A 144026-nucleotide genomic window follows, 5' to 3' on the forward strand; every position below is an offset into this window, starting at 1 on the left:
GGCTCCCACACGTGTCCTCTCACACATCCCCTGAGCACCTGAGACAATCTCTTTCCCAACTCCGAGCAGCTGCGGATCCCAACCCTACTCTTCAGTAAAATTTGCTCTGACGCCCTCACCCCACCTTCCGTACCCACAGGGACAAGGCTGTCCCTCGCCACCTGCACCGCAACACACACACACACACACACACACACACACACACACACACACACCCTCACAGGCTGTCCCTCACCACCTGCACCGCAACACACACACACACACACACACACACACACACACACACACACACACACACACACACACACACACACACACACACACACACACACACACACACACACACACACACACACACACACACACACACACACACACACACACCTCCAGGCTACCCAGACCGCTTTCACTCTATTACACCGGGGCCCCCGGGAGGCGAGGAGGGTGCGAGTTGCCCAGAGCCCGGCCCCCGCCCCGGGACAGCATGCACAAGCCCTGCCCCTGCTTCCTCTCCACTTGCCTGGGCTGACCGCCCTCCGCAGCGGTTCTGGCTCCCCGACGCCACGGCTCCGGGGCGGGGCGTCTCGAGGCTCCGCCCTTCAACGTCAGCCTAGCGGGGCGCGGCCTGGCAGGCGGCCGGAGGTTTCAGTCGCAGTCCCGCAGAGCGGCGACTGGAGGTCAGCATCCCGGCTCTGGTTTCTCCTCCCGCTCCGGAGGATGCGGCTCGACCAGGATGCCGCCGCGCCTGATAGTGCAGCTTGCGGCCCTCCTCAGCCTGCTCCTCGGCTCTCGCGCGCACGGTAAGGATCGGGGTCTAGCCCTGCCCTCTCCGCGCCCGCCCCGCTCCCTCTCCTACCGGTCGTCGCTCCTACATTAAAGTTCTGAGTCCCACGGAGAATCACGTCTGGTTGGCCCTCTACGGAGAGGGGCGCCCATTATCTCCCCGCTCCCCCGAATCTCCCTCATTCTGGCAAGCCTGGGTCTCAGGCTCACCCGTTGTGGACGTGGAAGAGACTGAGATTGACTAGGGGAGGGGGAAGTGTGGATAGAGAAGTTAAATGACCCCCCCCCCCAAGTCACCGTCCACCCGCCTCTCTGTGAGTCATAAATGTACCCCTGGCTTTTTTATTGTTCTAGTTCAAATGAAGGGACTGCTGGTCCCTCTGGGGAATTACTTTGATCTCAGTCTGACTCTACCTTCCCTTAGCTCTCCGATTAATCTATTTCTGCCCCGTGCCATGTCACCCTATCTCAGCTCTTTTCCCCCACTATTACCTGTCACCCCCATCGGATCATCCCTTCTCCTTCTTTAGCCCCCAGTGCTCTCCCACTGCCACCTGCCTCCCTCCTCCCTACTGCTACTCCTCCTAACCCAGCCAGAAATCCTGGAAAGTTTCTGCAATTGAAAAGACTAAATCCTGAGGGGAGAAAATGAAAGGGCCGGGAGCTGGAGGGACCAGGAGCTGAGGCAGGGAGAGCAGGGACTGAAACTGCTTCTACATGCCGCCAGAATACGAAGTAAAACATGCAGTCACCATTCACATGATAGAGAGCGGAGCTGGGGATGTGCAGCCCAAACACCACAATGATCCACCGTGTTTTTCACTTTCCGTATACTGTTTTGAAATCGAGACACAGACTTGAGGATCAAAGACAGTATAAGAAAGAAAGCAAGGGACCGGGACAGATGTGCTTTCTAAGTGAGAATGACAGTCAGAAAAAAGAAGCATTATTAGAGAGATGATGAGAAGTTGGAGAACAAGGGAAGCCTGGGAGTCGCTGTCAGATGGAGAGACATTAAGGGCTCGAGGAGGAGAGAAGAGGAGCTGAATGTGGGTATTGGCCTTGACTTACTTCATTGCACTTGATCGGCAAGACTCTTAAAGGAGGTGTATTTATCACATCCTTACCAATGAGAGAACAAGTTCAGCGAGGTTAAATGATCTGTCTGAGTCACACTAGCAAGTGCTAGTTTGAGGCTCTTAAAGTTAGTTTCCCATGGTGAGAGGCATGGCTGGCTGTGAGGGGAGGACAGGAGGTGGAGAGAGGCGCTGGTACTTAGTCTATATCACCCTGGAGCCAAGGGTGCCAGCCCTTTGTGGAAACGTCCTCAGCCCAGTCTAGACCCAGGGCTGCCTGTCCTACTCAGCCTAAGGCTGGGCATCTGGCTGCAGTAAAGCCCTCCTAGAAGTGAGGGGATGGGACAAGCACTCAGCTTGGGGTTCTGTGAAGAGAAACAGGTAGATGCCAACTAGCAGGATATCTGTGTACCCAAAGAACTCCAGAGAGGGGGGCCTTGGGCTAGAGCCAGGGCTGGGGCCAGGGTGGGGACCAGGTGTGGGGATGGAGAGCAGTCCTTGGGATGGGGCTGGAGCAGGGACAGGGACTGGGCAGAGCCAGGGACCAGCTCATCTGAGAGCTCACTGTGGGCACATCGTAGCCCTCAGCCCCTGCCTTCTTGCCTGGGATGCATCACACCCACCTTGGCTCTTGTCAACCAGCACTTCTGCTTCTGATCACCTACAGCACAGGACAGTGACTTAAGGACACTATACTAGCTCTGGGATCAGACACATCTGGATTCAAAGGCCCACTCTACCACTTACTACCCCCATTGACCTTGGGCAAGTCACTTAACCTCTCTGAACCTTCATTTCTTCTCTGGTGAAACTGGGGTAATAAATGCCTACCTTGTAGGATTACTGTGATAATGAAATGAGCCAATATATGTAAAGTACTTAGCTGAGTGCTCAGCTCAAGGTAAAGTGCTCAGTAAATGGGAGCTGTTAGGATGCCTGCCACGATCACCACCATCATCTCCTCCCTGGCGGGGAGGTGGAGGGGGCCTCTGCTAGCTCTGGTACTGACACTGTTCTCCCTGTGGACAGAACTGCCCAGACCTTCATCTGCATGGTTTGAAGCAGAATTTTTCTACCACGTCCTCCACTGGACTCCCATCCCAAATCAGTCTGAAAGTACCTACTATGAAGTGGAGCTCCTGCGGTAAGCAAAAGGGAGGATGGAGAAAGGAGGGAGGTGAGTGAGGGAGTGGGTGAGTCCATCCCCTTCTACCTACCCTGGCATGGGAAGATACCTGCCTTGTTACTGAAATGACACCAGGAAGGACCCTGGCACATATCCATCAGTTGACAAGTACTGATCAAGTCTCATATGGCCAGAGTAGTGCGCTGGAAGCTCTGGGTGAGAAAGCCAAGGTACTGCCTTTACCCTCAAGATTTTTCCATCTTATTGGAAAAACAGGAAGAGCATCCATAAGCCAGTTGGAGAACAAGGAAGCCCTAAGGACTACAGATGTAGTTGGGAGAAGGGAGGAATTGGGCTGTGTTGTAGGGAGTGGCAAGTCTTCCTGGACGAGTTGGCGTTTGAGCTCCTCGTATTCCAATCTAAGAGTCTTCTAGAGCACAGAGAAATTGGTCCAGAGTCCCAGAACCAAGGGAGATCCCCTTGCAACTAGATGCCCCAGACTAAAGGGAATACCCTGAGGGCTATACTGTCATGAGAGCTCTCCCCTGGCCTCTTGCTTCCCTCCTAAAGGAGTTAGGTTTGAGCACAAGTTCCTCTCCCAACGCCTACCCCGCTATCTCCCCAGGTATGGAGTAGAACCCATCTACTGGAACCCCATCCACAGCTGTAGCCAGACCTTGGTGCTGTCCTGTGATCTCACCATGCAGACCCTGGACCTGTATCATAGCAGTGGTTACCGAGCCAGAGTCCGGGCAGTGGACGGAGGCCAGCACTCAAACTGGACCTCTCCCAACACCCGCTTCTCTGTGGATGAAGGTGCTTTTCCTCCCCGGGGCCTAGAACATGGCTTTCAGGGTCCTTTCCAGCCAGAAGCTCTAGTCTAGAACTTTTCTCTCCGTTCCCATAGCTCGCCACATCTGCCTGGCTTCCTGGCCGGGGATTTAGTTGCCCAAACAAGCCTGAGTCAGGACTTTGGAGAAGGTTTAGATGAAAACAGCCAAGTTATTCAAGATTTAAAAGGGAACTGGAGTTGTTTATCCTACAGAAGAGAAGTCTTGGGGTGAGTTGGGGCAGCTGAGTCACGAGGGCCAGGTTGGTGTACTTGTAGGGTTCTGGGAGAGGAAGCAAATCCATAAGCACTCAGCACAGGGCAGCAAGCTGGAGGCAGAATTCCGATCAGGTCCTCCTCCCTTTAAGAATGAATTCCTTGGGGTCAGAGTGTGAGGCTTTGAAGCAGGGAGGTGCTATTGAAGCAAAGTTGGGAGTTTCTCTCTGCAGAGAGAAGAGAAAAGAATAAGCCCCAAATGTGATGGGATTCTTTCCTTCTGCAGATTGGGACTGACTGTGCTCTATGTGTGTGGCAAGGCTGCTCTGCACAATTCAGAATGATACTCTTGGAGGTCATTGTCTCCCAAATGCCTGCCCACAGGCCAGTACTCCACTGGCTGCAGAAACATCACTGAAGAGTGTGTTTAAAATAGACATTTCCTGGGCTTCCCTGGTGGCGCAGTGGTTGAGAGTCCGCCTGCCGATGCAGGGGACACGGATTCGTGCCCCGGTCCGGGAAGATCCCACATGCCGCGGGGCGGCTGGGCCCGTGAGCCATGGCCACTGAGCCTGCGCGTCCGGAGCCTGTGCTCTGCAATGGGAGAGGCCACAACAGTGAAAGGCCCGCGTACCGCAAAAAAATAAATAAATAAAAATAAAAAATATAGATGTTTCCAGGGCCCAGCTTCCAAAATTCAGATTCACTGTGTCTTGAGTGGGTCTGGGCATCTGCGTTTTTAACATGCTCCCCAGGATATCCTTATGTTCTGCCAGGTTGAGAAACCTGTAGCCCAGGTTTTAGGGTGGGTAAAGCTTGACCCTGGAGGCCAGGTATGGATGGGGTGCCCAGGCCCTCCCCAGCCTGCAGGCCTCATGGTTTTGTCTCCCGACTCAGTGACTCTGACAGTTGCCGGTGTGAAGCTAGAGATGCACGATGGCATCATCTTTGGGGTGATCCAGCTCCCCAGGCCCAAGATGGCCCCTGCAGGCGACACATATGAAAGCATCTTCCACAACTTCCGGGAGTATGAGATTGAGGTTCGCAAGGTACCAGGACGATATAAGGTATGGGATTCCCCAAGGCCGGGCTTCCCTGTCACCTGGGCCGGAAGTGCCTTGTGCACCCCTGGGGAACTTTTCCAGCAGAGTCGAGAGAGCTTGTGGGGCAAGTGGGGGGAGCTGAGATGGCCTCAGCCCTCAAACCTGTGCTTCTGCCAGGTGGCAGGGAAGACAGTGCCCGCTAGGTGTCAGGCAGCGCAGGAGATGTTGTAACTATTGCTTCCAACCCCCTTGCAGGTGGGGATTCTATTCCATGTTGTAGATGGCGAAATGAGGCTCTCAGAGGCTATGAAAATGCCCAAGCACACTCCCATAAATGGGGGATCTGGAATCTGCAAAATCCATTCCTCTTTCCTTTCAACCACAGTTGATTCTAGCCCCTTCTGGGATGGTCCTCAGTATCTATAAAATACTTCCTTTTCGCTTTTTTTTTTTAACATCTTTATTGGAGTATAATTGTTTTACAATGTTGTGTTAGTTTCTGCTGTATAACAAAGTGAATCAGCTATATGTATACATATATCCCCATATCCCCTCCCTCTTGCGTCTCCCTCCCACCCTCCCTATCCCTCCCCTCTAGGTGGTCACAAAGCACCGAGCTGATCTCCCTGTGCTATGCGGCTGCTTCCCACTAGCTATCTGTTTTACATTTGGTAGTGCTTATATGTCAATGCCACTCTCTTACTTCATCCTAGCTCACCCTTCCCCCTCCCCGTGTCCTCAAGTCCCTTCTCTACGTCTGCGTCTTTATTCCTGTCCTGCCCCTAGGTTCTTCAGAACCTTTTTTTTTTTTAGATTCCATATATATGTGTTAGCATACAGTATTTGTTTTTCTCTTTCTGACTTACTTCACTCTGTATGACATACTCTAGGTCCATCCACCTCACTACAAATAACTCACTTCGTTTCTTTTTATGGCTGAGTAATATCCCATTGTATATATGCGCCACATCTTCTTTATCCATTCATCTGTTGATGGACACTTAGGTTGCTTCCATGTCCTGGCTATTGTAAATAGAGCTGCAGTGAACATTGTGGTACATGTCTCTCTTTGAATTATGATTTTCTCAGAGTATATGCCCAGTAGTGGGATTGCTGGGTCGTATGGTAGCTCTATTTTTAGTTTTTTAAGGAACCTCCATACTGTTCTCCATAGTGGCTGTGTCAACTTACATTCCCAGCAACAGTGCAAGAGGGTTCCCTTTTCTCCACACCCTCTCCAGCATTTATTGTTTGTAGATTTTTTGATGATGGCCATTCTGACTGGTGTGAGGTGATACCTCATTGTAGTTTTGGTTTGCATTTCTCTATTGATTAGTGATGTTGAGCATCCTTTCATGTGTTTGTGGCCATCTGTATATCTTCTTTGGAGAAATGTCTATTTAGGTCTTCTGCCCATTTTTGGATTGGGTTGTTTGTTTTTTGTATTGAGCTGCATGAGCTGCTTGTATATTTTGGAGATTAATCCTTTGTCAGTTGCTTCATTTGCAAATATTTTCTCCCATTCTGAGGGTTGTCTTTTCACCTTGTTTATGGCTTCCTTTGCTCCTTTTCATTTTTAATACAAACTAACTCATGGTAATCACAGAGATCTTGGGCTGCCTCGATAATGCAGGGTTTTTTATCTTAGAAAAAGAACACTGAAGGGGGTTGGCCTTCAGTGCCTTAGAGCGTCTCTAAAGGCCCCTCCAGCTCTCAGCTTCCATGTGGCATGGAACAAGGATATCGTGTTTACTGCTCTGATTGTTTTCGTTTCAGTCGCATGACAAGATAAAACATGAAAACTTTAACCTCCCAGTCCCGAGAGGGGTGGGAGAGTTCTGTGTCAGGGTGAAACCATCTGTCAGCTCCCGAGTGAACAAGGAGGTCTGGTCCAAGGAGGAGTGCATCGTGCTCACCCCGCAGTGTGAGTTGGTCAGGGCTGCTATCTGGGCAGAAGGGAGGCAGGAAGGGCCTCGCACGTCGGAAAAGCATTCCACTGAGGGCTGCCGATGTGGGGCACTGTGCTAGGGCCCCCCAACTGCGACACAGCTCTCCATCCTCACACAGCTCTATGAAAGAGCTCCTATTGTCCCCATTTTAGAGATGCAGAAACTGAGGCTCAGTACCTACAAGCAACTTCCAGGGTGTGGCCACAAAGCCAGGTCTCCCATTTCTGCGGGTGCTTCCACTGGAGCCTAGCTGCACTCCCAGGAGCCCTTCTGCAGCACCCCTCAGCCAGCTGTGGTGGTTCCTGTTTGTTACATTCCTCTGCTGTCTTTTTTTAGAGCTGGGGGCACCAAGGGCTACTCCGAACTTCCCCTCCTCCCCCTCAGAGGAAAGCAGAACTGAGCTGACTCCTCCCCACAGCTGCAAAAGTCAGCAAATACTGTGCCAGGCTCTCAGCCCAGTGCTGGAAAGGGGAGGGAGGGAAGGGCATATGGCATGTGAAGGCTGCGGTTCTGCCCACAAGGATCTTACAGTCTGGGTGGGAAGACAGGATGTGCCCAGAGGAGGCTCTAACTAGCTACTCAGGACAACATATGTCAAGTGCCCAGCGAATCATGCCAACAGTCAGTGCGCTGGGAGTGCCCAGTCCAGTGTGGGCAGCGTCCAGCAATGACCAGAGGGACTCCTTACTTTTCTGCAGTACATTTCAGTTTATGGCAGACATGCACAAACTCATTGTCATTTCAGCCTCACTCACACTGAAGCAGAGTAAGGCACCATCTGTGTGCCAGTCGGCCTTAAGAGCTTTTCAACATCCACTCACTGATGTAGAAATAGTGTTGTATACAGGTCTGTGTTCAAATCTCAGCTTCGTCACTAATGAAATATATGACCTTGGGCAACTTGCTTAACCTCTCTGGGCCTCAGGATGCTAATCTATAAAAATAGGGACGATAATAGTATTTACCTCCTAAGGTGGTTATAAGAATCAGGTGACATAAGTACAGTAGTCCCCCCCTTATCTGAAGGGCATACGTTCCAAGACCCCCAGTGGATGCCTTGAAAGCATGTATATATACTATGTTTTTTCTCTATACATACATACATACCTATGACAAAGTTTAGTTTATAAATTAAATAAAAATTTAAGAGAATGCCCAAATTGGCAACGTCACTACTCTTGCACTTTGGGGCCCTTAATGAGTAAAATAAGAGTTACTTGAACAAAAGCACTGGATGCCACAACAGTCCATCTGATAACTGAGGCAGCCACTAAGGGACTCACGGGTGGGATGTGCTGGACAGAGGGATGATTCATGTCCCGGGCCAGACAGAGTGGAGCAGTGTGAGGTTTCATCACGCTACTCAGAACGGCACACGATTTAACTGATGAGTTGTTTATTTCTGGAAATCTTCCATTTAATGTTTTTGGACCACAGTTGAACACAGATAACTGAAACCACGGAAAGCAAAGCCACAGATAAGGGGGGACTATTATAAAGGGCTTGGTTCATGATAAGTGCTGTGTGCTTCACAACCATCTATGAGGTAGGCACTATTATTTTGCCCATTTCGTAGACGGTAAAACTAAGGCTCAGATAGGCTAACTAATTTGTCCACAGCCTCACAGCTAGTAAGTGGTAGAGCTGGGATTTGAACCCAGGTCTGGCTGCTCCCAAAGCCTCCCTTCTTACCTGCTGTACCATCCTGCCCCACCGCTATGTATGCCTTCATGTGAGTTTTGTGCAGAGAGCTGGAGGCCATGTGTCTAGTGAGGCAATCCTTCAGGGCAGAGGTTGGAGGGCCAGGCAGGGACTCCCAAGAATCCTGGCATGGCCTCCAGAGTTGTGGCCTAGAGGTAACCTGGGGTGGGGGATGCAGGGGGTCACTCGGCCTCTCACCGAGAGGCTCCTGAGAGGGGCCATGGGATCCTCGGGGACTGCCCCTCCATATCCCATGGCACCAGGCTATAAACCCATCTCTCTGGGCCCACAGATTTCACCATGACCAACCTCAGCATCTTCTTCACCTTTGTCCTGCTGCTCTGTGGAGCCCTGGCCTTCTTCCTGGCCCTCCAGCTGTATGTGCAGCGCCGGGGGAAGCTGCCCACCGTCCTGGTGAGTCTCACAGGGAGGCCACTGCCCCATCCTCCCCGGCCCCACCAGGACTCTGGGAGTCAGGGAGCACCCTCCCAGGCAGGCCGTACCCTCAGCCCTGACATTATCAGATGCACCTTCATCAAGCACCATGGGGGCGGAGGGAGGGCTTGAACGCCAAGCCCAGCGCGGAGAATGTTGCCATATAGTGGCCCAGATAAGACACAGTAATCCCAACCCGCCATGCGCCATTTTGTTACTATTTGCCAATAATTGGCCACGAACCAGCCCCTGTGCACTAGTACCTCGGAGTCAGGTAGTTATAGCCTCACTTTACAACTGAGGAAACTGAGGCGTAGAGAGATTGTTACATGCAGAGGGTCCCACAGCCAGGAAGAGTCAGGGCCGGAGCCCAGCCTTCCCCATCCCTAGAGGCTGGCGAAGGGTGCTCTGGAACAGGAAGACAAAGGGCTGCTGTCAGTGTGGGAGAGAGCAGAGCGGAGAGGTGATGCTGAGAGGCGAGCATCTCCGGCCCTTCCCACAGCCTATCTATCCTCTTGCTACACGGTGCTGACAAACACCGCATCTGTCGTCAGCCGGCCTCCAAAGTTCAGCTTGCCGCATCGAGCAGCATTTCCAGACCACAGCCCGTCTCTGGCCGGGGATTCAGACTGGACCAAAGGTGGTCCCCACAGCTGACATTACCATGATGGTCGAGGGCTCAGCTGTAAGGGTGGGCTCCTTCGGGGAGACCAGGGCCCAGGGAAGCTCACAGCTGGAAGGGGACCCTCCACAAGGATCCCAGGATCTCTAGGAAAAATGAGAGAGACAGAGGCCCTCTGAAATTATTTTGAGTAAGAACTCTGAGATGGGGATGGAGGAGAGAGAAGAGGGGTGGGGCTGCCTGGTGAGTGCACCACGGGACCTGCCCTCAGGGATGGGTAACTAGAGAGCAGAGTGGTAGGAAAGGACCGCTGGATGGGAGAGTCTTAGTTGGGCTTGGGGAAAGGCATCTAGTAAGAGAGAGGTAGCTACTGAGTTACAGTTACCAAGCATCTACAACATGCAAAATGTTGTACGGAAGCAGCTGAGTAATGTGGCCACTGGTCCCAAGGGGCTTGATTACGTCCGGTGGGCCAGCCAACGAATCAACTATTAAGTTTCATGCAAAACAGTGAAATGGACATAGATGCAAAAACGCCAAAGGAGATGACAAGCAACCTCTGGTTTTTTTTGTTCTTTCTGAACATTTGGATCACAGAATTGACTTGTTCTCATGAGTTTTTTCATCCTCAAGATAAGTACAGCCCAGTTTCCTTCCTCTAACGATCACAGCCATTACTAACTTTATAAATAACTGAGAGAGCACCAAGCACTTTCACATGCACTTGCTTGTTCTCATTCATTAGCTGCTTTGATCTCATCTTCAATGATTATCAAAGTAAGCATTGTTAAACAAGTGGGGATTACAAATCAGGACAGTTGAGTACAAATTCCAGATTTATTTGTTCTTTGCTGCTGTGTGACACTGGGCAAGTCATTTAACTTCTCTGAGGTTCAGTTTTCTCCTCTAGGAAATAGAGATAATAATACTTCTTTAGAGAATTATTGGAGAGTAAAATTCAATTCACCAAGTGTTTATTGAGTGCTTTCTCTGTATCAGGCACTGTTCTAAGTATTTTACATGCATGAACCACAACTTGAGGAGGCAATACTGTCATTGTTTCCATTTTGCATAGGAGGAACTAAAGCACAGAGAGGATAAATGATTTGGCCGGAGTGACACAGCTGATAAGAGGCAGACCTGGGATTTGAACCCGTGAAGTCTGGCTCCAGAATACACATCCTTAGTCACCAAGCCATCTGATATCAGTAGGGATCCAACCAATAAGAGTTGCATTAGAGTCATCACATACAAAGGGAACAAGGGCAGATGTGCAACAGTGAGTCAGTAAGTCAGTCAACAAACCTTTGGAGTGCCTACTATGTGCCAGCTCAGTTTAAGCTCTGGGAACTGAGTGGCCAATAAGAACAGACGACTCCTGCCCTCAAGGAGCTTCGATTCTGTTGGAGTTCGGGACTGAGTGTGTGTGTGTGTGTGTGTGTGTGTGTGTGTGTGTGCGCACATGTGGGGGCACAGAAAACAAAAAAATAACTCCAGGAACTAAGTGCTAGGAAAAAATAAACTGGGTTAATGGGAAGAGAGTGTCTGGAGCCCTGCTTTAGCCAGGGTGATTGGGAAAGTCTCTCTGAGGAGATGACATCTGAATTGAGACCTGAACGATAAGGAGGATACAGCCATACAAAGTGCTAGGAGAAGAGTATTCCAACCAGGAGTAGCCTGTGCAAAGGCCCTGAGACAGCAATGTCCAGAGCAAAAGGAACACCAGTGCGGCTGGGGCACAAGAGCAAGGGGGAGAGAGGTTAAGTGACTTCCCTCCGGGCAATTAATGGGGAGCGAGGCCTCCCCAGCTGTAGCTCTGCTTGTTTCACTGCCCCCCACGCTGCAGCCAGGCTGTGTTTATGTGAATCACTCAGGGAGTGGAGAAATTAACTCGGTGTCTCACATCCAGCGTTATAAGAGATGAAATGAATAACACGGGATAGGATAGGACAGGACAATACAATAGATCACAGTGCACAGGTAGTAGCGATAAGTATTATTTTGTGAACTTGGTTTCAACCATATATGAGTTATATATTTATGGGCTATTTATATACAGGTTATCGTGTAACATATTTCTTACTTGGGGTCATAGTGAAGAAAAGTCTGAAACACATTTCTAGATGTCCGTGGGTCCAGCCTGCTTTCGGGTTTGAAAAGCACTGCTGATGGAGCCTCCTGAGAATGTTCACCTTTCCCTGCAGCCTCCCATTCTGCCTGTCATTCTGTCTGAACTCCGAGAATACAGGCTTCTTAGGTATCTGGCCTGAGTCAAACTGAGAACTGCATGAGGAGGAAAACTCAATTCTGAACCAAAACCAAACGGACACGTGGCAGCGTACTCCAGGCTCTGCAGGACCCCCTCTGTTGGAGCAGTACCTCCTGAACCCCCGGCCTCCCCCGGCCACACTGGGGCGGGTTCCTGCAGGTGACCCTCCCGCCCCTCACTCTACCCTCTCCTCCCCAGGTCTTCAAGAAGCCCAGTCCCTTCAGCCTCATCAGCCAGCTTTCCTGCCCAGAGACCCAAGACACCATTCATCCCCTCGATGAGGAGGCCTTCCCCAAGGTGTCCCCAGAATTGAGGAACTCGGAGCTGCACGGCAGCACGGACAGCGGCTTCAGCAGTGCCAAGCCATCCCTGCAGACTGATGAGCCCCAGTTCCACCTCCCTGCCCCCCACCCCCAGGCTGGGGGTCCTTTGGGAAAGGGGGTGACCCGGTTGCTGGAGAACAGCTGCAGTAGCGGCGGCAGCAAAAGTACAGACAGCGGGATCTGCTTGCAGGAGCCCAGCCTGAGTCCTGGCACGGAGCCCAACTGGGAGCCACAGGTGGGGAGCGACAGCCGGGACCAGGATGACAGTGGCATTGGCCTGGTCCAGAACGCTGACAGGCAGCCTGAGGATGTTCAGGGTGGCTCAGCTTTGGACCATGTCAGTCCCCTGGGACCGGAGGTGGCTGCGGGAGAAGACCCAGCTGCAGGGGCCTTCCAGGGCTACCTGAAGCAGACCCGGTGCCCAGAGGAGAGGGCAGCCGAGGCAGGCGGCCTGGAAGAAGAGTCCTCCTCAACAGATGGCCTTGGCCCCAAATTCAGGACATGCGTGGATGCTGAGGTGGACTGGCCTCTACCAGCCCTGGCCAAGGGCTATTTGAGACAGGACCCCCCAGAAATAACTCTCACTCCCTCAGGGGCCCCAGCTGGACAGTGGAACCCACCAACTGAGGATTGGTCACTCCTGGGCTTGACCAGCTGTGGTGACCTGGGAACATCTGACTGGAGGTTTGCCCATGATCTTGCCCCTCTGGACTGTGTGGCAGCCCCAGGCGGTCTCCTGGGCAGCTTTGACTCAGACCTGGTCGCCCTGCCACTGATCTCCAGCCTGCACTCAAGTGAGTGACTCAGGCCAAAGGGCTGCTTTTGGTTTCCGCTGCACCCTGCCTGGACCCAGAGGGGCCCCAGGGGATGAAAGTGAAGCACAAGGCCAGTCTGGGCACTTTTCTGCAAGCGTAGTGAGGCCAGCGCCAGCCCTGGTAAGTGTCCAGGGGAGGAGGAAACTAAACTAGCACAGGGTACGTATGTGGCATTGGCCTCCTCTGCAGACGGGGCCCTGCAGACTCTGGCGGAGCTGAGAAGGGCAGGGCAGAGATCTCCACCTCCTTGGGACACTTCCCATATTGTAAAGGACTACTTGCTCAGGGGAATCATGGGGCTTTTTGGAGTTGTGGTGAGGCCACCAGGCTGAAGTCAGCTCAGAGAGCCAGGCCTCCCTGCTGAGGCCAGCCATGTGTCAGGGCCTCCAGCAGGATAGAGGGCTGAGAGGATGGAGGCTTCAGGGCCTCGCTGCAGGGGCCATTTCTAGGAGGTAAAGGAGGGAGCAGGGGCCAAAGGGAGCTGAGATCCAGAAGGGGGCTTCTGGCTCAGAATCCAGTGCTCTGGGTATGGCTTGTGTCCATCTGCAGACCGCACCCTCTTTCAAGCAAATAGAGCAGCATCCCCCTGGGGCACTTGGAGTGGCCAAGCCACGGACTACACTCACCCTGCTGCCCACACCATGTTGCTGACAGTACCAGCGAAACCATGGGTGTTTGTACTGGTCAAAACTCAGGCCTTCAGGTGGCCTCTAGGCTTGGACGCCACCTTATCTGCCCAAGAGGGTCAGGGTTAGGACCTGCACTGTGTTTTCTGCTGACATCCAGCTACAGGACAGGACACTGGGGTAGGGCCTCTGTTCAATGATCAGCTGTGCGACCTTGGGCCAGCCACTTCTCAGAGGGCCTCTGTTATCCCATCTGTGACGTAAAGAATCTCTAGGGGACCCTTCTAGATGGATGGATGTTAGCCAAGCTGGCTTCTGGGGTAACATCTCCAACCCCAACTGACCCTGGGTAGGGAGGAAGCCATGCCTGCACAGAGCCGGCTTCTTTCCCGTGCCGCAGGCTAACTGATGTAGCAAGAGTGCATGGCATTGTGCTGAGAGAGCAACCAGACCCTGGGCCCAGAGAGGGGGCAGGTGTGGGCCCTGCTTCCCCACAGTCAGCTTAGAATCTGTCTGCAAAGCCAGTTTACAATCCGTGGGCAGGGAACCTGGGAGGGGTGATAGGCCTGGGGTGTGCCCACCCCCCGAGTCATCCTCGGCCCTGTGTTCTCCGTGGCATTCTGGGAATAGACATCAGGCCCAGGGAATCCAGCCAGAGCCCCTTCCGCTCTGCCAGGAAGCTCGTAGGCGCCAGTCCGATAGTAACTCCCTCTAGGAACAGGCTTGAAGGAGGAGTTTCTCAGCGTTTCCTTGGAAGGTTTATTTATTTATTTTGTTCATTTATTTATTGACGAGGCAGCAAGATACAGGGAAAGAGTTCTGGGTATTTCGATAGCCTAGGAGTTCTCATTCTGATTTCACTGTTTCTAGCCGTGTGACCTTGGGAAAGCCACTTTTCCTCATCTGTGAAACCAGAAAACGTTGTCTGACTTGTTTCATCCATAAGGGTGTGAGGTTCCACTGAGGACGAGGGTGTGAATGTGCCTTGAACACAGGCTCTGTGAGTGACATGTGTTCTTTCTTCCAATAAATTGTCAGAACCACAGGAATCTTGGGAAACCAATCAGATTTCTGATGGCACAGTGGCTGGTAGAGGCGTCAAGTTGTTGATGATTGAGAACGATGAGTAGATGTGCGATGTCGCTTTAAGCTACCAAGACTGAGGACTTAGGCTCAAATCAAGTCCAAGTCCTCATGTTAACATTTATTTTCTGTGACCTTGGGCAAGTTTCTTACTAAGTTCCAGTTTCTTCATCTATAAAATGGGAATAATCATTCTTCATGGGGATGTCAGGAGGTTTAAATGAGATCACACATGAAGAGTTACATTTAAAGCTGTATAGGGAAATGGACAGTTTTTCTTGGAAACGGGTGAAAATGAAAGAGATCGTGAAAAATGTATGTTAAGTATGTAACGAAATTGCTGAAAGAGTACCTGAGGAAAGATAATGAATGCAACTAAGGTAAAGAGCATGTAATGTAATGAAAGATAATGAAAATGAGTGTAAATGAAAGGGTATGCGGAGGGTTCTTTAAGAAGACTGAAAAGGAACCAGTGGGACAGAAAACACTATCTTTTGGATGTGAATTCTGACAACTTGAAAGGAGACCCGACGGCCCCTCCCTTCCAGGCAGACAGCAGACCAGGCATTCCTGGAGCCCCGCCAGCTGCTCCCCCCAACCTGGAAGTGTGTCCCAGCAGTGCTTCTCGTAAGTGCAGAAGCCATCTGCATTCAATTCTAAAAGCAGCCTCCCCCTTCCACGAGAAGCCACGTGTGGGTTTGAGGCTCTCCCCGAGCTCAGCCCAGCCGGTGGAGCAGACCCAGGGCTTGGGGCCTGAGTTTTGGATACACTTCGCTCTTTGTCGCAGCCTGGATCCTCCAGGAGGTGGTCGGGGACACCACATCTCTGTTCCCCTGTGTCATTTCTGACGATGCCTCTCCCCTTTTACTCTGAGAAAATAACCAGTTCTGGGGAAGCATTGATCCTATCATCTTCAGAGAACTTGACTAATCTCATACCGTTTGGGACCTGCTCAGACTTTTGCCCCGAAGGCCTCCTTGTCCAATTGGTGTATGGGGTTGGTCACTTCCTCCTGGAAATGAGTGTTGGAGATGGCGTCTGCCCAAGGGAAAGGCCTCTGGGGCAGGTTGGATGAAGCCTGGCTGAGACGTGAATAGGAAGTTTCAGAGAGTAAGAGGAATCCCTCTCAAGGAACCGAGGCCAGTTTGGATGGATGGAGTAGTTCGAAGGAGAGGGTGGAGTCCGAGCACGTGAGCTCTTGCAGCAGCCTTCCCTTATGTGGAAGGAGTGGGAGTTTGTGCCGAGTCTCCTCCTCTTTTAAGCTGCTTTCTGACCACCCAGCACGGCCAGGGCCATGGGAGAAACTGAGAGAGTTCTTCCAAACAGCAGTGAGACACTGCCAGGCTTCTTGGGAATTTGGAATAAAGTCCCCAAGAGATGGCCCCGTTTGTTCCTACACTGAGAAACCTCCTTCGAGGGCTTTTCCAAGCTGAGGGATGGGTGATTCTGCATTTCTATGAGCTAATGGAACTTCCTCTTAGTAAGGAGATGGGAAGTGGGCATTCTACTGAACTCTGTTTTCCCGAGTTTGTAAGTAGCTATAGTCAAAGAGTCTGCCTCGTCTTTCCCCAAAGATCTCCATCCCTCCCCACCCCACTCCCAATGCACACACGGTCACAGGACACACGCCACCCCTGAGATGGTCCCACCCACTGCACTGAATGGCACCCACAGGGCAGTGCAGGTGGAGGGTCGCTGAGCCCCGCCCACGAACGACAAAGAAGGGGGTCTTGCTGTGCCCACCTGGGACAGCACACTGGTAACCATCTGAAGTAGTTCTAGCAGTTAAGGCCGACTTTATCAAACCCCAGTCTAGAGGACACTAGATACTAGAAGGCATGACATCTATTTCCTGTAGTGCTCATGGGTTTGGGGGTTTCTTTTAAAGCAAATCCACAATTAAAAAATTTTTATTAATCATTTATGATCACTTTTATTGATGAGCCACCACACCTCACTATCAGCTTGCTCTCAACTTCATTTCCACTCCCGTAAACATTCAAAAAGGGTGCTGGGACCCAGTAAACACTGACAAACAAGGGTCGGGTGAGGTGAAATTTGTGTTTTAGAAAGATAACCCTGGTCAGTACACAACAGGGTCAAGACACCCTGGCATGAGTCAGAAGGAACCAGGCAGAATGTAGGGTGAACTGGTTGGAGGCATTTCTTGTCAGCATTTCATTTCTTCAAGAAACACGTTATTAAGCAGGTACTACGTGCCCAACATGGCACTCGGCCCTGGGTCCAGAGTGGTGAACAAAAGATGTACAGCTTCATGGAGGTCACCTCTGCTTATGAAGATAATCACCAAGCTACTCAACAGACTAACAAACATATTACTATCATCAGTGATAAGTGCCATCAAGGAAACTAATATCCACACACGAGATGGAAGCAAGCAGCAGAGAAACTGAACAGGAGGTTGTCGTAGTCAGCTCAGGCTGCTATAACAAAATACCGTGCTTCAACAACACCACAGTTATTTCTCACTGTTCTGGAGGCCAGGATGTCCAAGACCAAGGTGTTGGCAGATTCATTTCTCGGTGAGGGCTCTCTTCCTGACTTGCAGATGAGGCTAAAGATTCATGATGGCCCCTTCTCCTTCTCCTTCCATAGTGGGATGGGATGGGGGTGGGGGTGGTAGAGAGCTCTGGTTTCTTTCCCTCTTCTTGTAAGGATACTTTTTCCACTGCGAGAGCTTCTCTCACACAACCTCATCTAACCCTAATCACAAAGGCCCCACCTCCTAATACCGGGGGTTAGGGCTTCAACATATGAATGGGGGGACCATAAACATTCAGTCCACGACAGAGGCTTAAACAATAATCCAATTAAATGAGCAGGGACAGTGGGAAGAGAGGAAGTGACAGATCAAAAGACAATTTGAAGAGAATATTGGCAAGACGTGATGACAACCCGGAGTGAGAGAAACAGGAATCAGAGGTACTAATCATACTGCAATGTGGATGAGGAGAAAAGTGAAATATGGTCGTGGAAGGGAGACATGGGCATGGGGGAAAAGGGGAGATGGTGAGTTCTGGGGTTGATAGGTCAGCCAAGGAGACGATCCTCCAGCAGTTGGCAAGGCAGGCCTGGCACTGGGTGAGGGCTCAGAGCTGAGGATTCGGATATGAAAGCCTTTGTGCTAGGACCCACTTAGGTCAAGTTCACATTCAAAGGTATGGAGAAGACCACCAAGCTCCTCTGCAGCCAATATACAGTTAAAACACTCACCTCATGATCGGCCGCCTAGAGGAAAAGCAGGCTGCCGGTCCTCTGCTCTTAGCCATGCCTATGCTGGGCACCTGTCTTGCAGACCCCCCTGACATCGGTGCCACGTTGTTCCTCGGACAATCACAGCCCATCACAAGGGTGCGGCTGAGAGTTTTTAGTCAATCAGCCCATCTGTAGGGCTGGTTAGCTCTGGAGCAGGCACAGGGAGGGGTGCTGGTGAAGATTAGTACATGACCAGCAAAGGTCTGGGTGTGGGTGCCACACCTGGATACCTCTACCTGCACAAGGAAGGAGGGGCTGGTGGCGGTTAAGTCCTCATGATGGCCCTGGAGAGCACAGAAATATTCTTCAGGATCCTGCTACCTAGTCATGCAAATCCTAGGCACCCCTCTACCTATCCCCCAGGGCACTCAAATCACCTGGGGGTACTTGTCTTCCTAAGCTTTTTCTCAAGGCCCAGAATTTCTAAGGCTAGTTCCCAGGGACCTGCTTAATAAATAAGTTCCAGGTGATCAGGTTGCAGGTGATTCCCATATACATTAAAGCCTGAGAGTCACTGCTTTCGAGAATAACTTGATGATTTGCTGCTTGTTCTATTAAACTCAACCCTTCTCTCCTCACTGCTCCTAGATGGTATCACCCAGTCCGTACCTTTAAATGCCATCTGGTTGCTGGTGACTTCCAAACGCCCAAGCAGGACTTCTCCCTAACTCTGCTGCCTTCTGAGCAGCTCCATTTAGATGTCTAGCACGCATCTCAAAAATATGTCTGCAACAGAACTCTTGACTCCCTCACACACTCATTCCTCCCCCAGTCTTCCCCTCCTGAGTAAATGGCACTATCATTTACCCAGTTGTTCATAACAAAAAACCAGGAGTCATCCCTTCACAACCCACATCTGATCCATCAGGTAGGTCCTATCAGCTCCACCTTCCAAATAGATGGTGAACCCAACCACTTGTCACCACTCCCACATGATCATCCTGGTCAAATCCATTATCAGGTCTCACCTGGACCACTGTTCATCCCCTTCCTGCCCCTCTATTTCCACCCCTGCTCCGTTAGTCTAATGCAGCATGATTTGTACAGTATACTTACTCCAGTGCCGTAGCCAACGTGATCTTTATAACATATGACTCAGGTCATGTTATTCCCCTGCTGGAAGCCCTCTCCTTTGCTCTTGGTCCAAAGGGGTGGTAAAATCCAGATGAGTTGGTATCTGCCCACTCTCTCGACACACCTGCTGCAGCCTCCCCCTGCCCACTCTGCTTTAAGCTAATTTCCATCTCAGGTCATTTGCCCTTGCTCGTCCCAGGTCTTATCCTGCATTCCCTCCTCATTTAATTCAAGTGTCTCCTCAAATGGAGACTCTTTGAAGAAGTCTCTCCTCACCACCCTCCCCAAGTATCCACCCCATCTCTACTTCATCCCTCTATCCCCAGCTTATTTCCTTCAGAGCACTTATCATTATCTGAAGTGACAAGATCGATTTATGTGTTTATTTGGTCATAGTCTGTCTCTCCCAATAAAATATAAGATCTGTAAAGACAGGGACTGTATCTCTTTTGTTCACTCCTACATTCCCAAACTTCAGTTTGTATTTCTTGAAGGAATGAATGAGCAAGTAAATAAATGAATACAGACTTACAATATAAGGCTGTAAGTGCTGCCTTAGCCTAGACTGCCCCATCCAGAAGCAGAGCCTGATTCAAGGAATTATGGGCAGGTGGTTTACTTAGAAGGCAATCAGAGGGAACAAGAGGGAGGGAACAGGAGAAGGAAAAGCCCAAACAAGAATATGTTATCAGGCTGGTCATGCTGGAAGCAACTGAACCCTGATCCCACTGGAATGTTTCTTGCAGCATATAGAGGCCTCTTCCAACTGTCCCCTGAGCACTGACAGTAGAAGTCCTAATTCATCAGCTCCTGAACTTCACTGGCTGATGCTTCCCCCAGAGATGCTGACTCATCTGTACTCTAGGGCTGCTGGTGAACAGGGCTGCATGGGCTCCCCCAGAAAAGAAGGAGCCAGGGCAGAAAGCAAGTGATGTGCGGTGGGCACTGCAGAAGAGACTGGATAGCACAAAGTCAGTCAGAGCCCACTCAGAACTGGCCAGAATCAGGGGTGGAGCCAAGAGGACATAAGGGATCATAAGCAGCATCAGCTGAACGTGCTGTGATGCAGATGTGCACAGCAGTCCATAGGAGGGGCATTTGGTCCAGCTAGAGTGTTCAATGCACATTTGTTGGACTGAATTGAAAGGAGTAAAATACATGATTTATTAGATTATGCTAAGTGAGGTTGGGAGACTTCCAAAACTTGAGATATCGTAAGATCTGAGCCCACAGTTCAAACCTGGGGCAAAGAAACCACACATCTAGTAGAACAAGCACTGTGTGGCATGATACAATGGAGTGAAGAAAGCAAAACACTCACGTGGAAGAAGTGCCCATCAGTCCACCCAGGCTGAAAGGACCGATCCATGGACAAGCTTCCAAGCCAAGGTGGCTGGTCTGGAGATGCCCCAAGGGCAAAAGGGAAGAGGCAACAGACCCAGGAAGTGGAAAGAATGTTCAGGAGACCTGAGTTCTACCGTCACCCAGCTCAATCTTGTCATGTCAACTCTGGGCCTCAGTCTTCTCATCTGCCAAATGGAGAGAGTAATCTTCAATCTGACTCCTCTCATGAATGCACTGGGCATACTGCTGTCACTGAACATACAACATTCTGTGCTCATTTCACTGTGAGCTCTTGGAGAGCAGAGACTCCTCTTGATTTCTCTCTGTATCCTTCACATCCAACCAATGGCTAATATATAGCATAGGTGCTCAGTACATTTTTTATGAATAAATGAATGCCTGAAGGAGTGGATTTCCTCACAGAGAAAAGCATGTGAAAGATGTTGAAGTAGTATAATGTCCAAATATGAGATGGCAATGTGGTTAATGGTAGCCTGAGGCTGAATGTATACTTGGGAGACATTAGACCGAGCTGAAATGAAAGCAGTCAGGATATACATTTGATTTTATTTTCAGGCTTGTCATCTTCTCGGCTTCATCATATTATGCCATGATTATTCCCTTCTCTGCTGTTTTCACCCTATAGCTCTCAGGTGTTGGAGGGACTCAGGGCTACAGACTAAACAGGAAGCCTAGAGCAAGGGGATGTGGTCAGGAGGCAAGGCAAGGGACCGTGAAAACATTGAACATGCAGCCATTCACCCCTTCAGCAAACATTCATTGAGCACCTGTCATGGGCAGGCCCTCTGGGAATACAGCCAGTGACAAGACACGATCCCTCTCTTCCTTGGCTCACCTCTGCAGTGGACACACACACACACACACTCAGAGGTATCTCTGCCTCCCTCCTCCCCTGCCTCCCTCCTCCCCTGCCTCCCTCCCCCAGCACTGGGGAACTGAAGTCACCCACACTCCGAAATAGCCTTGCAGCTGGAAGGGACCTCAGAATCCTCAAGTCCAGTGGCAGCCTTATACAAACAAGGCACCTGGGACCCACCAGGTACTGGGGCTGAAGACCTGAAGATGAGGTTTCTTACATTTTCCACCCTTCTGCCTCTCTATGGCTCCCTGCTTGTGTATGAGAAACCTCACTCTAGGCTTTGGGGAGGGGGAGACTACCCCCATGGCTCTGCAGGAAAAATCCAAGAGACAGGGAGTCTGCCAGGATCTCTGGCACCGCCCCACCTGTTGTTTTGTTGGCCTGTTGCTGCTCTGGGCAGACAGAATATTTTCACTTCTGGTCCCCAAGTGTGAGAATTCACCAGGCCACTGGCTTCCTGTTTTGTACCAGATCTGCTTAAATATCACTGTTTCTAGATGGTTTTTGATCACTAAGCACTTTAAAAAATACAGTAACGATAAACTCGACTACTCCCACTTTGAGGTTCTCAGAACCCTGGGCCAGAGAGAGGGACACCATAGACACTAGGCCCTCCGTGGTCAATGGCATGGAGCAAGGGCATGACAGCTGAAAAGGAAGCTACAGGAGAGCAGAGCTCCCCCCTCACCTGTCCAGCTACTTCATGGGTTTGGCCATTATCCCTCAAATAGAAAAAGTCACTGTGAGCACTTTCTCCAGATCTGTATCAGTTGATGATCAAAGGGTTGAACATGATTGAGGACGAGAAGAGAAAATAGAAAGTTTTGGTTTTCCGAGCACCCGGGATTGGACCAGGGATGAAGCAACACCCAAGATTCCCTGAAGAGACTGAAGAATCTTTCAACATAATTTCCTGAGGAGTTCCTGGCTATGGCCAGAGCCATGCAAGGTAACATAAGGAACTCAGAAAAGGTATAAGATCTGAATTTTGCCTGCAAAAAGTACCCATCAAATAGGAGAGAGCGAGGTTAATCTCAAGAGAGACTGGATCCCCGCACAGTGCCTAGCACAGTTCCTGGCCTATTAGAGAAGCTGCATGAATGAATGAATACAAGGGAATGATCAATAATTAAGTTATGGTAGCCAGAGAGTATCTGTAATTAAAACTCAGAAGACAAGAAGATCCATAGATGTTGAAGAGGTTTCTCTGGAGAAGTGAAAATTGAGATGACCTAAAGAATGGGCAGAATCTGATGATTTGGAAGTGAAAGGGGATATAAAAAATAAAAGAAAGAATGAGGAATGGGTCAGTGAGAAGCTCAGGGCTGAGGACAAGGCCTGAAGAGGCCAGGCTTCTGAGGAGCCCTTCTCACCACACCAGGGGACCTAGAAAAGAGATTAGAGACCAGAGTGAGGGGGCCAGGGAGCTCAGGGAGCTGCTAGCTTGGGCAGAGGCTAAAGGTGAGCAAGAGTTATAAAGAAAACATTCTTGCCTGGCCTTAAGCAAATCATTTCAGCAGACCCTGAGCCTCTGTTCCCTCACCTGTGAGGCTGGGAGGATGAAGTGAGACAGTGCATTTGAAGTCCCTGCTTTGCACTGATCTTTGATCAGCAAATGTTAGTGTTTTACCTTCCTGCTCAAGAAGGGCTCGGTTGGGAATGGTCCAGTCTCGCGAGCTGGTCAGACTTAGCCAAAGTCAAAGAACGACTGAGTAATATTTAGGATCCTAAACCGTCAGGGCCTAAGGGAACTGCAGCCATCACCTTTCAGCTGCCACCTCCCGAGTTAGAGAGTTATAACTACACTTTGTATTATACTTGCCTCTTTTGTGTATTGAATGCCTACTAAGTGACAGGTGCTATGCTAAACACACAGGGTACAGAGATTAGAAGGTGAGACTCTTTTTCTCCTTCAAGTAAAAGAGAGGAACCTTGGAGAAGTAGGCCAGTCCTCGATTGCCAGATGCTGAAATTGAAGCCCAGGGTGGTGAAGTGACAGCCCATGGCCACACAGCATGGCAGGACAGGTCAAGACCAGACCCTGTTCTACAGTGTTCAACCCTCCTCCCACCTGAGATCAGGCTGCATCTGTGAGGCCTCAGATTCTACTCAGGCTCCAATGCAGTCAGTGGCTGGCTGTGCAGCCTTAGGCAAAGCATACACCTCTCTGAGCGTCAGCCTCTCCATATGTAAAATGGGACAAGGAATCATCTCCACGTCACAAGGTTGCTACAAGTTTCAAGACACAGTAACATGCATGGAAATGCATTGTCCTCTGCAGACTGCGTATTGTATCAGCAGTTTCTGCTCTTCCTCACGTCACCTTGGCATCTTTCTCTAGGACAAGGCAGCCTTCTGTGGCCAGAGAAACTGGGTGTTTCTCTCCACTCAGCAGGCATTTATTAAGCACCGCCTATGGACTTCACTTTCAGCAGTTACTCAAAACCTGCGGGACGTAACCCTGCCTGGTCGGGTGGCATCAAATCTAGAGTCCTGAGGGAAGCCACAGGCAAGATGAGACTTAAGCCAACCATGGAGACTAGATGTAGCTGGGGGTGGGAGTGGGGAGGAGAAGGCATTCTAGGCAAAGGCAGCCCTGGCAAAGACACCAAAGAGGGACACGGTGACAGTGAACATGGGAAGGGCCAGCCCATGGAACTGCTGACACTCGTGAGTGCTTCCTGACTCCTGGGGCCGGTGAGATGAAGAATAAAGGGAGGAGGAGGGCCTGGGGGGGTCGGTGCTGGCATGGCCATGGGTCTGGGTGCCCAGCCAATGCCCAGACCAACCAGACTTGAAGCCAGATTTCTCGGCATCTTCTCCCTTATCGTTTCTGAAGCAGCTGGAATCTGCCCCCAACGGAAACATGTAGAATCCAGGGTAAAGAAATCCGTGCTACCAGTCAGACTACGGAAGTCAGGAAAACGAGGGGGAGGCAGAGAGGACAGGGAACACGTCAGAGGACCCAAAAAGAGGAAGTGGCCCAGTCTCAGTTCTGCTCCCAACTGAGGAGCAGAATGGAGGAAATACCCTCCATTCTCCCAGCCCTCGGCAGCTGTTCCTGTCTCCTAACCTGAAGCCACCAAACCGGGGGCCAAGACCACCTGGGCTCTGGGCCCCATCCTTTCAGTTTTTCCCAAGGCCACTGAGTTCTGAGCACTTTCAGGGGCCTAGGACAGTCCTGCCGGGGCTGCAGATGCAGGATCCACACTGAGCAGGGCATAGCTGAGAGTTTATTGAGGCTGGACACCCCCTGGGTTAAGAAATGGGGCTCAGCCCTCAGAACTGAAATGCAAGGAAGAAGGACACCAAAGTCAGCCCTTCCCCCGCAATAGGCCTTCAAGGAAGGGAGGGATCCAAAGTCTCTTGGGGGGCTCTTCCCCAGCCCCACCTACTCAGGAATAGAGGAGTCAGGGCCCAGCTGAAGACCTCCAAATCCAGAGATTTGGTTTATTAAGTTGGAGCCTGGCTACATTGAGAGAATGGCCCCCAGACCCTGGAGGGAAGTAAGGGGATAGCAGCTATAAGTCCCCTCCCCTCCCCTCCCTCCCTCCTTCCCTCCCTCCCTCCCTCCCTCCTTCCTTCCCTCCCTCCTTCCTCCCTCCCTCCTTCCCTCCCTCCCTCCCTTCCTTCCCTCCTTCCTTCCTTCTTTCCTTCCCTCCCTCCCTCCCTCCCTTCCCTCCTTCCTTCCTCGGCAATCTGCTAGAACCCAAAGTAAGAAAGAAACCAGGCCTCAGGAAAGAGGATAGGAGGACAAATACCGTGACTTCTCTCCTCCTCGCCTATCATGGTCCTGGGCTTCTGCATCTTGTCTGCCTTGTTGCTGGGACATGGGCAGGGAGACCAGTGGCTGGTAGTTCTAACTGCAGTTTCATTAGCGGCAGGGCCCCCTCAGGCCCTGCTCCATCCACAGCTGCCCCAGGAACTCAATCTCTCTGGATTGAACAACTCTGCATTAAGTACCTACTAAGCTGACATCCCAGTTCAGGCCCCACCTCAGGTCCAGTAGGGCACAGCCCGGAGGAAGGATGACTCACGAACAAACTGTTCTCCTGTCACAAAGCTATACTTGGTTCTGGATTTCCCGTGTGCATTATCTGTTTTCTTCAGGCTAATCTTGGCTCCTCTTCCCCACTCTCACCACTTCTGGTCCACTTTCCACATCACAGGGCAGGCCTTCCACGGGAAATGGAGAACATGGAGCTTGCCACACTATGCCCACCCCATCACAGGAAGCTAAAAACAAGAATGTGTTTCTAGACCGTTCTCAGCACTGCCTTCAAAATTGTTTGGGAGGCACCAACGCTGGTCAGCAGCAGAGAAAACAGCCCCCGGTGGTGGACGTGTGTGTGGGAGGGCATGAGGGGTTGGGAGACTTGCTGAAAGTGCCAGAACCAAATGCGAGTCAAGGCCTAAGCTCAGCCTTCAGCTCTTAGGGGAACTTGGCTTCTGGTAGGAAGGTTGAAAGTGGAATCACCCTCCCTCCCACATGACTTTGCCTATGGAGGATGTGACAGGTTTTCTGGCCCTTGTGTCAGTCCTGTAGGGAAGTGACTGGGGATGCCCCAGGTAGCAGGCCCCAACCACACCGGCCAGCTGGGCACCTGGAACTCCGCCCACAGGCTCAGAGGCCTCCCGGGAACCAGCCCTTTCTCACTGGGACGTGGTCATCTCTGTTTCTGTGAGAAAGCCATTGTGACTCCACAGACTCTGTCCCCAGAGGCCTGACTCTCCTGGGGGAGAGAATGCCAGAGGCTGGTGGTGTCCCCAGAGAAGACTCCTCAATGTTCACAAGAGGGGGCCAGGCCAGGCCTTGAAGACCCAGGGGTGAAGGCAGGGGAGGCCGGGAGGGGCAAGTGCTGAGCCAGGAGCCTCCTCCTGCAGAAAAAAAAAAAAGGGAAAGTGACAAAGAAATGAGTCTTGGGAAAGATTCCTCGAAACCATCACATCAGGGCAGAGGGAGGAACACATGGAAGAGGTGAGTGTGGAGTCCTGTGGGGAAGAGATGAGAGAGGAACTGAGGGTCTGTGAGGGACTGCTGGAGGGAGGAAATGTTTAGATGGGTGAAATCAACTGTGCTGTGAAGAGGGATGGGCTTGAAGGCGGGCAAGGAAAGGTGTGACCAAAGGGTCAGCCAGCCAGGAAATAGGGATGGCTCCTGGGCTTAGAAAGTTCGGAAAGTTCAGAAGCTCTACAGCAATGCTTCTTGGAGAGGGTGGCCATCTGGAATCTTCATCTCAGAGCAAAGGGTTGAGGTACAAAGCTCTATTCTAGAAATTTCCACCTGATCAGAAACAGAACTTCCCCAGGAAAGAAAGGCAGGACATGGATCAAGTGGAAAAGGAGCGGCCCAGGGCTAGCAGGAGGTGGGGAGTGGGAGACAGCATGACCCCAGGCCTTCATCCCTGAGATCATCCCCTAGAGCACTCACTCTCCAGAAGGCGGGGGATGAACCAAATCATCTCCGGGTTCCAAGCAGTCCTTGGTGCTAGGCTTGGGGTGCCTGGACCATCTGAGGACCACACTGGGACACCAGACTCACTCAGCTCACCAACCTTCCACTCACCTCTCTGGGGCTCCAGAAAGCTGATGTTCCCCTCATCAGACCAATCTGCTGGAGAACTTCAGGTAGCCACCATCCGGACGGCTGATGTGGCCACTGATGGTGAAGGGTGGACCCATCTCCAGATCCTTCATGTTCCTGAGAAAGATGAGCCAATCAAGTTACTGGGGCTGAGAACCAGGACTCTTCCTGGAACCAGAGCATGGGAAGAACTTCTGGCAGTGACTCACTGACTCACTGGCTTACCTTCCAGAATCAGAGATACCCCATCTCTCAGGCCAGATGAGAAGCTGCCATGTGACAAAGAGCAGATGAGGTGACTTATCACAAGAGGAGTTTCCAAATCCCACACCCCGAATGCCTGATTGTCTTCATTTGACAGCATGTTATGCCTGAGATTAAATTATTTGTAATCAGGCAGGTGTCCACCACAGACAGTGAAATGCTTGAAGACAGGAGCTATGCCCAATTACCTTTGTACCCTTAGAAACTAACACCACAGTACCTGCTACAATAGATCTTTACCAAATACATGATGGGTGAATGAATAAATGAATGAATGGATGGATGGATGGTGCCTGCCCAGGGGTGAATGCTAAGAGGAGCACTGTCATTTGGATCTTACATGGTCCTGTCCATGTTCAAGTGTTCGTTCATGGAACTTTCTAAATGGACCCTGGCTCCTTCCTTTTCTCTTGTTTGTTTAGGGACGTGGGGAGGAGACAGGGAAGGCAAGCAGTAAACTTGAGCTCCATCTTTGATTCTTTCTCAAGCATACCTAACCCCCCATGCCCATCCCACCCAGATCTGCCCTGAATCTACTCACCAGATCTGGTACAAGTTGAAGACAAAATTAGGCCCTAGAAAGACAATCGGAAAACATAGGGTTAGTACCTACGGGGAGAGCGGCCCATCACTGTTCTGGGAGCATCTAGTGCTCCCTCACCCCTGTCTGGAAGGTGTGGGGTGGCTAGGCAGGGCTGCAGGATGCCATGGGAGGTTCCCAGTCCTTCAGCGTCTGCTTCCTGGCCCAGACCCATGGGTACACCCCTTCTTCCCAGACAGAACCCCCAGTCTTTGAGGATAGATCCTGCCACTAGGGACCCCTCCATCAGGGCACTGATTACTCTGGGAAGGAGGCCTGAATCCAGACTCTACCACTTTCCAACTCTGTGACTTTAGCCTCACATCCTCATCTATAAAAAAGAGAGACTAAGAATTTCATCTCCGCATGGAATTTTTAAAAAAATCATACTAGGCACAAGTGCATTGGCACATAGTAGGTGCTCAACAGACATCCACAGAAGCTGTTGAACTTCATTGCAGATCTGGGAGATGTCCTCTGCCTCTCGGCACTCCAGCGTGCCCTCCCAGTTCTCCTGGGTCCTATGGGAAGTGCAGATATGGATCAGAGTTGGGAGCACCCCAGCAAATTCCAGGAGACGCCCAGTGAGGCCGAAGCATCAGCAAGCTTAGGAGAGAGGACCAAGAGAGGGCAGGGCAAGAGAGGCTCTAGGAGCCAGGGTAGAAGACAGCTGGAGCTTGGCCTGTCTAGCGCATCATCCTCAGCCTTGTGGCCTGCACAGGCCTGGGAAGTGGACTCCTGTGAGCTCTGAAGGAAGAGGAAGCTGACTGCTTGCTGGGGGAGGAGAAGAACCTCCACTCCCTCAATAAAGGCCCCACCCTCTCCCCAAACACACCTCAAGCGCTCAGCCACCCACCCAAGGCTTCAACCACTGCGGCCACCACAGGAAATACTTTTGCATGACTCCGTGCTGAAAAGTTTGCAGCCCCATCTGGCCTGGCCAAATGCCACAGGAAAGGAGGGACTGGGCTGAGCTTGGGTGACGGGGTCCAGCGCTCACTCACCCTCCCAGCAGTACCCACGCTGGTACCACTTGGCCAGGCTGTAGCCCAGGATGGACACAAGCAGCAGCAAAAGACCCAGGCAGAGGAGCAGGCCCAAGGTGCTGATGGAGTCGTCACCTGCAGAGAGACACACATCCTTCACCCAGCTGCCCAGAGCCCTCTCGCGGCCCCATATACCAACTGACTGCATCATGTTCCAAATTTCCTCTCCTCCCTCCCCACTGCCATCAAAATGACTGTCCCCTAAGAATCTGGATCCTGGCCAGCTAGTTCAGCTAAGTCATGCTAAGATGTGAATGTCTGATACCTGATTTTTTACAGTCAGCTTGTTTTTCCAAAGTAACAGTCCTCTGACAGTAGAGATAATTTGGAGCTGGGAAGCCTTCCTGAAGCTGCAGGCTTTCTACGTGTTGAAAAAGGCACTGCTGTCTGGGGAGAAGCCCAGGACGTCTCTCCTCTGCATGAAGCAGGAAGGGCAGCCTGGAGGGCCACCGAGAGCAGAGACACACAGATCCTTGATCCTCTCCCCACAGAGCCGTCGTATGTGGTAGCAGGGTGTTAACCCCTGGGCTCTGTTTGCTGCTTATACTTATCACTTCTTCCCTTTTTGTGGTATGAGCTCTTGGTTAAATTTATATTTTATTTGTAAAGGCAAACAAAGAAAAAGAGCGAAAGAGAGGGAGGGAGAGAGAGAGAGACTGGAAACGTGCTGAAGCAGAAGCAGAGCAGGAAACCAGGTTTGTAGGGAAAAGCTGACCATGGGGGCACACGGAGACAACCCACCCCTGCTGCGGCAGGGAAGGAAGACAGCCCCACTCCTGCTGGATGAGGGGCCACAGGCAGGTGGAAGCATCATCTGATTCCCCATCTCCATGGCTCTGTGTCTTGAGGCTCCAGAGGTGTTGCCAAGAGGCCAGAGGTGCAAGGTTACGCACAGCCTTTGGTACAGCAGCCTTGCAAGCGAAGCCCATGCCCATCATTTGCAAAATGTGGGACCCGAGCAAACCGCTGTCCCTCGCAAGACTTCAATTTGCTCTGATGAAAAATAAGCCTAATAATAAATACACATGGAGTTGTTGTGGTGATTAGTGGAGATGCCATATATAGAGCACTTGGGAGAGGACTGGGCACTCAGGAAGTGTTCAGTAGATGCTAATTACAACATTACTCCTGTCCTCATTATTATCATCAAGTAGTGAATTGTATTCTTAAATATTTCACAATTTCCCCCACCCTAGCCTTTCCCTCTCCCATGCCCCTGATCCTTCTTCCCATTAAAGCAGCCAGGTTATTCTCTGAGAGAGTATGACAGCCAAATGCAGGGAGAAAGTGTCTCTCCTCCTACTTTTAGAGTCCAAAAGCCCAGACCCTTAGAGAAATGGCAAGGATTCCCAACATAGACAAGAAATGAACAGAACCATGATTACCCTTCTCACTATACTAGGGGAAAATTTCCATCCTGGGGGAGGGGAAGGGAGAAAGTGAGGTAAGAGAGATGGGAAAAAAGCACTGGAAAACATTGAAAAGATGTCAATGGGCCACAGAGAAAAAGTCCTTACTCCCCGATCGAAGTGGAGCCCCAGGGAGGCAACAGAATTCCCAGGTGCAGTTGTGGGATCCGAGAGCTGGACTGAGCCCCAGAAAGACAGCAGGAGCCCAGTAAGGGAGACCTTCAAGATGGTGGAGGAGTAAGACATGGAGATCACCTTCCTCCCCATAAATACATCAGAAATACATCTACATGTGGAACAACTCCTACAACCTACTGAACGCTGGCAGAAGACCTCAGACCTCCCAAAAGGCAAGAAACTCCCCACATACCTGGGTAGGGCAAAAGAAAAAAGGAAAAACAGAGACAAAAGAATAGGGACAGGACCTGCACCTCTGGGGGGGAGCTGGGAAGGAGGAAAGGTTTCCACACACTAGAAAGCCCCTTCACTGGTAGAGGAGTGGTGGTGGTGGTGGGGCGGGGGGACTTCAGAGCCGCGGAGGAAAGCGCAGCAACAGGGGTGCAGAGGGCAAAGCAGAGAGGTGCCCGCACAGAGGATCGGTGCCGACCAGCACTGACCAGCCCGAGAGGCTTGTCTGCTCACCCGCCAGGGCGGGCGGGGGCTGGGAGCTGAGGCTCGGGCTTCGGAGGTCAGACCCCAGAGAGAGGACTGGGGGTGGCTGCGTGAACACAGCCTGAAGGGGGCTAGTGCGCCACAGCTAGCCGGGAGGGAGTCCGGGAAAAAGTCTGCACCTGCCTAAGAGGCAAGAGACCATTGTTTCGGGGTGCACGAGGAGAGGGGGTTCAGAGCACCGCCTAAACGAGCTCTAGAGACGGACATGAGACGCTAAGGCCACTGCTGCCGTCACCAAGAAGCCTGTGTGCGAGCACAGGTCACTCTCCACACCTCCCCTCCCGGGAGCCTGTGCAGCCCACCACTGCCAGGGTCCCGTGATCCAGGGACAACTTCCCCGGGAGAACGTACGGCGCGCCACAGGCTGGTGCAAGTTCACGCCGGGCTCTGCTGCCGCAGGCTCGCCCCACATCCGTACCCCTCCCTCCCCCCGGCCTGAGTGAGCCAGAGCCCCTGAATCAGCTGCTCCTTTAACCCCGTCCTGTCTGGGCAGGAACAGACGCCCTCAGGCGACCTACACGCAGAGGTGGGTCCAAATCCAAAGCTGAACCCCGGGAGCTGTGCGAACAAAGAAGAGAAAGGGAAATCTCTCCCAGCAGCCTCAGGGGCAGTGGATTAAATCTCCACAATCAACTTGATGTACCCTGCATCTGTGGTATACCTGAATAGACAATGAACCGTCCCAAAATTGAGGCGGGGGACTTTGGGAGCAACTGCAGACTTGGGTTTGCCTTCTGCATCTAATTTGTTTCTGGTTTTATGTTTATCTTAGTTTAGTATTTAGGGTTTATTATCATTGGTAGATTTGTTTACTGATTTGGTTACTCTCTTCCTTTTTTTTATATATATATATAAATTTTTTTTTCGTTTTTCTCTTTTTGTGAGTGTGTATGTGTATGCTTCTTTGTGTGATTTCATATGTATAGCTTTGCTTTTACCATTTGTCCAAGGGTTCTGCCTGTCCTTTTTTTTTTTTTTTTTAGTATAGTATTTAGCACATGTTATCATTGGTGGATTTGTTTATTGGTTTGGTTGCTCTCTTCGTTCTTTCTTTTTTTTATAACTTTTAAATTTTTACTTTTAATAATTTTTTTATTTTAATAACTTTTTTATTTTATTATTATTTTCTTTCTTTCTTTCTTTTTCTCCCTTTTCATCTGAGCTGTGTGGCTGACAGGGTCTTGGTGCTCCGGCCGGGTGTCAGGCCTGTGCCTCTGAGGTGGGAGAGCCGAGTTCAGAGACCTCCCAGCTCCACGTAATATCAAATGGCGAAAGCTCTCCCAGAGATCTCCATCTCAATGCTAAGACCCAGCCCCACTCAACAACCAGCAAGCTACAATGCTGGACACCCTATGCCAAACAACTAGCAAGACAGGAACACAACCCCACCCATTAGCAGAGAGGCTGCCTAAAATCATAATAAGGTCACAGACACCCCAAAACACACCACTGGACGCAGTCCTGCCCAACAGAAAGACAAGATCCAGTCTCATCCACCAGAACACAGGCACCACCCCCCCCCCACCAGGAAGCCTACACAACCCACTGAACCACTCTTAGCCACTGGGGTCAGACACCAAAAACAACAGGAACTACAAACCTGCAGCCTTACCCCAAACACAGTAAGTTAAGCAAAATGAGAAGACAGAGAAACACACAGCAGATGAAGGAGCAAGGTAAAAACCCACCACACCAAACAAATGAAGAGGAAATAGGCAGTGTACCTGAAACAGAATTCAGAGTAATGACAGTAAAATGATTCAAAATTTTGGAAATAGAATGGAGAAAATACAAGAAATGTTTAACAAGGACCTAGAAGAACTAAAGAGCAAACAAACAATGCTAAACAAAACAATAAATGAAATTATAAATTCTCTAGAAGGAATCATAGCAGAATAACTGAGGCAGAAGAACGGATAAGTGACCTGGAAGATAAAATAGTGGAAATAACTACCACAGAGCAGAATAAAGAAAAAAGAATGAAAAGAATTGAGGACAGTCTCAGAGAGTTCTGGGACAACATTAAATGCACCAACATTCAAATTATAAAGGTCCCAGAAGAAGAAGAGAAAAAGAAAGGGACTGAGAAAATATTTGAAGAGATTATAGTTGAAAACTTCCCTAATATGGGAAAGGAAATAGTCAATCAAATCCAGGAAGCACAGGGAGTCCCATACAGGATAAATCCAAAGAGAAACACGCCAGGACACATATTAATCAAACTATCAAAAATTAAATACAAAGAAAAAATATTAAAAGCAGCAAGGGAAAAACAACAAATAACACACAAGGGTATCCCCATAAGGTTAACAGCTGATCTTTTAGCAGAAACTCTGCAAGTCAGAAGGAAGTGGCAGGACATATTTAAAGGGATGAAAGGGAAAAAGCTACAAGCAAGATTCCTCTACCCAGCAAGGATCTCATTCAAATTTGTTAGAGAAATTAAAACCTTTACAAATAAGCAAAAGCTAAAAGAATTCAGCACCACCAAACCAACCCTACAACAAATGCTAAAGGAACTACTCTAGGCAGGAAACACAAGAGAAGGAAAAGACCTACAATAACAAACCCAAAACAATTAAGAAAATGGTAATAGGAACATACATATCAATAAGTACCTTAAATGTAAATGGATTAAATGCTCCAACCAAAAGACATAGACTGGCTGAATGGATACCAAAACAAGACTCATACATATGCTGTCTACAAGAGACCCACTTCAGACCTAGGGACACATACAGACTGAAAGTGAGGGGATGGAAAAAGATATTCCATGCAAATGGAAATAAAAGAAAGCTGGAGTAGCAATTCTCATATCAGACAAAATAGACTTTAAAATAAAGACTCTAAGAAGAGACAAAGAAGGACACTACATAATGATCAAGGGATCAATCCAAGAAGATATAACAATTGTAAATATGCACCCAACATAGGAGCACCTCAATACTTAAGGCAAATGCTAACAGCCATAAAAGGGGAAATCGACAGTAACACAATCATAGGAGGGGACTTTAACACCCACTTTCACCAATGGAGAGATCATCCAAAATGAAAATAATGAAACACAAGCTTTAAATGATATATTAAACAAGATGGACTTAATTGATATTTATAGGACATTCCATCCAAAAACAACAGAATACACATTTTTCTCAAGTGTTCATGGAACATTCTCCAGGATAGATCATATCTTGGGTCATAAATCAAGCCTTGCTAAATTTAAGAAAATTGAAATTGTATCAAGTATCTTTTCTGACCACAACGCTATGAGACTAGATATCAGTTAAAGGAAAAAATGTGTAAAAAATACAAACACATGGAGGCTAAACAATACACTACTAAATAACCAAGAGATCACTGAAGAAATCAAAGGGGAAAACAAAAAATACCTCTAAACAAATGACAATGAAAACATGATGACCCAAAGCGTATGGTATGCAGCAAAAGCAGTTCTAAGAGGGAAGTTTATAGCAATACAATCCCACCTTAAGAAACAAGAAACATCTCAAATACACAACCTAACCTTACACCTAAAGCAGTTAGAGAAAGAAGAACAAAAAAACCCCAGAGTTAACAGAAGGAAAGAAATCATAAAGATCAGAAATAAATGAAAAAGAAATGAAGGTAACAATAGCAAAGATCAATAAAACTAAAAGCTGGTTCTTTGAGAAGATAAACAAAACTGATAAACCATTAGCCAGACTCATCAAGAAAAAAAGGGAGAAGACTCAAATCAACAGAATTAGAAATGAAAAAGGAGAAGTAACAACTGACACTGCAGAAATACAAAGGCTTATGAGAGATTACTACAAGCAACTCTATGCCAATAAAACGGACAACCTGGAAGAAATGGACAAATTCTTAGACAGGCACAACCTTCCCAGACTGAACCAGGAAGAAATAGAAAATATAAACAGACCAATCACAAGCACTGAAATTGAGACTGTGATTAAAAATCTTCCAACAAACAAAAGTCCAGGACCAGATGGCTTCACAGGTGAATTCTATCAAACACGTAGAGAAGAGCTAACACCTATCCTTCTCAAACTCTTCCAAAATATACCAGAGGGAGGAACACTCCACAACTCATTCTACAAGGCCACCATAACCCTGATACCAAAAGCAGACAAAGATGTCAAAAGAAATAAAACTACAGGCCAATATCACTGATGAACATAGATGCAAAAATCCCCAACAAAATACTAGCAAAGAGAATCCAACAGCACATTAAAAAGGATCATACACCATGATCAAGTGGGGTTTATCCCAGGAATGCAAGGATTCTTCAATACATGCAAATCAATCAATGTGATACACCATATTAACAAATTGAAGAATAAAAACCATATGATCGGTAGTGTATATATGTCCATGCCGCTCTACCAAACATAAAATAGATAGCTAGTGGGAAGCAGCCACATAGCACAGGGAGATCAGCTCAGTGCTTTGTGACCACCTAGAGGGATGGGATAGGGAGGGTGGGAGGGAGACGCAAGAGAGAGAGGATATGGGGATATATGTATATGTATAGCTGATTCACTTTGTTATACAGCAGAAACTAACACACCATTGTAAAGCAATTATACTCCAATAAAGATGTTTTAAAAAACCATATGATCATCTCAATAGATGCAGAAAAATCTTTCAACGAAATTCAACACTGATTTATGATAAAAATCCTCCAGAAAGTAGGCATAGAGGGAACTTACCTCAACATAATAAAGGCCATCCATATATGACAAACCCACAGCCAATATCATCCTCAATGGTGAAAAACTGAAACCACTTCCACTAAGATCAGGAACAAGACAAGGTTGCCCGCTCTCACCAGTATTATTCAACATAGTTTTGGAAGTTTTAGTCACAGCAATCAGAGAATGAAAAGAAATAAAAGGAATACAAACCAGAAAAGAAGAAGTAAAGCTGTCACTGTTTGCAGATGGCATGATACTATACATAGACAATCCTAAAGATACTACCAGAAAATAACTAGAGCTGATCAATGAATTTGGTAAAGTTGCAGGATACAAAATTAATGCACAGAAATCTCTTGCATTCCTATACACTAATGATGAAAAATCTGAAAGAGAAATTAAGGAAACACTCCCATTTACCACTGCAACAAAAAGAATAAGATACCTAGGAATAAACTTACCTAAGGAGACAAAAGACCTGTACACAGAAAACTATAAGACACTGTTGAAAGACATTAAAGATGATACAAACAGATGGAGAGATATACCATGTTCTTGGATTGGAAGAATCAACATTGTGAAAATGACTATACTATCCAAAGCAATCTACAGATTCAATGCAATCCCTATCAAAGTACACTGGCTTTTTTCACAGAACTAGAACAAAAAATTTCACAATTTGTATGGAAACACAAAAGACCCCGAATAGCCAAAGCAATCTTGAGAAAGAAAAACGGAGCTGGAGGAATCAGGTTTCTGGACTTCAGACTATGCTCCAAAGCTACAGTAATCAAGGAAGTATGGTACTGGCACAAAAACAAAAATATACATCAATGGAACAGGATAAAAAGCCCAGAGATAAACCCATGCACATACTGTCACCTTATTTTTGATAAAGGAGGCAAAAATATACAAGGAGAAAAAACAGCCTCTTCAATAAGTGGTGCTGGGAAAACTGGACAGCTATCTGTAAAAGAATGAAATTAGAACACTCCCTAACACCCTACACAAAAATAAACTCAAAATGGATTAAAATCCTAAATTTAGGGCCAGACTCTATAAAACTCTTAAAGGAAAACACAGGCAGAACTGTCTATGACATAAATCACAGCAAGATCCTTTTTGATCAACCTCCTCGAGAAATGGAAATAAAAACAAAAATAAACAAATGGGACCTAATGAAACTTAAAAGCTTTTGCACAACAAAGGCAACCATAAACAAGATGAAAAGACAACCCTCAGAATGGGAGAAAATATTTGCAAATGAAGCAACTGACAAAGAATTAACCTCCATAATTTACAAGCAGCTCATGAAGCTCAATAGCAAAAGAACAAACAACCCAATCCAAAAATGGGCAGAAGACCTAAATAGACATTTCTCTAAAGAAGATATACAGATTGCCAACAAACACATGAAAGAATGCTCAACATCACTAATCATTAGAGAAATGCAAATCAAAACTACAATGAGATATCATCTCACACCAGTCAGAATGGCCATCATCAAAAAATCTAAGAGCAATAAATGCTGGAGAGGGTGTGGAGAAAAGGGAACCCTCTTGCACTGTTAGTGGGAATGTAAGTTGACACAGCCACTATGGAGAACAGTATGGAGGTTCCGTAAAAAACTAAAAGTAGAGCTACCATATGACCCAGCAATCCCACTACTGGGCATATACCCTGAGAAAACCATAATTCAAAAAGAGTCATGTACCACAATGTTCACTGCAGCACTATTTACAATAGCCAGGACATGGAAGTACCCTAAATGTCCATCAACAGGTGAATGGATAAAGAAGATGTGGCACATATATACAATGGAATATTACTCAGCCATAAAAAGAAACAAAACTGAGTTATTTGTAGTGAGGTGGATGGACATAGAGTCTGTCATACAGAGAGAAGTAAGTCAGAAAGAGAAAAACAAATACCGTATGCTAACAGATATGTATGAATCTAAAAAAAAAATTCTGAAGAACCTAGGGGCAGGACAGGAATAAAGACGCAGACGTAGAGAACGGACTTGAGGACATGGGGAGTGAAAGGGTAAGCTGGGACGAAGTGAGAGCGTGGCATGGACATATATACACTACCAAACGTAAAATAGATACCTAGTGGGAAGCAGCCGCATAGCACAGGGAGATCAGCTCGGTGCTTTGTGACCACCTAGAGGGGTGGGATAGGGAGGTGGGAGGGAGATGCAAGAGGGAGGAGATATGGGGATATATGTATACGTATAGCTGATTCACTTTGTTATAAAGCAGAAACTAACACACCATTGTAAAGCAATTATACTCCAATAAAGATGTTAAAAAATGAAATAAAGGAAGTTTACAGGAAGAGAAAGATTAAGGAAGCAAACTGAAGAACACATAATATTTTTATGGAGATAATATATTCAATAGAAATAGAAAGTAATAGAATAGATATCATTAAAAACTAAATTACTAACAGAAGAAGCTTGAGGAAAGCACAGAGGATGGGAAGAAAAATACAAAGAGATTAAAGAAATTAGAGGAAAAACTAATACTTATGGAAGACCAGGATAATCCAACTGAGGAAAATTGGCAATCCTGAGGTAGAGAACTCAATAAATTAAATAGAAAATGTTTTCAAATATATAATACAAGAGAATTTTCCTGAATGGGGGGTGGGATGGGGTGGGGAATGGCATCTGCCAATTAAGTGTATACCAGGTTCTAGGAAAAATTGATTCAGAATACTGAAGATCAATGTACATTCTAATTAAAGTGTTGTTCCGGTTATTAAGCTATTGTTTCTCAACTTCAAGCCCACCCTCTATATCCAGTTTTGTGATGCTACAGCTGGGACTCTGCAGACCCCATTTCTCCTTTGCCAGCCAGGGGAGGTTCTGCCAATAGAGGTCGACAGCAGGAGACTGAAAGACTGGAGGATAAAGAAGGGACTTGCTCAGTTCTGTCTACTTCCCGTCGTCTTCTTGTGGATTTCCTACTACTGTCAGCATCACCTATTGTTTCTTTTTCACCCCAGCAGTTTCTTCTACAGTTGGGTCTAGTTTTCAGTTTTTCCAAAGTCATAAAACCAGTCTCATTACTCCCTACCCTCCGCTCCAGAAGCATGAGCACCAGACTGTCAAAGCCCCGTCCCCCAAAGGTCTGAGGTTCTCCTCAAAACTCCATGTTTTAATAGTTCCAGGTTCTATACTTTGTTCTCCCAGTCCTACGGGTAGTAGCTCTTCTTGCAATTGCTACCTCCATGATACCTTAGTATTCTCTATCTGCCTTTTCACTTAGCTAGGTAGCAATTCTCTATAATAAATTCTCTCTGTTAAAATACCTGGTAAGGTTTCTGTTTCCTTACTGGACCCTGACTTTCCAGGCAGAAATATAAAAACCTTTTAGGGGAAGGGCAGAGTGATGAAACATAATTTAAGCTGACCTCAGCTTTCTTCACAGAAAATTAATGCCAGGAGACAATAGATCATTGTCTACAAAGTTCTAAGGGGAAAAAAAAAGTGAAACCCCAAAAATATTTTATCCAGCCAAGGTACTGATCAAATATAAAGACAATAGGCAGACATTCTCAAATATAAAAGAACTTAAGGAACAGAATAACTTTCTTTTGTCCCAACTGCAGTTGGTGGGGAGAATGGCACCAGGATGGCCCTCAGCAGGATGAAGAGGGTGTCTGTGGTGGAGAGCTGCTTAAAGCAAGGTGTCTGATTCCAAGTGGGGTGAGGAGGATGTCCATGAGCAGGGGATGCCTGGTATGAGGAGTCAGGTAAAAGAGGAAAGAGGAAGGTAGTCAAACATGGGGTGTCAGATACCAAGCAGGGTGATAAGGGTATCAGTGCTGGAGAGGGGAGCAGCAGAGATAGGAATTGATTATAATAGAGGATTAATCCAAAAAGTAAATATATTAAGAAAAATAGAAGCCAGATTTCTCACTGTTGGGAAAAGGAATTACAAATACAAAAATGGAGCAACCTAGACTAAACCTTGCGGTATTAGATTGTACTGGAGTTATTAATGTGAATTCAAGTTTTCTACATATATAAATAGGTACAGAAATAAATGTTGATGTGTATATACGTAGCTCTATCTTCTAAGAGGACTTGAGAGCAATTATGACTCAATATCAATGAACACATCTACCACCAAAATCTTGTCTTCTACATACCATTTTTCACTGTAAGAAACCAGGGCCCTTTGGATAAAGGGCTGATTTCAGACTGACGGGGAAAATACAAGATGAACTTGAAAATCTTCTTGTGTCTCCCATCTCCAAAAAAGAAAGCCCTAAAGAATACTGGGGACATGTCAAAAACACATATAAGCCAGTTTCTATTGGCCAAATCATGATAGTTTAAGCATCAAAATAAATAATTACAGTAACAACACATTGAATAAAACAGGAACCATAAGTCCATACAAATATTAATTAACTAATTAATTAAAAGTTTATAAAAATAGAGTTGTCACATAATCCAGCAATCCCACTTCTGAACAGTTATCCAGACAAAAGTATAATTCAAAAAGATACATGCACCCCTATGTTCATAGCAGCACTATTCACAACAACCAAGACATGAAAACAACCTAAATGTCCATCAACAAATGAATAGATAAAGAAGATGTGGTACATATAAACAATGGAATATTACTCAGCCATAAAAAAAGAATGAAATAATGCCATTTGCAGCAACATGGATGGACCTAGAGATTATCATACTAAGTGAAGTAAGTCAGAAAGAGGAAAACAAATACCATATGATGTCACTTGTATGTGGAATCTAAAATATGACACAAATGAACTTATCTATGAAGTAGAAACAGACTCACAGACATAGATAACAGACTTGTGGTTGCCAGGGGGAAAGGGGGTGGGGCAGGGATGGATTGGGAGTTTGGGATTAGCAGATGCAAACTACTATATATAAAATAGAAAAAAAACAAGGTTCTACTGTATAGCACAGGGAACTATGTTCAATATCCTGTGATAAAGCATAATGGAAAAGAATATGAAAAAGAATGTGTATATATATATATATGTATGTATGTATGTGTGTATAACTGAATCACTTTGCTGTACAGCAGAAATTAACACAACATTGAAAATCAACTATACTTTGATAAAATAAATTTTTTAAAAAGTTTAGTGCCTAATGGCATATTTATATGGTTTCAAAGTCCCTCCCCACAAAATACCTTTTAATTATAAAGAGAAAGAAGAGTAACTTTACAGAGGGGAAGCCTGGCAAACACCACAATAATCAAGTGATCAAAGTGAACATCATCAAGATGAGACAAACACAAACGGTGTGCCTTCTGCTAGGATGCAATATGAAGCGCACAACGTCACTTCTGTGACATTATTGCCAAAGATGTAGAACCCAAGCCTCAGAGTGCGGAGACATCATACAAACCCCAATTGATGGCATTTTACGCAATAGCTGGCCTGCAATCTTCCAGTGTAAAAGTCATAAAAATCAAGAGAAGATTGAGGAAATGTTCCAGACGGAAGCAGACTAGAAAGACCTGAGAACTAAATGAAACCTGTGATTCTGGATTGGATTCTTTTGCTATAAAAGCCATTATGGGGGCAACTGACAAAACTTGAATAATCTAAGGATTAGATGGAAATAATGTATTGATTTAATTTTCTGATTTTGATCGTTGTATCATGGTTATGTAGGGAAATGTCTTTATAGGGAACAGACTCTAGAGTATTCAAGTGTGATAGGGCATTAGGTCAATAACTTACTCTCAAATTATTTAGGGAGAAAAAGTTTTGGTTTACTTTTTAAAAAATATATTTCTAACTTTTCTGTAAACTTTAAATTTCAAAATAAAATTTGATAATTTTTTACATGTGGCTGGTCTCTATTTACTGATTTACAAAATCTCAAGACATTTTGAAAACAAAAAAGCAAAGTTTAAATGGATACAGTATAATGTCTTTTTTGGTATACTTTTCAAAAGAATATATATTTCATTATATGCATTTATATAATTTTTCTGGATAGATTTAGAAGAAAGATTTTGTGATGATCTGGGAGAAGGTGGTGGTGGAAAGGAGCTTTTATTTTTCATTTTATATCTTCCTGCATGGTTTAGATTTTATTACCATGTACATATATTAGTATCGGGGTTTTTTTTAAGTTTATTTATTTATTTTTGGCTGCATTGGGTCTTCGTTGCTGCCCGCGGGCTTTCTCTAGTTGTGGTGAGCGGGGGCTACTCTTCGTTGCGGTGCGCAGGCTTCTCATTGCGGTGATTTCTCTTGTTGCAGAGCACGGGCTCTAGGCACGTGGGCTTCAGTAGTCGTGGCTCACGGGCTCCAGAGCTCAGGCTCAACAGTTGTGGCACACGGGCTTAGTTGCTCCGCGGCATGTGGGATCTTCCCAGTCCAGGGCTCAAACCTGTGTCCCCTGCATTGGCAGGCGGATTCTTAACCACTGCGCCACCAGGGAAGTCCCAGTCTAGTTTTTTAAAAAAACAACAGGAGTTTTCTGGAAAGTGAGATTATGTACCATTTTCGTTTTTCTTTATATTCTTACACAATCAAAAATTAATAAATAATATATAATGTTAAACATTTGCATGCACACGTTATAAAATTTATTTTTCTGTTTATACCTAGGGTAAAAATTTAACAAGTATCAGATATCATCAATTAAGTCATTTTGAATAATTTTGGTGGCAGAAAGTCTTTACCTGATGTTTTATTTAATTGAGGCTTTTTAACTTAAAGATCTATATGAGGAATTGTCCTTGGCTACCAATTAGCAGGAATTCTATTTATTTTTTATTGAAGTATAGCTTATTTACAATGTTGTGTTAGTTTCTGGTATACAGCAAAGTGATTCAGTTATACATATATATATACATTCTTTTTCATATTCTTTCCATTATGGTTTACTATAGGATATTGAATATAGTTCCCTGTGCTATACAGTAGGACCTTGTTTTGTTGTTGTTGTTGTTGTTTTTGTGGTATGCGGGCCTCTCACTGTTGCGGCCTCTCCCGTTGCGGAGCACAGGCTCTGGACGCGCAGGCTCAGCAGCCATGGCTCACGGGCCCAGCCGCTCCGCGGCATGTGGGATCTTCCCGGACCGGGGCACGAACCCGCGTCCCCTGCACCGGCAGGCGGACTCTCAACCACTGCACCACCAGGGAAGCCCAGTAGGGCCTTGTTTTATCTACCTTATATATAGTAGTTTGTATCTGCTAATCCCAAACTCCTAATTTATCCCTCCCCTGACCGCTTTCCCCTCTGGTAACTGTAAGTTTGTTTTCTATGTCTGTGAGTCTGTCTCTGTTCCATAAATAAGTTCATTTGTGTCAAATTTCAGATTTCACATATAAGTGACATCATACGGTATTTGTCTTTCTCTGACTTACGTCACTTATTATGACAATCCCTAGGTCCATCCATGTTGCTGCAAATGGCATTATTTCATTCTTTTTTATGGCTGAGTAGTATTCCATTGTGTATACCTTCCACATCTTCTTTATCCATTCATCTGCTGATGGATATTTAGGCTGCTTCCATGTCTTAGCTATCCAATTATACTGCAAGGATTCTAGAACACACAGACTTCAAGGCAGTTATCTCAGGACCATGTTGCTGAGAAAAGAAGCTTCTTGTTTATTAATTTAGGTCCGTGCTTTCATTACTTCACTCACATAAACCTCACCCCGTGGGATATGTTTTAAAATCTACTCTCCTGTTTGGTTCTAAGACCTTTGACAAGCATTTTCCAACGATTTTGGAGGTAATAAGTTTAAATAGGATTTAGACTTGATAAACTCCTGTGTGTTTTCTTCCATATTCCTTTATGTGCTGCCTTATTAACACAGTCAAGGGGCTTCTCATATTGTTGTTATTGTCACTGTTGTTTTGACTTCCTGATAATGTCCTTGTAAAATCAAGAAAGTCTGGAGCAAGACTCACATTTACTCACACATGGAATGGTTAAGACAGATTTTAGTTTTCAGTGATCTCTTGATAACAGATGAAGAGAGAAGCCTCCTTCTCTCAAGGCACTTAAATATGAAAGTTTCAAAAGGCACCTCAGAGGAAAGTTTACATGAAGTTTCAGAAGACTGTCTGAAAGCAAGAAATCCCTTGCAGAATTCTAGAATCGCTTGGCAATACAGAACGGAAATTAAGAGTTTGGGTGCTGGTGCCAAACACACATGAGTTTGAATCTCAGCTTTACCATTTACTTACAATGTGTCCTTGAGCAAGGGACTTAATCCCTCTAAAAGTCAGTTTATTTATCTGTGAAATAAAAATAAAATTACCTACTGTCTGAAATTATTATAGATTTTTTTGGAAATAATATGTGTCTACCACAAAGACAGCATTTAATAAGTATTAACCATAGTAATTGTTGCTGTTGCTGTTGGTTACTTTTAAAAAAATAACGGCTTTCTCAATCTCACAGTTCTAAATACGGATTAAAACAGACTCACGGGGGCTTCCGTGGTGGCGCAGTGGTTGAGAGTCCACCTGCCGATGCAGGGGACACCGGTTTGTGCCCCGGTCCGGGAGGATCCCACATGCCGTGGAGCGGCTGGGCCCATGAGCCATGGCCGCTGGGCCTGTGCATCCAGAGCCTGTGCTCCGCAACGGGAGAGGCCACAACAGTGAGAGGCCCGCGTACCGCAAAAAAAAAAAAAAAAAAAACCGAAAAACCAGACTCACGGTCCACAATGTCAAGGATAAAAGTAAAAGGGAAATGGCTGTTTTCTATATGTGCCATGATATTCATCACAAGAATCTTAAGAAGATTCAGGAGCCAGCCATCTTATCACAGCATTAGCCCAAGGATGGAGCTGTTAGTAAATATTCCCTTGGAATATGTGTCCATCGAGCTGCCCGTTACTAACACCAGGTTGTAGCTATAAATATGAGCGGTGAGGAGTTGTCTTCTGAAATTTACAACTTTTCCTCTAGTTCCATATCAGCTCTAAGTAGAGCCTCCGCACGCCCCTCACAACCCTGGAATTCCATGCTCAAGAGAGCATTTGTTCCCATACTCAACAAGTATTTATGGAGTCCCTACTCTGTGTCAGGTCCTCTGCTAAACACTGGGCACAGAGTGGTCAAGGCAGACAGGAGCCCTGCCTTCATGAGCTCATGTTCTATGGGGAGGGGTATGCTAAACAGATAATCATCCTAGTAATCAGCTGATCAAAAACACACATTGTATGAAGAAGTACAAGGTGTCAGAGTACCTTAAGAATAGGAGGATCTGAACTATTATGAGAGGTTAGGGAAGGCTTCCCAGAGGAGGTGACATTTAAGCAAGATCTGAATTAGGAAGAAGAACAGCATTTAAGGCAAAGAGAACAACATGTACAAAAGGCCTGAAATAGGAGAGAGCATGTTATATGCACAATAAAAATTTGAAAGACTAGAGTGAGACTAGAGAATATGTTGGTGTGAGGCAGAGGGGAGGGGTGGAGTAGGAAGTGGGGCACAGAGTGAGAGAGGCATGAGAAGAAGTGAAAGAGATAAATGGGGTCTTGTAGTCCATGTTGAGGACTTTTGGACTTTATTGTAAGAACAATGGAAAACCACTCAAGCATTTAAGCGGTATAATATTATGACCAAATGTGCTCTTTCTAAAAACCACTCACCTGGGTTGACCAGCTGGGAGGCAAGAGAACTTGGGCAATAATTATCTTTGCCAAGCAACACATTGAATAAGCAATCTAAACATCCAGTCATCTGAATAGGTAGCTTTGGTGGAAAGGATATTGTATGAGGCTTATAATTAGTTAATTAAGAAACAAGATTGGACCAAAACAGGATTTTATTGTCTCAGTCCAGGAGCGCCACAGCAGCCTCTTTAAGGTGGCTCAAGAATAAAGGAGCCAGAGAGGTAAAATTCTAGCATGAAAGCATGAGGGGATCTAAGGACCCACTCCCACTGAAGCTTGTGAAAAATATTTTGAAAAAAAAACATAATTTAAAACTCTATAAATGGTTCTAAGTGTTTAATTGCTGTTTAGCAAATGAAGAAACATCTATTCAGGAACATCTACAAAAATTTGGTAAGGAAAGCAAGAATGTGTGGTATTTGAACCAAGACCATGGCCTCCCTCCTTTCACTCAGCACATCAAGGCAGAAACTCCACTCCAGGCTTCTGCTTCCAAGAACACAGGTCTCCCTCTCCCCACAGTAATCAGCTAGAGGGCTTTTTTCCCAGGAAGAACAGGACTTCAGCATTTCTCATACTGTCCCCAGCTACTGTTGCTAAAGCTAAGTTCCAGGGGAGTACAGTTGAGAATCGGGGTCTCTCTCTTCCACTCCCCTCTCATGAGATGGAGGCTCTACCTTGGGTTAGGGCATGCTGAGAATATTGGGTCCCCGCTTACCCTTGACTTAGCTCATGAGGCAGTGGTTTCACAAAGGAGAGGCAAGCCAAGAGGATCTCAGGCCTACTGATTGCTCAGCTCCTAGAGCATTGTCACTCAAAGAGAGATTTGTCATTGTTCCCATCCCCACCTCCAGAGCTTCAGAGATTTTTCCTAGGGGGAAAGCAGTCCATAAAACAAATAGCTCACCATGTCTTCCCAAAGGAACTGACTTTCTTTGCAAAACAGCATGGAAAAGTTCAAACCTAATGTTTGCTCTCAAGACAGTGGAGATTGTGGAGAAAAGCAAATAGAGGGATATTCATGGATTTAATGAAGCTATAGCCCAGACTATACACTGGATAGTTTATAAGACAGATAAGGGAATAAAACAGCTGAGAGGAACCCACTGGGGTCAGAACAAATCTCAAACACATACTTCAAAAACCATTCCTTCAAAGGAGTCACAATTTGATCAGATTCACTTATAGAGCAATTTGCACCCCAGAGCACTGTTGAAAACATTAGAGCAACCAGCAAGCAATTAGTGAAACTTAACAGCTGGGTATAGTCAAGATAAGCAAGAAAGAGAGCCCTATAAATAGCACTGTCATCCAAGGGGCTGTGGGCATACTCAAAGCTATTATGTCTCCCTGAGGAGCAGCATCAGAGGCCGAATACTGGTGGAGTGAAATACACTCCACTAAAACAATCCAGCAAATCACAAAAAAATAAACAAGAAATAACAACAAATCTGGAAGGGGAAGGACTAGGAATTGCCAAAATATATCCTCTAAAACGTCAAGTTTTCAACAAAATAAACATAAGAGGCAAGAAAAGAAATAGGAAAATGTAAACCATATACCAGAAAAAAAAAAAAAAAGCAGGCAAAATGAACTGCCTGGGAGAGCAGCTAGATTATGGATTTAACAGAAGAAGACTTCAAAATAGTCATTATAAGCATGTTCAGAGTACTAAAGGAAAGCATGCTAAAGAAGTAAAGAAAGGTATGATAACAGTGTCACATCAAATAAAGAACATCAATAAAGCAATAGAAATTATTTTTAAAAACAAATTGAAATTTGGGAGTTTCAAAATACAATAAGTGAGATAAAACATTCTCTAGAAGGGCTCAAAAGTAGATTTGAACTGGCAGAATAAAGAATTAAAGAACTTGAATCACTAGACCAATAGATATTATACAAGCCAAAAAAACAGAGAGGAAAAAAAATTGAAGAGAAGTGAATTAGGTCCAGAGAATTGTGAGACACTATAAAGTGCACAAACATACATGTAATCAGAGTACCAGAATGAGAGGAGAGAGAGAAAAGACCAGAGAAAATATTCCAAAATATAGTGGCAGAAAACTTCCCAAATTTATGAAAAAGTAACCTACACATCCAAGAAGTTTAATGAACTCCAGATAAGATCACAAAGAGATCCACAAACACACATCATAGTAAAACATGCCAGGGGTGGGGGGAGAAAAAAAGACAAGGAAAAAGTCTTGAGAGCATCAAGAGAAAAACAGCTCATTGCTTACAAGGAATCCCAGTAAGATTAGCAGCTAGCTTCTTAGCACAAACAATGTAGGCCAGAAGCAGTGGAATAACATATTCAAATTGCTCAAATTTAAAAACAAAAAACTGTCAACCAAGAATCCTATATTCAGCAAAGCTATCTTGCAAAAATGAAGGTGCAATAAAGACTTTCCCAGAAAAAAAAAAAAAAAGCTAAGAGAATTTGTTGCTAGCAGTCCCACCTTTAAAGAAATACTAAAGTATATTCTTCAGGCTGAAAGCAAATAATCCCACATTATCACTTGAGTACACACACACATACACACACACACACAAAGGTAACTGTGTACCAGTAAAGGTAATTATGTAATTATTTTTTAAAGTATGAGTATTTCTTTCCTTCCTTCTTATAACCGATTAAAAAGAAACTGTACAAATAATATGTAGATAATGTAATGTTGGGCCTATAACATATACAAATGTAAATAACAACATAAAGGAAGTGGGTAGGAACAAAGCTCTTTTGGGCTAAGGAAATAACTGCAGTTAGTAAAGTAATAAGTATAACAGTGTTTTGTTGGGTGTGTAACATTAAGAGATATATATAACAACAATATACAAAAGCAGGTAATAGAGCTATATAGAAGTAATATTTCTATACATCACTGGAATTAAGCTAGTATATAAATCTGAAGCTAATTCTGATAAGCTAAGATATATATGTAAACCCTAGAGCAACCACTAAAAAGAAAAAAAATGTAAAAAAATATTAAAGGAATTAAAATGCTACATTAGAAAATATCAACTTAATGCAAAAGAAAGCAGTAAAAGAGGACTAGGGGAACAAAAGATGACATGGGTCATATAGAAAAAAGAAAGTAAAATGTCAGATATAAATCCACCATAGCAATAATGGCCTTAAATGTAAATGGATTAAACAATCAAATAAAAAAGCAAAGATTATCAGACTGGATTAAAAAGAACAACATGGCCCAACTATATGCTGTCTATGGGAGATGCAATTTAGTTATACCTTCTGTAAAATAGTTGTAGCTAAAGTAGTGATTAGAGGGAAATTTATAGTTGTAAATGCATGCTTTAAGAAAGAAGAAATATTTCAAATCAATAGCCAAACCTTCCACCATAAGACACTGGTAAAAGGAGGACAAACTAAACCTAGAGCAAGCAGAAGAAAGGAAATAGTAAAGATTAGAGTGGATATTAATGAACAGCAAATAGAAAAACAATAGAGAACATAAAGGAAAACAGAAGTTGGTTCTTTGAAAAGATCAACAAAACTGACAAACCTTTAGCTAGATTGATCAAGAAAAAAAAAAGAAAGAAAACACTCAAATAACCAGAATCAGAGATGAATGAGGGGACATTACTACCAACCTTTCAAAAATTAAAAAAGATTATAAAGGAATACTGTGAACAACTGTACACCAACAAACTGTATAACTTAGATAAAATGGACAAATTCCTAGAAAGACACAAACTTCTAAAACTGACTCAAGAAGAAACAGATTATCTGAGTAAGTGTAACAAGTAAAGAGATTTAATTAGTAATCAAAAATCTACCCACAAAGAAAAACCCAAGCCCAGACAGCTTGACTACTGAATTCTACCAACCATTTAAAAAAGAATTAATACCAATTCTCCATAAACTCTCCCAAAAAATAAAAGAGAAGGGAATACTTCCCAACTCATTTTATTGGGCCAGTATTACCCTAATACCAAAAGCAGAAAAAGACATCACAAGAAAAGAAAATTATAAGCAAATGTCTCTTATGAAAACAAACACAAAAATCCTCTAAAAAATACTAGCAAACCTACTCCAGCAACATATTAAAAAAATTATACTCGATGTCCATATGGGATTCATCCCAGAAATCCAAAGTTGTTTCAACATCTGAAAATCAATTAATATAAAACATCATATCAAAAGAATAAAAAACAAAAATCACATGATCATCTCAATAGATGCAGAAAAGGCACTTGACAAAATCCAACACCCTTTCATGATAAAAACACTGAACAAACTAGGAATAAAAGGGAACTTCCTCAAACTTGATAAAAGGCCTTTATGAGAAACCCACAGCTAATATCAGACTTAATGATAAAAAAGACTGGATGATTTCCTCCTAAGATCAGCAACAAGAAAAAGATGTCCATTCTTGCCACTTCTATTCAACATTGTACTGGAGGTTCTAGCCAAGGAAGTTAAGGCAATAAAAAGAAATAAATGGCATCCACATTGGAAGGGAAGAAATGAAACTATTCTACTCACAGATTATATCTGATACATTAAAAAAACCCTAAGAAATCCACTTGTTTATTAGAACTAATAAACAAGTTCAGCAAGATTGCAGGATAGAAGCTCAATATACAAGACTGTTGTCTTTTCATACACTTGAAATGAACAATCCAAAAATGAAATTAAGAAAATATTAGTTCACAATAGCATCAAAAAGAATAAAATGCTGGGCTTTCCCTGGTGGCTCAGTGGTTGAGAGTCCGCCTGCCAGTGTAGGGGACATGGGTTCGTGCCCCGGTCCGGGAAGATCCCACATGCCGCAGAGCAGCTGGGTCCATACCGCAAAAAAAAAAAAAAAAAAAAAAAAAAAAGAATAAAATGCTTAGAAATTAATTTAACAAAATTAGTGTGAAATTTATACTCTGAATATTACAAGTCACTGTTGGAAAAGAATAAAGAAGATCTAAATAGATGGGAAAACACTCCTTGTTTATGGATCAGAAGACTTAACATTGTTAAAATGGCAGTATTCCCCCAATTGATCTTCAGGTTCAATGCATCCCAATCAGAATCTCAGAGACCTCCTTATAGATATTGATGAGCTGATTCTAAAATTCACATAGAATTGCCAGGGACTTAGAGTAGTTAAAACAGTCCTGAAAAATAAAGAGAAAACTAGGAGGACTCACACCTTCCAATTTTAAAACTTACTACAAACCAACGGTAATCAAGACAGTGTGGTCCTACACAAGGATAAACACATAGATCAGTGGAATAGAATTGAGAATCCAAGAATAAACCCATCCATCTATAATCAGTTGAATTTTTTTTTTTTTACAAAAATACCAAAACTATTCAACGGAGAAAGAATTGTCTTTTCAATAAATGGTGCTGGGACTTCCCTGGTGGCGCAGTGGTTGAGAGTCCGCCTGCCAATGCAGGGGACACGGGTTCGTGCCCCAGGCTGGGAAGATCCCACACGCCACAGAGCGGCTGGGCCTGTGAGCCATGGCCGCTGAGCCTGCGCATCCAGAGCCTGTGCTCCGCAACGGGAGAGGCCACAACAGTGAGAGGCCCGCGTACCGCAAAATAAATAAATAAATAAATAAATGGTGCTGAGACAACTGGATAGTCACATGCAAAAGAATGAAGCTGGGGGCTTCCCTGGTGTCGCAGTGGTTGAGAGTCCGCCTGCCGATGCAGGGGACACGGGTTCGTGCCCCGGTCTGGGAGGATCCCACATGCCGCGGAGATGCTGGGCCCGTGAGCCATGGCCGCTGAGCCTGCGCGTCTGGAGCCTGTGCTCCGCAACGGGAGAGGCCACAACAGTGAGAGGCCCACATACCGCAAAAAAAAAAAAAAAAAAAAAAAAAAGAATGAAGTTGGACCCTTACCTAACACCATATACAAAAGTTAACTCAAATGAGTCAAAGACCTAAGCATAAGAGCTAAAACTGTAAAACTCTTAGAACAAAATATAAAGGTAAATCTTTACTACCTTGCATTTGGCAAATAATTCTTAGATAAGACACCAAAAGCATAAGTAATGAAAGAAAAATAGATAAATTGAACTTCATTAAAATTTAAAATTTTGGTGTTTCAAAAGACACCATCAATAAAGTGAAAGATACCCCACACAGAATGGGAGAAAATATTTGCAAATTATGTACCTGATAATAACTCTTATAACCTAATAATAAATTTTTTTTAAATGAGCAAAGGATCTGAATAGATATTTCTTTTTCTTAACATCTTTATTGGAGTATAATTGCTTTACAATGGTGTGTTAGTTTCTGCTGTATAACAAAGTGAATCAGCTATACGTATACATACATCCCCATATCCCTTCCCTCTTGCATCTCCCTCCCACCCTCCCTATCCCACCCCTCTAGGTGGTCACAAAGCACAGAGCTGATCTCCCTGTGCTATGCGGCTGCTTCCCACTAGCTATCTATTTTACATTTGGTAGTGTATATATGTCCATGCCACTCTCTCACTTCATCCCAGCTTACCCTTCCACCTCCCCATGTCCTCAAGTCCATTCTCTACATCTGTGTCTTTTGAATAGATATTTCTATAAGGAAGATATATACATGGCCAATAAGCACATGAAAAGATACTCACAACGTCATTGGTCATTAGGGAAATGCAAACCAAAACCACAATGAAATACCACTTCAAATCCACTAGGATGGCTAGATTCCAAAAGTCAGATATTAAGTGTTGATGAGAATGTAGAGAAATCAGAACCCTCATATAGTGCTGGTGGGAATGTAAAATGGTGCAGCTGCTTTGGAAAATATCTGGCAGTTCCTCAAACTTTGTGTACCACATGATCCGGCAATTCCACTCCTAGATATACACCCAAAAGAAATGAAAACATTAACCCACACAAAAACTCATACATGAATGTTTCTAGCAGCGTCACTCATACTAGCTGAAAAGTAGAAAAACCCAAACATCAATCAACAGACAAATGGATAAACAAAATGTGGTATATCCATACAATGGAATGTTATTTGGCCATAAAAAAGAATAAAGTACGATACATGCTACAACTTGGATGAACCACGAAAACTTTATGCTAAGTGAAAGAAGCCAGTCACAAAAGTCCTCATATTATTTGATTCCATTCATATGAAAGTCTTGAATAGGAAAATCTATAAAAACAGAAAGTAGTTTATTGTTTGCTTTGGGGTAGGAGGTAGAAGGGAAGAGGGTTTACAGCTAAAGGAAAGGGTTTTTCTGGGGGGAGGTGATGAAAATGTTCTAAAATCGACTGTGTGTCCCAAATTGTGTGAGAGTGAGGTAGTGATAGGAGTAAAAACAGACTTTCCAGTTTTACATTAGTATTAGATTGAACCATATAAAACTGCCATTTTTGTAAGTCAAGAACAGATATCATAAATTTCATACCATTTTAATTTTTTGCAACAGGAATATTTGTGTAATAAAAATATTACTAAAGAAAACTAACCAATTGCATAGTAACAATAAAAGAACAAGTACCTCTTTTTTTAAAACTAGACACAGGAGTTGGGAAGGAATGAATAGGTGGAACACAGAGCATTTTTAGGGCAGTGAAAATAGCTGTATGATACCATACTATTGGATACATGTCATTATACATCTGTCGAAAACCATAGAATGTACACCATCCAAAATGAGCCCTAATGTACACTGTGGACCTCGGGTGATATTGATGTGTCAACATAAGTTCATCAGTTATAATAAATGTCCCTCTCTGGTGGGTGATGTTGATAAAATGAGAAAGGCTTTGCATGTGTGGGGTCAGGGGATATATGGGAAATTTCTGTACCTTCCCTTCAACTTTGCTGTAAATGTAAAACTTCTCTAAAAAGTAAATTCTCAATTAAAAAAAAAAAAAAAAACTAGACACATTGGTTTGCTTACTGTCCTCCCCCCGCCAAATTTTAACCTCACTTTTCCCTTTCTTTCAATCAAATTTCATGAATGAGCTGACAGAGGATTTCAGGCAGATCTTCCTAACTCTTGGGCACCAGAAAACTGGCTTTAGTGGTATGAGATCATGGAATGAGACTTGAAGTCAAGCCATCTGGAGGGTGAAATATTGTTACTTTGGGCAAGATCAAGTTTTAATCCTCACCTTTGTCAAAATGGAGATAAAAATATTAACTTTGCGCAGTTATTGTGAAGAAAAAGTGAGATGTGTGTGAAAAGAGGGGTGTAGTATGGTTCCTGACACATAGCAGACATTCCATAAATTACTTTCATTCTCTGAAGATGAAAATTTTTAGAACAGCATTAGAGTGTTGGCAGCTTTGCATCGATCTAACTACTGTCTGTGACCATCAGGACAGAAATCAGCTAGGCACCAAGCCACGTGACCCCACACAGATCTCCACCTACTGAAGTTGCTCAGAAGTCTACTTTTGAATGCTAACGCAAGAATGATGGTGGGCAGAAATGGTCTCCTGAGAGATCACAATCTCCCATGACATACAATGGGGCTGAGTGTTGGGCCCCTTTCTCTTTAAGTGATATCACATGATCAGATACCACTTTTAAATTCGATAGATATGTGGTCTCCCTTCAAGCACACAGGAAGATAAGCATCATCTTTGATACCAATGGTAGGTTTATGAAAAACCAGGGGGAGGGCTCAAGAAATTCTAAGTGCTGGTTCCTGCCTATGCAGAAATGCAGTCTAATGTCAGGTGGTTCTCTGCCTACGCAGCCCTGGGCCTCAACACATCCCTGTGTATCCTGGACCTCAGCTTGAGACGGAGCCAAGATCCCCCCATGATTTAGACAAGTCAGGGCAGGTGTAGAGCAGGTGTTCCCAAATGCTTCAGAGTCCCCTAAGGATCTTTCAAAGAATGGAGCTACTCCAGACCTGTCCAATCCGACTCTGCAGACGGGGAGCCCAGGAATCTGTAATTTTCTTTTTTTTTTTCTTTTTTTTGAGTTTGATCTTTTTCTAATTATTTTTTATTGAAGTGTAGTTGATTTACAATGCTGTGCCAATCTCTGCTGTACAGCAAAGTGACTCAGTTATACACATACAGACATTCATTTTTTATATTCTATTCCATTATGGTTTATCACAGGATATTCATTATAGTTCCCCGTGCTATACATTAGGAGCTTGTTGTTTATCCATTCTAAATGTAACAGTTTGCATCTACCAACCCTAAACTCCCAGTCCATCCCTCTCCTTCCCCCATCCCTCTTAGCAACCACAAGTCTGTTCTCTATGTCTATGAGCCTGTTTCTGTTTTGTAGATAGGTTTATTTGTGCCATATTTTAGGGAATCTGTAATTTTCAATAAGCTCCCCCAGGGGATTCTCTTGAAGGCAGGCTGCCACCATTTAGGTTTAAAGATCAGAGGGGTGCAATCAAAATATGGGCAGAAGACCTAGATAGACATTTCTCCAAAGAAGACATACAGATGGCCAAGAAGCACATGAAAAGCTGCTCAACATCACCAATTATTAGAGAAATGCAAATCAAAACTACAATAAGTTATCACCTCACACCAGTTAGAATAGGCATCATCAGAAAATCTACAAACAACAAATGCTGCAGAAGGTGTGGAGAAAAGGGAACCCTCTTGCACTGTTGGTGGGAATGTAAGTTGATACAGCCACTAGGGAGAACAGTATGGAGGTTCCTTAAAAAAATAAAAATATAATTACCATATGACACAGCAATCCCACTACTGGGCATATACCCTGAGAAAACCATAATTCAAAAAGACACATGCACCCCAATGTTCATTGCAGCACTATTTACAATAGCCAGGTCATGGAAGCAACCTAAATACCCATTGACAGACGAATGGATAAAGAAGATGTGGTACATATACACAATGGAATATTACTCAGCCATAAAAAGGAATGAAATTGGGCCATTTGTAGAGATGTACTTGGATCTAGAGACTGTCCTACAGAGTGAAGTAAGTCAGAAAGAGAAAAACAAATATCGTATATTAATACATACACGTGGAACCTAGAAAAATGGTACAGATGAACTGGTTTGCAGGGCAGAAATAGAGACACAGATGTAGAGAACAAATGTATGGACACCAAGGGGGGAAAGTGGTGGTGGGGGGATGAATTGGGAGATTGGGATTGACATATATACACTGATATGTATAAAATAGATAACTAATAAGAATCTGTTGTACAAAAAATAAATAAAATAAAATTCAAAAAAAAAAAAAAGATCGGAGGGGCGGGTCTGTAAAGGTCTATGATAGGACAGTCAGTATAGGGAGTTTCCCGAAGAAAATAGTTCCGGTTATCTCACATTGAAGAGGAAGAAGGTGAAAGTCACATTGAATACACTTAAGGTCAGACACAGAGATGTTTAGGTTTGGAAATGTGTTGTTTTGAGTAAGAGTTTAAGATAAATAAACACTTTAGATTTCTTGGTAGATACCAGTCCCAAGAATACTTAGTTTTAGTACTTCCCTGAACAAGATAAAGTCAATGAGAAAACTAGAAGTCAGCCTCGTTTCTAATAAGTGAGCCTTGGGGGTAAATTGACTTCTGAGAGTCAGCCCCCACTCCTAACACAATGATCTGGGGAAAAATGATCCCATAGGTGTCTGACATCAGAGAGAAAGAGACAGAGGCAGAGAGAACACACAAAGACTGAGCCCTGGCCGCGAACTGGGCTGCTGAGGTTGGCATTGTAGGGCCTTCCTGACATGACACCCAGAAGCTCAACTCTCATCCCCTGGCTCTTCCTGAATGGAGTCTCAGTGGTGTCCCAGTAAAGCCAGGATGCCATCTAGGGGGAGGCATTTGTAGCATATCTGTAGCCAGGGGACCCCAGACCTCTGACTTTCCTACCCAGAGACCGAGGGTTGGGAGAGGTGGGCCTCTGCTTGAAGAGCCTGGACCCATGAACAGGAGAAGCAAATAAAACATTTCAGCCTCCCCCAGTCTGGAGTATAAGCTGTGGTCACTCACCTTGGGGGAGTCCAGGCAAAGATCCCCTTTACATCAGGTTAAGCAAATGACTACTGTGAACTGGGAATCACTGTGGCCCTCCACCCTCACCCCAGGGCACCAGTTTTACTGCCTAAGGTTCACTGGATAGTGTCTGCGTCTTGGGAAGGGTGGAACAGAGAAAGCATCCCTGAGTGTTTCAAGGCCTGTCAATGGTCGCTTAGGAGGTGACCTTTCAGGGTCAGATGGAAAGTGGCCTAGGACTCTCTCTCCCTCCCTCCACATCAGTGCTCCCCAGAGTGTGGGTGCATCTGCTGGTAATACAGGAGATGATTATAGTAGTTCCTGGGGCCGTTTTTGATTAAATAGTTATGCATTTATTTTACTGGGTTTCAGAAGGAGAATTAGCACATCAAATCTGGATTTTGTGGACTTTACTGCTTAGGACAAGGTCAAAGGAGGTATTTAATTTTAAAAGGTGACACAGGTTTAAGTGAAATATTAATAATGGTACAGGTGTTTGGGGATGAGGCAAAGGTCATAAAGTTGTTGGGGAAACACTGCTCTGGATGAAACATATGAGTAACAGCCAAACACCAGGCCATCTCAGAAGAGAAAGAGACACCTTCTGGGAAAGAACATGTCCTAAAGGAATAAAATGTCACAGGCCCTGGGCCAGGACAAGGGAGGGAGAACCTGCCCCTCATATTTCCTTCTTACCCACAACCTCATGCCTACAGCTCAGGCTGAAGAGCTGCAAAAAAGAACAAGTAAAAACCATAACAGTTTGGTCAATAATCATAATACACCACTTTTGTAACCAAAAATACATTTTTTAACTCAAAAAAGTGTTATTTCACTCAACTTCCCTTGCGTGTTTTTTCCCTTTCTTATTTTTAATTTATATTTTTTTTCTGCGTGTTTTATAATGTTCGTATACACTAGAGTATAGGTACAAAGACAATTTGTAAATACATGAATAGCAGCGTGAACGCTCAAAATTGTTTGTGGCTAGGAAGCAGGATCAAAAAACGTGGCTACTATATACATTTACATTACTCACTAACTATGCCTGCCTGGATTGCTGTCAGCACTTTCTCTACATAAACTGTACCTCCCCAACTAGATGCTGAGGGGGGAGGGCTGGGGAGTTTGTTGGGGGGTGACCTGTGCCACTGAGTTCAAACCACCTCATGCTATAGTGGGGTCTCTGGGGCCTGGAAGATTCCAAGGGGCCCAGGCTCCTTGGGAGGAGCAGGCAGGGGAGGTTTATAAAGTCAAGAGTCCTGGAAGGAGCACAGGGCTTGCCTTCAGAGAGACCTTACACTGGAGCCCCAGTCCTAGCACACACCAGCTGTGCAATCTTGGGTGACCACTCTGAACTTCAAGTCTGTCTTCTGTGAAATGAAGAGCTAATGAGTGGTATACACCTCATGGCATCCTTGCAAGGCTCACGTGAGGTAAGAGGAAAAGAGCTTTGGGGAATCACAGAGCATCTTCCTTCTCCCAAATAGTGTCTCAGGCACGGGGTGGCTCCAGAGGCTCCCAAACTCCAAAGCCTGCAAGAAAGGGGTGCTGCAGGGTCAGCCATGGGAAGCTGTGCTGAGGGCCCTATCCAGACAAAGCCAGGTCTCTGCTCAGATGCACCAGAAGTCATGCCCAGCCCAGGTGAGCTAGGGCACTGGCACCTAGCCGGCCACACCCACCATCAGCCACTCTTGCTGCCTCCAGGCTCCTGTCATTTGTGGGAAAGTTCAAGGGCAAGTTGGCTTTTACATTTTGACTCTTCTTGTTGATCTCTGCCAGACCTTTGAGGGGAGGAGGGGAAGGAGAGGAGACAGCTGACATGCACACAGTGGTGAGCACTCATCCCAAGCACCGCCAGGGTCCTTCTACCTCACGGCCTCCTTTTCATCCAAGCCTCCTCCAGCCCTCCCCACTCTTGTTTCCTGATCATAAGCACAGGCTGATTCATGCAGGTTGCAGAAAATAGGATAAACCAGGGCTGCTTTGTATGGTTACAAGTTTAAAGGCTTTGGGGTTTTCTGGATCTGGCCTTGGAGCATCTAGAAATATCTGAATACCTGGATGATTCCCACCTCTCTCTTCCTCTTGTCACCCCGATGTGTACCGACCCCAAGACCAGAGCCTCCCAATCCTTTGTGCACCGTTGGGAGGAAATTGCTCTGCTGACCTCCCCCAATCCATTCCCATCCCATCTACTTCCTATAAATCCCAGCAGACAGCTTGGGGCACAAAAGTAGAGAACGTATCCTTCCCAGTTTTGAACAGACTATGTTATACTTTTCACCATTCTCTGCTGAGACCCTGAATCGGACTGTGAGCTTCCCCTGCCCAGGTGCACAGTTGCTCATCTATCTCCGCATCTCCCCACCCAGGTCAATACCTGGCACAGGTAGATGCTGAAGTGAGCCGTGGGGACAGGGGCGTGGCTGATTCAGCTCCATCCTGCTGGGGCTAACACCGCGTCTAACACAGCAGATGATCAGTACTGCTTGATTAAAGCTGCTGGAATTAGGAGGCACCTCTCTCCTCCCCCTGCGCTGGCTGAGCCTTAAACACAGGCTTCAGAACCCTCAGAAGATCATGCAAATCAGCGCTGAGTCCCAGAGATCCATTGCCTGGGTGACAGCCTGAGATGGAGGTTTTACCCAGGTGTGAGCTCTCTCAACAGCCCAGAAAGGGGGTAAAAGTGAGAACCCTCTCTCACCGCAGCACAGATAGACTGGGTGAAAAAAAAAAACCTGTCAGCTCCACCCTACCTGTGCCTGCCCTTACCATCTGAGCCCATGCAGGAAGTAGGGGAAACTACCAAAGCCAGCCAAGTCATCTGTGGTTTCACTTCTACAGTGAATCAGTTCCCTGTACAGGGGCCCAATGGTGCAACCTTGGGTTTAAATATTAGTGAACGAGGGGCACCGGCGGGAAGCAGGGTATGAAGTCCCACTTGCCGGTGGTTCAGCCGTGCCAGGTGTTCTTCAGCACAATCCTGAGCCTTGGTGGATGGAACAGTTTACCTGCCTTACCGGGATGGGTCGAGGATGACACAGGTGAAAGCATTTGGCCAACGGGCAAAGCCTCCACACCTGTGCATGACTTGAAGCATTAACAGGAGTTGTGGTCAGATTCAAGGCACCCCTTGGAAAAATTTTGGGGGTACTATATGCATAGACTCAATGTGAAAAGTCATCCACTCACCTCGCCTCCCCCCAGCAAAGCAGTTCTGCCTCTCTTCCTCCAGAGGAGACTCCAGACTCTGGTTTCCTGAATCCAGCCTTGACTAGCTGCTCAGGGGTCCAGGGCTCCCCAGAAGGGAGAAAGGAGGGAGAGAGCGGAAGCAGTTTGCTGCCAGGTTTCTCCACAAAGCTAATAAGCTTAGGTGTCAGGCCCCTTACCTGCACAGACCCTTCCAAGCCCCTCTATCTAATCTGGTACTTATTTCTATATTCTTGTTTTAACAAAGCCTCCAAAACTGTTTAAACTTCAGGCCCCCACAAAACCTGGGGCTGCTCTGGCTCCCCAGTAGGACTCTTCTCTCCTCAAAGATAAGCTCCCATCTCTCCCCGCTTGACAGCCAACGCCCTCCACGAGCCAGCTTCCTCCCCCTGGATGTCCACCTGTCTAGCCAACTCGGACAGGCCTCCATGACTTGGCTCAGGACATCCCCCAGCCAGGACTGCCTTTTCCCTAACTTTTCAGCCTGTTGCACTACTGCTCAGACCCACAGCAAATACTACCAATGGTAGGAAGCCTTCCGCCAAGTCCCAAACAAAATCAACCCTCCTTCCTGGGTGCCCCTACTGCACTCAGCACGCCCCTCTGTCACAGCACAGATCCGTTCCGGGGAAACTTCAGCTTTGAGAGTCCGCCTCCCTGCCCAGACTGTGTGCTCCTCCAGGGTCCAGGCGAGCTTATCTGATTTGTGTCCCCAGAGCCCACCAGCTCAGAGCTGGCCCCTCCCAGGTGCTGGGCAAATGTTTCTTGAATAAATGAATCAATGAATAACGCTAGTGCTGGGGACAGTGACAGAGTGATGTTAAAAGGTCAAGTTCAGTCCTAGATCCCAGCTGCAGTCATTGGTCTCACCCTCTGGCCAACCCTCCTGATACCTTATTCCGCTCCTCCAGGAAGCTGAGCCCTGAGAAAACATTCCTGGAGCCTGCGCGCCCCCTCGTGGCTGAGTGGCCACCAGCACCTTCCCCAAGAACTAGAGGCGGCAGGCGGGGCCCAATCCTTGGACAACCTGCACAGATGCTTGACACCCCCCACCCGCAAGAGCAATGTGTTCACCAGGGTCTTATTCACGCGGAGGCTCAAGTCCTACAATGTCTGTAATTCCTTGGCCTGTAAGGGGCTATGAGGACTCATCTCACCCGGGGTTCCAGAGACCCCACCCTGGACCCAGTTGCCCTGAGCAATGGTGATCTCCACATCTGTCCAGGAGGTCTCAGAGAAGAAAAGGGGAGGCCGTCCTGCTTCCTGTGTCTCTGGTCTGACACTCTTTTTTTTTTTTTTTTTTCTTTTTGCGGTATGCGGGCCTCTCACTGTTGTGGCCTCTCCCGTTGCGGAGCACAGGCTCCGGATGCGCAGGCCCAGCGGCCATGGCTCACGGGCCCAGCCGCTCTGCGGCATATGGGATCCTCCCAGACCGGGGCACGAACCCGTATCCCCTGCATCGGCAGGCGGACTCTTAACCACTGCGCCACCAGGGAGGCCCTGGTCTGACACTCTTGCCTGTGGCTTCCAAGGGCCTCCAAGACACCTGGGATGCGTGCCAGAGCCAGGATGAGCGGTGAGACCCAGTCCCACGGCAAGACTAGGCATAGCAAAGTCATGCCCTACTTCCTGGCTTCTGAAGGAGCTCACCAGCTACTCCACTCCAACGGCCTTCCTCACTCTGGACCACACAGTCCTGCCACCACCCCCAGCCCTGCCACCTGGAATCAGGGACAGCAAACCACTGTGCTTTGTTCAGCTGTGCAGTGTTGCATTCATACTTGAATGGGATGCCTTTTGACGGAGCATGCCTTCTGCTGGTGTCCATTTACTACACCTAACCTACCAAACATAGCTTAGCCTAGCCTACTTTAAACGTGCTCAGAACACTTTCATTAGCTTACAGTTGGGCAGAATCATCTAACACAAAGCCTAGTTTAAAATAAAGTGTTGAATATCTCATGTAATATATCGAATACTGTACTGAATGTGGAAAACACACTGGTTGTCTGGGTACAGAAAGGTGGTGAGTGTACCGGTTGTTTACCCTCAGGATCACGTGGCTGAGTGGGAGCTACTGCCGCCCAGCATCACAAGAGAGTATAGTCGTACAGCCCATCGTTAGCCAGGAAAAGATCAAAATTCACAATTCGAAGTTTCTGTTGAATGAGTATCATTTTTGCACGATCATAAAGTTGAAACATCATGAAGTCGAACCATTGTAAGTCGGGGACCATCTGTCGTCATTCCTCCCAGTGTCTCTTAGCTCCTGAAAGATCTGAGTTAGATACTCCTCCTCTATACAGTTCATTCACAGCCTCCTTTTCACACCATTTCCTGTCTGCCTACAAAATACTACTTAACAATTGCCTCTTCTAGGAAGCCCTCTGATTATTTATTCAATAATCATGTACCACTGTTTTGACAAACAGTCTGAGCATATGGGAATAAGAGATACAGCCCTAGCGTCCGGAGCCCGTGCTCCGCAACGGAAGAGGCCACAACAGTGAGAGGCCCGCGTACCGCAAAAAAAAAAAAAAAAAAAAAAAAAAAGAGATACAGGCCTAAACCTCTGGTGGGGAAGACAGAGGAGTTGAAGTATTACTAGTGATTATTCCAGGGAGTAAGTGCTTTGGGAGGTGAGCATGGGGGCTCTGAGAGCACTGGGGCCCAGCACAGAGCCCTGATTTTGGGTGGTGTCCAAGACACGTTCCTGGACGAGGTGCCATCTGCACTTTCTTTGTAAAGAAAGCCCTAGTAGTCAGGGGCCAAGCAGGGGACGTGATGAAGGAAGAAGATGCTCTAAGCTGAGGGCTGAGAGGCAGGAGGGACCGTAGGGCACTCAGGGTTCAGTGTAGCTAGTCAGAGGCTTTGAGTGTCAAGTGGTGACCAAGAGCAGGTCGTGGGGGCCTTGCTGCTCCATCAAGGAGGGGCATGATGATACTGGCTCCTCAGGAGGGTCACTGCAGCCACCATGTGGGGAGGTACTCTCCAAGGAGCCCTTTAGGCAGCCGCGTCATCCCAGAGACAACAGAGCCTGGTTGAGGGCAGGGGCAGTGGGGAGACGGGGAGGTGATACTGAGGAGGGAGGGTCAGCAGCATTTGGTGATCAACTGGGTGTGGTGAAGTAGGAAGAGGAGGCAGCCTGACGGCTCTTAGGATGTTGCTGTAGGCAACGGGGTGGACGGCAGTGGCCACGGAGCAAAATGAGGACATCGGAGGAGGCAATTCTGTTTGGCCCTGTTGGGTTCCAGGTACTCTCAGACCCTCCAGAGCAGATGCCCACTGGGCAATGGAGATAGAGATTTATTGCTTAAGAGAGTCCTCTGGACTAGAAAACTTAATTTGGGAGCTATCAGCACCCAGGTGATAGGTGCAACCTTGGAAGTGGATGAAATCCCCAGGGAGAGAATATAAGCAAGAAAAAGAGTGGGTCACAGAGGGAGCCCTGAGGGATGCAGACACACAAGGCAGAGGAGACAGGGAAGGTCCAGCCAGCAGGAGGGCAATCGAGGGAGGAGACCGTGCAGATCGTCGCACACCGTCGCCAGAGGTCACCACACACAGGTCATCGGGGACCTCGGCAAAAGCAGTTCTGGTGGAACGAGGCGGGCAGGGGCCAGGCCACCGCGGGCAGTGGAGTGAATGCAGGTGGAGAAGGGGGCAGAAGAGAAAGGCCGCACGGCCATGGGAAGTGAAGGTGACAGGAGTTGGCCATTCTCCCCAGGCTGAGCGGTGGGGGGAGGGAAAGCGACCTGGCAGCAGAGCTATGGAGCAGGATGTCGAGTCAGGGGAGATGCATTTGCTGGAAGGGAGTCTCGGACAGAGGTGCGCGCTGTCGAAAGGGAGACGGCGAAGACACAGAAGGAGCTGCTAACTGGTGCTCACTTTCTTCAGGGGGAGAGAGGGGAGCTCAGAAGGCTGCGAGGGCGTGAAGAACATTCGTCCATTTGCAGCTGCAGGGAAAGCGGGAGGGTTTGGATAGAGATGCGTTTGTGGTTGTGCAAGGAGTAAGGAGAGGCAGGAAGATAAGGGTCCCTGTCTGAGGCTCTCTACTTCTCTGGGCTATAGGAAGTCAGGACGTTTGTTGAGAGTACTGGGGGGGGCAGCATGATGGGGAACTTGAGGCGAGCCACCGCGGGGAGAGAGCTGACCATGGACGCGCAGAGAGGTGGCCATGGGGTGGGGAGAGCTCAGCTGGGAGTTGGAGCCAATGCCGTTGCTGTGGTCTCATCTGAGAGCCCGAAGGAGTTTTTTCAGCATCCCAGGTGCAGGAAGGATGCAGGTGGTTGTTGGCTCACTCCAGGGTTGGTGTTTTGCTGGCCAGGTGTGGTGCGCAGGCACACACACTGTCACACTGTACTAGATCAGATTGGCACCAACCTCTCCCCACCTCCTTCCCTGCCAGCAGTCTGAGGGGATGCTATCACTAAGATGATTAGTAATAACACAGGAAAAGGTAATGAGCATTCACCATGGCCAAAGGCTCACACCGGACTTGTACTTGCCCCCAGGCACAGAGTCCTGCAGCATCTGCATCTCAAAGGCAAGGCCTACAGTAGGTCAGGGTGGAAGCCATATGCATGGTAACCAATGGCCCAATGGAAGGGGTCCACCTGTGGAACGTGAGTCAAATATGTATCAGATCCAAAATCACCCCTATTTTCCTTTTCCCGAGTAATTCCCACAATACCTGCTTTGTGGTACAATTTTTGTGGAATTAAACCTGAATGGCTTAAAAATAAATCATTACATTTCCATCTTCAGTTGATCTAAGCCTTTAATTTGATACCTGGCCACAAGAGTAGGGTAACCACAGGCAGGGGATTAAACTCTATTGACCCTGTGACCTAGCTGGGAGTTGGTCCTCCCGAATTAGAACGTGTTTCATAATTGTTTAAAAAAAAAAACTCAGGCACCCACTCCCTAGGCCAGCCACCCTGTTACAGGGGCTGTTATGTTGGAGGCCAGGAAGGCAAGGTCCCTGAAGCAGAGGGGCCCCCTCCTGGGCTCGTTTTGGCTGCTAAGTCCCCCTGCAGCCCTTGGGTGGTCTGCTGTCCCCCCTTCCTGGGTCTACCCCTCCTTCCTTTGAGGTTTCTCTCCTCCCCGCCCAGTCTCAGGTTCAGTATTCACCCCAGAGCCAGGCTTGTGGGGAAGGGACCAGAGTGGGAAATAGACCCAAGGAGGGGGTCCTGGGCAGGTGGGGCAGATGTGGGCAGGGGTCCAGCAGGCAGCCATGGCCTGGGTACAAGGAGGGATGATGGACCTCAGGATGGCATGCCCAACAGGTAGGTGAGAGGCAAGTGCCAGGGATCAGGTTAGCCTAAGGGCAGAATCCTGGAACAAGGGCTTGGAATAGGGACCAAACCAGAAACCCACTTGTAAGAACAGGAGAAAATTCAGAAACAAGTAGGGGAGTCGAGAGCTGGTAGAGCCCCCGACTGGGTCCACCCATCACTCGAAGTCTGGGTTACTGAGTGTGTCCTGCCTCCAGGCCAGACTTCTCTGGAATTAGACCATGACCTCAACTTTGAGGAAATGGGGGGGAGGCGTCCTGCTGAGAAGGCGGTATCAGGTTCAGAGCATCTCCCCCACTTTCCTGTCCCTAAAATAGAGCAGTGTGCTTCTGAAGTTTTTCTGGTAACTAAAGGGAACCAGGAGAGAGGTCAAGATAGGACAAATAGGGCAAGTCACAAGTTGAGCAGAAATGTCATCAGAGCCCCTGGCATAGCTGGGGTGAGGCCCCTCTCCTGGCCCAGGCCTCCACCTGCCCCTCTCACAAGGCAGGATCCTTATCTAGAGAGGTGGGGCCCTCGCAGCTCTTCCACAACAATGTCTGTCCCAGCTTGGTGGTTCTGGGCTCAGCCTCTGCCCAGTTCACGGGGTGGGGCACTGAAACCTCTGGGAGACCCCAGCCATCCTGTAAAGGTGTGAGAGCCTGAGAGGACTCTGGGACTCTTTCAAAGTAAATGTCATCCCATCACACAGAAATGATGTGAGGAGTGGGGAGGTGAGGACGCGAAGGTGAAGCCCTATCACCTGTGAAGCCTGGGACACGTGCACGGGGGGCCTCGGTCTGGGGAGGGGAGTGATGTTTTCTATCAAATGTGCTAGAGGAAGGGAAACACCCCCAGCGTGGAATACTCAGACCCATTGGGGTCCAGGCTCAGCCACTTACTAAGGGATCACCTTCCTGGTTTGAAACAATGAGCAGCCTTATAAGGCCCACCTCCTGGGTGCCTTAAGGTGTAAATGAGAAAACGTGTAAAAGAAAGTTTGCCAGCCGTTGTTAAAAATACAAAAACATGTCCTGGGAGCTCCATTGCCAAGAAGAGCACCCTGAGGCTTTGGAGTGCACTGGGGCCCTCAGGATCCCCTGGCCTCGGTGGGCCCTGTGGATGTGACTGTCTCCACTCCTTTGCTGCTTCCTCTGGAAAACATTCTGGGCTCCCCCCCAACCCCGTCTCTGCTTCACTCTGGGCCCAGAAGAAGCCTTGGAGCATCGTTAGGAGTGCCCAGATCTGGGGCACAGGGCGAGGTTCTCAACCCCTTGTGGGTAAGCTCAAATAGACATTTTCTCCAAAGAAGATATACAGACTGCCAACAAACACATAAAAGAATGCTCAACATCATTAATCATTAGAGAAACGCAAATCAAAACTACAATGAGATATCATCTCACACCGGTCAGAATGGCCATCATCAAAAAACCTAGAAACAGTAAATGCTGGAGAGGGTGTGGAGAAAAGGGAACACTCTTGCACTGCTGGTGGGAATGTGAATTGGTACAGCCACTATGGAGAACAGTATGGAGGTTCCTTAGAAAACTACAAATAGAACTACCATACGACCCAACAATCCCATTACTGGGCATATACCCTGAGAAAACCATAATTCAAAAAGAGTCATGTACCATAATGTTCATTGCAGCTCTATTTACAATAGCCAGGAGATGGAAACAACCTAAGTGTCCATCATCGGGTGAATGGATAAAGAAGATGTGGCACATATATACAATGGAATATTACTCAGCCATAAAAAGAAAAGAAATTGAGCTATTTGTAATGAGGTGGATGGACCCAGAGTCTGTCATACAGAGTGAAGTAAGTCAGAAAGAGAAAGACAAATACCGTACGCTAACACATATATATGGAATTTAAGAAAAAAAATGTCACGAAGAACCTAGGGGTAAGACAGGAATAAAGACACAGACCTACTAGAAAATGGACTTGAGGATATGGGGAGGGGGAAGGGTAAGCTGTGACAAAGCGAGAGAGTGGCATGGACTTATATACACTACCAAATGTAAAATAGATAGCTAGTGGGAAGCAGCCGCATAGCACAGGGAGATCAGCTCGGGGCTTCGTGACCACCTAGAGGGGTGGGATAGGGAGGGTGGGAGGGAGGGAGACGCAAGAGGGAAGAGATATGGGAACAAATGTATATGTACATTATGTATAGCTGATTCACTTTGTTATAAAGCAGAAACTAGCACACCATTGTAAAGCAATTATACTTAATAAAGATATATTTAAAAAAAAAATAGAACTGCGGTCCCACCCGGAGCAGCTGGGCCCTGCTGGGGATCACGACCTCCCACCCCTCCTGTTGATGGGGAAGATGACAGGAGAATACTTGCTGAGCCAAACCAAGCTGAGAACCTGCAGGCGGTGGGTCGAGAAGAATTTGGTTAGCATTTTATCTCCTCACCCTGAGCTCTGGAGCCTGTCGGGAGAGGTGGAGGCTGCACCATCCTGGCAGACAAACCTGCACCCACCTGTGTGGGACAAGAAGGAGGGGCCGGCTGGGAGGCAGCCAGGGCCCCCAGCCACTGAGCCAGTTCCCACGCTCCAGGGGCTCTCCTAAATCTCATCCACACTCATGCCTCTTCCCTGGGAAGCCTGCCTGGAGCCTCCACCCAGAGCCCAGACAACTCATCTCACTTCTGCCCTGGTCATCAGGGATGCAAAGGGAGGCTGAGGGCTTCCTCCACCAGTGGGAGTTCCAGCCTTTTCCATTCCTGAGTGTAAACACTCTGGCTCACCACCTCCAGCCGCAACAGCCCTCTTGCGGCGAATTCCTAGCGCTGATGAAGGAGCTGGGAAATACTCTAATAAGATCTTCTGGCTTTGGAAGGCCCGAGTCAGCCTTTTGCTGCAGCTCTGTTCTGCTGTCCTTGGCTGGCAGAGGAGGGTAGATGGGGGCGCAGGCAGCCCTGGGAAGCATTCGTGGTGGAAACCCAGAGGTGGCTGCCTTGCTCCCCTGAGAGACTGTCCTTGGCCTCCTTTCCCTTCCAAGTGTAGGATCCTGTGCACCTTTGGGTCCCAGGTGGGGAGAAAGCAGCTGCCACTGGTTGGCTGGAGCCCCCTACAGAACTGGAGTCTAGAGGGATTCCTCTTGTCTTTGCCCTTAGCGATCCCCTTCCCCTGTCTCTTCCTCTGGTTACCTGCCAGCTCCAGGCCCCCTGGAATGTGGCTCCAAACTGGCTCGCAGATCTCTTTTCAGCCCTGAGGACAGACACACAACCTCCCAGGCAGACATCCTCGCTGGCCTCCCTTTAATTTTCCCTTATCGATCCAAGAGGAAGCAACAGAGGAAGCAATTCCATGCTACTCCTCCAGCTCTGTGTCCTCCCAACACAGCGGTTCTGGATGAAAGTTTGGGGGACTCCGATGGGGCCAGCAGAGCCTCCCAGAGGCACCACTTCTGCTGAGTCACTCGTTCTAATATCTGCTTGTCCAGAGATGGGACTGCTTGCATCACCATCGCAGTGACAGACTCACCCTGCCCCCATTCAGTGAGGATGACTAAGGGGCTGAAGAGGGCCTGAGCTCTGCGTCCGCATCACCCTCATCCCCAGCTCCTCCAAGAAGGGAGAGGTCAAGAGACCAGACTTTGGTCTCTGGGAGCCCGCTGCAAACCTCAGATCTGGGCCTGATTTCCCACCTGTAAAATGTTGGAGATAATGCCCACCTCACACGATTATTGTCAGCATAGGATGACACAGTCACATGAAGCCTTCAGCAGAGCCTGATAAGTGCTCACTCACTAAGTGACATTTCTTGCTACTATTATACCAATGAATGATTTTTTTTTAAATTAGCAAATTATTCCAGGGACTAGTGTGGTGAGATCCCACATCTTGGGTTATCTTCCTCCTGGCATCAATGTCCCAGGGAAGCTGAATCAGTAACTATTAGATGAACACAGAATCAGATCAAGGGAAGTGGGAGAGTGTGGGGAATTTCACTGCGCTCTGGGGAGGGCCCACAAACACCAGCAGCCTCCACAGAGGCTAAGAGGTAAGCAGAACCTGCTAGTGCCCACCACTCCCAGGCCCCATCCGCTGACCTGGGCTGGTTTGTACACTGGGATCCCCCTTTTGTGGATGCTTTCTTTCTTTAGACGTATGAGTGTCACTGACCAAGCCAGAGTCACCTCTGTTCCCTGGGCCTCCAAGATGGCGTTTCTCTTCCCATTATGAGTTGACTTCACAGTAGCAGCCCTCACCGTTCAGGGACTTCCCGCCTTCACAGCCCACAGCCTGGCTGTTGGTGTACAAGTAACAATGCCGGTCACCTCGCACGGGGTGTGACTGTCACCAAGCGCTCCCAACCCACGCACTACCTGGGTCCAAGTTCATTACAACTCAGTCTCCCCCTCTGAACAATTCCATCACATAGACTTCTAATTCTGTTCCATCACAAAGAAAAGCCAAAGTCCGGGGAACCACCCAGAGCTAAAGCATCAAAGCAGGCATCTTCTTCAGTTCACAGGGGCCAGGACCCCAGGTCAGCCTGGCTCCTCTCCAGACCCTGCTGGAGGGCCCCTTCCCAGCAGAAGCAAGGGTGACAGCGGCCTCTGACCTCTTCCCGTAGCCCAGCTGGGTGTCAGGAATGGAAACAGGACGTTCACTGGGGCTCTGACTCTTGATTTTGTGATTGAGAACCAGGCAGATAGGGAGGGAAGAAAGGAAGGTGGAGGGCAAGGGCTTCATCCGAGCAGGCCTCTCTTCATCCCTCCCTCCACATGCCCTCTCTCTCCTCCGTGTCTCTGAGTTTCTGCCACTTCTTCAGCCTCCATCTGTTTCCCTGTCCATCTCCCTCAGTTTCTGTCTTCCCTCTGTCTTAATTCCACTTTTCTTTCTGTTGTTCTAGTCGGTGTTTTTCTAAGTATCTTTCTGCTCTCCTTCCTGATTTCTGTCTCTCCTGTCTCTCTCTCATCTCCATCTTTCTGTTTTTATTTCTAAATCTACTCTACTCTTAATTACTCAGTCTTTTTGCCTATCTATATTTCTCTTCTTTTCCCTTCCAAAGAAAAATACCGAAGTGGGAGATAAGATAGCCACCAACTTTCCACTGACCACACACCCACCCCACCCCCATATACACAGACCCCAAGGTCCTGCCAGAGGTTCAAAGTGGTGGTTCCGGGGGCTCATCCTCAGAGTCATCACTGATACAACTGGTAACCTTCTCCACGCCGAGCCCTAGGCAGAATCTTGGTCAAGTACACTGAACTGGGGCAGCCCAGATATCCCAACTGACCAGACCAGGACAGAATGAAATACATCTATTCTAAGGCATGACCTGCAGTGGAGCCCTTGTCAGTGGTCCCACACCTGTCCTACCTTGGCAGCTGCAGGGTACCCACGCTCCATCCCATCCCATCCAGCTCCTTCCCTGCATTTTACTTTGCTTATCTTAGCACCAGAAGAGGACAGCAAGGACACATCCAGCCTAACCAGCCTTTCTCAATGACTTTGGCCTGGAGTACCGTGGGTAGGAGCCTGGCCACCATCCAAGATGGCTTGGAGGAGGAAGAAGACAAGGGTACCTACACTTTGAGTGGTTCCCAGAAGTGAAATATGGGAGTGGTCTGGGTCTGATCCCTGGGACATGGAGCCAAGGGGCCAGGCTAAAATCAGGAAGACTGGACAGAAGTCACCATTGCTGCCCAACTGACCCATTTCATGTCCTTCAGACACTACCTTCACCATCACTCACTTGGGGCTGTGCCTGGGGAAGGGGTGTCTGCAGCCCCAGACCTCCAGAAGCATGACCAAGTGGGACAGCTCCAGCCAGGTCTCTCACTGGCATGTCTCACTCAACCTGTTCAGATTCAGACTCTTTATCTTTCTCCCCAAACCTACCCCTCCCAACTGTTCACCCCCTTGGTAAATGGTACCACTATTTGCCCAGTCGTTCAGAGAACTGAGACTCTCCCTGCATCGTCACCCTGCCTTGTTCTCCAAACCTACTTAGTCATCAAATCCAACCATACGTAAAATTTCTCTCTGCTCTCCTGGTTTCTTCCTCCCACCTGGACTTCCCCCAACAGCCCCCTACAAGTATCTCTACCCCCATCTCTCCACACTGCTGCCAGGGGGTGGTCTTCCAAAATTAATAAAACAAAGAGCAAAAAGTCATCCCTATTTGAACAACTTCTACTGGCTCCTTAGTGCCTAGAGCTGTGGTCTCCAAGCCTCTTTTTTTTTTTTTGCAGTACTCGGGCCTCTCACTGTTGTGGCCTCTGCTGTTGCGGAGCACAGGCTCCGGACGCACAGGCTTGGCGGCCATGGCTCACAGGCCCAGCCGATCCACGGCATGTGGGATCTTCCCGGACCGGGGCACAAACCCATGTCCCCTGCATCGGCAGGCGGACTCTCAACCACTGCACCACCAGGGAAGCCCCCTCCAAGCCTCTTTGATGTTTGTCGATAACAAAATAATTTTGGCACCCACCTCTAACATATGTATATTTATTTATGTATAAATTATGTTTCCATGTTCTACCATCATTAGCCAATATCTGAAGGACAACCAACCTTTAAAGAAAGAGTATCACTAACACCAGAAAATTTGAATCTATATTTCAAATTATCCTGATAATTTTGAATACTTCTAATCAGCTTCCATTGATATTGATTAGATCAGCTTCCATTGATATTGATTAGATTGTTACAGTTTTTAACTCAACACAGGAAGGTAATGAGGAGCCCATCCAAAAAGTGGGGGAGAGATAAACCCACGCACATATGGTCACCTTATCTTTGATAAAGGAGGCAAGAATATACAATGGAGAAAAGACAGCCTCTTCAATAAGTGGTACTGGGAAAACTGGACAGCTACATGTAAAAGAATGAAATTAGAACACTTCCTAACACCATACACAAAAATAAACTCAAAATGGATTAAAGACCTAAATGTAAGGCCAGACACTATCAAACTCTCAGAGGAAAACATAGGCAGAACACTCTATGACATAAATCACAGCAAGATCCTTTTTGACCCACCTCCTAGAGTAATGGAAATAAAAACAAAAATAAACAAATGGGACCTAATGAAACTTAAAAGCTTTTGCACAGCAAAGGAAACCATAAACAAGATGAAAAGACAACCCTCAAAATGGAGAAAATATCTGCAAATGAAGCAACTGACAAAGGATTAATCTCCAAAATATACAAGCAGCTCATGCAGCTCAATATCAAAAAAACAAACAACCCAATCCAAAAATGGGCAGAAGACCTAAATAGACATTTCTCCAAAGATATACAGATGGCCAACAAACACATGAAAGGATGCTCAACATCACTAATCATCAGAGAAATGCAAACCAAAACCATTATGAGGTATCACCTCACACTGGTCAGAATGGCCATCATCAAAAAATCTACAAACAATAAATGCTGGAGAGGGTGTGGAGAAAAGGGAACTCTCTTGCACTGTTGCTGGGAATGTAAATTGATACAGCCACTATGGAGAACAGTATGGAGGTTCCTTAAAGACCTAAAAATAGAACTACCATATGACCCAGCAATACCATTACTGGGCATATACCCTGAGAAAACCATAATTCAAAAAGACACATGTACCACAATGTTCATTGCAGCACTATTTACAATAGCCAGGACGTGGAAGCAACCTAAGTGTCCATCAACAGAAGAATGGATAAAGATGTGGCACATATATACAATGGAATATTACTCAGGCATAAAAAGAAACGAAACTGAGTTATTTGTAGTGAGATGGATAGAGCTAGAGTCTGTCGTACACAGTGAAGTAAGTCAGAAAGAGAAAAACAAATACCGTATGCGAACACATATATATGGAATCTAAAAAAAAAAAAAAAAAAGGTTCTGAAGAACCTAGGGGCAGGACAGGAATAAAGACACAGACGTAGAGAATGGACTTGAGGACACAGGGAGGGGGAAGGGTAAGCTGGGACGAAGTGAGAGAATGGCATGGACATATATACACTACCAAATGTAAAATAGCTAGTTAATGGGAAGCTGCTGCATAGCACAGGGAGATCAGCTCCATGCTTTGTGACCACCTAGATCACAAAGGTGGAATAGGGAGGGTGGGAGGGAGATGCAAGAGGGAGGGGATATGGGGATATATGTATACGTATAGCTGATTCACTTTGTTATACAGCAGAAACTAACACAACACTGTAAAGCAATTATACTCCAATAAAGATGTTAAAAATTTTTTTTAATTAAAAAAATAAAAATATATAAGAAAAATCATACAGAAAAAAAAAAGAAAAGAGTTGGGAAGCAACAGTCTTGCCAATCCCTTGCCTTCTGCCTGTACTCGGACCACGGCCTTCGCTCCAACCTCCAGTGTCTTTTCAGGAAATTGCTAAGCACCTTGTCCATTGTGTGATGGTCAATTTAGTTAAAACTAGATGAGATCACCCATAAATCCACTTCATGAGCATGTGTGCGTCGCAAAAGGGAATGAAGATGGAAGGACCCCTCTGCCCGTTGTCATGGAACTCCCCATCCCCCACTTCCCTCGGACTCCCTCAGACACATAACATGCGTGACATAGGGGCAAAGTGTGGGGGCCTGGATCAACTCACACAGCAAATATTAGAAAAGCTCAAAGTTTCTTTGTTTTTAGTTTAAAAATACACATAAATATTTGAATATTTTTCAATATTGAAGTTTCAATATTTTTTCCTCCTACCCCAGTGGATCCCCTTGCATAATCCCTGGGTTTAAGAACCCTAGTTTGGGAACTTCTAAGACTAGTACGCGGGCCTGAGTCCAAATTCCTCATTTTGTGCACAGGTCCTGCAAAAGAAGGTGTCTTGTGAGTTTCATCAGGGTCATGTATTATGTATCTTCCCAGCCCCAGCCCAAGGCTGGCATAGACAAGGTGCTCAGTAAATATTTGTGGAACTAAGAGCTTGCTCTGCAAACACACAGCCTCCTCTGTGCCGTGAATGCTCTCCTTCCCTTTGGCCCTTACTCTTCTACCTGACCACGTCCTGCTCATCCTCATAAGCTCAGCTCAAATGCTACCTCCTCTGGGGAGGCTGCCGACCTCCAGCTCAGTTTGCACTCTCAGCACGGACTCCCCGGCAGATCACAGTGCCCTCCCCACCATGTCGGAGAGCTATGGAGGGGCAGGTAAGGTGCCTGATTCACCCATGTGTCCTCAGACTACAGGTGCTCAGTAAATGGCTAAAGAATGAGAGATTCCCACAGAGCCTGGGATGAGGTCTAGGGCCGGAGACTTCCAGGTTCAAGAACTTTGGTTCTGGGTAATGGGAAGGGAGATGAAGGCGATGATGTGAGGGGCATCCGGGACCGTGTCTGCATGTTGACAGAAGGGCTGCTCACTGATGGCCTTTCAAGTGGGAGATGAATCTACTCAAAGGAGAAGAAGCAGGGACCCTGGGGTGAGGAAGTGAGCTTCCGCCACCTGGCAGCGCTGTCCACATCGGGCAACCCCACTGAGGCAGAGTGGCTTCCAGGAGCCAAGCAGCCTCTCCCTAAGCATCACTCTGTGGCCAGAAGCACTCAGTCAAGCCAGAGGCACCAGCATTGTCAATAAATGCTCTTCTGCTGGATTTGGCAAAGCCTGGACACAAACAATCTAAAAGCATCCCCTCTTGCAATAGGGTCAACCCAATGAACCCAACTGTTAATGGCCCACCATAACTCCATCACCCACAGAGAAACCTCAGAGTCATCCCCAATTCCTCCCACAGACAGTCCTCTGGAGTGTCAGAAATGTCTCTAAATCCTGGCAGCCCAGTGTCTGGGCCAATCTTGCAGTCTGGGTCTGCCCACCAAGTACGAGTTGAGTGGTACTGGGTCAGTTACTTCAGTTCCCTCAGCCATAAAAAGGGAACATTTATGAGACTGAGTTTGCAAGGTTATTAGGACAAAATTACTTAACTAACATACAGCGCATAGCATAGGGCACAGCACAGAGGAGAATATTAATAAAGAATATCCCTTCCTTTTCTTCATCCTCTCCATTCCTGTGGCCCAGGCCTTAATGTAGGCCTTCTCCATCTTTACCTGAACTATTGCAATGGCCTCTTACCTGGTCTCCCTTCCCCTCCTCCACACAGCTGCCAGAAGTATCTTTCTCTGTGGCAACAGTTATGTTTTACACTAAATTTACTTAAGCAACATTTGAGCACATTGTGTGCCTGGCACTGTGCTGGTGCTGCAGATATAAAAATAAATGGGCTTGGGGCTTCCCCAGTGGCACAGTGGCTAAGAATCCGCCTGCCAGTGCAGGGGACACAGGTTCGATCCCTGGCCCAGGAAGATCTCACATGCTGTGGAGCAACTAAGCACGTGCACCACAACTACAGAGCTTGCGCTCTACAGCCCACACTCTAGAGCCCACGAGCCACAACTACTGAGCCCGCATGCCGTAACTACTGAAGAAGCCCACACGTCTAGAGCCTGTGCTCCGCAGCAAGAGAAGCCACCGCAATGAGAAGCCCACGCACCGCAATGAAGGGTAGCCCCCACTTGCCAAAACTAGAGAAAGCCCGCGCGCGGCAACAAAGACCCAACACAGCCAAAAATAAATCAATAAATTTATTTAAAAATTAAAAATTAAAATAAGAAAATAAATGAGTTCTCTCCCAGGGAGAGAGAGCTTCCCTGCCTCTCTCCCATAATAAATACTTATGATTTTGTTTATCTAGAAGGTCACCAAGTGGGGACTCAAACTGAACCCATGCTCTTTCTAATTCACCCCTCATCTCCATCACCCCTCACCTGCCTTCCTTCCGCCCCTCCCCCACACACATAACTTCAGCACAAGGACAAGTAGCAGGAAGTCCCAGCATAAAGAGACTGTCCAGACAGTGACAGAAAGAGTAAACAGGCAAAGATTATGACTCAACCACCTGCAAGGATCTGGCTCAATGACTCTGGTGGAGGAAATGCCTCTTTTTGAGGAGGGGGTTGGGTGATCACCTCCCTTCTCAATATTTCCCTTTTTGTGGCAGCCTGAGCACGATCAGATCCTCGGGTAGTGTTGGTCCAGCCGGCACTTGAAAGCCAAGAGCAAGGTCCAGCGTGAGCCCTCGGACCCGGCTTGAAACCTTCAGCCCCAGACAGATGGACTCAAGGGATTCTGTGAGTGCCTGCCAGACAAAAGTCTGTTCCCAAGGTGTGATGACCACATCACCTCCTACCTCCCCTCCCAGACACCATCACACCCACAAATGCAGACAGGCACACTCTCAGAGTAGCTGAGATGGTAGAAGTTACATTGAAAAAAGCCAGAGCCAAACAGGATTAAACAGGTGAATTTGCTGTGATAAATATAATCCAGATCAAGGATCAAAACCCTTGTCTATATAGGGCATGAGCTGCCAGGACTTAGCTTCTCTGTGTGTATAACCATCCAGGATGGGAAAGAACACAGCAAGACTAGAAGGGACAGAAACACAAAGAAGAATAAGACACAACCCCTGCCCTTGGCACTGTATCACAGTAACAGGACCATAAACTTTGCGGCAAAAACAATGGAAACTACTGTCCCCTGTTTCTGGAGGCCAGAGGTCTGAAATCAGGGTGTTGGCTGAGCCATTCTTCCTCTGAAGCCTCTAGGGGAGGACTCTTCCTTGCCTCTTCCCCCTTCTGGTGGCCCCGGGTGATCCTTGGCCTATATGGCAGCATCGCTCAAATCTCTGCCTCTGTCTTCACATGACCGTCTTCCCTCTGTATCTACACATCATCTTCCCTCAGTGTGGGTTTGTTTCTGGGTCTCTTCTCACCAGTCATATTGGATGAAGGGCCCATCCTACTCCAGCAAGACCCAATCTTACCTAATTATATCTACAATGACCCTCTTTCCAAAGAAGGTCACATTCTGAGGATCTGGGTGGACATGAATTCTTGGGGTGTTACCAACCGGGGTCCTTGGACTCTTTAATCAGTAGAAATTGATGAGAGGCCAGACAAGGAATTCAGGCAAGGCTTTACTGGGATTTGTGCTGCAGCAAGAGGAAGCAAGAACAAGTAACAGTGTGCACTTGCTCTTTTCTCCCTCTCCTCTCTCCAAGGAGGGCAGGCAGTTTCTTAACTGGGGGAGTGTAGGGCAGATCAGCATGGTGGTCGGGCGAGAGGGGTGCCTTGGACGGTCTGCCCATCCCCCTGGTGGTGCCGTGTACAGGGATGATGGGTATTACCCTGCTTTTGGTCCCCGTACCTGATAAACGGCAGTTGGTTTGTGGCCTTTTTTGTATCTTATTGTTTCTACTTTGGCCCCAACTGCGCATGTGTGCAGTTATTTTCAGTCCCTTATAGTTTCTTTGTATTCTGTTGCTCAAGGAGAAGTTTGTCCAGATGCAAGCACTGCAGCAAAGGGTCCCAGTCTTGTCTCAGGGAGACACTATTCAACCCAGTACAGGCATCGACAATCCAGCAGGAGGATATACTGCCAAGTTGCCAATAAAAGTTAGAAGAAAGGACCATATGAAGGGGTTTAAGATGGGTCAGTTCCAGGTGGACATCTAAGCAGCTGTGTAACCCTGGACAATCTGCTCAACTTCTCTGAGCCTCAGTTCTCTGGTCAACAGCATAGGACTGTTTTGAAGGTCAAATGAGAAAAGATGCTTTGTTGCTATAAAGCCCTGTGCACAGACACGTGGGATGTTTCTTCACCAATCCATGCACGTTGGCTTCCTGAATAAATTGGGAGCTGCCCTGATGTCATCAGCGAGCATTTGCCAGGGTATCTCTTGTATAAAGTCCAAGCTGGATCATTTTATGATTCAGGACTTCTGAAGGGCATCCTTTAGTAGCTGCCAGAGGGAATCAGTGTGTGGTCCTGTTAAGCCCTTAACCAGCTTGCCCTCTCCTCTGGTCCAGGCTCCACCTTGCACCCAGCGCTGAGCTTTTGCACCTCTTCAGGGATCTGTTTGCAATTCCATCCCTGAAGAGTTGCAAAAGCTCAGTACCGGGAGGAGAAAAGTGGGCACTGGACCTCCCCTGCCAGGCAGGGAGATGCAGAATGAGCCGAGCACATGACAAAGCACAACCCGGGTGGGACTGCACCTGCAGGACGGTCCAGCCCTTCCCGGAGCAGATGCATGGACCACCTCAGGGCCTTCAGAATTCTCACACGTCCCGCATCTGGAGGACACAGGTCCCTTACACTGACAGTGCTCTGCGCGGCTGGTGAAGCCCTCACACCACCGTTCTCCCCTCCCACCTTCACAACCACATCGTGGACCAGACTGGGCAGCTAGTTTAACGCCGCAGGTAACCGAGGCCAAGAAGTGAGGGTCCAGCCCTCCCCCACACAACTGGCAAAAGATGGGATTGAAACCTGAATAAAAAACGTGCACTGGTGATGAAGCAGTAAAAAATCAGTGACGTGTAGACTACATGGCAAAACGTACATTCTGAAGGTGATGATTTATTTAACCTGTGGCTGAAATAATAACCGTTTTCACTTCACTGACAATATTTTTATGGCACCATTGTAAGCACTTTACAAATATTAAGTCACCTAATCCTCTCAACAGCCCTTAAAGGTAGATACTATTGTCACCCATTTTACAGATGAGGAAAGCAAGACACAGAGAGGTTAAATAACGTGCCCAAGGTAACCCAGCTGGTGGGTGACAGAGCTGTTATAGCTAAGATTAAAAGCTGTGCGTGGAGTTTATTCCATGTATAATAGACTGGATTTTAAACTGATTCTCTGATCCTGAGGAAATAAATGTAATAAAGTTTTCATCTATACTATTTAATTTCTAGCCAGATTTTTTTTAAAAAAAATCATCAAAGTATTATATGTTCATGGTCTCAAATCCACAGCACAGTTAAGAGGAAAAGCAGCATCTCCCAGCCCCACTGCCCTCCCTTTTCCTTTAAACCACTGGGCTCCTCCAGGGTGAAGCTATAAGCAGCCTCTAGAGACAGATGAAAAGAAAGAGGCTGCCTCTGAAATAATCTGAAATTCATTCTTTGCCTAATTTGCAGGGGAGAGGACTGAATGAAAATATTTTCTCTGAGATTGATTTCAAATTATACTGGCAATGTAGAAACTGTTCCCTGGCGTCCAGGCAGGCCCACCCCGTGCTCTGGTGCTACAGGGGCCCGAATGGCTTTCTAGAGGTCCCTGGAGGACAGCAGAGGCCATTGCACTTTCTCTCCATGACCCACGCAGGGCCTACCCATGCACGATGCGGTGGAAAAGGCCTGAGCATCCCAAGTTACGCAGGCCTGGATCCCACCCCCTCTGAGCCTCTGTCTCCTCCTTTGTAAAATGGAGGCAAGAGCAGCACCCACATCCTAGGGTGGCCGCAAGGACTAAATGAGGTGATGTCCTTTCTTTGCACAGGTGTAAAAGCCTGGCGCATGGGAACACACTTTACATGCTGGTTATTTTTCCCTCTTGTGGTTTATGGAAGCAAAAGTGTCTCGTCATTCTGTCAGATGCACTGTGTGCCCCACCCCCGCCCCCAGCCTTAGTTTCCCCACCCGTGGAAGTTCATCCTGGCAAGAGAAAGGTCAGCTCCCACCCAGCAGAGACCAGCCAGGGTTGGGGATTCTCAGGCTCCCCAGTCCTTCTTTGGTGCAGATATTTAAGACTCAGCTCTACAGCCTCGGGGCCTAACCCATGTCTTGGGAGAAGGGCTGCCAAGCAGTGAAAATCCTCTCCAGAAAGAGACTCAACAGAGGGCCACACTTGCAGCCCTTACAGAGAGCCGAGGTGGCCCTTGCTGTCCCCATAGCACAGGCGCTGCATTCCCTACCTGCCGCATTTCAGAGCTGCTTGGCTTGGGTGAAGAGAGCTGTTGCCAGCACATGCCCACGGGCTGGGCTGCGCCCTTTCTCATTTAATTTCCTGGGAGAGGCTAGAACAAAAGGGTCTGTCGCTGAAACTTATCTCAAATTATTTGGGCTCAGAGGAAAGAATCATAGACTCTGCTGGCTGGAAGGAACCCTAAGGATTCATGGATGTCAAGCTCCAGTCTCTGAGTTCAGCTCACTCCAGAAATAACAGCCTCTACCCGCTCCCCAGCACAGAAAGAGATCTAGACCAGCATTTCATAAACTTAAAGGTATATTTGAATCACCCAGGGATCTTGTAATGCAGATTCCGACTCCGTAGGTCGATCTACAGGACTTGCTGCCCTCAGAAAGTCCTGCTGTAATAGGGGGAGTGCAGTCCCTGGGCAGGCCCTTCTCCAACCACAGGGTCTAACATCACAGGGCCTTTAACACCATAGAAAATATTTGTTGGATGGATGGGCAGATGGATGGAAGGATGGAAGGATGGAAGGATGGATGGATGGATGGATGGATGGATGGATGGATGGGCAGGCAGATGTAGATGGACGGATGCTGATGTGAAGATCAAATGTACAATCAGAGAAAACTGGCAGTTGATAGACTGTCCTATAATTACATATCTAGGTAAAAATGTCCTGGAGGTGAAATGAGGGAAGGGGGAAGGAGGGGAGGGAGGGAGGGAGGGGAAGAGGGCAGTGAAAGATGAAAAACCCTCTAAACTCCCAAAGAGTTTTCTTTTTAACTCTACTGGAACATCTTATTAACTTAGAATGATTTAAGGATGTGTCATATCCCCTCCTGTAGACCATGAGGTGTGCGCATGCAGGGCTGTGCCTTTTATCTCCTAATCCCCAGTGCCTGGCTCTAGCAAGAGCTCCATAAATACACACACTTTGTGAAATGAATAGGGATAATAGCTCCATTCAGGAAATCCCCTTTAGGTACCAGACAGGGATATCTCATTTAATCCTGTAACCGCCTTATAAGGTCGGTCCTATTATCACCACTTTACAGATGAGGAATGTGAAACTTGAGAGGATTAAGTAAGATGGCCACAGTCACACAGTCAGTGGTTGGGATTAGTACCCAGGTGGCCAGAGCCCACACTCCTCACCAAGGGAGAGCCAGGTTGTGTGAGGCCTGAAGCTGATACATTTTGAGGGACCCTCTTTGAGAAAAAGCATACCCGCAAAAATCTGCTGCAAAATTTACAAAATAGTATGACCATGTGAACACATCACCGGGACCATTCCCAGCCTTGGAGGTGCCGTGCAGGCAGGGGCTCTGCAGCTTAGGCTACATTAGCTTTGCGGCAAATATGCCTCTGATCTTGACCCACGTGCTGGAAATGAGAGCAACAGGAAGAAGGGAGAGGAAAAAATGTCGGACAAAGAGAGAAAGAGAGAAAACAGGAGCAAAAGGAAAGAAAAGAGGGAGAAAAAGGAGGGGGACTCAAAGAGATGGTTGGAAAAGAGAAAGAGCCATCAGAGACGGGACAGGAAGGAGCTGAGGGGGAGTTGAAGCTGCCTCTAGATGAATGGGGGCAGGGGGCTGGGAGCATCCAGCCAGCTGGTCCCCCAGCACCCAGGAGGACGGGCCCTCTGCTCTCTCCAGGCCTCTGGGCCTCCACCTGTACACCGTGCAGCCTCGTCCCCACAACGACCCTGCCCCGTCCTGCCCCCCTGTCTCCTTCCCAGGCCTCTCTTCAAGCTCCCAGACCCACTTGGGAGCCTGGGCCCGAGCTGGAGACAGGAGGGCTGAGTAATCATCCCTCCAGCAAGCCTCGCCCAGCAGCATTCTTGCCCACGCAGCTACCTCTTTCCTGGTTCATCACCTGAGCACCCAGCAAGGAGATGCAAGCCTGGGGCCTGATGTTTAGCCTGGTACATAGAGGAAGCAAGGTCAGGAAAAGCCTGGTTCAGGGTGGCCCCCTGGCCTCCCACTGCCCGACTGCTGGGTCCTCCTTAAGAGGGACATGCCTGCCTGGGTCTTCACAGCCTGTACCTTGAAGTCACCTGTTCTGAGATCACGGGCACTTGACTTGGCCCAAAACTTCCAATTCTGAAGGCCATCACCCTAGAGTGGGGAATGATGGTGGGCCCAAGAGACCCTCCAGACCAGCTCAGATCTCTGCTGCTCAGAGATGAGTCCAAGGCCACACCTGATGGAGCAGCCAAGATTAGGCCAGTAAACAGTTAAATCTAGCCAATATTCCTCCTTCTGCTCAGAGGTCACCAGGGTCTTTCATGTGCCATATCTCCCCAGACCATCATCCAGGGCTTTCAGACACATGCGTTACATTCAGCCCTGAACCGGGCTCAAGCCCCAGCTCTGCCAAAAACCCAGTGTGATTTGGGGGCCAGTCACTTCATCTCCACCAGCTATGATTTCCTCAACTGTCAAGTGGGAGCAAAATATTCCTCATGGGGTTATGGTGAGAATTAAAGAGATGAAACATACAAGCATGTTATCAATGGATGGGCCAATACAGAAGTCTAACCTGGGCTGGTCTCTGGGGAGGGTCAAGGCTGAGAAATGGAAGAAAATCTAGACTTGTTCAGAAACCGACACTAATTTACTGTGTGATCTTGGACATCCCTTTTGTGGGAATTTAGTTTCCTGACCCACAAAAGGGATGGGAGAAGACAGTTGTCCAAATCCCTTCCAGTTCTGTGGTTCTGTGGTTCCAAGGTGTCGCCTTGCACAACCCCTGGCCAAGGGGTGGCTCCAGACCTCAGGATACAGCAGGATGTGAATCCGCAGTGACCCTCCTGGGTGATACTCAAAATAGTAATAACTGGTGAGGCAGGGGCAAGAAATGCTCAAAAGGGATGCTGGCTGGTACTCCGTATATGAACCTACGCAGGACAGCTTCACTCCAAGGTCCAGGGAAAGGTAGGGAAACCTGTTCTCCACGGACTTCCCAATCCCGTCGCCCCACTCATGGCAACAATCCAGTTCCACCGAGCAGTAAATTCTGTCAGCCCACTCCCCAAACTCCTCCACCACCTCCCCACAACCCCAAACAAAACACCTGCAACTAGAAGAGATGAGAGAGAGAGAGAGAAGGAGGGCCTTCTGACATCACAGACAGCCAACACCCAGTTGGGTGGAAGCCATTCAGCTGGGAAGGCTTTTACAACATCTAGGTGTGTCACCTGTTATGAGGCCAAGGGCCAAAGAATGACTCCAGGTGTTGTTCCAGCCCCTAAGAGGAGTGTATATATTATAAAATGCATAATCCTTCCAGTTTGGCAACTTCACCTGTAGGGCTGCTTTAATTGACCTGCCCCATAGTCTCCAAATCACTCCTGGAAGACAGCGGTGGGAGGGACGTGGCCAGCTCCTCGAGGCGGGGAGAGATGCTGGACGCTAGGGGCCAAAGCCTGCCCTGCACTTAGGCCTCCTCCAGCCAATGCTGCCAGGGGTCTGACCTGCTGGCCAGCCAGGGCCCGATCCCAGAGGGCCCTCCTCCTGACTTGCCGATGTCGCTCAGCTCCAGGCCGTAGAGAATTCGGGAAGGTCGCAGAGCCAACATGGTGAGTGCGAAGGCCTCTGCTCCGAAAACTGGTGGAGGGAGGGTCTCCCCATAAAGGGCCCTTCGGGCAGCTGAGAATTTTGCAACACCTTCCAGGTTAAAAAAAGAAGTCACACCTGACTAGCCCCACACTCCAGCCCCTTATAGGTGTCAGTCCCCACCTGCCCTCTGGCCAACAGCCGTTGCACCAGCACCAAGCCAGGGCCATCCTGCCTACTCTCTTGCCCAAGGTCTCCTGGTCGGTTGGCTGGAGACTGGAGCCACTTTTCCAAGGCAAGGGTCTGCTTTGACACAATGGTGGCCCCCTGCTACCTCTCTGGGGAAACTGACTCCTTTTCTTTTTAAAGAAAAACAGTGGAGCACTGCCTCAGAACAACCTGGGGTGCCGTGGCGATCTATCTGCCCCTTCTTATGGCTCTGCTTTCTCTCCTCCTCTGAACAGCGAGAGCTTCTCCGCTGTCTTGGGGGCAAAGAGAATCAATCCCACCTTTCAGGGAGGACGGCTGAGGACAGGGAGGGGAGGAGGTGGAAACCAGGGAAACCTCCTTCTCTGATTGTTGGCCAAGATGCTGCAGTTGCCAACAAGCAACGTGAAGATGAAAGGGGAGGGAATGAAGGGAAGGGAAGGGGGAGCATTAGGTCCAGGAGAGAAGGGGGTGACCTGCTGGGCCCCTCAGGTGACGGTCTCCTGACTCCCGAGCACTTTCTGTGACACTCCCCTGAACAGTCTGGCAACGCTTTAGCCCCAGGGCTGGGGGAGCTGGGGCCAGAAAGGGGAAGGGGTTCGCCTGCTTTACTCTGCAGTTCAGCCAGGATTGAAGCACCAGCCTTCTATGTCCCGTCCCTAGAAGCCCAGCCTGTTTGCAGAGAAGCTCCATCCCGCCGGGCTCTCAGGAGGGAACAGGAAGCGGTGCCAGTCCGCCTGATGTCAGCGGCTTCTTGGTGGCACTTGGAGCAACATGGAAGGGGGCAATTTGGGGGGCAGATGGTTGGGGCACTAGCCATAGAGTCAAAAGGTCACATGGCCAGCTCCCTTATGAGCTTGTTAGTCTTCAAACTTTACTCTGAGACTCACCGTCTCCCTCTGTAAAACAGAAACATTATCCACATGACCCCCTAGGCACATACACAGGGTTAGTGGAAAGACTAAATGGGCTAGTGATATATGTGAATAGCCTCTGTAAACCAGGGAGCCCTGTACAGATGTCAGCATTTATGACTAAAGAAAAATCCGCTCCAGGGAACGGCAGGTGGGAGGCGTGGCCAGCACTGACCCTCCACTGCCCAGAGAAGGAGCCAGGTGCTACTGTATGAGTGCATGGGGGCAAGTGGGCAAGCTGGGGAGGAGGGACCAGGCCCGGAGCCCCAGAGGCAAGGCAGCAGATTTACCCTCGATCCAGGATGGGACCCAGGGAGCTAACCATGAAACCACCCGTACCTGATAATCCTGTTACTTCCCTGTAAGGAGGCCCACACAACTGTAGCTCCCAGCCCTCCCTTCTCCTTCCCCTCCCTGCTTCCTCCCACACCCTCGGGCCGCTCCCTAGACAAAGTCCTGCACTGGTGGCTGTGTCTTCATGAAGGTTCTCCTTCAAACCTATTCAACCAGGTACACCAGTGAGACAGGAGCTGGGGAGGGCCCTGGGCAGAGGTCTGAGCCCCATCTCCCCTCAAGGGGAATGTGTCCCTTGATATCTGATACCCACAACTGAGCTCTGGAGGGAAGCCTGGGACACTAGGACTAGCCATCCTGATCTTAACTCATTACTGCCCAGGAGGCCCCAACACACCATGAACCACCAGAGTAGAGTGTTCAACACCTGAAGTCAGCCCAAACCTTGGGCCACCCTGGAAGAAGCCGGTCCTCCCCACCCTCTCCTCGACTTGCCAGCTGGTACAGACCCAGTGTGTTGCTGGGCTTGGCTGGGGCTCAGGAATGAGCAGGTCAGCAGGGGTCCGGGAGCATGGGTGGGGTCCACCTCCAAGAGAGGCCGAGTCCAGGAGCCCACTCAGCCCTGGTGGCACCTTCCTGGCTCACAGAAAGAAAAGCTGGGCAGTCGAAAGACCCAAGAGGGCAAGACAGGCAAAGAAGGGCTAGGCCCCCTCCTGTTCTCCAGGCCCCCTCCCTATCTGATGTGACCCCCAAAGTAGCTCCATCCTTCCAACCACCATTTAATCAGCCCCTGCTATTGGCCAGCCTCCAGATGGCTGGAAGGAGGGCAAGAGGGTACAATGCCTAGGTTCTGCCCTGGAGGTGCTCGAAATCCAGAGGAAGGACAGCTCCTTAAGCAAAGGATCCTAAAGGAGTGCGACAAATCCAATGCCAGAGGTGGTGCAAGGTACCCCTGGAGCGGAGCAGGCAGTAAGTTCTCTCAGGGGGCGGCCAGGGAGTTGTCCCAGAAGAGAAAGTACTTGACCTTGCACTAGACCTTGAAGGATGAGCAGGCTCTCTCCAGGCAGAGGGAAGCGCATGTGAACAGCAAGAAAGCGTGGCCGTGGGGGACGAGGGGGAGGGTGCTGTGGCTGGAGCAACAGGCGCAGGGGGCACAGCTGAGGTTTGGGCCCCGTGGGGTGGTCGTGCAAGGCTCTGCACGGAGCTCAGGTTGAGGGTCCCCCCTGTGCCCTGCAGCTCAGGGGGGCTGGGCCAGGGTGGAGTCCCAGCAGCTGCCAGGGGCTCACGCCTTGGGCTGAGCCACCCCCAGAATCTGGCCCAGCCCACCCTTGACCCCTCCCAGGCAGGGCAGCAGGTATCCAGCTCCACTCATTCATCCCAAGAAACGGGCAGCATGCCTCCTCTGTGCTCGCGCTAGACTTGCTGGTGAGAGAAAGCAGACGTGGGCCCTGCGCTCGCTCAGCGTCTAGAGGCAGTGGAGGGTGGGGAGGGGTAGACGGTTATCAAACAACCACACCAACTCCTGTTTCACTAACAACTGACTGACGGGCTGTGATGAAACACGAGGGGAGCTGTCAGAGCCAGACCAGGGCGTGGGCCTTGCTGGAGGTCAGCAGAGGCCGAGGGCTGCATAGGAGCTGGGGTGGGAGGAGATGGGCCGTGTCAGGCAGAGGGACCAGCTGCCGAGAATGTGGACGTACATCCCCAGGTCCTCTTCCGTCCCCCAGGGCTCTTCACTCCTGCACTTGGGGTGGAGTTCTGTGCCTGGCTACTGACACGGAGAAGCGGTTTAGAAGTCGGGTCTGGTCCATGCCCCCGGGGCCTCTCCCTCACCCTCTCCACCTCCCCTCTGTGCAGTTGAGACCCCAGTGGTCACAGCAAACGCCCTTCACCCCCAGCCTGTGCCCTTGACGAAGACTAAGAAAATCTGAGGAGCTGAATGTGGGAAGTGCGGAGAGACTAGTCCAGGGCAGAGAGGAAAAATGGAAGCAACCAAAAACAGGGCTCAGGAACTCTGGACAAACTTTCCGAAGCCCCAGAACTAACGCAGGACAGCAGGAGACAAATGCTCTCAGGCCTGAAAATCTTGGCGGGCCTCTCAGATTTCCCAGGCAGCTCTCCTGCCCTCAGCCTTCCTTCTTGCTCAGATGAAAACATCTGCCTCTGTAAAGCACCTCAAATGCCCAAGCAATGATTCCCCCAGACAGTGAATCCCCAAAACCTGAAATGCATTCATCTGCCACATTCTCTTATAAACCTGTTGCCACCAGACTATGAACTTCTAGAGGAGGGTCTGCGTCTTTTCCATCTTTTTAGCCCCAAACCTAGCACAGGGCCTGGCACGGAATAGGCACTTGATAAACATTTGTGAATGAAGGATAAATAAATGACCAAAGACTGGAACCCCTATAATGAGCGGTCTGATTTATCTGACACTGAAAACAAGATCAGCCAAGTCTGACTGAAAAAGATACCAGATGCTACTGGAGCTGTTACCAAGCTGCTTGCATCCCAGACAGGGCTGGGGTGAGGCCTGAGCCCACCTGGAAACCCCAGTGATGGGAAAGAGAGAGAGTCGGAGCAGAACCAACATGGCAATCCCCCTGTGATGTGCTTAACTCCACCTCGCAGCCCACAGCTCTGACTGTCAGGATTGCGGCAGAGAAATTCGTAAACAAGACTCAGAACCGAGACACCTCTCCCCGACCCCTCCCTCTCGGAGCAGCTTCCAGCTTCCTGGCATAATCCGCATGCAAGCGGAAACTCTTACAGGGTAGCAGGTGAAAGAAATACTTGAGGAAGAGGGCGAGAGACTGAGTTGGCACCCGTTCGGGGACGGGCACCCGTCCAGGGATGGCAGCAGTGTCTTCCGTCACAAAATGTTCTGCGTATCTGTCTGGCCGGGCTCTGCCTGCTGACGTGTCTGATGTTTTAGGCATTTCCTGCAGTCTTAATTTCTTCCTTTATGATATGCATGCATTCATTCAGCGTGTGTTTCCTGAGCATATGCTATGCGCTGGCTAGACACAGTGGGAGAGTCAGAGAAAAATACCCAGAATCGAAGCCCTCGGTTCCATAGGCTCCATGGATGGAACAGAGGCAGGGGAAACTACTTCCCCCACCCCAGGCAGAGCAGGGCGCTCGTTCACCCATGGATGTGAAACAGAAAGGGGGCAACATAGCTGAGGTCACCCCACTTCACCGTCATCCCATTCCCACCCTGACACTGGGACTTCACTCAGGATCACACCTCGGATCCTCAGAGAGCAGGGTTCTGTCAGGCTGTCGGGAGGACCTACCCTGGTGAGGAGGAATCACTGATGCGCTAAAGAGAATAATAACAACAGCAGCCATGTCTCACCTGCACCCAAACACAGCAAGCACCGCATTTTGTGGTTTGAGAAGCACATTCACATCCAGAATCTCCCTGAATCGTACCCACAACTCTCTGAGATACAGTGATCCTCCTTGTACAGATGAGGGGACTGAGACTCAAAGAGCTCAAGTGACTTGAGAAGGGCCACGCAGCCAACAGGGATCAGGGCTGGGCTATAAGCTCTGGGATTTGGGGATTAAGTGCCCTGCTTTTCCTTCACACCCTGCGTCTCCTCTAAGATGTGGACCCATAAGACCTGGACTTGAACTAGAACGAGAACTTAAACTAGAAAGGACCAGGGGACCCCATGTTCCTATCTAGAAGCTGATAGATTATATGATAAAGTATGCATTTAGGGAAGACTGCATCAGCTGGTGCAATCAAGTGGAAGAAAGACAATGTCATTTCTGCAAGGAGACTGCATCTCTCGCTAATCTACTAAAGGTCACTAAGGAGGAAAAAAACACATGGACACAGGAAACCAGTGGACATAACTAACTTAGACTTTCATGAAGACCAAGAAAAAGTTTCATGCCTGATGCTGCTTAGGAGAAAAAAAGACTCAAGTTACCATGAGATCACTAAGGATAGAAAATTGATTTAAAGAGAGAATGTTAGGAGTAAATCAGGCCTAGGACTAGTCTCACCCATGGTTAACAGTAAGCTCTTCAGAATCACAGGCCCTAAAGAAAGGAGACCATCCAGATAAGTGGTTCCCCAAAATTTGGTTCAGCCTCAGAGCCCTTTGCCCCCTGAAATCTAATGTAGAACCCCATATGGAAAACAGAGAAAACCAGAGCTGCAGTGTTTGAAAGGACTGCAACCCCCAGCCACCCCTGCCCTCTCTCCCTCCCAACACTATGGCAACCTCTGGGGGCTCCACCAAATCCCCCCAGGATGCCACAGAGCCCTTATCTGGCCTTGCCTTTGTCTACTGTGGAAATTTCCTTCACGATCCAGCTTCTACTCACAGTTCTTCTGTGGCTGAAAACAATCCTCCCCTGGCCAAGAGGAAGCCGTCTTTCTGTAATTTCCCCATTCATCCTCAGCCTCCTCTTCACCTTCACCTTGAGACGCCCCTACACATTTCAAGGGACCACACGTGTGCTACCCTGAATCTTCACTCCTCTGGCCTGCATCCTCCACCCTTTGTTCATAGAGAGATCACACATGTCACATGACATCACTTTGGGTCCCCTAACTGCTCTGGTCGCTCTCCCCCAGGGCACCCGAGTCCTTCAATTCCTTTCCTGAAGTCAGAGCCCTTGACCTAATGAAACCACAAAATAGCTACCATTTGCTTGGTTCCTACTACACATATGCTAAGCCCTCTACTAAGCTCTTTCTCATTAATAATTAATGATCTTTTAGTATCTATTATGTCAAGCACTTGCTAGGTTCTGTATTGATACTGTTATTAATTATTAACAAAAATAATACAATATGTACTCCATGGACACGAGGACTTTGCTTACTGGTTCACTGCTGTATATACAGTCCCAGAACAGTGCCTTACTGAATGGACAAAGTATGATGATTGTTGTTGTTGTTGTTATTAATATTTATTGCATTCCTACTATGTAACAGGTAATGTGCTATATGCGGTACATACTTTGGTCTCATTAAGAGGAAGACATTGAAATTCTGTCTCTCTGTCTCTCTCTCTCTCTCTCTCTCTCTCTCTCTCTCTCTCTCTCACACACACACACACACACACACACACACACACACATAATATTGAGGCTCCCAGGGGTTAAAAAACTTGCCTGAGGCTCGTGCTCCATCCAGTATAAAACACAGCCTTCCCTAGCAATTTGCAGCCCAGCATGGAAAAACTTCACCAAGTGTTCCCAGAGTTATGTGAGTGGGCAGGAAAGTGGCAAAGGAGCTTCGGGTTTTACAACTACAAAGTAATAGATGCAGAGCAGTCACGGAAGCAGCACTGAGGCACTATTTACAGGATCACGAGGTCGGAGTTCACAGGCAGAGATCCGGAAATCACTACAGACTTTGGCCAGGAGATGGCAGCTCTTTGCTGCAGCAGCCAAACCAGCCCACTAGCGGCTGGTTCTCTGGCAGCAACCAGAACAAAAGAGAATGCTCTGGTCCTGCCCTGTGCAGACCCACCTGCAGAGCCTCCTCCAGCGCTGTGGGGGATCCTGCTCCCCAAGCTTCTGGGGTATGGGAGGGGATGAACTTTCATGTGCTAAACTCCTCTGCATGTCAAAGCACCGAACCACATGCATCATCCCTGTTAACCCTCACCAACAACCCTGTGCAATAGATCATATTCTCCCCATCTTACAGATGAGGAAACTGAGACTCAAAAAAATTAAGTAACATGCCCAGGACCACATGGCTGGCAAGGGGAAGAGCTGGATTCAGGCCAGTGCTCCTGATTCAGCGCTCAGGGGGTACAGAAGCAGGGACACCCCCCTCTGACCAGAGCATCTGAGACCCCTCAGACCACAAACACCAACCGAGGGGGACCATGAGCAAGTCTGTACAATCATGAGAGGACCAGATGGGTTTCCTGTGGGCTTGAAAAGGTGCATCGTAACTAGCAGGTAAAGCACCTGACAGAACCTTTCTCGCTGTCTGGTTTTATCATAGTTTTATCACACCAAAGTCCCAAAGGAGGAAACTGGGTCCAGATGTTAAATGATTTACCTAAGGTAAGTAATAGCTAAATAAAAAATAGCTCCACAGATAAACAGATGAGTCGGACTTTATAATACCAAGTCCTTCTTTCCTCCCCATCATTTCTCTCCCGGTTAAAGTTTAAAGGGCAATTCAGGACAGGCAAAGGGGAGTATGATTTTTCAAAGGCAATGTAAACTTTGTGGGGTTCTTTCACAAACCTCAGCCTGCATCACAGATGGCCGTTCCCTAGTTCAGGTAAATTGCAAGGTTTAGAGAACCCTGCCAAGCTTTAAGATCTATCAACTCTTCCCAAAGGCAAACCCTCTAAGGGTCCCAGTCAGTCTAGGTGTCCTGACTCCTGATGGCTTTCCTGTCCCCTTCAGCCATTGTGCAGTCACTGCATTCAGGTGTGCAAAACTGGGGGCACCTTCCTTCCCATCAGATCCTGCAGGGAAGGGAGGGTGGGCTGGATGGACACACTGTCCTGGGGCAGAAAGAAAACTGAATAAAGTAGAATTGTTGAGAGAACTCAGAGAGGCTGCAGAGACCAAAGGATGGCCCTCAGGTGGGATGTGCAGGAGCGACAGGTAACAGCAGCATCACCTAGAGGCAAGGGCTCTGCATTGGGGAACCAGGGCTTCCTTCACTTTGACTCAACCCAACAGGCATGTACCAGCACCTCACTCCTGCCCTTGACAACATCTTGCCACATGACCTGGGGAGAGCTAGCTCAACGCCTCTGTGTCTCAGTTTCCCCATTTGTAGAACAGGAATTGTTACATTCTCGCCCTCTCCCGGGCCCTACCCGGAGCTGAGAGCTGTGCCTGAATACAAAGGTAGATTCTTAAATGACAGCAGCTGAACAGCAGGCTGGCAGCAGGATGACGGCAGGCCACCTGACACCTCCCTTCCGCCCCAGGCCCTGCCCCAGAGCCATTATACGCTGGGACAGGGCCAAGGTACTCAGCTCAAATTGCCAACAGGTCAGCACCTATGTGGCTTAGCACAAGGCAAAATCATTTTGCCTTGTTTTGGCTTAGAACAAGGCAAAATGGTTTCTAATGCAGCAGCCGAGGCTGAGGCTGGTCCAGAGGAAAATGTGCTGCCGACAGGACACCTCAGCACAAGGCAGATTGAGTGAGGATGTTTCCAGAGGCTCCTCCGTGCCAGGGCTTGGATACCCACCTGTGCGTGGCCCGGACTGGGGGGATCTGCCTGGAGACAGGCTAACAATTCAGAAGGCCCTTGAAAGCCAGCATGAGTTGTCATCTCTGAGAACCTTCCATGCACTCAGGGCTACTGCATCACAGCCAGGCTTGTCTCAGGAAACTACCACCCTCCTCTCTTGACTCATGATCCCCCAGCCCTCACTTCATGTTCCCTCTCGTCACCTTACCTGTCATAGCTGAGGCACCCAAGAGAGAGGGTACTTGCTCCAACCTGGCAAAGGCATCAGCCTGCAGATGGAAAGGACATAGCTGCTTGCCGTCACGTTGGGGGTGGGATGCAGGTACACGGGTCAGAACAGTGTGAGGTCCCTCAGAGAAGCACCTGAGGCAGCCGATGGCTGAGCCCCACTCCGCAAGCTGACTGGAAGCAGCCTCTGGGTCCCCTGGCTCACCCAGAGATCTTTCCCCCCCACCTCCCTCGGGTTTTCCTCCCTGCTATGTCACCAGCCTTAGCAACCTAGCTGCCACCTGCCAGAGCCACAGAGGTCCTGTATACCCCATCACCTAGCAACAGCAGCAGCCCTGCTCTAGGTTTTCCCAGAGAGACCATGGGAAGCCAGGGCTTTAGACCCCATGGGAGCCTGAAGCTGCCACAGGCCAGATCAGGACCAGAAAGCCCCTTTCTGTAGGCCCCTGCTCTCCCTTCTTCTACACCCCAATCATCCCAGCTCTGCCCCTACCAACTTCTTTCCGGAATAAGGAATGCAGAGTCAGCATTGTGGAGAAGAGAGAAATAAGGCCCCAGGGGCAGGGTGCTTGGCAAAGAAAGCAGACAAAGAAGCTGGGCAGGTTTTCTGTTCCTTTGGCCTCTGTGAGCATTTGCCTCTTCATTGCCTCATTATTAGCCTGGTGATACCCATTTCATTGTGTGGTTAGTAACCTCTTATCTGCTTCATCATCTCTGAGAGTTCCCAATTACCCAAAGGGAACTTGAGGCACAGAGAGGTTGAGGAGCGTGCCCAAGGCCACCCAGCACGTGAGAAGACAGGGCAAGATGAGGACTCGTACTCCCCCGGCTGGGTCTTTGTCTTCTCTGCAGTACACTTAATCCTCACCCCCATTTATAAACAAGAGCTGCCTTATGTTTGATTCATCATCTCTGAGCTGGAAGGGAAACAGCTGAGATATTCATCTGTGATTTGGAGCTGAGCTAAACCCAACCAGGAGTTTCTCGGGATCTAAAACAGCAGGGCCTGGGCTTCCCTGGTGGCGCAATGGTTAAGACTCCGCCTGCCAACGCAGAGGACGTGGGTTCGAGCCCTGGTCCGGGAAGATCTCACATGCCACGGAGCAACTAAGCCCATGTGCCACAACTATTGAGTCTGCGCTCTAGAGCCCGCAAGCCACAACTACTGAGCCCGCATGCCACAACTACTGAAGCCCATACGCCTAGAGCCCATGCTCCACAGCAAGAGAAGCCACCGCAATGAGAAGCCCGAGCACCACAACAAAGAGTAGCCCCCGCTCGCTGCAACTACAGAAAGCCCACTCACAGCAATGAAGGCTCAAAGCAGCCAAAAATAAATAAATAAAATAAAATAAATTTATAAATAAATAAATAATAAAACAGCAGGGGCTGAGGGTAATTGGTAAATAAAGGAAGGAGAAGCAGGTGAGAAAGGTGCAAAGCTAATGGAAGAGAGGGAAGAAGGGGTGCTAATATCAATAAAGCCCCTACTAGGTGCCAAGCACTGCAGTAGGCCCTTTCCTCAATACAGTCTGGGAGGAAGGTCTTCTTACCCTTGTTCATGGACGATTTAGCAGAGTCAGGAACCAAGCAGAGTTGGGTTTGCCTTCAGACTGAGGAAGGGCTGGGAAGATGCTGGGGGTAATTTCTGCATGTTGACTGCATGCTAATTATATGCAACTAGACTTCATTGCAGGGGAGCAGAGAATCAGAAGGACCCAGTACCAGCTGATGCCGACCATAGGCGGCATCAGATAGGTTACTGAAACAGTGCGGAAATGAAAACAACTGTCCACCAAGTCCAAAAGGCTGGCCCCAAGGGATGGATCTGTTACTTACTTGCTCTGGGGCCATGGAGACCACTCAATCTATAGGAGTCTTGGTTTTCTCTTGTGTAAAGTGGGGATAATTTCTCAGGGTTGTTGTGAGAGCATTTAATCCTCACAGCCTTTATGAAAGACATATAACAGTAGCCAACTGCAGAATTAATTTTTCTGCCTCCACATTTGGATCTTGGATTAATGTCTTTCTGCCACCAGTGACCAACTGCGAAACAGGAAAAGAAGATTCTCTGAGTGAATCAGAAAATGGGTGGGTGTTTTTCAACTAATTAACTTCCACCCACCCACCCCACCTCCCACCTCATCCATCTCGGGCCCTCCTGGGCTCTGGGGCCCCAGGTATTCTTGCCCTTTCTCATTCCTGGATGAGCCCTGGGTCGGGCACCAGTGGGGCTGGCCCCATGAGTCAGGGCTCTGACGCAACTGAATCAACAGAGCAGACAGGCCTGACCCAGCCAGTGGCCCCGACCAAAAGGAGAAGGCCAATGCCTCTGCGTGCACTGGGCGGGGGGGGGGGGGAGGGGGGAGCCTAGGCTGTAGCAGCTGTGGCCAGGGGCTGAGTTCAAGCTGGGGATAAACAGAGATGCCTCCAACAAAGCAGAAGGAAGCACAGCTGGTCTTTGGTGGCCTCTCAGCCCTCTTCCCTCCATCAACTACAGGGCAAAACATTTCCCCTGTCTGGCTGGTTTTGTCTCTACTCCAGAGACCCTTTCAGCCTTGCACACTGTGATCTGGAAGGGACCCACCACAGTGTTGGGGGTGGGTCAGATCGCAGAACCTTACCTGGTCGCCACATCTCTCAGCCTCCCTCCCTCCTTCCCCCAGCTCAGGATTGATTCTGGACTGAAAGGCGACGCAGCTGCTGGGAGTCCCCATCTTTATCCTGCTCAGGAAAGTCACTGGCATTGATGTTGCTCAGCTGCCACTCGCAGGCCTAAAACGCACCCAACTCCCGATGCATTATCCCCGATGCCCTTGACTTTCAGCAGCTCCCCTTCCCAGAATTTTAGCAACTCTTCATCTCTGATCTCTGTGCTGGAGATGTTTGCCAGAGAGGCTTCAAGAAAAGCCAAAGAGTGGGCCACTAAATGGGAAAAGTCAGGCAGCATAAGAGTCAGAGCAAAGCAGCCGGAGGATGGGAGTTTGAGCCTCAAACCCCTCAGCAGAACCAGGCGGCTGCTTTTTTTTTTTTTTTTTTTTTTTTTTTTCCTGCGGTACGCAGGCCTCTCACTGTTGTAGCCTCTCCCGTTGCGGAGCACAGGTTCCAGACGCGCAGGCCCAGCGGCCATGGCTCATGGGCCCAGCCGCTCCGTGGCATGTGGGATCCTCCCGGACCAGGGCACGAACCCGTGTCCCCTGCCTCGGCAGGCGGACTCTCAACCACTGCGCCACCAGGGAAGCCCCAGGCGGGCGCTTTTTTATTTTCTCTTTGACCTTCAGGTGCACAGCCCTGGATAAATCATAATCATTGATTCATGGCATTTTTCACCATTGGTCCATGCAGGGCTCCCTATAACTCACCACCTAGTTACACAGTTTCAGCAACGTAATAAGCCTCCATAAACCCACCACCCAAAACAAAAGCTAGAATTTAACAATAACCTACATCTAACCAGGAGATCCCCTTGCTGAGGTAGGTGGGCAAGTCCTTTTTGTTTATCAACTCAACATATCTTGATTGTACATCTTCAGTAGTCCATAGATGGTGCTAGAATCATCCTGATTTCCATGTTCACCATTTCTTTGCTTTTTTGTAATAAAAAAGATTCTGTGTTAGATGAAATCTTCTGGGACTTAATTTTTCCTTTAATATGAAATTGCTCACGCCGTTCATATTACTTTGTGGCACCACAGTTCATGTGTTTTGACTGCAGCATAATATTCCATTGTGTGAATTACCTCAGTCAGCGTCTTCAAGGCTGGCCTAGGACTGAACCCTGAAACTGCAGTATTTTCCTTAATTTTTTCATTCAACAAAGATTTATTAAATACCCACTATGTGCCAGGTATTGTAGGAGACACCAGGGGTGCAGTAATGGCCAAGATAATCACAGCCTCTATCATTCTATCTTGCAGGGTTTTTTCCTCATTCTCTTTTGTTTTCAAAAAGGTATGGATTGTTTTTTCTTTTTAATAACCACTACTCAACTGATAGCGATCGAAAACATGTTAGCCAGGGGTACTAGGGTCACTTCAGTTCAGAGGTGAGGAATCCAAGGCCCCAGAAAATACAGACCGAAAGCCTCTTTTGTTCCGTCTGTCTCTCAGCTTCTAGCACAGTTCCGGACCCATCAAAGGTGAACAGTCAATATTTGCTGAAAAATAAACAAAGAGACTTACCCTACCTACTTCAACCAGTGCAGACATGTATGTGCAGGCAGATTCCGTGAGAAAGAATGAACTGACAGGGGATTGGCCACTAATTGCACGGCCTTGATAACCCTCCAACCTGCCCCTCCTGTAGCCTTCCACATCTCAGCAAATGCCCTCTTACCTGTTCACTAAAAACCCAAAAGCATCCAATCTACTGGCGAGGCCTATTGCCTTTATCTTCGAAGCACAGTTGAATCTTCCCACCGCCCGTCTATTTATCCCCTCTTGCTGTAGCCACACTGATCTCCATTCTGTTCCTCCAACACCAAGCTTGTTTCTGCCGGCCTGGCTACTTCCTGTCATTCAAGTCTCAGGCCAGAGGCCCTCCCTAGCCTCACCCCTTCCCTAGACCTCCCATTTTAAGCATCCAGCCAGGCGCTGTCTCCTATCACCCATGTTACTCTCTGCATAGCACCCATCACTCTTTGGGTTTATCTGTTGACGTCTGGCCTCTCCTACTCTCCCCCTGACTCCCCCACCCCAGGATACAGCATCTTGAGGGCAGGGCCTCACCTGTCTTGTTTGGGCACTTCTCCCATCCTTGCTGTAATTATTTCTCATTTGTCTTTGAATCCACAGCTCCCAGAGCAGTGCCTGGTACAACACAGACACCCAAAAATATTTGTTTGATACTTAACTATTGAATGCTACCCACTCTGGTTATCAGATGAGCGTCAATTCTTTTCACCTTTGTATTTGAGTTAGACAAAAGGGCTTTGTAAACTGCTACGCGCCAATTGTGTACAGATTACTGTTGGTAAGATTATCACCTGGCTCTGTGGCTACCGCAACAGACTTGCCAGAATCGTTCTCATCTTCATCCTGGAAGTAGTTCCCTATCCAGGCCCTGGTGATGGTGGAGGAGAGACGGCCCGGAAGGAACTACAGTGCAGAGCCCAGAGTTCAGTTCCGTGTAGCAGTCATTTACTGGGCCTTTACTAGGTACAAGCCGGATGCAAAGCACTGAAGACACAAAGGCAATAAGAAATAGAGACCACCCGACGGGAGAGTGCTATAATAGAGTTCTGTGCCAAATGCCCGGGGGCACAGGATGGAAGGCCCAGGAGGAGAGTTCTCTCTATGAACCAGGCACTTTCCATCAGATATCGCATCGCATCCTCACAGGAGCACTTTGAAGTAGGTGTCATTTTCCCCACTCTACCGAGGGGAGGGGAAACCTGAAGCTCAGAGAGGTTAAGTATCTTGCCCAAAGGCTCCCAGTTAATAGGAGGCAGAACTCAAATTCCAGCTCAGCCCCTGCAGAGCCTAGCTATCTCTGCTGCATCCCCCAGCCGCCCGTGGCCTAGTGCCCCCGTAGGGCAAAACCAGGCACACCCCTCCAGCAGTTTGGGAAAAAGGAAGAAGCTCCTTCTCCCAACGACTATGTCCGCCATGCTCAACCATGGGAGCAGGCAGCACCCAGGGACCCCACAATTTCTAATCTCGGACACCCACCCAGGGGTTAGAAGAGGCCCTCTCACTCCCAGATGGGACTGGGAAAACTCCCCCCTGGTAATGTCCAAGGGCCTGCAGCTCCTCCACCTCCACTGGGGCGGCCATGACCTCAGCCAGCGGGCAGGCATGTCCCTGGGTAGAGACCTAGGCCTTGCCCAGCCCAGGGACTCCAGGTCCTATGCCAGACGAGGAAAGGAAAGAAAGAGAGTCATGGGAGGCAGGAGAGCATGAACTTAGGAAGCACCCTTCCCTAAGCTCTGCCTTGCAGGAAAGGGTGCAAGTACTTTGCATGAGAGCCTTTATGTGCGGGCTCCTGTGTGTGCCCCTATGTGGCTGTGTGTATGCTGAGTGCACGTGTAGTGGTGCAAATGAGTGGAAGAACAGAGCCTTGTGTGCATTTGTGTATGTGTATTCACGATGACCTAAGACTACACTCACAGAAATAACTTAGTGTCCTGGTAGTTTTTTGTTTTTGTCTGTTTGTTCTATTAGGTATAACATATGTTCAGTAAAGTACTCAAATCTAAAGTATACCACTCAATGAATTTTTACACACATATACCCCCATGTAACCAACACCTAGATCAAGATCTAGTTTTCTAACATTCCAGAAGGCTCCATTGTGCTCCTTCAGATAACCCCCAGTATAATCACTATCCTGACTTCTATCACCATGGATTAACTTTACCTTTTAATCATATATATGAAATAATACTCTTTTGTGTCTAGTTTCTTTTTTTCATTATTATGTCTCGGAGATTCTTCCATGTGTCATTGCATTTCACACTAGTTTATTCTTGTCTATTGCTGAATTATATTCCATTATACGAATACACCACAGTTTATTCCATCAGTGATTGACTTTGGGGTTTTTCCAAGTTTTAGTTATTATGGATGAAGCTAGTATGAAGATTCATGTACAGGTGTTTTGCTGGACAGATGTACTCATTTCTCTTGACCCTAATTCCTGGTCATAGAATCATAGAATACTGAGACTTCCCTGGTGGTCCAGTGGTTAAGACTCCAAGCTCCCAATGCAGGGGGCCCGGGTTCGATCCCTGGTCAGAGAACTAGATCCCACATGCCACAACTAAAGGATCCCGCATGCCGCAACGCAGATCCTGCACGTGACAACAAAGATCCCACGTGCCTCAACTAAGACCTGGTGCAGCCAAATTTAAAAAAACAAAACAAAACAAAAAAGAATCATAGAATAGTCATATGTTTAGCTTTAGTAGATTCAGCCAAACCTTTTTCCAAAATATTTGTACCAATTTACACTCTTAGCAGCAGTGTCTGAGATTTCCAGTTGCCCCACATCCTCATCAGCACTTAGTATTGTCAGGCTTTTAAATTTTAACCATTCTGGTGTCTCTGTAGAGATAGTTCATTGTGGTCTGAATTTACATGGGCCTGATGAGTGATGACGTCAAGCATCTTTTGGCACTTAACTGGCCATGGAAGTATCCCCTTTGGTGAAGTGTCCGTTCAAGTTTTTACAGAACTACAATATCTATCAAAGTAGGCAAATAATTGACAAAAACAGACAGGCGAGCAGAACCATCTTAAGAAACTCAGCAATACACACAACAGCCCAGCAGCCAGTTGTTTTTCAATTGCTAACTAGTTGCTACAATTAGTAAACCTGTTGTATCAGGTCATTTAGATGAATAACTGAATTTTATATTTTAAATCAATTATTTAGATATCATAGAGCCCCCCACCTTAGACTCAGCAGGGAGAAGGGAATGCAGATAAGAGCCCTTTCCTGGGCTCTTAACCCCAGCCTGAGAGGTTCCCTCACTCAACTCACTGACTGTTTTTCCTTCAATTACAGGAACCTGACAGCGGTCAACCCCTGAACAGCCTCGGTAAGCTCAGGTCTGGCTTTCCTTTGTCTATCTCAGTTTCACTCAGTTACCAAGTAGATACTAAACCCCTCTTGCATGGTCCTCACCACCACCTCCAAGCGCTAAATGCTACGGGAGACATCCATCCACCATTCACCAAACATGTATCAAGCAAGTGTCATCTCCAGGATTCATTCTACAAGTAGGAGGCATGGTCTCTGGGGAAATAGAACCATCAAACCTAAAACGCCAACAGCAGTGATTTTCTAATTCATTCATTCAGTTACTTATTCTCTCATCCCTTCAACAATACTGTGAGTGCCTGCACGGGGTAGGCCCTGGGCTGGACACGGGACTACAGCAGTAAATACAACAGCCAAAGTCCCTACCCTCATGGAGTTTACAGTCTGACCGTGCTGCCAAGGAACAAGCTGGACAAAGGTGTTTTCACTGGTAGAATAGAAAATGGCAGTGTTTGCCTGACTTACCAGAGAAAAATAAGTTAATAGATGAAGTATTCCCAAATATAGGGTTTTTTTTTCCTCCTGTTCCATTTTTTTAAACCATTGATACCTATGCCTGATAACCTGATCAGCAAAACGAGTGAGCAAAGACAAATTAATATGACAGCTTCATAAGGAGATGACCAATCCCACTTACTTTGACAGCTTATTTATTTCAGGGTCACGAGTTAATAAAGATCACAAACAATATAATCTTCAGCAGGTAAAACAATGCCTAGTTTCTACTTTGGAATTTAATATATCAATATTCCGTGGTGTCCCCAAAGAACACTAGACATTCAAGGGCTCCACCACCTGAGTAAGCCTGGGAACAGCCAAACCAGAAAACAATTAAGGGAGCTCGGGAGGGAGAAATCAGTGCCAAGTGAAGATTCCGAGGTTAAGAATGATTTCAGGTTGTGCAAGGACCAGGGAGTGAAACTGCTCCTGTGGAAATGGGGCTGCCGAGGACTAGCAGTGGGAAGTCCATTTGGCTGGGAGAGGGAAGCCAAATTACACTGCCTTTGAAAGCCCAGAGAAGAGGGTGGTCCAGAGACAGAAGTCATGGGGACCCCTTGAGGGTTCTGGAGCAGAGACGTGATGGGATGAGAGCAATATGTCTGTCTGGCAGCATTCGGCAGGACAGGCTGGAGGAAGGAACAGTGGCAGGCAAGGAGGCTATTCATAGCTCAGCGGGTTGGTTAACTTTATAAACAATAAACTTTATAGACAATAAACCAAGAAAACCCTTCGCTTCCTGATGATGTTCTCCGTGAGAACATCAGGGAGGCAGAGACATTGGGCCCTGGACAAGGGAACTCATCAAAGGACTCCCAATAAGTCATTCACTTCTGGGAAAACAAGCCAACCTTTTATCCCCAGAGGTAGGTGCTCAATGAAGACATCAGGCATGAATGAATGAACAGAATGTCTCCATGTCCATGGCTGCAGGAAAGAGGACAGTGCTGAACACTCACTGCTGGAACTTTAAAAACAATATCCGACGACATTATTAATAACCTACTCTGTTGCCAGGTCCTGATAATAACAGGCAATACCAACCCACATCCTTAGGGCCAGAGCTCTGGGTCTGAGGTTCAACCTCTCCCTATTGAGGAAACATAGAGTTTCCTATGCTTTCCCTATCAACACATCCAATGATATCCGCACTTATTGGGCACCAGTCTCTTGCAGGGTGCCATTCTCTGCTTTTGAACAGCTGAGGAATGACATAGAGACAGAAACATAACTAGCCATCATTCCAGAAAGAATAAAATGAGACCTGTAAGAAAGGCAGAAGGGATGTGCTGAAGAGAACAAGCAAAGAGTAAACCGTTTATTCACTTGACACATATTTTTTGAGTTCCTACTAGGGGCCAGGCACTGTTCTAGGCACCAGGGACTCAGCAGTGAACAAAACAGACAAAAATCCCCATCTTCCTGGAGACTTCATTTCAGGCAGGGTTGGAAGGGGCTAGATGATATACAAAATATGTAAAATATACAGCACATTAAAGGTGATGAATGCTTTGAAAAAATAAAACAGGGAAGGAGGATAGGAAATATTGGAAGATTGAATTTTAAATAGGGAGGTCAAAGAAGGCCTCAGTAAGAAAGTGACATCTGAAGAACAATTGGATGGAGGTAAAGGAGAAAGCCATGTGCAGATGAGGGGGAGGAGAGCTGGCCTACTGCTTTCCAGGGATTCTCAGGGTTGCTATAACTCCTGCCCTAGCTCTCCCTGGAGAAGTCCCCATGGCACCTCCCCAGCTTATTGCCTGCAAGGAGAGGGGACACCAAAGAGCCTATCCCTGACGCTTGGTGAGAATTTAATCTTTTAAAGCCTTGCCATGTTCCATCTCCTTGGATAGCCACATGAAGTGGACAATATAGTTATTATTGCCTCTGTTTTAGACATCAATAGGTCCCTCCTGGTCTCCCGAACCCCAGACTCTTGTTCTAGTCCATCTCCTCCCTGATGAAAGAGTCATAGTTCTAAATATTCATGTGATCATATCTCTCTGCTGCTTAAAAGCTTTCCATGGTCCCTCACTGCCCTCAGGATAAAATCCAAATCCCTTAGCATGACAGTCAAGACTCTCCACAAGCTGACTTTGCCAGCCCTGCTTCCAAAACATGCTTTTACCCACCTTACCTCCCAGGCACGCCAGCAGCTCACAGCTCCCAACACCCAGGCCTTCACCAAGCTGGACCCACTCCTCCCTCCCCCATCTCCACCTAGAAAGACCCATTTAAGTGTCTTGATGGTGTCTGGTGGTACTGGCAATTGTGTCCCTGTTTGCCTCTTCCCCCAAATTGGAATCTCCTTAAAGACAGGACCTTTCTAGGGACTAGCTGTGTGTTGAACTGAGTTGGAGATGAAGGCCATTAGGTCACCTTCATTCACAAGTATTTATTAAGCTTCCACTAAGCACACACTGTGCTGACAGCCCCTGCCCTCCTGGAGCTTATAGTTTAATCGAAAGACAAGTCAGGAAAGAGGATACATGATAGTAAAGGGAAAGGGTACGTGCCTCTCCTGGGACAGACGCAGGTCAGACTGGAGAGAATGAAACATCCTAGAAGAGGCTGTCGAGACAAAGAGAAGGTGCCATGGGCTAGAGGAGCACCTGTGCAAGAGGGACACGCCCGGGTAAGTGAAAGGAGGTGGGGGGCCCCTATGCTGAGGAAGCTAAGCCTAGTCTGCAGGAATAACCCCAGCATCAACCAAAACGGTCCCCAAAGTTTTCCTGGGCTCCGCACCAGGGGCCAGAGGGTGGGGAAGCTGTGGGCCTTGGCAGGGGTGGTCTCCGAGTACTGACTGCAGGCTCTTCCCCTCCCCCTCACAGATGTCACCCCCCTGCGCAAATCCCGCACCTCCCTGGAGATCTTCAGAAAGGTGGGGATCCCCATCATCGCAGCACTGCTGAGCCTGCTGATCATCATGACCGTGGCTGTCCTCAGTAAGTGGCAGCCCTCACCCCGGCCCCCATGCCGCCTTACTGCCCCCCCTCCACCCCTACAGCAAGTGGCAGCTCCCACCCACCCCTCCCCTGCCCTCACCTCAGAGCACTCCCCACCCCCGCAGAGTCAAGGCCAGGTGATCTGCATAGAGCTTTGTATCCACCCCTGCTCTGAAGGGAGCCTTCCTCTCAGAGTGAGAGGGAGATGAACTCAGCCCCCATCTACCCAGATGGATTCTATCCCAGAAGATTTCTTCTGCGGGGAAAGCTCAGTTTGCACCAGTTACAAACCCACTCAGGCAATGGCACAGCAGCCAGGCCCCCTGCCTGCTCCGCCCCAAGTCTGCAGACAGAGAGCGGGGTGGATCCGCAGCCCTGCTGGGAGGAGCAGGCAGCATGTCTGCTTATGAGGAGGGCAACAGGGAGGACGCATCGGGGAAGATGCCCAGGCAGACAGCACCTCTCCCCACCTTGAGCTCTGGCTTCACCATGGCAGGAGCCTGAGACCCCCTGTTATCCCAGGCAGGCCACTCTGGGGCAAAGAAGAGTAAACTGAGCGAGCCCCGATTCCCACAGTCCCTCCCTTTTCAGCCCGCACATCCTGTGACTGAGTCCCCATCTTCACCCACCCCCACAGTCACAGCAGGCTACTGACCGCAGCTTTCAGGAAGGAAGTAGGGCTGAGGGGACCAGACTAGGAATCAGGACACCTGGGTCGGGGATCCCAGCGCTGCCCCTTCTTGCTGCTATGTGACCTTGAGTAAGTCCCTCGACCTCTCTTAACCTCAGTCTCCTCACCTGTAAAACATCCTGCCTCCCTCAGAGGGATATCAGAGAACCAATGAGGTTAACGCGCGTAAAGTACCTGGATAAAAACCAAGTTGTGCAAAAGTGTAGGTCATCACCAAGTGTGTAGAGATGTGGCCGAGGCCACGTGTTTGCTCACCAGGCCAGGACGGCCTTCCAGGAACCTGCAGCAGCCTTCAACTCGTTGGAGGACGCTCAGAGGTCATCCAACGCCTCATTCTCCACTTGGGCACTGAGGCAGAGAGGGGGTGTGGCAGTCGAGGACGGGGCTAGGACAGGTCCCCAAGCCCTGACTGGGTAGGTCCACTTCTACTTCGTGGTGGTGGAAATGCAGATACACAACACAAACACCACCCAGGTCCCTGAGCTCCCTATCAGTACGTGAGATGCAGATAACTCCAAATCATTCCTCTTGACCTTGGCTGGCCCAAAGCGGTGGTGGGTGTGCAGCAGCAGCAGATTTACTGTCCTAGGCCAGTTTGGCTCAGACTAATATCAAGATGAGCCTGCCTACTCTGAGCACGTGCCCTGCCATAGTGGAGAGAGAAGACAGGGCCAGGTTCAGGGTGATCCAAGGCAGGTACAAGTACATAATTTAGAGTCGGGCTCTCCCTGTCTCAGAAGGCCCTGTGCAGCTTCCAACCCGGGACCCCCAGGTTCTGCAACCAGAGGAGGTAACGTGAACTTCCATCCTGGGCTGGGCTCCCTCAACCTTTTGGCTTCTGGGGGCTCAACTGGTGACGCTGTGTCCTGGCTTCACCCCAGGAGGCAGAAGGGACCCCTCCTCACCCAGGCTCCTGACCATGAACCAAACTCTGAAAGTCCAGGAAATATCTGACTGACCTGCTCTTTCTCCCTTGCTTCTCAAACCAGGAGCATCGGGGCCATAAGATCACATTTTGAGCTCCTTCAGGGAAGGTGCGGAGAGGCAGCAAAGAGCCTTAGAACTAGACAGACACTGATCAAAATCCTGGCTCTAACACCTGACTGCTAAGTGGCCTTGGGAAATAAACCCTAACTCTCTAAACCTCCATTTCTTTATTTGTAATGGGAGTTCATAATGGCACCTGGCTCCTAAAGTTGTTGTCAGGATTCCAGGTGACAATGCAAGGAAAGCGCTTAGCAGTGATAAGCAGGGCCAAGTCAGACTTGTTACCACCACTCCTAGGGTCAGCCAGTGGTGATGCTGGGCTGCAGAGGGGAGCTTCAGGCCAAGGGAGAGTTCAGTCAGGCAGGAGGAGCCAGGACAGTTTGGAAAGTATGGAAATATCTGTTCCCTGAGGACTTTTTTTTTTTTTTTTACAATTTTTTCTTTGCTTTTAACATCTTTATTGGAGTATAATTGCTTTACAATGTTGTGTTAGTTTCTGCTGTATTACAAAGTGAATCAGCTATACATATACATATATCCCCATATCCTCTCTCTCTTGCGTCTCCCTCCCACCCTCCCTATCCCATCCCTCTAGGTGGTCACAAAACACCGAGCTGATCTCTCTGTGCTCTGCGGCTGCTTCCCACTAGCCAACTATTTTACATTTGGTAGTGTATATATGTCCATGCCACTCTCTCACTTCCTCCCAGCTTACCCTTCCCACCCGTGCCCTCAAATCCGTTCTCTATGTCTGCATCTTTATTCCTGTCCTGTCCCTAGGTTCATCACAATCATTGTTTTTAGATTCCATATATATGTGTTAGCATACAGTATTTGTTTTTCTTTCTGACTTACTTCACTCTGTATGACAGATTCTAGGTCCACCCACCTCACTACAAATAACTCAATTTTGTTTCTTTTTATGCCTGAGTAATATTCCATTGTATATATGTGCCACAACTTCTTTATCCATTCATCTGTCAATGGACATTTAGGGTGCTTCCATGTCCTGCCTATTGTAAATAGCGCTGCCATGAATATTGTGGCACATGTCTCTTTTTGAATTATAGTTTTCTCAGGGTACATGTCCAGTAGTGGGATTGCTGGGTCATATGGTAGTTCTATTTGTAGTTTTTTAAGGAACCTCCATACTGTTCTCCATAGTAGCTGTATCAATTTACATTCCCAGCAACAGTGCAAGAGGGTTCCCTTTTCTCCACACCCTCTCCAGCATTTATTGTTTGTAGATTTTTTGATGATGGCCATTGTGACCTGTGTGAGGTGATACCTCATTGTGGTTTTGATTTGCATTTCTCTAATGATTAGTGATGTTGAACATCCTTTCATGTGTTTGTGGGCGATCTGTATATCCTCTTTGGAGAAATGTCTATTTAGGTCTTCTGCCCATTTTTGGATTGGGTTGTTTGTTTTTTTGCTGTTGAGCTGCATGAGCTGCTTGTATATTTTGGAGATTAATCCTTTGTCAGTTGCTTCATTTGCAAATATTTTCTCCCATTCTGAGGGCTGTCTTTTCGTCTTGCTTATGGTTTCCTTTGCTGTGCAAAAGCTTTTAAGTTTCATTAGGTCCCATTTATTTTTTTTTTATTTCCATTTCTCTAGGACGTGGGTCAAAAGGATCTTGCTGTGATTTATGTCATAGAGCGTTCTGCCTATGTTTTCCTCTAAGAGTTTGATAGTGTCTGGCCTTACATTTAGGTCTTTAATCCATTTTGAGTTTATTTTTGTGTATGGTGTTAGGAAGTGTTCTAATTTCATTCTTTAACATGTAGCTGTCCAGTTTTCCCAGCACTGCTTATTGAAGAGGCTGTCTTTTCTTCATTGTATATTCTTGCCTCCTTTATCAAAGATAAGGTGACCATATGTGCGTGGGTTTATCTCTGGGCTTTCTATCCTGTTCCATTGATCTATATTTCTGTTTCTGTGCCAGTACCATACTGTCTTGATTACTGTAGCTTTGTAGTATAGTCTGAAGTCAGGGAGCCTGATTCCTCCAGCTCCATTTTTCTTTCTCAAGATTGCTTTGGCTATTCAGGGTCTTTTGGGTTTCCATACAAATTGTAAAATTTTTTGTTCTAGTTCTGTGAAAAATGCCATTGGTAGTTTGATAGGGATTGCATTGAATCTGTAGATTGCTTTGGGTAGTATAGCCGTTTTCACGATGTTGAATCTTTCAATCCAAGAACATGGTATATCTCTCCATCTGTCTGTATCATCTTTAATTTCTTTTATCAGTGTCTTCTAGTTTTCTGCATACAGGTCTTTTGTTTCCTTAGGTAGGTTTATTCCTATATATTTTATTCTTTTTGTTGCAATGGTAAATGGGAGTGTTTCCTTAATTTCTCTTTCAGATTTTTTTGTCATTAGTGTATAGGATTGCAAGAGATTTCTGTGCATCAATTTTCTATCCTGCTACTTTACCAAATTCATTGATTAGCTCTAGTAGGTTCTGGTAGCATCTTTAGGATTCTCTATGTATAGTATCATGTCATCTTCAAACAGTGACAGTTTCACTTCTTCTTTTCCGATTTGGATTCCTTTTATTTCTTTTTCTTCTCTGATTGCCGTGGCTAAAACTTCCAAAGCTATATTGCATTTTCTGAGGACTTAAAAACACTAGACTCCTTCCCATCATCTAAGACAGCAAAGGAGCAATAGAATCTTGAAGGCAGGAGGCAGAAGACAAAAACAAAGCAAAACACCAACCTCCTAATGGGTCTTTCAACCCCAGATAAAAACACCAAATCCTAGAACTGCACTTGATAGTGATGAGACACTTTCACAACCACCAGCTCATCAAACGTTCTCTGCAACCCTGTGAGGCCCAGAAAGGGGAAGCGATTGGTCTAAATTCACACAGTAGGTGGCAGAGCCAGCACTCGGGTCTTCAGACTCCAGGCCCAGGGCTGTCTTCTCCATCCACAGAGGCACTGTGCCAGCACTTGGGGTTGAGAGACTAGTGGGGACTGTTTCTAAATTGCTCCCCACACATGATCTTGATTGACTCCTCAGCCATCTTTAGGGATAGGGACAGATGTTATTATCTCCATTTTACAGATGAGGAAACTGAGGCTCAGGACCAAGAACACCAGCTCCTAAGTGACAGAACTGGGCCTGGAACCCACATCTGCCTGTCTCCAGGCCCAGCATGTTTTCAGGGAAACAATCTCTCCTGCCCCTGGGCTGCCTGCTTGACCGTCAGCCCTCTCTGCCCCTCCCTGCCCTTGCCTTACAGTCAAGGTGGTTCTGGACAATTACTTCCTCTGCGGGCAGCCCCTCCACTTCATCTCGAGGGGGCAGTTGTGTGATGGCCAGCAGGACTGTGCCTCAGGGGAGGATGAGCAGCACTGTGTCAAGAAATTCCCCGATGGGCCTCCAGTGACAGGTGAGTCTAGGGGCTGTGGGGCCAGGGGAGTGGTAAGGGCAGGAAGTCGACTCAGGTCCCCTTGGTCCACTGCACATCTGCCACCTGACTAGACTAGTCACTTTCCTTCCCCGTTGTAAGGTTCTTAAAAACAGGATCATGTCTTGTCTACTAGGTCCCCAATACTTGACATGCAAACACTCAGTAAATTTTGATGAACAAATGTGGGCCAGAGGGGACAGGAAATTGTAACTGAGCCTGCCCCATTCCTGCTGCTCCTGCGTGCTGAATGGAACGACCTTGGGGAGTTCCCTCCTTTCTCTGAAATCTATTATTTCAAGGGGACTAGAAAGAGACCATTAAGGCCGTTAGCCAGCTATTGATCCCTCTATTCATTAGGTAAGTGTTTATTGTAACACATTATGGAACAAGACTGAGCTAGGTCCTTCAAAGAATATTAAGATGTTTCAAACATAAAAACCCATGTTCTTTCTTGGACTGTTCTAGCCCAACTTGATCCACCTATTACTTGGGCTCTGAAAAGAAAAGACAGCCCAGGACACGGGTGATGGGGGCTTTTGTGGGGCAAGGCTGAGTAACTTCCTGGGTATTTGCTCTTTTTTATGTGTATTTGCTCTTTTTTATCAGAAGTCAAATGCCTATAGGCCCTGCCACCCTACTGCCAATAGCACTCCCCTCTCTGACCTTACATGGAAAAAGAGCAACATTCCTCTTTGCGAAGTTTTCCCAGGCTAGGCAAGCTGTGTGAATTATGGGTAGGGAAGCCATGTAATATATCATCAAAACTTATACATATAAAGAGCTATTAATAATTATGCCAAGGCAAAGGTCAAAATGGAGATTGTCCCCAGGACATCTAGTCACCCTAGCTACTGTCAGAATGAGACTCAATCTGGCAAAGCCAAATGGAGGAACTTCCCTTGAGGTTGAAAGGGTTGGTGTTCTGTGATGCTCCCCAGTTCCTGGTAGGGTTTGGGCTACCGGTTTGGGCTGGTCACATGATGAATTCCGTGGGAGATAGGCCAAATGGGTCCCTGCCCTGAGCTGACCCGGGTTCCTCCCCTTCCAGTCCGCCTCTCCAGCGACCGATCCACCCTGCAGGTGCTGGACCTGGCCACAAAGAACTGGGCCTCCGCCTGTTTCGACAACTTCACAGAAGCTCTTGCCAAGACAGCCTGTGGGCAGATGGGCTATGACAGGTACCCAGCCCAAGGCTCTGGAGGCTGTCACCTCACCCCATGACCTTTCTCCCTTTCTTTCTTCCTTCCTCTTTCCCCTTTTCCTCTCCTTCCTTCCTCCTTCCTCCCTCTTTCCTTAAAAGTATAGGTATTGGAGTCAGAGCTGCTTTTGAAGCACTTTCCCTTATGAGCAGCATGAAGTTAAATCTTCTAAGCCTCAACATGTTCAAGAGTTACTGGGGGAAGCAATACCAACCTCATAGGATGGTTAAGAGGCACCAGAGAGAGGATATCTGCCCCACCCCTCCCCCACCCCCACTGCCACCCCCCCCCCCACTGCCACCCCCACACACACACACACACAGTTCAAGCTCCTTTGCAATCCTTTCCTTTCCTTTACTCCTCAATCCTCACTCCTTCTTGGCTTGGCAAGTCGCTGTCCCTGCCCCAGAATACAAAAGTCTTATTTACTTATTCAAAGTCCCATTGGTTAAAATTTAGTTTAAATGAACCTGATTTCACTGGGCCTTCATCAGCAATCTCAGCTTTCTCAGCAAATTTCAAAAGCAGTTTTAAATCTTCAGTGTATGAAAAAGGATATAAGAAGGGTAATCAGCATTACGTATTTATATTCATTTGATCTTGGCAAAAACCAGAAAGGTAGTTATTATTCTATCTATTTTAGAAGTAGGTTCAAAGAAGGTAAGTAACTTGCTTGGATGGTAGCTGGGAGGGAGAGGGCTGGCATTTGTGCCCAAGATTCCCTAATTCCTGGGCATCAGAAGCATCTCTGTTTCTCGGTTGGGTAATTCTCTCTTCTCTGGAGGTTTCATTTATAAAGGGAGGGGAGGGGAGACAGCTGATCACTCACAGCCTAACTGGAGAGGATAGAAAAGAACCCATGAATTCAGTTGCACAGGGGATAATCTCTTCCTACCAAGCCCCCAACTTCAGGATCCTGAGACACTGGACGCAGAGACTAGGTAGAAATGATAAATCTTAAGCAGACCTCATCTATCAGTCACAGAACCCGCTTCCATCAATCCCTAGAGCAGCCTCAAGGTCCGTTTTCAATAAGTGCTGCAGGCAGCCATTACTGATCCATCAGACCTATTTGCCCCTTCTGCTGTCTGGTTATCAGGCTTCTCCTGCTCTCTGCCCTCCATGGGGTGCAACATCCAGTACCCGCTGAAGAGGATACCCTACCACCTTCATTTTCAAGGAGAGCTGGGAAGGCACGTCCTGTCCCTGCTGTTTCCCCTCCCCCAGCAGCCACCCCAGCCCAGGCTTCTGGCTGCAGCCTCCCCTCCTCCCTACTGCAGTCCAGCCAACTGCAGCGTCAGCTGTACCAGCAGAGCAGGCTGCAGCTTGATTATGAAACCAGGGTGTCTCCAGGGGCTCTTAAGGTAAAAGGCTCCTGCAATTTCTGTCCTTCTGGAGCTCTTTAAGGCACCAAGCCATCTCTCTCTTAAGCTCTACAAGATCAAAGCTGGTCAGGATTATTCATCAGGATGTAACTGGTAAACAGAGGCTAACTCTCCTGGGAATGTCCATTTCCACCATGATCCCTCCTTCTGGGTCTCAGATTTCCCTGGCTAGGAGGCCCTTTTTGTCCCAGGACCACAAAACCCTAGATGGCTCAATGTGGGAAGGACTCTAGAGATCATCTGGTCCACCCATCGTTTTATACAGAGGAAAACTGAGGCTTAGAGAGACCCAGAGAGGGAATATGACCTACCAAGGGTATACAGCAAGCTAGTGTCAGAGCCAGGACAAGAACCTCAGTCCTGAGGGCTCTCAGCACAAAACCCCACACTGCTAGACTTCAGTCTTGCAGGTGCCATGCCTGGGTCATCCAGGTAGTGCCAGATTCCTGGCTGGGAATGTGAGAATGTGCCAGTCAGCCAGTGCCTCAGGTTGACCCACGCCTGCATACAGAGTTTATACTAGCTCTGTAAAGCATGGCTGGATGGGGAAGGATAGGAGAGATGGGAAAGAGGCAGATTCAGTACAGGTACCATCAGAAAGATGGGATTAATCAGGGAAACCTTCCTGGAGGAGGGCAGACTTACACCTAAGGTTTGATAAAGACAAGCATGGGTTAGAGGAGAGGAAGAGGGAGAGTGGTCCAAATGAGAGAAATGTTTGTCTGGATGCATGTGAAGCCTGATCTTGGCCTGTCCTACCTCCAAAGGGACCATAAATGTACCCCACTACCAAATTTAGACCAGATGCCTTGTCTGGAGAGCAACATATCCACATTCAGTTCCCTCCAAGGTGAGGGGAGAGCTAACCTGGTTCCTTTGCCTCCTTGTTCCCCTCGCTGTGAACCAGAAGAAACCGCGGGACATTTGGAAGAGGGACAGAGCCGGGAGTTATCAAAGGACATCCGTAACATTTGTCCAGGGCTCTGGGTTCAGGACCAGGCTTCCCTGCCTGAGAAAGCAAGTCCACAACAGCACTGTGCCCAGGGCTGAATCCTGGGATGCCAAGGGACCATCCCTTGTCATCTAGCAAAGCAGTCACCACCCTCACTGACCAAGGCCGCCTCCACTCCCCTGCCACGCCGTACCCAGAAGTCTCTGCTGCCCCCTCTCCTGGGAGTGGGGACTACTCCTACCCTCTTGGTCTAAACTCCTGCCCCAGCTCACATCTCTCCCTCCCTCTCCTTCCCTCCCAACATGAGCAGCAAACCCACCTTCAGAGCCGTGGAGATTGGCCCAGCCCAAGACCTGGATGTTGTCAAAATCACAGAGAACATGCAGGAGCTTCAGGTGCAAAACTCAAATGAGTAAGTGAGAGGGCACCCCCGGCCCACAAAGGCTCACATGTGGACGATGCCATCGGGGTTGCAGCCAGCCCACCCTGAACAGACTTAGCAAGGCAAACTTAAGCCAGACAACAAAAAAGAACTCCTGGCCAGGCAGACTGTCGGATACCAAAAGCTAGAGCATCACATTTCTGAGAGGTTTTCTGTATTGACTCTTTGTTTTAATACAAGGAGCAGCTGGACAAAGCGTGCTGTCCACAAGCTGGTGGCCTTTCATCAGTCAATTAAGAAAACCAAATTTGTTTCCTATGGCCTTATGTTCCCTATTAAGCCCAAGAGGCAAGATTCCAAAGGCCACTTTGTCCTTCCTGCCTCTCCTCCAGGCCAGAGTAAGCCCTCCCCACATTTCCAACTCTCCAGAGGAGAAGCTGCATGGCCTCTGTCAATGCACCACTCCCGTGCCCACCACCCTGAGTCAGAGCCCGGCATCTACAGGAAAACTGTCACCCTGCAGCAGAGTGACTCAGAGAGGATGCTGGCTTCTTTGCATTCAGGGATGTTGCTGAGGGCTGCTTATTCATCAAAGAGTAAATCTTGAAAAGGACAGGAAGAGGAGCAGAATGATCATTTGCCTGGAATTTCATCGAAATCCCATTCCTCTTCTGTTTGGAGAGCCCGCAGTACAGCAGACACTGCCCCAGCCTCTGCTCTATTCCATCTCAGGCTGCCAAGAGCCCGGGGTGGGCTGTGACTCGGGCAGGGCCCAGCACGTAGTAGATGCTTATCAGTAGTGCTGTAGAATCCAATTGCATTAAATCGCACTGAACTGGGTGAAAGTACGGTGTCTATACAGCCCCACCATTCAGGTTCCGTATTTCCCGGGTCCTGGGAGGGGACTTTAATCAATAGTGCTGGGAGACCTGAGTCCCTGCCTCCCAGCCAAGGGACAAGCAGAAACCACAGGACGCCTGTGTCTCCCTTCCAGCTCCTGTCTCTCAGGCTCCCTGGTTTCCCTACAGTGCGTTGGTGAGTACGCCCCATCTCTGAGGGTTTGGGTCCTGGGCCAGCAATAAGCAGGGAAGAACTTCATCCTCATTCTTAAATCCCTCAGACTCCAGGTGTCACGCTGTTTTGTCCCAACCTTACTCCCTTGGCCTTGGGCTTGTAGGTAACGTTCCTTCAAGTGGTTGACAGTAAGAACTCCTTCTTACTGTCCACGCTCAGTCCCACAACCTGGGCGGAGACCCAGGAGAGAGAGTAGGAAAACCGGAAAGGGCAGGACTGGGCTTCCACCCCCTCCCACCCCTGGCCAGGGCCCACATAACCTCCTTTGTCACAGTCAGCTCATCTGTCCAAGATCTGATTACCCACATCCCATTTAGCAAAGATTCGTGGAACGGTTAGAATGTATCAGCACCGCCAGGCCTCTGTCCTGAGGAGCTAATGGCTGAGCAAAGAGAGAGGTGCAAGGCCACGTGCAGGAAGTACCAAGCTGAGCAGTGGTCCCGGCTGACATGCTTCAGAGAGAGCTGCACCTGGGGTGGGGCAGGGGGAGGGGCAGGAGACCTGGGCACCAGGTCCACTGGCTTCCAGGGTGACCTTGAGTAATTCACCTGACCTCTCTTAAGTTCATCTTCCCAAGAAGCCCTTCAGTCCGACTACCCAAGAGGATCCCGGGAGACCCCCTAGCTCTGAGAGGAGATCAGAAGACAAAACAAGCACTGTAGCCCTGCTCATCCCACCAGCCTCATGGGAGAACCGAGCAGAGCCTGGCAAGATGGCCAGAAACTGGGCCGCCTTAGAGGAGAAGGGTCATCCTCGCTGCCTTTGCAGTTTAGCAGTGTATATGCTTCCTTGTTGGATGCTAAGACTCTTAGTCATTATCATGTGACCCCCACGATACCTAGTGAGTGAGGGCTGACCCATGGTGGCTGGTCAATGAACGAATGAATGAATGTTCACATCACTCAATGTGCTAAGCTGAAAAGCCCTGGAGTCACAAAGAGGCTTAAGCCACAGACCCTCCCTTGAGGAGACTTCTGTCTCACTGAGAAGACAAAACCGAACCACGTCAACAAGAAAAGCTGGCCAACACCCAGGCAGGCTGTGGAAATGCCAAGAGAGGAAAATCCCCAGGGACTGTGTGACCTGGAGGAAGTGCCCAGGCTAAACATCACAGAATGAACTGTAGGCTCCAGGGAGGGAGGGACCATGTCCATCTCTCTGTCTTGTCCACCACCCTCTTCCCAGCACCCTTGAGACACTGTAGGCACACAATTCAAATCTGCTGAATGGTCGGTGATCTAGAGAAACAGGAGAGGAGACAGCCTCTCAGGGACAGGCCCTTCCTGGAGCAAAAACAGAAAGACTTTTTAGGGAGCTATAGCAACAGATCGATTTGGCTAGACAGAAACTTTATATAAGGACAGCAGAAGGCTGCCGGAAGGGGGAATTTAAACTCTTCCCTACAGACAAAGGGGGATGCTAAGGGGCTTTGAGTGGGGGAGTGAGGTGACATGTAGAAAACAGTGTTTGGAATTAGATGGTATTTGAAAAGCCCCTGCCAGGCATAGGCCCAAAAAGGGTGGTAGCCTTTCCCCCTTAGAACCACCACTGTGGCAGCGACTGCCAGAAGGATTGGAGAGGCTGAGAACAGGACGGGGAGGTGGAACTGGAGGGTTTTTTTAAGAGTTTGCGAGTCAGATGTGAGAGCCAGGAGAGTGGGATGTGAAAGAGGGAACAGGATGTCAAATTGGGAGACTCTCTCAGCAGGGGGAAGGGACTTGGAGAAAGGTGAGTTCAGGATGGGAAGATCCATTTCTGGAACTTTCTTCCCACTCTCCAATCCCAAAGCAGCCTGTGGGTGTCTGTTTACTGTTACTCAGTAGGAAGAGCTGGGGACACCCCTTTGGGCGGGACGTTCATAATTCTGCGTCCCTGTTTAGTTTGAAGGTCATGAACGCTGGCACAATGGACACGCCCATGTTCACAATATCAACTCCTAAACTCAAACAAAGTTGAAAAAAAAAAAAAAAAAAGGAGAGGGAGATTGGGGGAAAGCCTGTGGTCTGGGACACTCAACGTCTCCCTGTGAATAATTCAAAATTGGCGTGGTCCTCCCACCCCGACCCAGCCCCCGGTCCCAGTCCTAAGGGCCCTGCTCAGGATAGACTGGGTGCTCTAAGGGGAGGCAGTCCTCACTCGCAAGAGTCTGATTCCTGCTTTCTCCCTCCTTTCTACTGAGTCCAGCCTGCGGAGAGAGCCTGAAGGTCCCTCGGGTGGTGGGTGGGGAGGTGGCCTCTGTGGATTCTTGGCCTTGGCAGGTCAGCATCCAGTATAACAAACAACACATCTGTGGAGGAAGCATCCTGGACCCGCACTGGATCCTCACGGCAGCCCACTGCTTCCGGTAAGGCCCACACGAGGGCGCCCCGGGGGTCAGAGCCACAGAGGGGCCTGAGTGCCTGGGTCCCCTGTCTCCCAACTTGGTTTCTGATGCCCTCTCCCACCCCACCCCTCCCCCTAAAGACCATGCCCCAGGGTGTGGCCACCCCAGTGAGACACTGGACATGATGTCCTTTGTTAGGCCTTGGGGGTCTGAGCAGAGCTAGTCACCAAGGCTGACCTCTTCCCTTCCAGGCGGGAAGCCACCAGGTACCCAGTGTCCTCACTCTACCCCCATATCATTCACGGCACAAAAGCTCTTCTCATCTGCCTGGAGTCCTGAGAACTCTCTCCCTTTTTGCCAGTCTTCCAGGAAGGGGTTCCAGGTCCAGAGTCACTGCCACTCCTTCATTATATTCAGAAACTTAAAAAAAAAAAGGATAGATCCTCTTACAGGCCAGTAGAGACAGGACTGCCCATACCTCTGGGGAAAGACCGCTCCAGGTCCTCTTCACCATCATTCATTCATTCATTCGTTCGTTCATTCATTCATTCAACACCTGTGAGTACCTACTAGGTACTAGGTACGCTCATGCATTAGACTCCATCACTGCCTTGGAGGAGCACACAGTGTAGGCCTGTGATTTTTAACCTTTTTGGAGAATCTGACAAAAGCTATAAGCCTTTCCCTGGAAAATCACTCCTGCACACTCAGCTGTGTCTGGTGTCGGAAGGAAGACAAGTGCAAGTACCACATGAGTAGCAGAGCCAGTAAAAAGCACTGGAGCAGAGAGTGTCAGGACCCAGAGCTCAGGCACTGGGGACAGCCCCTTCCCCAGCCCTCCAGTTAGAAGTTTCTTTGGGCAGGTTTCGCCAGGGAAAAGGATCAAATTCCCCTTTAGAATTTGACCTGTGGTAGATGATTCCTCAGACTGCCCCTCCTCCACCACCCCTGCCCTCACCATCATTACTTCCCAAGGCAGGGGCAGCCAGCACCCCACTCCCCAGGGCCCTGGGGACCCAGCCTCTGGCAAAGCCTCCTCATGCTTGGCTCAGACTTGAACTGCACTGTCTCCGTCCCCAGGCAGCATCTCCATGTGTCCAACTGGAAGGTGAGGGCCGGCTCAGACAAACTGGGCAACTTCCCATCCCTGCCTGTGGCCAAGATCTTCATCATCGAGCCCAACATCACGTCCCCCAGAGAGCAGGACATGGCCCTCGTGAAGCTGCAGCTCCCTCTCACATTCTCCGGTGAGAGCTGGCACCTGGGAACAGAACTCCAACTCTGCCACTACCTCATTCACTAAGCGCCCTTGGGCACATCACTTCTCTTCCCACGACCTCAGTTTGCCTATTGTTTCTTGCAAATGTGTCGGCCTAACATCATGGAAGCCATGAGGCCTCCTCGAGCTATCAGCTGACACCTGACCCCACCCCTGCCAGATTCTTCTAAGGTCTGTTTTCTCCCCGTGGAGCACCTCAAGTGAGAATCACAGATTCATCCAATCTTGGAGCTGTGAGGGACCTAAAAGATGACCTAATCCATCCTCCACCCCGACCAATGGCAAGAGCCTGCACAATCTCCCTGCCAAGGGGTCACTGGGCCCATTTGCTCTCCTCCAGGGGCAGGGACTCATTACTGTTAAGGCAGCCCATAGATTCTTTGAACAGCTCTGTTCGATGACTCATGTTTACGTTGGGTAGTATTTAGTTCAGCATTTCCAATGGTAGCTTCCACAGGACACTGGTCCCTTGGGTAAAAAAGGGTTCCATTCTCATATAAGTTTGGAAAACATTTTTAAACTATAGCTCTCTTCCTGGAGCACATTAGTATATAAATGATATGAGAAGTTTTTTAAATTTTTTAAACAATTTGTTTTATTTTGTTTAACTCACATCTTCTAAACTTCTTTGACCACAGAACCTTTTTTTCATGCCACTTCTATTAACATCCCATGAAATGTACGTTACAGAAACCATGGTGCCAACACTTACAGAGGGCTTAGCTGCCAGGCTCTCCTGAACCTTGGGTCCCCTCTTCCTCTTTGTTCCTGGTAGACACAGTCAGGCCCATCTGCCTGCCCTTCTCTGACGAGGAGCTTCCTCCAGCCACCCCACTCTGGGTCATCGGATGGGGCTTTACAGAACAGGACGGAGGTAAGTCCCAGGCTCAGGACCACAGGACTAAGTGAGCAGCTCCTGAAAGTGATGGGAAGGAGGACCATCCTTTAGAAAAACCCATCCTGGAGGTCCAAGCACCAAGGTACCAGGCAACCCAGAGAATATCCTGGGCTGGGGGTTGAAGGCAAGAATGGGAATGTGAGTGTGTTTTCAACCTGCAGGGAAGATATCTGACATACTGCTGCAGGCATCTGTCCAGCTCATTAACAGCACTCGGTGCAATGCAGAGGATGCGTACCAGGGGGAGGTCACCGAGAAGATGCTGTGTGCAGGCATCCTGGAGGGCGGTGTGGACACCTGTCAGGTGGGGCCTCCAAGGATCATGAGGGAATTATAGAGATAGGGGATGTCTGCCCTGAAGAAAAAGCTCAGAGGATGAATGCCCCCCATGAAGTCTTGCATATGGTGGGCATTCAGTATGTGATGAAGGGAGGAAGGAGGGGAGGGAGGGAAGGACTATAGTCAGATAAAGATATAAAGGCAGATGGACAGATAGATAGACAGATAGATAGAAGCAGAAAGATTTCAAATGTATATTTCACATGCAAAGATGATGTTGCACTCCCCAACCGCTCTTTTTTTTTTTTTTTGGCTATGTTGGGTCTTCATTGCTATGCGCGGGCTTTCTCTAGTTGCGGAGACAGTGCGCGAACTTCTCATTGTCGTGGCTTCTCTTATTGCAGAGAACGGGCTCTAGGCGCACGGGCTTCAGTAGTTGTGGCATGTGGGCTCAGTAGTTGTGGCTTGCAGGCTCTAGAGCGAAGGCTCAGTAGTTGTGGCGCATGGGCTTAGTTGCTCTGCGGCATGTGGGATCTTCCATGATCAGGGCTCGAACTCGTGTCCCCTGCATGAGCAGGTGGATTCTTAACCACTGTGCCACCAGGGAAGCCCTCCTCACCCACTCTTACTTCCCATCATTTAAAAGAGTATGAGCCCCTAGAGGGCAGGAACCCCAGGTCTGTTTTCTTTACAGCTGTCCTCAAGCTGCTCTAACTACATTAGAGAAAACCCATCTTATGCTGGATGAGCCCTGGTGCACCTTCCCCTCAGCCCATCCCACTGGCCAATCCCTGAATATATTCTCACATACCCACCCAGAGGATTTTCTGAACCATTTTCATTAAAACCCCAAACCCTACTCCCACCCCCATTCTCAGTCATTAAATTCCTTCACTCGAGAGGCATCTCTTAGTCTCTTGATGACTTGATGTCAGGTAAATGCTGAACTTTGGGGACAGTGTCTTCCCTCAGGGAGCTCACAGTGTGTGGGGGGGTGAAAAAACAGGCAGTTCAGCTATAGAGTTATCGGGTTCTGAGGGAAGAAGCCCCAGGGGCTATAAGAGCTGGTAAGAAGGACACCCAAATAAGTGCACTTTTCACTATCTGACATTTCCTTGTCTGTTTTGTTGTTTGCTTGTTTCCCCCTCACCCTCTCTCTCTCTGTCTCTCTGTCTCTCTTTCTCTCTCCTCTCTCTCTCTCTCTCTCTCTCTCTCTCTCTCTCTCTGTTTCTCCATGTGATTTCAAGTTCCCTTAGGGCAGGGATCTTCTTTTCATTGATTGAATCCCAATTGTCTAGAACAGTGGCTGACACGAAATAGGTCCTGAAGTGGTCCAATAAATCTGGGAACTACTAGGTTAAACAAAGATAATCACAGGGCTTCCCTGGTGGCGCAGTGGTTAAGAATCTGCCTGTGTTGGGCTTCCCTGGTGGCGCAGTGGTTGAGAGTCCGCCTGCCGATGCAGGGGACACGGGTTCGTGCCCCGATCCCGGAGGATCCCACATGCCGTGGAGCGGCTGGGCCCGCGAGCCATGGCCGCGGAGCCTGTGTGTCCGGAGCCTGTGCTCCGCAACGGGAGAGGCCACAGCAGTGAGAGGCCCGCGTACAGCAAAAAAAAAAAAAAAAAAAAAAAGAATCTGCCTGTCAATGCAGGGGACACGGGTTCGAGCCCTGGTCCGGGAAGATCTCACATGCCACAGAGCAACTAAGCCCATGTGCCACAACTACTGAGCCTGCGCTCTAGAGCCCACGAGCCACAACTACTGAAGCCCACATACCTAGAGCCTGTGCTCCGCAATGAGAAGCCCACACACCACAACGAAGAGTAGCCCCCGCTCGCCGCAACTAGAGAAAGCCTGCGCGCAGTAACAAAGACCCAATGCAGTCAAAAATTAATCAATTAAAAAAATTTTTAAAAAAACCGACAGTGGTTTAAAAAAAAAAAAAAGATAATCAGGCTCCCTTACCATAGAACCCCTTAGAACCCAAGTTGTGGATCTCCGAGAGAGGGCTAAGAGCACACCCACAACTTACTTGACCACAGAACACTTTTGCCCCAAAGGGAAGGGCACTGCAGGATGCAAGAACAACATGAGCACAAGGGGTGAGGGTGGAACAGCAGAGCACGCTGGAGAGCAGGAAACAGAGGGGCCAATGCAGAGAGGGGAGGAAGGAGAAGCCCACTCCTCCACCCCCGCCCTGCCTGCCCTCTCCAGTAGCCCCTGCTCTGGCCTCCCACAGGGTGACAGCGGTGGGCCTCTGATGTATCTCTCTGACCGGTGGCAAGTAGTGGGCATCGTGAGCTGGGGCCATGGCTGTGGGCAGCCGAATACCCCGGGAGTGTACACCAAGGTCACAGCCTATCTCAACTGGATCTACAATGTCCGGAAGGTGAGCATGTTTGCTCTACCTGTTGTGCCCTCCCTCCCTTCCTCTCCTCTGAGGGTACCAAACCATCCTTAGTGGCTTAATGCCTCTGAGATACCCCCTTACATCCCCAACAATCTTCTTTCCCAGCAAGTGACAACCTGGGATGCCACCATTCTGAAATTCCTTAGATCAGAGATTCCCATTAAATACAGAGTATGGAACACACCCAGCTTTACCGTTCTCTGTTCTCTGGCAGAATGAGACTATCAGACATTTTCCAGAGAACTGATTCTGATAAGAAGGTGGGTGGAAAGGCCTCTAGAGGGTAGTGAGATGAGCAAAAAGCTTCAGTAAAGGAGATTAATTTTGCATGCCCCCACTTTGTCCATTTTCAAATCATGTGATTTCTTTGTTGGTCTCTTTTATTCCAGTCTGATCCATGATGCTGCTGTCCCCCTGCAGTGCTGGAAACTGCTTCCCCTCACCCCACCCTGTCCACCTGGGGATCCCCCAGAAGTCAGGCACAGAGCAAGAGCCCCCTTGGACACACATCTCTGCCCACACCCTCAGCATATCTTGGTACAGCAAAGGACCTCCATTCCTGTAAGAAATCCCACAGCCCACAGGCACCGAGGAAGTCAGCAGCCCCAGCTCAGCTGCCTCTGATGCTCCCAGCATCCCAAGGTGGGAGAGACACAACCCACTGAACAAGCCAGCTTCCAGGCTGAGGTCTCAGAAGGCATTGCTAAGCCAAGAAGGAACTTTCTACTCTACTGAATGGAAACAGATGCTCTTCTGAGAGCCCAGATCACCAAGGGCTGGAGAGAGGCATGAAAGGGTCTGAGCAAACCCTCTCCTTCCCCACCCATCCCCAAGCCCACGTGAACAAGAAACCAGTTATAATGGAGAATGAGCTGTCCTGCTGTTGGCACAAACACTGTTTCTTACTATTGTTATTATTGTTACCTCTGTGGCCACTGTTTATTAAACTGGTACATGAAGTCTTTGACATAGGCTGACTGGGCTGCTTGAAAAGAGCTGAGCTAGGACTATTGAACTATGATCTTTATTCTTTGGCCTGGGTAGGAAAAGGTCTAGGGGAGACAATTATTCTCAAAGTAGAAGAAAAGGAGACATGGGAACCAGAGCTGATGGGTGGGGGCAACAGTGAACAGCCGACTGGGGAAGCCAGGGTCAGTGAGTGTGCTTTCCACACAGGCCTTGTCCCGTTGTCTTCCTCCCCTCCTTCCTGCCCTGATATCAGCCACAGGCCAGAGATAACCTAGGACTGGGGAGAGAGAGGATTTGGGCATTCAAGGCTGACATTGAATCATGGCTCCCTAAGTGGCTGGAAAGAGGTATTGCACCTCCAAGTCCTAACTTCTACCTGGAGAACGCTGGGTGTGGTTTTTATCATTCATTTTTAAAAAGTCATTTATCACCTGCCAGGAATGAGATGGTCTCCAAGCTGGGTTCTGAGGATATTAGCATGAACAAGTTCCTGCACTCAAAATGGTCAAAGAAGTAAGCCCCATGGACTTCTCTGGCAGCTGTATGGAGGCCCAGGTATCCTGAGGAACCTCTTGCTATAGCTGGGTCAAATCCTACATAAAATATACTTGTTAATGGCTTCCTAGGTTCTTAGGAAATAACAGAAATCCTCAAAGGCCAAAAAAATCAAAACAAAGTAAAAGAAAACCGTCAGAATTGTGAGCTGAAACTAAGGTGGATATCTGGGAGCAATAGCTAACTAATATCTTGGGGTGCCCTGGGACAAAGACCTACATTAAAGCTGAGATCAGAACTAAACCCAGACTCACTGCAGGTAGGGAAGCTGAACCTGGGATTCCCACATGGAACAGAGACAATTGAATGGGGTAAATGTGGTCCCAGGTGGCAGATCTAATGAAGGAGGAAAACATCCCAAATTTAGAGCCTTGGGATTCCCAGACAGAGATCCTCCAAACATGAGCTCACAAAGATTGGCCAACATTTTAAAAAATAAAAACCACCATGGTTTTCTGTTTTCAAAAACAGAAAATAGAACCTCAAGGACTTTAGGTGTTACAATCATCTATAATAATAACTAAGAATATTTCTATGTACTGTACACTATTCTAAGTGCTTCGTCATGTATGGATTCACTTAATACACAAACCTATGAGATAGGTACTGTTCTTATCCCCATTTTAAAGATAAGAAAACTGGGCTTCCCTGGTGGCGCAGTGGTTGAGAGTCCGCCTGCCGATGCAGGGGACACAGGTTCGTGCCCCAGTCCGGGAAGATCCCACGTGCCACGGAGCAGCTGGGCCCGTGAACCATGGCCGCTGAGCCTGCGCGTCCGGAGCCTGTGCTCCGCAACGGGAGAGGCCACAACAGTGAGAGCCCCGCGTACAGCAAAAAAAAAAAAAAAAGAAAGAAGACTAAGCAAAATGAGATTCAGTACCTTGCCTGAGGTTACATACTGGTAAGTTGAACATGAGCATTCTGACTCCAGAGTTCATGCTATAAACTACCACACTATAGGGCCTCCAATATGGTAATAATTGATAAAATATTTATATAAATTAAAAATGGATATTTTTCTACATTAAAATTTTTTTAATTGTGGTAAAATACACACAACATAAAATTTACCATCTTAACCATTTTAAAGTATACAGTTTAATGGTTTTGACATTCACATTGTTGTACATCCATCACCACCATTCATCTCCAGAATAGTTTTCACCTTGCCAAACTGACACTCTGTACCTATTAAATAATAACCCTATTTCTCCCATACCCCAGCCTCTGGCAGTCGCCATTCTACTTTCTGTCTACAGATTTGACTACTCATATAAGTGGAATCATATAGTATTTATCTTTTTGTGCCTGGCTTATTTCATTTTTCAGTTTCAGTTTTTAGCAGAAAGAGATAGGAAGACTTTAAAATATGAAAACAAGGCTATGAATAATGGAGGCTAGAACGATAAGGTCTAATATATCCACTTAGAGCCCCAGAGAGAGAGAACAGAAAGAATGAAAGGGAAACAATATCCCAAAACTTACCAGCTGAGAATATCCAGAACTAATTAAAGGCAAAAATCCACATATACAGCATATGCCACCACAGTGTATACCCATATAACCAAGGTGGACACATTAAAGTAAATCTTCACCTAGGCATATTATAGTGAGTCTTCATAACACCAAAGATGAAAAGAAACTTTAAAGCAGCTAGAGAGAAAATCCAGACCACTTACAATACCACAATTGTACCACAATCAGACTAACAGCAGACTTCCTCACAGCATAAAAAAGATAGAAGACAGTGGAGCTGTATCTTCAGTGTGCCAAGCGATAACAGTCAACCAAGAATTGTGAATAGTACAAAGCTATCTTTCAAGAAAAAGAGACTTCTGGGGAAGACGGCGGAAGAGTAAGATGCGGAGATCACTTTCCTCCCCACAGATACACCAGAAATACATCTACACGTGGAACAACTCCTACAGAACACCTACTGAACGCTGGCAGAAGACCTCAGACCTCCCAAAAGGCAAGAAACTCCCCACGTACCTGGGTAGGGCAAAGCGGAGAGATTCCCACACAGAGGATCGGTGCCGACCGGCACTCACCAGCCCGAGAGGCTTGTCTGCTCGCCAGCCGGGGCAGGCGGGGCTGGGAGCTGAGGCTCAGGCTTCGGTCGGAGCGCAGGGAAAGGACTGGGGTTGGCGGCGTGAACACAGCCTGAAGGGGCTAGTGCGCCACAGCTAGCCGGGAGGGAGTCTGTTGAAAAGTCTGGACCTAACGAAGAGGCAAGACTTTTTCTTCCCTCTTTGTTTCTTCCCTCTTTGGTGCGTGAGGAGAGGGGATTAAGAGCGCTGCTTAAAGGAGCTCCAGAGACAGGTGCGAGCTGCGGCTAAAAGCGCGGACCCCAGAGACATGAGACGCTGGGGCTGCTGCCACCGCCGCCAAGAGGCCTGTGTGCGAGCGCAGGTCACTGTCCACGACCCCCTTCCGGGGAGCCTGTGCAGCCCGCCACTGCTGGGGGTCCGGCGATCCAGGGACGGCTTCCTCGGGAGAACGCACGGCGCGCCTCGGGCTGGTGCAACGTCACGGGCTCGTGCAACGTCACGCCGGCCTCTGACGCAGCAGGCTCGCCCCGCCTCCGTGCCCCTCCCTCCCCGCCCCCGGCCTGAATGAGCCAGAGCACCCGAATCAGCGGCTCCTTTAACTCCATCCTGTCTGAGCGAAGAACAGACGCCCTCCCGCGACCTACACGCAGAGGCGGGGCCAAACCCAAAGCTGAGACCCGGGAGCTGTGAGAACAGAGAAAGGGAAATCTCTCCCAGCAGCCTCAGAAGCAGCGGATTAAAGCTCCACAATCAACTTGATGTACCCTGCACCTGTGGAATACATGAATAGACAACGAATCATCCCAAATTGAGGAGGTGGACTTGGAGAGCAAGATTTATGATTTTTTCCCCTTTTCCTCTTTTTGTGAGTGTGTATGTGTATGCTTCTGTGTGAGATTTTGTCTGTACAGCTTTGCTTTCACCATTTGTCCCAGGGTTCTATCCGTCCGTTTTTTTTTTTAATTTTTTTCTTCATAATTATTTTTTATTTTAATAACTTTATTTTATTTTATCTTACTTTATTTTTTTTACTTTATCTTCTTTCTTTCTTTCTTTCTTTCTTTCTTTCCTTCCCTCCTTAAGACAACAAATCATCCTAAATTGAGGAGGTGGACTTGGAGAGCAAGATTTATGATTTTTTCCCCTTTTCCTCTTTTTGTGAGTGTGTATGTGTATGCTTCTGTGTGAGAGTTTGTCTGTATAGCTTTGCTTTCACCATTTGTCCCAGGGTTCTATCCGTCCGTTTTTTTTGTTTCTTTGTTTTTTCTTAATAATTATTTTTTATTTTAATAACTTTATTATATTTTATCATACTTTATTTTATTTTACTCTCTTCTTTCTTTCTTTTTGTCCTTCCTTCCCTCCTTCCTTCCCTCCTTCCTCCCTCCCTCCCTCTTTTCTTTCTTTCTTTCTACTTCTACTAATTCTTACTTTCTACTTTTTCTCCCTTTTATTCTGAGCCGTGTGGATGAAAGGCTCTTGGTGGTGCACCCAGGAGTCAGTGCTGTGCCTCTGAGGTGGGAGAGCCAACTTCAGGACACTGGTCCACAAGAGACCTCCCAGCTCCACATAATATCAAATGGTGAAAATCTCCCAGAGATCTCCATCTCAACACCAGCACCCAGCTTCACTCAACGACCAGCAAGCTACAGTGCTGGACACCCTATGCCAAACAACTAGCAAGACAGGAACACAACCCCACCCATTAGCAGAGAGGCTGCCTAAAATCATAATAAGTCCACAGACACTCCAAAACACACCACCAGACGTGGACCTGCCCACCAGAAAGATAAGATCCAGCCTCATCCACCAGAACACAGGCACTAGTCCCCTCCACCAGGAAGCCTACACAACCCACTGAACCAACCTTAGCCACTGGGGACAGACACCAAAAACAACGGGAACTACAAACCTGCAGCCTGCAAAAAGGAGACCCCAAACACAGTAAGAAAAGCAAAATGAGAAGACAGAAAAACACACAGCAGGTGAAGGAACAAGATAAAAACCCACCAGACCTAACAAATGAAGAGGAAATAGGCAGTCTACCTGAAAAAGAATTCAGAATAATGATAGTAAAGATGATCCAAAATCTTGGAAATATAATAGACAAAATGCAAGAAACATTTAACAAGGACCTAGAAGAACTAAAGATGAAACAAGCAATGATGAACAACACAATAAATGAAATTAAAAATAGAAGGAATCAATAGCAGAATAACTGAGGCAGAAGAACGGATAAGTGACGTGGAAAATAAAATAGTGGAAATAACTACTGCAGAGCAGAATAAAGAAAAAAGAATGAAAAGAACTGAGGACAGTCTCAGAGACCTCTGGGACAACATTAAACACACCAACATTCGAATTATAGGGGTTCCAGAAGAAGAAGAGAAAAAGAAAGGGACTGAGAAAATATTTGAAGAGATTATAGTTGAAAACTTCCCTAATATGGGAAAGGAAATAGTTAATCAAGTCCAGGAGGCACAGAGAGTGCCATATAGAATAAATCCAAGGAGAAATACACCAAGACACATATTAATCAAACTGTCAAAAATTAAATACAAAGAAAACATATTAAAAGCAGCTAGGGAAAAACACACAAGGGAATCTCCATAAGATTAACAGCTGATCTTTCAGCAGAAACTCTGCAAGCCAGAAGGGACTGGCAGGACATATTTAAAGTGATGAAGGAGAAAAACCTGCAACCAAGATTACTCTACCCAGCAAGGATCTCATTCAGAGTTGATGGAGAAATTAATACGTTTACAGACAAGCAAAAGCTGAGAGAGTTCAGCACCACCAAACCAGCTTTACAACAAATGCTAAAAGAACTTCTCTAGGCAAGAAACACAACAGAAGGAAAAGACCTACAATAACGAACCCAAAACAATTAAGAAAATGGGAATAGAAACATACATATTGATAATTACCTTAAATGTAAATGGACTAAATGCTCCTACCAAAAGACACAGATTGGCTGAATGGATACAAAAACAAGACTCATATATATGCTGTCTACAAGAGACCCACTTCAGACCTAGAGACACATACAGACTGAAAGTAAGGGGATGGAAAAAGATATTCCATTCAAATGGAAACCAAAAGAAAGCTGGAGTAGCATTTCTCATATCAGATAAAATAGACTTTAAAATAAAGACTATTAGAAGAGACAAAGAAGGACACTACAGAATGATCAAAGGATTGATCCAAGAAGAAGATATAACAATTGTAAATATTTATGCACCCAACATAGGAGCACCTCAATACATATGGCAAATACTGACAACCATAAAAGGGGAAATCGACAATAACACAATCATAGGAGGGGACTTTAACACCCCACTTTCACCAATGGACAGATCATCCAAAATGAAAATAAATAAGGAAACACAAGTTTTAAATGATACATTAAACAAGATGGACTTAATTGATATTTATAGGACATTCCATCCAAAAACAACAGAATACACATTTTTCTCAAGTGTTCATGGAACATTCTCCAGGATAGATCATATCTTGGGTCACAAATCAAGCCTTGGTAAATTTAAGAAAATTGAAATTGTATCAAGTATCTTTTCCGACCACAACGCTATGAGACTAGATATCAACTACAGGAAAGATCTGTAAAAAATACAAACACATGGAGGCTAAACAATAAACTACTTAATAATGAAGTGATCACTGAAGAAATCAAAGAGGAAATCAAAAAATACCTAGAAACAAATGACAATGGAGACACGATGACCCAAAACCTATGGGATGCAGCAAAAGTAGTTCTAAGAGGGAAGTTTATAGCAATACAATCCCATCTTAAGAAACAGGAAACATCTCGAATAAACAACCTGACCTTGCACCTAAAGCAATTAGAGAAAGAAGAACAAAAAAACCCCAAAGTTAGCAGAAGGAAAGAAATCATAAAAATCAGATCAGAAATAAATGAAAAAGGAGTGAAGGAAACGATAGCAAAGATCAATAAAACTAAAAGCTGGTTCTTTGAGAAGACAAACAAAATTGATAAACCATTAGCCAGACCCATCAAGAGAGAAAGGGAGAAGACTCAAATCAATAGAATTAGAAATGAAAAAGGAGAAGTAACAACTGACACTGCAGAAATACAAAAGATCATGATAGATTACTACAAGCAACTCTATGCCAATAAAATGGACAACCTGGAAGAAATGGACAAATTCTTAGAAATGCACAACCTGCCAAGACTGAATCAGGAAGAAATAGAACATATGAACAGACCAATCACAAGCACTGAAATTGAAACTGTGATTAAAAATCTTCCAACAAACAAAAGCCCAGGACCAGATGGCTTCACAGGCGAATTCTATCAAACATTTAGAGAAGAGCTAACACCTATCCTTCTCAAACTCTTCCAAAATATAGCGGAGGGAGGAACACTCCCAAACTCATTCTACGAGGCCACCATCACCCTGATACCAAAGCCAGACAAGGATGTCACAAAGAAAGAAAACTACAGGCCAATATCACTGGTGAACATAGATGCAAAAATCCTCAACAAAATACTAGCAAACAGAATCCAACAGCACATTAAAAGGATCATACACCATGATCAAGTGGGATTTATTCCAGGAATGCAAGGATTCTTCAATATACACAAATCAATCAACATGATACACCATATTAAAAAATTGAAGGAGAAAAACCATATGATCATCTCAATAGATGCAGAGAAAGCTTTCGACAAAATTCAACACCCATTTATGATAAAAACCCTGCAGAAAGTAGGCATAGAGGGAACTTTCCTCAACATAATAAAGGCCATATATGACAAGCCAACATTGTCCTCAATGGTGAAAAACTGAAACCATTTCCACTAAGATCAGGAACAAGACAAGGTTGCCCACTCTTACCACTATTATTTAACATAGTTTTGGAAGTTTTAGCCACAGCAATCAGAGAAGAAAAGGAAATAAAAGGAATCCAAATTGGAAAAGAAGAAGTAAAGTTGTCACTGTTTGCAGATGACATGATACTCTACATAGAGAATCCTAAAGATGCTACCAGAGAACTACTAGAACTAATCAATGAATTTGGTAAAGTAGCAGGAACCAAAATTAATGCACAGAAATCTCTGGCATTCCTATACACTAATGATGAAAAATCTGAAAGTGAAATCAAGAAAACACTCCCATTTACCACTGCAACAAAAAGAATAAAATATCTAGGAATAAACCTACATAAGGAGACAAAAGACCTGTATGCAGAAAATTATAAGACACTGATGAAAGAAATTAAAGATGATACAAATAGATGGAGAGATGTACCATGTTCTTGGATTGGAAGAATCAACATTGTGAAGATGACTCTACTACCCCAAACAATCTACAGATTCAATGCAATCCCTATCAAACTACTACTGGTATTTTTCACAGAACTAGAACAAAAAATTTCACAATTTGTATGGAAACACAAAAGACCCTGAATAGCAAAGCAATCTTGAGAACGAGAAACGGAGCTGGAGGAATCAGGCTCCCAGATTTCAGACTATACTACAAAGCTACAGTAATCAAGACAGTATGGTACTGGCAAGAAACAGGAAGATAGATCAATGGAACAGGATAGAAAGCCCAGAGATAAACCCACACACATATGGTCACCTTATCTTTGATAAAGGAGGCAAGAATATACAATGGAGAAAAGACAGCCTCTTCAATAAGCAGTGCTGGGAAAACTGGTCAGCTACATGTTAAAGAATGAAATTAGAACACTTCCTAACACCATACACAAAAATAAACTCAAAATGGATTAAAGACCTAAATGTAAGGCCAGACACTATCAAACTCTTAGAGGAAAACATAGGCAGAACACTCTATGACATAAATCACAGCAAGATCCTTTTTGACCCATGTCCTAGAGAAATGGAAATAAAAACAAAAATAAACAAATGGGACCTAATGAAACTTAAAAGCTTTTGCACAGCAAAGGAAACCATAAGCAAGACGAAAAGACAGCCCTCAGAATGGGAGAAAATATTTGCAAATGAAGCAACTGACAAAGGATTAATCTCCAAAATATACAAGCAGCTCATGCAGCTCAACAGCAAAAAAACAAACAACCCAATCCAAAAATGGGCAGAAGACCTAAACAGACATTTCTCCAAAGAAGATATACAGACTGCCAACAAACACATGAAAGAATGCTCAACATCATTAATCATTAGAGAAATGTAAATCAAAACTACAATGAGATATCATCTCACACCAGTCAGAATGGCCATCATCAAAAAATCTAGAAACAATAAATGTTGGAGCGGGTGTGGAGAAAAGGGAACACTCTTGCATTGTTAGTGGGAGTGTGAATTGGTACAGCCACTATGGAGAACAGTATGGAGGTTCCTTAAAAAACTAAAAATAGAACTACCATATGACCCAGCAGTACTTCTACTGGACATATACCCTGAGAAAACCATAATTCAGAAAGAGTCATGTACCAAATTGTTCATTACAGCTCTATTTACAATAGCCAGGAGATGGAAACAACCTAAGTGTCCATGGAGAGATGAATGGATAAAGAAGATGTGGTACATAAATACAATGGAATATTACTCAGCCATAAAAAGAAACGAAATTGAGCTCTTTGTAATGAGGTGGATAGACCTAGAGTCTGTCATACAGAGTGAAGTAAATCAGAAAGAGAAAGACAAATACCGTATGCTAACACATATATATGGAATTTAAGGGGGAAAAATGTCACGAAGGACCTAGGGGTAAAACAGGAATAAAGACACAGACCTACTTGAGAATGTACTTGAGGATATGGGGAGGGGGAAGGGTAAGCTGTGACAAAGCAAGAGAGAGACATGGACATATATACACTACCAAACGTAAGGTAGACAGCTAGTGGGAAGCAGCCGCATAGCACAGGGAGATCAGATCGGTGCTTTGTGACTGCCTAGAGGGGTGGGATAGGGAGGGTGGGAGGAAGGGAGACGCAAGAGAGAAGGGATATGGGAACAGATGTATATGTATAACTGATTCACTTTGTTATAAAGCAGAAACTAATACACCATTGTGAAGAAATTATACTCCAATAAAGTTGTAAAAAAAAAAAAAAAGACTTAACCCTTAACTAATAACCTACTGTAGAGCCCCAGGACATCTATTTGGTGCTCTGTAATGACCTATATGGGAATGGAGTCTAGAAGAGAGTGGATATATGTATATATATGGCTGATTCACTTGGCTTTACAGCAGAAACTAATACTACATTGTAATCAGCTATACTCCAATAAAAAGTTAATTTTAAAAAAAGATATTTTTATTTTTATTTCATTTTATCTTTATTTTATTTAGTTTATTACCAACAATGTTTCTTCTCTAAAGAAATATTTAAAGTATATACTTTAGGGAGAGGGAAAATGTGGCTAAAAAGAAAAACGGAGATGCAAGAAGGAATAGTAAAGAATGCAACTGGTAAAAATGTAGATAAATCTAAACAAATTTTGTCAACATAAAATAACAATAACATCTATTTTTTGAGTTATTTTTTTTAAGTCTAATCAAAATACAGAATAACAGTAGTGTGTAGGTCAGGAGAGGCTAGTTGGAGTTAAAATACTCTAAAGTTCTTAACTTTTCTCAAGAGGGGGTTTTAAATATTGATTAAAGTTATGATACATAAAGTGTATGTATTATATTCTGTTGGGCTGCATCCTGCAGGCCTACAAGGCCTGTACTTGCCCAGTTTTAAGACCAAAGAAAGAGCCCAGAGTCAGTGACAGAGACATTAATGGTTTAATGGATGGGGGAGCTAACACGTCTGAAGCAAAGTTCTGGAGCAACACCCCACTGTGTGCAGCAAATGGCAGGAGGGACATGGCAGCAGGCCTTCCCCCCGAGGGGATGGGAAATTGCCAGTTATAGGGGGAATTGAGGTCACATTGGTGCATTAGTTACCAGGGAAACCACCAGAGGGGCACAACCCTCACCACCCCTTTGGATAAGAACAATTACTAGCTGGGGTCTGGGGCAAGTATGTAGGAAGGTCAGTCATGTGAGCAGGGTATAAGTGAAGCAGGCACTGGTCAGGCAGGGGATGTACAGAGAGCAACAGAACAGCCATCTTGAGTGGCTTGACCATACATATTCTAAGCGGTCAAAAGAGTAACCACCAAAAGAATGGAAATAAAGTTTTTAACTTCAAAACAATCAAAACAAGAAATAGATTAAGGAAAAATAATCAAAATATCAAACAATCTCAAAAGAAAGAGGAGGAGAGCTAAAAGGAAGGAAAGAATAGAAAATGGAACAAATAAAATATACAAAATAGGATGCTAAAAACAAAAATATCAATAATTACAATAAATGTTAAAGTCACCAACTAATACATAAAGATAGGCAAAATGGATAAAAATATAAAATCAAGCTACATGTTATTTATAAAAGACACACCCAGAATGTTAGGTTACAGATCGTTAAAACCAAAAAGATGAAAAAAGGCATAGAAAGCAAGCACATAACCAAATTTAAGCTGGGGAAGCTATATAGTATTTTTTTAAAATAGAGATTTAGGGGCTTCCCTGGTGGCACAGTGGTTGGGAGTCTGCCTGCCAATGGAGGGGACACGGGTTCGTGCCCCGGTCCGGGAAGATCCCACGTGCCGTGGAGCGGCTGGGCCCATGAGCCATGGCCACTGAGCCTGAGCGTCCGGAGCCTGTGCTCCGCAACGGGAGAGGCCACAGCAGTGAGAGGCCCGCGTACCACAAAAATAAAAAAAATTACAAATAAAAATTTTAAAAAAATAGAGATTTAGGACAAAAAGAAAAAACTATTTTTAGGATAAAGAGAGTCACTACATAGTCATAAAAGCTTCAATTTTCACCAGGAAGGTATAGTAAGTTAAAACTTGTAAACAAAAAGAGAAAAGAAATGAAAACAACAACAACAACAACGCAATCCCTTTGTCACCACAGTAGTTACCTATCACACCAAGTCTTTATTCTGAAATGATATTTAAAGAGAAAAAATTAAGCATTTTTCTGCTTTGCTGTAGAAATCTACTTCCAGGTAACAAGATGGCTCAAGGTGGTGAGGGAAAGCTCTTCTTTACAGAAAAATATAGCGAATTGATATAGATGAATGATAGAAAATCATTTTTTGCATCTTCTAACAAAATAATTCACTCAAGCAAGGATCAATGGATGCTAAAACCATTAAGTGAAAGGTTGATGGAGAACAGGATATTTGCATAATGCCCAAGTATCACCCTCGTGGATTCCTTGCTAATCTCAAGAGGAAAACTTAACTTTAAAATCAAGGGATCAGGCTGTCATCACCTACGCACTAACACTGGAATAACCAGATACTATGTGCCTACCGACGTGAAGATGAAGTACACCTCATGTTGCATCACTTAAAGGCAACTTATCAAACATGCTTAACCCAAAAGTTTACATCTAATTTCCAGTTTATAAGAAATATAAGAATTAGAGGAATAAGTTAAATGACACTATTTGGAAGCTAACAGACAAAACCAGAAGGTGGGACATTCTAAAGACTTAAGAGGGTAACAACAAAATACAGGGTGCGGACCTTGATTGGATCCTGACTTGAACCAATTAGCAGGAAAAGACATTTGAGCTAAGGGTTAACTGGGGAAATATGAATACGGTTTGGGTATTGGATGACAACAAGGAATTGTGAATTTCATTATAATACTATACTTAAGAAAAAATATCCTTAATTTTTAGAGATGCATGCAGAAGTACTTGGGGTAAAATAACACAAGTTATAGTTCAGGGAAAAAAAACAGTTGAAGCTAAGATAGCAAAATGTCAAGAAGTACAAAATCTAGGTGATGGATATTTATTATTTTTCTACTTTTCTGTATATCTGAATTTTTTCTCAGTAAATAGGTTTTTTTAACTTATATAAACACAGTTTTAAAATAGCCTCAAAAACTTATAGAACTACAAAGAGATATTGATAAATCCACCATCATAAAGCAAACTTTTAGCACACTTCCCTCAATGATTGTTAGGTCAAACAGGTAAAATATTAGTATAGACAATTAAACAACATATTATGCTTGATTAATAGACGTGTAGAAACTTGCACACAATACTTAGAAAATAAGCATCCTTCTCAAGCACATTTATTAAAAAAATTAACTACATACTAGTCCATAAATTAAGTCTCAACCCATTTCAAAAGCAGTATGGATACACCCAGTTTTGTGCTCCCATCAATTTCTGATCAGCCTTGCCTGCATTCCCCATCCACTCACCTCCAGAATGTAGTCACTGGCCTGGCTTCGTGCCCTGGGCGGCCCCAGTACTGGCCCCTTTCATTCCCCGGGTTCCAAAGCCCTGGTCACGGCCACCACCTCTTCTCCTAACACCACATTGGTCTCCAACTCCCCTGGGGCCAGGGCTGGGCTTTGGCTTGGGTGGTCTTCATTGTACCCACCAGCACCCAGAGCCAGCAGACTGTACCCACAAGGCTCTGCTTCCCCAGGGCTCCCTGAAAAGACTAACAAAACATGGAAATTATTGTCTTTGGGATAAATATTGAATAATGGGAAACAGGAGACAGGAAGGGACCAGCAGATAAATTATTCTACCTTCTTCCCTAAAATGAAATTATTCAGAGAAGCCCTAGTTCCCCAGAGACAGTCCCTGTGATTCAGCAACCAGCTGCGTGTTGCTGAGCCAGCTGTGGTCAGCTCCCTATCACATCACCTTTCTCTCTTTCCCTGCCTCTCAGCCCTTTCCCCCTAATGCTTGCTTCCCTGGGATTGAACCCCATAATATTAGATTAAGTTTAACTTAGACAGCTTAAGTTTTCTAAGAAACCTAAGACTATCAAACCGATTAAGCTCTCTGATTGCAATGCTATTAAGTTATGAGACAACAGCAAACAGTAATTTTTTAAATGTAAAATGCATATGTGATGTTAACAGCACTTCTAAATAATTCATAGGTCAAAGCAGAAACTATAAGGAAAAATTTACTTAAAATAGAATGATAATGAAAAATATATATGTACGCAGACACATGCACGTACACATAGAATGTTTTAGGGTGACATTCAGCAGCTAATCTGAAAGTACTTGTGCTCTTTATGACCTGGATTTGTGCAGAGATGGGCCGATCTTTGCACTCGACACTCAGAGTACAGGTGGTTCCACAGAAAGGGGGAGGAGGGATCAAAAGAGAACCAGGAAGTTGTAACGTGACTAACACGGAGACTCTCACAGCTGACCATGCATGTGGCATGTCACAACTAAGAGTCCACATGCCGCAACTAAGAAGTCTGCATGCTGCAACTAAAGATCGCACATGCTGCAGCTAAGACCTGGTGCAGCCAAAATAAGTAAATAAAAAAATTTTTTAATCCTGTGATAAACCATAATGGCAAAGAATATAAAAAAGAGTGCATGTTTATGTATAACTGAATCACTTTGCTATACAGCAGAAATTAACATAACATTGTAAATCAACTATAATGCATTTAAAAAATAAATTTAAAAAAATTTAAAATAAATAACGGGGCTTCCCCGGTGGCACAGTGGTTAAGAATCCGCCTGCCAATGCAGGGTACATGGGTTCGAGCCCTGGTCTGTGAAGATCCCACATGCCACGGAGCAACTAAGCCCGTGTGCCACGACTACTGAGCCTGTGATCTAGAGCCCGCGAGCCAGAACTACTGAGCCCACGCACCACAACTACTGAAGCCCACGCGCCTAGAGCCCGTGCTCCACAACAAGAGATGCCACCGCAATGAGAAGCCCACGCACTGCAACGAAGAATAACCCCTGCTCGCCACAACTACAGAAAGCCCACGTGCAGCAACGAAGACCCAGCGCAGCCACGAAGACCCAGCGCAGCCATAAATAAATTGATTAATTTATAAAAATAAATAAATAAATAACGAGTTAAAGTTTCATCTTCAATATCCAGCCCAATCCCCAATCCCCCTCATCAGAGGCAACGACTGATCTCAGTTGGATGTATATCTTTCCAGACTCTTTTCTATACAAGTACTTAATATCTCTGTGTCTCCATTTCCTCATCTGTAAAATGGGACTAATAATAATGGCTCTTCCCTCATAGGGTTGCTGTGAGGGTTAAATTGTTACCAACCTGGGTTCCTGGAAATTGATGAGGCCATATGAGGAATTCAGGACGGCTTTATTGGGGCTCGTGCTGCAGCACTAGGGAGCAAAAACAAGTAACAGGTGCCCCTGCTTGCTGCTGGGGGGTGGGGGGGTGGGGAGGGGTGGCAAGCTGGTTCCTTAAATGGGGTGAGGGTGGGGGGAGACTTGTGGGTTGGGCCAGAGGGGGTGCTTAGGTGGTCTGCCCACACTGTGTAGTACCCTGCTTTTGCTCCCGGCACCTGGGAAGTGGCAGTTGGTTTGTGGCCTTTCTGTATCTTATCGTTCATACTTTGCCCCAACGGCACACGCATGCAGTTATTTTTAGTCCCGTATAGTTTCTTTGTATTCTGTTGCTCGAGGACCCCATTGTCCAGGTGCAAGCACCCCAGTAAAGAGTTCTAGGTCCGAGGACCCAGCCTGTCTCAAAATGACTTAGTACACACATGCAAAGTACTCAGAGACAGGTCTGGTCCAGCAAGCACTCAGTATATGTTAGTGATTATCATTATTATTATTACTACTTACGAACATCCATAAATGGTTGACTACTTGTTGGTTTTTGAAATTTTACTGTATTTAAATTCTGCTACCTAATAGTTACATGTCTGTGGGAAATATTTTTAGCTTCTCAATGCTTTGGTTTTATCATCGGTAAAAGGGGGTTTTATACCTGCCTTCCAGGAGTGTAACAAGATGTGAATATGTTGTAGGAAGGTGACTAGCAACTCAGGAACCAGATCAGTACTTGCCTTAGTCATGATTACACAGAGCTGGGGTCTCCCTCGCATCCTTCCACAGGCCTCCACACTCACTGCTTAAGGCCCTTTTACACCCAAAAGAAGAGGAGATCAAGGGCAGGACAAACCCTGGCAGTTCTCACCCTCCTGCAGACAGTGCCCAGGGAAAGGATGGGGTTTGGGCTAGAGACTCAAACTTGCACAGAAATCACCTGGGAAATGTGTCTCAGTGCAAATTCTGATTCAGTAGCTTGGAGGTGGAGCCTGAAATTCTGCATTTCTAACAAGCTCCCTGGCGATGCTTATGCTGCTTGTCTGCAGACCACATTTTAGTATCCAGGGCCCACAACTCCTGTCCTTCCTGTGGTCCAACTGACAGGCATCTACAGATGCGTTGCCTGGCGAAGTCAGGGGCCCAGACAGCTGACCTCACAGTCCCTTCTGAACCCCATGGGGCTGCCCTCCCTCTGGGTACTCCCCGGCCTCTGAGGATCCCATTCCTTCAAGGAAAGAAGGGAAAGTCTCGATTTTCCCCAGAGAATAGACACAGCCTCTGCTCCCATGGAGTTTACATCCTAGTTAGAGAAGATATACAATAAACAAGTAAACAAATATATGTCTGTGCTTTGAAAAAAATAAAGCAGGATAAGGAGACAGTGTCTGAGCTGTGGAAGATGTTATTGTAGGTAAGATAGCCAGGGGAGTCTTCTCTGAGGAGATGGCATTTCAGCAGAAACCTGATTGAAATAGGAGAATGATGGGGAGTTCCCGGGTGGTCCAGTGGTTAGGACTCGGCGATCTCACTACTGGGGCCCCAGGTTCGATCCCTGGTTGGAGAACTAGGATCCTGCAAGCCAGCGCATGGCCAGTAAAAAAGAAATAGGACAACGAAACCTGTGGATATCTGGGGGAAGAGCATTCTAGTGCAGGAACAGCATGTGCAAAGGTCCTGAGACAGGAGGAGGCCAATGTTTGAGGAACAGCAAGAACAACGATGCTAGCATGGGATGAGTCAGCAGGAGAGTGTTAGGAAAAGAAGATATCAAAGAGGCAACAGGGATCAGGACAGTAAGGGCTTCTAGGCCATTGTGAGGAACGAGTAAGACAAATTGGGAGGTTCTGAGGAAAAGAGTGACATCATCTAATTTTTTTGTCATTTTTTAAGATGTCATTTACAGAAAGTAAACGTCGCCATTTTTAGTGTAGAGTTCTGCCAATTTTGACAAATGTGTGCAAGCACGCAGCCATAGCTCTATCACCCCCCAAAAGTCTCCCTTGCCTTTTGTGGCCTTCCCCACCCCCACCTATAGCCACTGTCAACCACTGATCTGTTTTCTGTCCCTATGGATTTGCTTCTTCCAGGCTGTCATTTAAATGGAACTATAGAGTAGGTGCCCTCTTAAGTCTGAATTCTTTCACTTAGCGTAATGCGCTTGAGATTCATCCATCCAAAAGTACATGGAACTTTTGATTACTGAAGAGTATTCCACTGTATGGATGTGACAGTTTGTTCATCCAGTCACCAGGTGAAGGACATTTAGACCGTTTCTTGTTTATGGCAAAATGACAAAATAAAATCTCTATAAACATCTTTGTACAGGTTTTTGTGTGATCATAAGCTTTCATGCATTTCTTCTGACAGAGATGGAGTGGGAGGAAATGGATTTACTCTCCTATCTGAAACAACTAAAGATCTGGGAGAAAAAAATATACAGAATGTTTTTCAGACATAAGACATCAGGCAGCACAGGACAGTAATCCCCAAGAGAGGAGAAACAAACGAAGCGAGCCCTACGGCTGCTGAGCACAGGGAGGAGGGCTCAGGCAGAGGCCAGCAACCTGCTGAAATCCAGGAGGTGAAGGGGAGCCAGGGGGGCCAAGGCAGATGGGGCTCACCTTGCCAAGTCCTGGAGGAGAGACAACTTCCCAGAGGGAAAGCTCCAGAGAGCTGTAGACGGCGCCCTCAGGCCTTTGGCATCTGACCAAGCCGTGTGTGTGAGGAAGCCACCTAAGGTTGAGGAAGAACCACCAGAAAGAACTGGTTAGAACAATCCCTGGGGCTCTTAACAGGGCCAGGAAGAAGATCATGGCCACCACCTAGAGTGGAAAACTTCATGATTCCTGGCAGATAAGGAAGGAGGTTCAAAGGATATCGCCTCAGTAGTGGGTGAGATCGGCCCTAGATTAAAGACTGCCTTGTGTCAGCTCCAGCAAGCGTCTCCCCTAATCCTTTCTGCTTGTTCCCTCCCTGGCCTCAGGTAGTTTCCTCACACACCCAACTACCAATACTCAGCTGAAGACTCAGGAAAACCCACAAATTCTAACCCGCTTGGTTTTCCCAGATTCTCAGCTCCTCTCATCAACTCAGAGACAATGCTGGGCTCAGCCTGGGTCCCCCTCCCTACACTGTGGCCTGGAAGTTCTCTCCAGGCAGGAAACTGGGCCAGTAGAAGGGCTCATTTGTTTCTCCCTCTCAGGAACCTTCGTCCTCCACTCCCTTTTGTCTTATGATGAAAACCACCATATCATATATTTTCCCCAGTTTTTTGGTTGTTTGAAGTAGAAGGGTAAATGGCCCCTAATGGTCTTAGCTGGAAACAGAGATGACATCACCTAATTTTATTTTAAAAGGATCGCTCTGGAGACTAGACTAAGGGCAAGGGCAACAGTAGGAAGACCAGGCGAGAGCCATCAGTGGCCTGTCCGTGACTGCAGGGATGGCGGGGGTGAAAGGTCACGGAGTTCAGGATGTATTCTGAACGCAGAACCGATGCGATTTGCTGGTAAAAAGGAATCAGGTGTGAGAGAAACTAAGGAGTCATGGTAGATTCTACTATTTGGGGCCCGAATGACTGGGTGAATAAGGAAGACTGGGAGGAATGAGGCGAGATCAGGAATTTGGTTTCGAACAGTTAATATGATCCTGTCTGCCAGGAAGTAATTTCTCAACACACACCCCTCCCTTCCCAGGTCTGCCCCACTCCGCTGACAGCCTCTCCTTACCAGGAACACGAGGGTGTGCTCAGCAAGGCCACACCTGAGCTCACCTTCCATCCCACTGGCGACGCATAGATGGGGCCTTGCCTTGGGCAGCCCTTTCTAAGTATGGAGAAGCTTGTGAAAGCTGTTACCTGTCTTGGAAACTACTTACATTTATGGCCAGCACTTTGTAGTTTTTAAAGTATTTCACACCTACAGTCTCCTTCAATCCTCACAAGAACACCAGTGGTAGGTGTAAACATCCCCATTTGCAGGTTACGGAACCAAGGCTCAGAGAGGTGAAGTGGTGCCCAAGGTCATTACTGGTAAATGATAGAGTGAGAACTTGAACCCAGGTCCCTGGATTCTAAATCCAGGATTGTTCTTCTCCATATTTGCACTCAGGCAGTGGAAGGGGACCCTCCATCTTACCTGTTAGCACGTCGGGGGCTTTGGTTAAGCCCTGAGCTGTGAGAGCACACCCTCCCTCCCTCCCACCATGTGTGCTGCTCCTGTTACAGTGTGTACAGGTACAAATAGAATGCGGGGAAGGGACTGGCCAGATGCCTGGGGCCCTGGCTTGGGAGGGTCCTGAGCTGTCTCCGGCTTCAATCTCAAGTCTGCTCTGCGAATGACGTGACCCAGTAACTTAGTAGGAACCAGAGACCATGAGCCAAAGTCTCTCAGTCTCTTGCCTCACCCCCACCCCATCCCTCCACCGCCCCGCACACCAGTTTACCAGCCTTTATTTCCACCTGACCTCCTTTCCCTGTCGTGGTGGCAGAGGGTTGACGCCCCTGTCTAAAGCCAGTCATCCCACCTGGCCTCTGGGTCCCGTCCCCCCAGGTCTACCCAAAAGGACTCTTGCCGTCTATCAGCTAAGGCAGGCTTTCCCTCTCCACCGCCTCTTCCCCAGCGGCATTTAACCCTGCTTTTACTTCTTCCATCTTGAGAGGAAAACCATCCATCCTCCTTCCTACCTGGGCCAATGCCTTTTCCGTCCTTCAAAGCCAAGTTACCTGCAATTATAACCTCATGTGCCCGTGCCTCCCACTGACTCTTCCACACCCTGGAATCCGGCTCCTTCTGCCTCTGCCACCTGTGCTGGGCACCTCCCCTTCCACTCTGCTGGGCTCACTGGGCTCACCAATGACCTTCATAAGGACTGATCCTTAACTTAGCGATGGCCACTCTGTTCTTAACATTCCTCGCTACCTTGACCTCAAAGACATCACTTGGCCTTGCCCTCATCGCACCCTTATGGCCTCCCCTTCCTTCAACCAGCCACTGAGTGTCAGAGCCCAAGATCCCCTAGATGAGCCCACCTTCTCCATGGTCCAAACAGACCATTTACTCCTAAGTTCTAGACCCTTATTTACAACTGTCTACTATTCGGGTATCCTGGGGGCACGCTCACCACTTGCATAAATGCACACTACGCCCAATATGCTGTTCCCCTCCACTCCGTTTCAGGGCAAACTTACCTCTAAGTACCTGCTCATTGCAGGAGGAGCTTAGAAGCCAACCTTGGCACCATCTTCTCCTAGCCCCCTAAAATCAAGCTCTGTATATTCTACTCCCCTGATTATCGCAACCCTTGCACTGCTATCCATCCCTTTTCTGCCTCCATCTCTTGCCTGGGCAACCAAATCAGCAGCACAACGCTCACTGTCTCCTGTCTTGCCCTCTCGAACTCAGTCCTGTCTCTCCCCCGCTAAAATCTTCCAGCGGCTCCCCATGGCCTACAAAATACAATGTGAACCTTCGGGCCTGGCCTGGAAGCCCCGCAGGATCTGGGACTCGCCTACGCTGCCTGCTGCCCTGCTCCCCCCATCTCCAGTCTCCACCACACCATCGGGGCTGCAGCCGCAGCTGAACCTCCTGCAGCTACCTGAACCTCTGTCATCTCAGAGGCTGCTCTGTGTTCCCCAAAACGCATTTTGCTTTCTCCTGGGCACCCAGCAACTACATTTCCCAGCCTCCCTGTGGAGGAGCGTGTGGGCAGGATGATGTGGTCCTGTTCCAGGCCTGGCCCATAAACCTTCCAACACACCGTCTTCATTCTCACCTTTCTCATCCACCACCCGCATGGAAAAGGCTCCAAGGACCCAGAGGAGGGCAGAGCCACAAAGTAAGATGCAACGCCTCTGAGTGAGATGTGGAAAGCAGCATGGACAGGAGACCCACAAGTGAGAAGCAAATTTGCATCGGGTTAAAAGTTTTCTATTTCAATCACAGGAGACTATAAGCTCCCTGAGAGTATGGTCAGTATTTAGCCCATTTTAGTAATACCAGCATCTAACAGAGCATCTAGTTCAGAATAGTCCATCTGGTCTCTGTGCCTGCTACCGGCTCAAATTAAGAACACTTAATTTATGTGTATTTTTGTCCTAGTTGAGTCAGTATGGCCTTAACCGGGTGACCATATGTCCAGGTTTTCCCAGGACAGTCCCAGTTCCTAATTTAGTTTTGACACAATTGTTTATCTATCCGTGATGATGACAGTTGAATGGGGAGAGGAAGTAGGGATGAAACAGCAACGATGGGAACCTACCCAGGCCTTGGGACTGATCCTTACATGGAGAACAGCATATTCAATGAACAGCATTCCAAGAGTGTTATAAACTCAGACATGGACCAGGAACCTTCAATATCCAACTGGTCTATAGCTGATGAGAAGGTGGCAGGAGGTCCCAGGCCACAAGCTGTACCTGAAGACAGGTGAGTAGTGGCATGGGGATCCAGGTGATGGGTCCATTCAGGATGAGAGCACAGAGTAGGTACTTTAGCTGAAGGATCAGAAAAGAGTGCTGTCAGGGACATCAGCTGAGACTGAGGACCTCACAGACTTCTGGGTTGCTGGGGCCCTTGATTGAGGAAGAAGAGTCTTTTAACAAGATCTTTGAGGACTTAGTGTTTGAAACCCTTTGAGGTGTAGTCTTAGGTGAATCCATTGAAGAGAAGGATATGGTATGGTGAGAAAGTGTGGTATGATAAAATCCATGAATATAAGCACACACTCACACACACACAAACACACACACACACACACACACACGCATACATAGTCCCAATTCCTTCCCAGCCTGGCCTTGTGCTCAGCTGGAAAGAAGGCATGAGTGCTTGGTTAATCTATGTTCAAATGATTGAAGATGGACAATATGAAATGTGCATGGGTAGAGTCATTCCTGGGATACAAGCCTAAACTTCCTCCCTCCCTCACCCCCCGAGATAGCTTGTCCCCTAAAACAGCAAGCTGGAGGGACCAGCCAAGCAGGGCTCAGTGTGCCCACCTACGCCAGCCAGTAAATTGTTTTGTGCTTTTCCTCTTTAAGGTTTACCTTGTACATTGGAAACAGATTTCACCTGGATATAAATGTTAACCTGGGGTGGAAGGGCCTGGGGAAGGGGGTGTGATGATATTTAGTGGTACCAGAATCATTGCCAAGGTCATCAGTACAGGGAGGGCCCTGGCAACGATTCCAGTAGTAGAGGGCCATCTTTGCAGCTTCTCCAGAGAAGTACTATTAGCACTAATACGACCTGAATGCCTGTGAATATGCCAGACATCCTTAGACTTTTTACATCTGTTATCTCACCAAGGCAGGGAACGTTTCAGACACAAGGAGACTGAGGCTTGGCTGGCAAGTAATAAAACTGGGCCCCAAATTCCAGTCAGCCAAAAATAGAAACCCCAAACCGTTTCTATTAAACATAATTTTTATTTCATCCAAGGCAAAGCTAGATAAAACTCTACAATGCAAAACATGTTGTCAAGGCAAGACAGTCTGATCACATTCATTCTGTGCTTGAACACAAGTCAGTGCTGGGTGTGTGCACGTCTGCGCCTCCCAGGAGGCACCTGCAGATCTGAGGCCCCCCAAGGCCCGTTTGTGCTGCATTGTTTCGATCTACAGTTACATAGGAAATTGACTATGAGTATTGTTGTCATCCAAGGCAGAGGAATAAACCATGCATGAGATAGTCAAAAGCACTGTGTATCGGGTGGGAGGGTAAGGACTCCCACCTGGGACAAAGTAAAGTGAAGCAAGCTGTAGGATTTTCCCCAGAGAAGTGCCCCCCTCCTGGCACTCCCTCCCCCCAGCACTCTGATGGCAGCTGTCTGTGACAATGAGATGGAGTCACGGCTGATCTCCCCCTCTGTCTCTTATCCTTTCTCAGCCTCCAGGTGCCCCAACGGATATAGCTCTGGCCAGGGAAGATGGCTCCTGAAACGTGCAGAACCTCCCCCATCTCAGGCACACTCAGCCTTTAGACACACCTCCATACACCCCCAACATCCATGCATGGCCCACCCACCCCACAGTCACGCATTTCCACACAGGCACGCCACCCAGGCACACCCTCAGC

At 47.3% G+C, this 144026-nt stretch overlaps 3 protein-coding genes across 3 annotated transcripts; 2 read left to right on the forward strand and 1 right to left on the reverse strand.

Moving 5' to 3' along the window:
- The first annotated feature begins 657 nt into the window (after window positions 1–657).
- Window positions 658–16765, forward strand: IL10RA (interleukin 10 receptor subunit alpha). The gene is made up of 7 exons (XM_060105064.1): window positions 658–800; window positions 2889–3003; window positions 3611–3801; window positions 4928–5097; window positions 6850–6997; window positions 9016–9137; window positions 12248–16765. Exons 1-7 carry the CDS (start codon window positions 734–736, stop codon window positions 13172–13174), a joined length of 1740 nt encoding a protein of 579 aa, XP_059961047.1. The 5' UTR covers window positions 658–733; the 3' UTR covers window positions 13175–16765.
- A 10306-nt stretch (window positions 16766–27071) lies between these two features.
- Window positions 27072–83143, reverse strand: SMIM35 (small integral membrane protein 35). The gene is made up of 6 exons (XM_060105266.1): window positions 83040–83143; window positions 63071–63123; window positions 60686–60745; window positions 28903–29019; window positions 27860–27893; window positions 27072–27171 (listed from the first exon to the last, which is right to left on the reverse strand). Exons 1-6 carry the CDS (start codon window positions 83141–83143, stop codon window positions 27072–27074), a joined length of 468 nt encoding a protein of 155 aa, XP_059961249.1.
- Window positions 83144–85375: 2232 nt separating this feature from the next.
- TMPRSS4 (transmembrane serine protease 4) lies at window positions 85376–120488 on the forward strand. The gene is made up of 14 exons (XM_060105267.1): window positions 85376–85482; window positions 85773–85890; window positions 99478–99511; window positions 102843–102956; window positions 107888–108037; window positions 109107–109236; window positions 111902–112006; window positions 112971–113011; window positions 115235–115394; window positions 116454–116620; window positions 117428–117526; window positions 117712–117854; window positions 120071–120220; window positions 120456–120488. Exons 1-14 carry the CDS (start codon window positions 85376–85378, stop codon window positions 120486–120488), a joined length of 1551 nt encoding a protein of 516 aa, XP_059961250.1.
- Window positions 120489–144026: the final 23538 nt, after the last annotated feature.

Source organism: Mesoplodon densirostris, chromosome 7, assembly GCF_025265405.1.
Source record: "Mesoplodon densirostris isolate mMesDen1 chromosome 7, mMesDen1 primary haplotype, whole genome shotgun sequence".
NCBI lineage: Eukaryota > Metazoa > Chordata > Mammalia > Artiodactyla > Ziphiidae > Mesoplodon > Mesoplodon densirostris.

Bases quoted from the DNA above. Each gene is read 5' to 3' on its own strand.
- IL10RA (XM_060105064.1), top strand. From the start codon at position 734: ATGCCGCCGCGCCTGATAGTGCAGCTTGCGGCCCTCCTCAGCCTGCTC. The intron at 3,802-4,927 runs GTGCTTTTCCTC...CTCCCGACTCAG, and splicing joins CCGCTTCTCTGTGGATGAAG to TGACTCTGACAGTTGCCGGT. The intron at 6,998-9,015 runs GTGAGTTGGTCA...CTGGGCCCACAG, and splicing joins CATCGTGCTCACCCCGCAGT to ATTTCACCATGACCAACCTC.
- SMIM35 (XM_060105266.1), bottom strand. From the start codon at position 83,143: ATGTTGGCTCTGCGACCTTCCCGAATTCTCTACGGCCTGGAGCTGAGC. The intron at 29,020-60,685 runs GTGAGATGAGTC...GTCTCTCTGCAG, and splicing joins TGGGGTCTCTGGAACCCCGG to GTGACGACTCCATCAGCACC. The intron at 27,894-28,902 runs GTGAGTGAGCGC...TTGTCTTTCTAG, and splicing joins GCGTGGGTACTGCTGGGAGG to GGCCTAATTTTGTCTTCAAC.
- TMPRSS4 (XM_060105267.1), top strand. From the start codon at position 85,376: ATGCCTAGGTTCTGCCCTGGAGGTGCTCGAAATCCAGAGGAAGGACAG. The intron at 85,483-85,772 runs GTACCCCTGGAG...TGTGCCCTGCAG, and splicing joins AATGCCAGAGGTGGTGCAAG to CTCAGGGGGGCTGGGCCAGG. The intron at 120,221-120,455 runs GTGAGCATGTTT...GTTCTCTGGCAG, and splicing joins GGATCTACAATGTCCGGAAG to AATGAGACTATCAGACATTT.